This window comes from Microcebus murinus, chromosome 17 (genome assembly GCF_040939455.1).
Source record: "Microcebus murinus isolate Inina chromosome 17, M.murinus_Inina_mat1.0, whole genome shotgun sequence".
Taxonomy (NCBI): domain Eukaryota; kingdom Metazoa; phylum Chordata; class Mammalia; order Primates; family Cheirogaleidae; genus Microcebus; species Microcebus murinus.
The window spans coordinates 38,291,648-38,435,826 of record NC_134120.1 but is presented as its reverse complement, the minus strand read 5'-3'; the positions used below and the strand labels follow the sequence as shown (position 1 = coordinate 38,435,826).

The following is a 144,179-nucleotide window of genomic DNA, read 5'->3' as shown; positions in this document are numbered from 1 at the left end:
TGCCCGTGCATTAAGTTAGTGTTATATTTAACAACTCTCGGTGGTTTGAAATGCCCACCTCGTAATCACATTCGTCATTCCTTGGCATCCCTAACCATATTTGACATCAAATAAACACAACAGAGGTTTACCAGTCATCAATAATAAACTGAGAGCAAAGTAAAGAGCTTTTGTACTATAGGGACAAAAGGATGGATCTGAAGCACAGGAGAAAAGGAAAAAAATCAATTGTGGACCACATAAAGAGACTCCAACCTAATTTGGGCTTTAGCATTGTTTGAAATGTGGTTTGTTTCTGGAAAGTAAAGAAAAACACTATAATTAAAATAAATTGAGGGCTTGCAAGTTTATCAAAAATGCAATAATTGATTTAAAAAATAATTCAGTTATATATTATAGCCAATTAATGGAGAAATACAAAAAGATGAAGTAAGAACTAGTAAGAGGAAAGGTTTTTTTAAAGGCACAGGAAAAATAGAAAAGAGACTCAGAGAAATACAGAGTCAAACAAAATGTTTTCATAGAATAGTTTTATTTCACAACCTATGGGAAAAATCTTCCCAAAGCATTTAGAACTTTTTGTATTCTTGAGATCACAGGAAAAAAAGCAAATTCCAACCCTTGGCACATAATCCATTAGAATAAGAAACAATGAGTCATATGTAGAAATTGAATGCTGAAAAGCAAACTATTTTAGTATTTGTAACAGGACTAATTATATTATTGAGTTATAATGGCAAATGTTAACACTTGATTAGAACAGCAATAAGTTAATTATTGAGTTTATGGAAATGTATCAATCAAGACAAGGACTAGAATGCAATTAGAGAAAAAAGATAAAATTGACTTGGAGTGAGTCAAGAGGTCCTAAAATGTAGGCCGGACACAGTGGCTCACACCTGTAATCCTAGCACTCTGGGAGGCCAAGAGGGGGGCAGATCACTCAGGGTCAGGAGTTCGAAACCAACCTGAGCAAGAGCGAGACCCCATCCTTACTAAAAATAGAAAGAAATTAATTGGCCAACTAAAAATATATAGAGAAAAAAAATTAGCTGGGCATGGTGGCACATGCCTGTAGTCCCAGCTACTAGGGAGGCTGAGGCAGAAGGATTGCTTGAGGCCAGAAGTTTGAGGCTGCTATGAGCTAGGCTGATGCCAAGGCACTCTAGCCCAGGCAACAAAGTGAGACTCTGTCTCAAAAAAAATAAAGAATAAAAAGTAAAAGCAAAGAAAATACAATTAGAGTAATAAGTAACAGTAAAAGCAAGCTTAATCATTAACATTTCTCTAGATCCTACAAAGTTCTTCAATGAAGAAAATACAAAAATAGGATGCAAGGCAGGGCCAAAGTTATTCTTAAATGTCTTTCAAAGAGTTTCTATCCTGAAAATAGGAAGCAAGAATTATCAAGAAGAAAGCAATGCTACAGCAATGAAACTTAGACATATTTACTGCGTTTTGTATAAAAGAAAGGCCCGTTCCCTGAAACCACCACTAGACCTGTGTCCCACTTCTCCATGACTTTATCTGGCCAATGGATGCTGCCCTGGGAAGATCCTTCAAAATTGTTACAATATTAATACAATTTTAAAGGTAATATATTGACATGAAGGCTAGAACAGAGATGAAAAGACATTAGAGGAAGCAGTATAAAAACAAGCCCATGACAACCAGAGTGACTGGAGGCATATGAGGCATATCCAGAAAAGGTACCCATCCTTCTGTCCCAGCTGCCAGCTCCTGCCATTGACCATACTTCTCTGCACTGAGCAACTTGTTTGAATTGAAGGCAATTTGGGCTGAACTGGCTGACTTAGTACCTTCTCATCCCCTGTGATCACTTTGTTAATCTATAATTACATACATTATTCATTCATGATGTCTAGAGAGAACCTTTGACTTAAGATTTTAAACATCAATAAGGTCGATAAGCAAATGGTATCATTTTGACATAGTGTTGAGTCTATCTGAAAAATTGACAAACAAATCTGATCCAATTCTTTTAAAATCTAACTACATTCATCAACTGTCATCAAACAAAAACATAGTTTAAAACAAAAAATCCCCAAAATTGTGTTTGTGTTAATGTTGGGATTATATGAAAAACTAGAAAAGAAAAAAAACATTGTTCTGATCTAATTTTCATGTTTAATTGAAAATCGATCATCTCTCTATATAAATCCAACCATTACATATCTCTATTAGCTTGTTGAACATTTCAGAGTTGCTAATGTCTTCTAAAAATATTAAGAAAGAATAATATATGTCTTGGTTTTTTTGCTAAATATTTTCTAAAGTATGCTATTATACTCCATCATGTATATATATAATGATAATGATGACTTTGTTACCATTGATACACATTTATAGTAATAATAATTTTACTTATAAAATTTTAATAATTTTCTACAAGAAGTATAATATACTCATTTAAAATATTCTACCATATGCCTCTGAAAATATATAATCAACTTAAATATCACTATATCCTCCCTTTTGATGAAGATGGCCTTAATGTTCTCTTTAGCTTGTCTAAACTTAGACAGGCTTCTTCCTGACTCTAGATCCAGACTTCCCTTATCTCAGAGCATTTACTTTAGAAAATTTGCAATTTTAAGTTCTCTGTCACTTTGAGCAGTAAACCTTCTCCCAGTTTACAACTCAGGAATTTTTTGCAAGGACCTGCGAACCATCCCTTTGAAATGTGATCATCAAGAAAGTGCCCCATCTCCCAATCTCTGTGGGATATGTAACAATTAGCTATTCTATAAGGGACAATTAGTGAATGCAGATGGCATACTCCTTCAGTACTTTTCCTCTAGCTCACCCCAGTGCTTAAAAAATCTCCCACTTTTTATTTCAGCAGAGTTGAGTTCAATCTCTCTCCCCTATTGTCTCCCCTATTGTCTTGAGTAAATTTCTCCTTGCCTGTTTAACTTGTTTAGTGCAACTTTTCTTTGACACATTATACTCAGTATCTTCTGAAGGCTGAGGAGGACCACATTCCCTAAAGAAGTGATGTTTCAACAGATTTTTTTTACAGTAACATGTTGACTCAGCACTTTTTATGATTATGGTGAAAGGAAATCAAAAAAAGTGGAAGCAAGACTTGTGTCTTTCATAGGAAAGGTGATTTATGTGTTCAGTTCCCACACCTAGAACTGGGCTGCACTACAGCCATAGCCTGGACTCTCCCTCATATACTTGTCCCCTGATGTTAGAATCTGGCCACATCTCTGTGCACACTGAAGATCACATACTACCAGCAGGCAGAATCCAGCTAGGAGTCATGTTTGGTCTAGACTGCATGTGAATCTGAATGCCAGACTCTACCGTTACTCCTATATCTTACACAGACCCAGCTTCGTTTGTTTACATCATCTGACTTCATTTAAAATATTAAACTCTTTGATATATGGCACCTATTAAAAATTGAGTCATAGCCTTTTAGTGAAAGAAAATTATTTTCTAAAATGGAAATAACTTTAATATTTAATAGCTTCAGGCTTATACACATCTTTTTTTCCAAAATGTAAAGTTCTCTTTTTTACTTATCAAAGTAACTTCAGACCTTTGGCTTAAAGTGGTATATTGAGCACATTTATTATTTACCAACCATACCAAAATCTTATTGAAATGGAACTTAAAAGTTACACGAAGGAATACATAATAACAACACTGAAAAAGGTGGGGGGGAATGGGAGAAGGGATCAGGAGATCAGAGATTTTGAAGAATTTTTAGTAAAATAGGTAAATTACATTAAGAAGCAAAATGGAGATGAAGAGTTGAATTTCAGAACATTTACTGTACATGGCCACAAAACATATAGGATACATTCTTCCTGGTTAAGCCATGGAAAAGGTCTAAGCTTATAGTTACCAAAGAACAGTGAGCAAGAGTGAGATAGGCTAATCTGTTAAGGAACTGAATCTGAAATAAATAGGTTAATCTGTTAAGGAAACTCCTGAGAAATAGGAGCTTAGTTTCTGTGCCACTTAGTTTCTGTCATCACTCAAACACCCCAACTAGCAGGTATCAGAAATATATCTTTTAAGATATCTCTAAAGAAATTGAACAGTCAACATAAAACCTCTGGCAAAAGATGGTTTAAAATGGTAGATTGAGCACACATATTTCATTCCAGACCCCCCAAACTCCACAAAAACAAGAACTGCTATAGCCCATATTTAACTAGTCTCTTTTTAATGAATATCCAGGCTGTTTTCACATCAACTACAATTCTTCAAAGACTAGCTTTGTAAGAAAACTAATCCAAGAAATGAATAATCAAATTGCTTAAAATAAGTGATAAAAGTGAAAATCTCAAAAGTAGCCAGAGAAAAAAGGCATGTTTTATGTAGAGGAGCACAATAAGCATAATAATAGCTTTTATCCATGGGAACAATGCAATCAAGAAGACAATGAAACAACATCTGTAAAGCACCAAAAGAAAAACTGTCAACTTAGAATGCTATAGCAAGTGAAACTATCTATCCCAATTGAAGGCAAAATAAAGACTATTTCAGACATTCAAAAGCTGAAAAACTTCATCACTAGCAGATCTGCACTATAAAACATGACAGTCTTTGAGGCAGAAGCAAAATTATACTATATTGAAATATGGATCTATATATACAAGGAAGGAAGAGCTCCAGAAATCATAATAAGTAAGTGGGTAAATACATGACTTTTCTTACTACTTTAATATTTTTAAAATATAAATGCTCAAATAAAAATAAAACAATAAAATGTGGTATTTGTTATATAGAGAAATGAAATTTATGACAGAAATAGCACAAAAGATAGAGAAGAGAAATGTAAGTATACCAATCATATCAATAATTACATTAAATAAATTATCTAGACAACACAATTAAGAGACAAATTGCTAGGTGGATAAATAAGCAAGAGCCAACTACGTACTGCCTACAAAAAAACACAATTTAAATATAAAATCACAAATGGGTTAATGGCAACAAAAGCAATGGAAGAAGGCAATCACAGACACAAATCTAAAGAAAGTTAGAGTAGCTATCTTAATGTCAGGCAAAGTAGATTTCAGAGAAAATACTACCAGGAATAAAGAAGGTCATTTCATAATGAAAAACGGGTCAATTTATCATGAGAGTATAACAATCCACAGCATTTTTACTCATAAGAGAGCTTCTAAATACATGAAGCAAAAAGTGATGATCATTTATAAAATCAGAGTAATTCAAATGTTTCTATCATAAATAACATATAAATATTTAAGGTTATGAATATCTCAATTATACTGATTTGATCTTACAAACTATATGGATGTATTAAATTATCACATATACCTTGAAAATATGTACATCTATTATGTATCAATAAAAAAATTTTAAAAATGAAAAGAGAATATAGCTATATATTATACAGATAATAATAAGATATGAAAGTGATACAGACAACTTTATAATAATAAATTTGACAACTTAGATGAAATGGACATATAGTTGAAAGACATAAACTACCAATGTTCACTCAAGATAAAAATTCACTACTTGAATATTTATACATCTATTTTAAAAGTTGAATTTATAGGTCAAAACATTCCTGTTAAGAAAACCTCAGCCCTCTGTTGCTAGAATTTATGGGTAAATTCTGTAAAACTTTAAGGAAGAAATAATAATGTTCTACACAAACTCCGTGACAATACTGAAAGAGAATACTTCTGAATTCATGCTATGAAGCCAGTGTTACCTTGATACCAAAATCTGACAAAGACATTACCAAAAACAAACAAAAGAAAACTACAGACTATTTTGAAAATATATGGAAAAATTCTAAATCTAATACAATATATAAAAGTGGTAGCATATCATGACCAAGGTCAATTTACCTCAGGAATTTATTTTGTGTTGAAGGCCATTGGAGATCAAAAAGCTTGGGGGCGGGTGTGGGGGGTGTCCCTTTATCTTCATAAACCAGACTGACAGATCAAGAGATCAAAGTGGGCAACTGACTTCCCTTCTTCTCCCCGTTATCTCAATATATTGCAGGAAAGAAGATCAAGAGTATAACCAGACCTGGCCAAAATCATTTTAAACACAATACCTATTTCTCAGGTTAATTTTCAAGTCAACCTGTTTCCCCATTCATTCATTCTCCCAAGCATCCATTCATCCCCCTAGCAACCATTTATCACTCCTAAACAGAGTTACCATACTCCTCAACTCTCCCTCCCCTCCAAAAGGATAGGTATAAAAATACCTGAACTTCATTAGGATATTGGGTAATCACTCCGTGATTCTCCCCATGCACATAGTAAATAAACCTTTCTCTTATTGTAACAGAAAGGATGGCCTGAAAAAGAGGGGAAAAATGTGTTTTCTGTCTTTCACTAAAATCAGCTTCCCTGCCCAAAGCCAGCATCTGGGCAGACCAGGGTAGTGTTTTCTTAGTTCTTGCATTGCAGAAGATACAGACGACCAGGAGCCAGTCCCTGACTCTGGCCCAGCTCCAGACCAGTGGCAGATGCCAACAGATTCTGGAGATGAAAGGATCAGAATCATCAACTGTAGTTGACAATAATACCCTGAACCTGAGAACCCTCCCCTTAAAAGCTCTGTATTTTCACTTATGAGGGAGGAAAATTGAATTTGGGGATGATAGTCTGCTTTTTTCCATTTTTGCTGGCAAAGTAATAATCTCTTTCCTTTTCTTCAACTTCTTGTCCTTGTTCTTCTGATTCTACCTTGGGGACAAGTGCCGAGCTTTCATTAACGGTATTAATCTCCTTTAATTTGAATTGATCTTTCAACAAACTTTTGAGGGAAAGTACAGGTTTCCTCTCACCCTACATTAACAAGCTAAAAAAAGAAAACCTGTGATCATCTCAATAGTCACAGAACAAGCATTTGACAAAATTCAACATTCATTCTTAATTTTTAAAAAAAATCTTTTGGCATAGTAGGAACAAGAGTAGAAAACTTCAACTTAAAAAAGATATCTATAAGAAAAACCTAATTGTGAAATACTTAACGCTCTCTCACTCTGTGGTAAGAAATAAAGTAATATCTTTTCTCACTAATTCTATTTAACATGCTGGAGGTTGTACCCAGTAGTCTCAGAGAATAAGAAGTAAACATCACCCAGATTGAAAAGTGAGAAGGAATCTTTTAAATTCACAGACAACATAATCATCTGATAAAATATCTGATGGAATCTACTAAAAATCTCCTATAACTAATGGGGAGTTTTAGAAGATACAAAAGTAAATTGCATATCTTGATACTAGCAATAAACAATTGGAAGTTGAAATTAAAAAGCAAATCCACTTACAAAAACATCAGTTCTTCTCAAATTGATCTATAAATTCAACAAAATTCCAATAAAATCCCAGCATAATTTTTATAGAAATGGAAAAGCTGATTCTAAAGTCCACATGGGAAAGCAAAGAACCTAGAATGGCTAAAACAACTTTAAAACAGAACTACAAAGTTAAAGGGCTAACATTATCTAATAGAGATGACTACATTATCTGTGGGCCCTGTACAAAATGAAAATGCTGAACCTGTGTTCATTGTGGTTCTACTGGAATTCTGTGCTTATGGGGCATTATGACTATGCAAATTGGGTAGCAAGAATCATCAGCACACATATTGATTTTTTGTATCTCCTCTGTGTGCACACTTGTTCCATTGTTCCATAGGACTTCACTTATAATACACAAAGCTCAAAGATAAAATTTTTAAGAATTCAAAATGCAACAGCAGAGCATTAGACCAACCATGGGACACTCTGGGGCCCTGTGTGACTGCACAGGTTGCCCATCCATGACTCTGACCCTGTTGCCTAATTTTGACTTACTATAAAGCTATACTAATCGAGACAGTGTGGTATTGGTGTAAATATAAAGAAACATATCAATGTAACAGAATTAGAGACCAGTATTAGACTTGCACATATATGGACAACTGATTTCCAACAAAGACATAAAGTCAATTAAAAAGAAAGGCATATTTTTTTAACAGCTGATGCTAGAAAATTAGATATCCTATGTAAAAATTTAAAAATTAACTTAATTCATAGCTCACATTATATACAAAAATTAATTCAAAATGGGTCATAGACCTAAATGCAAAACCTAACACTATATAATTTCTAGAGGAAAGCAACAACAACAAAAAAAAATAGCTGTGATCTAATATAAGACAAAGATTTCTTAGATACAACACCAAAAGTGTAAACCATTAAAGAAATGTAATAAATCAGATTGTAAAGAACCATGAAAAGTCTGAATTTTTACCTAGCTTGCACACTAGCAAGTTAGCCTGCCACAGATTTGTAGATGCTAACAAAAGACACAGGACTCCTGGCTATGTTACAAAAGACTTTATCACTCAAAACACATAAGCTTCATGTTTACATCAATTCTCTTTGACACTCAAGTCCAGTGGGGGTTACACAGAACAGTTCAGGTAGCACAATCTGTGGATTTGCATGACAGCTACAGAGCACTGTGTTTTGGAAACCACAGTCTCTTAAAAAGAGCTGAAGGCAAATTTACCCAACTTTTGGTCAGGAGGGGGACATAATCTCTGTTTGATAAGGCTGTTTGCTATGCAAACACCTTTGAAATGATAATCTAGATAAAAATCTGTCAATGCATCTACTCAGAAGATATGCATAAATGCAAGAAACTAATGGGAAATTTTCTACCATAGATTTCATCAAAATTTTGAAAATTTATGCTCATTGAAGACACTGTTAGAAAAGTAAAATGACTAGCCACATACTGGGAAAATATATATGCAAAATATGTATCCAATAAAGTCTTGTATTTAGAATATAAAAGTTATATTCAAAACTCAATAATAAAAGAAAGTAATAGAATTTTTAAGGAGCAAAAGATTTAAACAGAGACTTCACCAAGTAAGTGCATGAAAGGAACCCCAAAGTTATAAATAATTAGGGAAATACACATTTAAACCACAATAAGATACTGCCACATACTTACTAAAAAAGCTAAAATTAAAAAGATTGACCATAGTAAGTGTTGGTGAGAATGTAGAGAAAATAAAACTCTCATATACTGATGGTACAACAAAAAATGCTATGGCATTTGGAAAAACAGCTTGGTGGTCTCCTACAGAGTTAAACATATACCTGTATATAATCCAACCACTCCATTCCTGGAAATTTACGCAAGAGAAATTAAAATATTTGTTACATACAGAGACTTATACATAAATATTCACAGAAGCTTTGAATCACAAAATACCAATTGCCAGATAAATGGACAGACAAATTTTAGGATATGGAATGAAATACTACTGAACAATAAAAAAGAATAAATTATTGGTACATGTAACAAATGGATGAATCTCAAAATTCATAATGACGTGATGAATTTCAAAAAGCTGAGCCGAAGAAGACAGACCAAATTAAGATGCAAACAAATATGTAGTGAGAAAAAGAAAGTTGGTGGTTGCCTGGATACTGAAAAGGGTAGAAAGAGGGGAAGAACAAAATAGAGAGATTCCAAAGAAACAGGAGGAAACCTTAGAATGTGCTGGATAGGTTCATTATCTTGATTGTGGTGATGGTTTCAAACACACACACACACTCACATACATATAAAACTTTAAAAAGTATATACTTTATACACATGCAGTTTATTATAGTCAATTTACCTAATTAAACTGTAATAATAAAGTAAAAAAAAGAAACACACATTCATGATAAAACTCTCAACTAACCATGAATTGAAACTGTAAAACAGTTTGGCAGTTTCTTATAAAACCAAACATACACTTACCATACAACATAGCAATTGTGCCCTTGTGCATTCAGACCAGAGACATACAAACATATTCATGCAAAAACCTATACAGGAATCTTCATGGCAGCTTTATTAATAATAGCCCCAAGCTGGAAACAACTCAGATGTCCTTCAATAGGTGAATGATTCAACTGTGGTACATCATACTATGGAAAACCCAGCAATAAAAGGGGAAAAAAAATCCATAAACCCGATGTTTTCTATGAACCTTCAGAGAGTTATTTTATAGTAATTATGTTTACATTATAATTATCACACCTTCTATAAGGTTACATAGTAGATGGTTCCATTTATATAGCCTTCTTGAAATAGCAAATTGATAGAAATGGAGAACAGATTAGTGGTTTCCAGAGTTAAGGAGAATATGGGAGCAGAAAGGAGCTGGTGAAGCTGTAAAAGGGCAACATGAAGGATCCCTGTGGTGATGTAAATATTGTATCCCTTGACTGTATCAATGTCAGTAACTTTGTTGTGATGACATGCTATAGTTTCACAAGATGTTACCATTGGGGGAAACTGGATAAAGGGTCCAAGGGATCATTCTGAATATCTTTCATATCTGCTTATGAATCTATAATAATCTCAAAATATAAAGTTTAATTTAAAAATAAAGGGACAATGTTTATGATCTGCATATTTCATATTACCCAAAGTTATTTGTCAAGTGCGAGACAAGAAGAAAAAAACTGTAAAAATGTCTTTTAAAAGATGTACTTGAAGATATATTAGCATCAGACAAAAACAAGGAAGTAAAATTGGGCTCTCAAGGATAGAAAATTCAAGATTTTTTAAAAGTCATGAGCTCTGAACCCTGTGAAACAAGGACGTAAGTCTAAATGTACATCTGGTTACAAAATTGAAATGCAGATATAACAAATTGCCTTTACAAGGAAGGAGTATAAACAAGAATATCTTAGTAAAAGTAATCTATATCCAAATACCAAATTTTATTAGTGTTAAAAACTTTTACATTTTAAATTTTATACTATACACTACAGTGTTTCCTTAGCAACTTCTATAGTGCCCCTGGGCTACAGATCTTAATTCCACCACATGCTGTAGGGGCACTTAAAGAGCATCTATCTGCTCCACCTTTGATTCTAAAAATATGAGAAGTATGTGTCCTACAAATTGTGATACTAGCATAACAACTTTTGAATCTAAAGTATTTTTTTTCATCACTTTCTCACAATTTCTCTGTATTCATAGCGGTTTTCTCAAAATAAAAAGCAAGATCAGATAAAAACCAAAATGACCTATTAAATTGTATATAAGGTTACATGTATCTGTGTTTATTTCGTTCAGTACCTACTTAAAGTTAAAATGTATTATCCTGCGTGGAGCCAGAGCCCATTCTTAGAAGTGAAGTATCACAAGAATGGAAAAATAAGCACCATGTGTACTTTCCATCAAATGGCACTAGCTGATCAACACTTATATACACACATGGAAGTAATATGCATTGAATGCCAGGCAGGTGGGAAGGGGGTGGAAGGGATGGCTAAATTCACAACTAATGGGTGCAGAGCACACTGTCTTGGGCACTCTTCGAGCTCTGGCTTGGGTGGTATAAAGGCAATCTATGTAACCAAAATCTTTATACCCCCATAATATTCCACAATTTAAAAATAAAAAAATGAAAATAGTAAATGTATGGGTAAATAAAAAGAATATTAATTGTAAAATAAATAAATAAAGTTAAAATGAATGTTTGCAATACTTCATTTAACTTTCGCATCCAATTATTAATCACAAGTTCATCTAGGTGGTTAAGCTCAATACAGCATCACCCTTTTTACACAGCATTTATTTATGGTTCTGCACTACATGCTATTGTTTGGTTCTATTGTTTGTTTATGGTTTTGCATTAGGTACTATATAGTGACACGTAGCCCAGATGGCATGGTGCCACGATGAACACATAAAAACAGAGTAGATAATTCCTCCGTTCTTCATTTCTATGCTCATTTAAATTAAAGTGCCTAAACATAGTCTATAATCCTATATAAAATTATTTTGTGACTTTGGCACTTGATGTATTACAAGCACACATTAGAAAACGTTTTCTAAATCATTTGAAGAATTTTAAAAAACCAGGATTCCAAAGTAAATATCCACAATAAAAATGGTTAGGTCTTCGGCCCTAGATATCTGACTATGACACCCAAAGCAGATCTGTAAAAATTGTCTTTATCTAGAGAAAGAGAGAGAATAAGAGATTAAACTCAAAAAATCCTCAATTCAAATGTATTGTATTTGAACATGGAGGCAAACATTAAAATGATGCTCTGAGATAAAACCTAAAATCCAGTCACCAGTATTATCCATCCAATTGTCTCAACTATTCAACAAGCTTTGGATGAAGTCCCCTAGTTTATACATAAACTGTCTTTGAATTCTTAACATTCACAGTCAGAATTATCTTTTTCTTACCGCCAAGTTTCCATAATTAATTTTCAGACCTAAAAGTAAGCCTATGAATTGGCCTGAACAAAATTTTGATCTCATCCGTTTTGTACTATATATTTTTTCTGCTACCTTTAGATTTTAAAAGCTGCTCTTAAGGATGTTATACTATTTCCCACAGTGTTTCCTTAGCAACTTCTACAGTGCCCCTGGGCTATAGATCTTAATTCCACCACATGCTGTAAGTATTTTTAAAAAGTGTAACATGTTTAAAGCTTAATCCTTCATATATACAAAACTCAGCATATTCTCAGGTTTTCCTATGGGTACTTATAATAGCATCTTTTAGTAGTTGTAGATAGCTCCAAAAAGACAATGAATAGAATTCCATAAGAATAACTAAATTGTGTTTCTTTTGAATTAAATATCTAAATCCTCTTTAAAAGATCCACTATGTTGGATCCACATATAAATCTCATTTCTGTGCTTGGTCCAAATAAAGAATTACTGTTATCTGAATAGCTTTAAATACACCTCCCATAGATAACCCAAGGATATTGTTTTCTGAGCCACCTAATCCCAAACCATATGAACATTTTTGTATATAAACTGAGTCCAAATGCTTTTAAGCTTTAATGTGTACAATTACATAATGACTATTTTGCACTATTTTTGTTGAATTTAATTTCTATTCATTGCATTTCAAAGGAAAATAAAAAAATACAAGAAACTTTCCACTATCTTATTAATATATCATTTTGTTTATGTTAAAGTTATCACCCATTTCTTCATAAGAAAAGATATTTTACATTACGTACTTGGTAGGAGTAACTATGGTAGCAATAATGTGGTTATATTGATTGCATCTATAATAATTCTAATATTAAACCCATTTATTCTATATATACAGAATCCTTCTCAACTCTGTATAGGAGATGCCAGGTGATGATATGGAAAGATTACAAGCTGGACAGGCTAACAAAAGGGAGTTCAAATCCCAATGCCAGGTTTCACCAACCATTTCCTTTGGTAAATTACTTAATCTCTCTAATGCATCTAATGCACCTAATGCTCCAAAAGTATAACTGAGTAGTATAAGTATGTAAATGCCATGAAGGGTTTTTTTTTTAGGACTTTTTTTTTACATGTCATCTACAAAGAGAAAGCATTGTTTCTTAGTGGAGTAGATGTCTAAGATAACCTATTCAAGAAAGATTGATTAGTCCAACATGATGAAGCCTTCACAAAGTGATGGAAGCATTAATTCCATAATTATGCAATAATCAGCAGCAATTATTTTTTTTTTCTTATGGACAAGTTTGGTGGCAAATAGCAGCAATTATTGAGACAATATTTCCATATTGGACCATGTCATATAAGCAGATATGGAAAGAATGTTTGTGAAAACATGAACCCATGGGACATTTATGCTAAGTCCAGCCAAGCATAGAAAAAAAAAATACTGTCTGATCTCACTTATATGTAGACTCTAAAAAAATTGAACCCATAAAAGCAAAGAGTAGAATGGCTTTTGCCAGGGTCTGGGGATGGATGGAGGGGCAGGGAAGGAGAGATGTTGCCCAAAGGGTACAAAGTTTCAGCTGGACAGGAGGAATAAGTCATGAAGATCTATTGTACAGCATGGTGACTATAATTAATAATAAGGTATTATATCTTGCAAATTGCTGAGAGTAGATGTCAAATGTTCTCATTACAAAAAATAAGTGTGTGAGGTGATGAAAATATAAGTTAATCATTCCACAATATATACATATCCCAAAACATCATATTGTACACCATAAGTATATATAATTTTTCTTTGCCAATTAAAGTAATTAAGTATTTTTTAAAAAACAGTGGGATTCATGAGTGGATAAAGAAAATGTGGTATATATACCATGGAGTACTACTGAATCATAAAAAGGAATGAAATAATGTCATTTACAGCAATAGGGAGGGAACTATAGGCCATTATCCTAAGTCAATTATCTCAGGAATGGGAAACCAAACACCTTATATTCTCACTAATAAGTGGGAGCTAATAGATGGGTACATATAGTCACAAAGCGATATAAGGGAAGTGGGGAGGGCAGGAGAGTAGGTATGGGATAAAAACTTACCTATTGAGCTTAAATAACACTATTGTGATGGGCACGAAAGCTCTGACTTAAGCATTATATAAGATAACCATGTAATAAAAACACTTATACCCCCTTAATTAACATTTTTAAATAAAAACAAATAAAATAAAATATAAATAAATAAAACATCCCTTTCAAAATATAAAAATATTTGCTTATGTCTATTTCTCTCCTGGCATGAGATTATGTATAAAACCAACAGTTTTGGGATGTTCTGGCAAAAAAAAAATAGGGACCCCAGATTAATTTTCATGGGTGGTCCCAGTAGAGCTAATGATGAGCCATCTTGATTTCAGGGACATAACAAGGCAAAGATGAAAACACTATTTTGAGAATTAAATGAGAGAATATATTATACTAGTAGGATATTATAATAGTATATATTATATTAGAGAATATATACTTAATTTTTATAAGTAGAGTTATCTATAACACATGATAGATATTTAGAACATTAGTTATCCCTTGCCCCTTTAATTTTCAAATAACACCTTCTAAAAAAACAATATTGCAAATGGGAGTTTCTAAATATACTATACATTATATATGCATTTAAATAGGTAGAAATGGAGATATTAAGTAGGTAATCAGATAGCTACTAGTAGGTGTTTACTCAGTGCCAAGCCCTGTGAAGAAAGCTGTACGTTAATCCTCAAAATAGCCTTAGGAGAGGAGAAGGGTACTGTAATTACCCCACATTGCAGGTGAATAAACTGATTTGAATTTTTTTTGAACATTAATAGGAAAGGCAAGATCAGGACTAGATCCCAACTGTCCTACTCCAGAACCCAAATAGTTATTTAAAATAATATAAGGATTAAACGCATGTGACTCTTTAATATATAATTTTAAATGTATTGCAAAATCTTCTTGCTTATTACATAGCTATATTAAGACTTAGGAAATAATTTTAATGAAACTTCAAAAACTCTGATTCAAATCCCATTTCTTCTCAGATTTTTAATTAGAATTTGCAGACTTTTGTCAGGCACTAAATTGATATGTTCATAGACTGCAAATATGGGAAAAAAATTCTATTTAACAAAATTTCTAGAACTATCAAACACCTGATATAAATCCCACACCCAAATAGAAACACTGTCTTTTTAAAAAACTGTAGACTGGATTCTCAGAGAGATTAAGTATCAATTGGGAAAGACAACCTGTCTTAGAAGTCAACCCCAAACTATCTAACTCTGTAGGAGATAAATGGAGATTTGCCTGGAGAGGGAAGCAAAATATTGCCATGAATCACCTCCCTCACAGCAGTTCTGAAGCTTTTAATTTTCAGCATTGCTGGTCTCCAGGTATGTGCAGTTGATTAACAGTCAACAGAAATTGAACCAACTCCATGCGGAGCCTTCAGTGTTAGTGTGTAACACTCTTTTAAACAACTTCTCTCTTCTTTCTCCTTTTCACTCTTCCTAAATCTATACTTATCTTTCCTGCTTTATTTTCTTAAAAAAAATACTTGCACTATTTATTTATTACCTAGGTATCACCAATGTATTCTAGACAAATTTAGAAATTAATATATGTCTGAGTTTTTGTTTAATCACTCTTTTTCTTCCACTGTCATAGTCCTCTTTCCTAGACCTTATAAAACTGATTGGATCTCTGGGAAATGACTCATGATAATATATGCATACCACTGCTGAGAACATTCTCTATCTTCCCATCTTCTCCTTCATTTCTTGTTCATCTTTTATTCATCATTCTAGTTCCTCCTATGCCAATTATCCTGTCCTTTATCTGCTTGGGGTATTTGGCTTTGATGGAATTTAAAATACTGAATGCTCAGATTTTCCAGGATTTGTGCTTGTAAAGTCTCCCAAGAATTTGATTGTTTTGTTTGTGTTCGTAGATAGCATAAAATATATTTTCTCTCTCTCTTTTATTTTAGTGCAACCATATGGATTTTGTGAGATGCTTCACATACTTTTGTAGCTCACTGTGTAAATAGGTTTAAGTAACTCATCAGCAATCAAAAAGAGAAGTAACAAGGATTACCTTTTGGGGTGTCAGTCTTATCTCAATTCAAAAACTTAGATCGTAAGTCTTCTGGGTCATCTAATACCTATCATGCTATTGCATTTATACAGTATTAGAAGGGAATGTTATTCAGAAGACAGCACCAATATCAAATCAGGAAATAGCCTCTAGAACTAAAGAAGCCAAAGTGCCAGACAATCATCATTTCTCAATATCAAGTATAAGCTTGGGGTGGGGGAGGGCTGGAAACCGATGTAAATAGAATAGGATTCTGTTCTTTGTCTTCTAAATCTCATACCAAATGCAGGCACCAAATATCTGTCTTCAGCTCCAGCCTCCTGTTGTGAACCTGCTTCTGTGCCCTGTTGTCTCTGCAGTTCTGCTTCCTGATGGGTGATTTCTAAAGCACTATCACCTGCTCCCACATCTTCTGTCTTCTCCACAGGTGTAATTAACTTTTGTGTCTTTGCCTCCTTTTTATCTCCTAGGGCTGGTCTTGGCCATTCCACAGAGACCAACGTTATTTTTATTATTTTTTCTTCTTTTAAAATTTTTTAATCTGTTTTTTTTTATTTCCAAAATATAAGGGGGTACAAATGGTTTAGGTTACATAGATCACTTTCATAATTCTTGAATCCTGGCTAAAGGTGTGCCCATCAGTTGATTTTCACTGAGCTTTACTTCCCTCTGTGCACATGTGTGCCCATCAGTTAGTTCAAATTTAATAGTGAGTACATGTGGTGTTTGTTTTTCCATTCTTGAGCTACTTCACTTAGCAGGAAGATCTGTATTCAGCAATGGTTCTATCCATGTTCTGCAATAAAATTCACCTCTTGCACAAAATGCCAAAACCTAGCAAGAAGATGGGGAGTTCTCCAACAGAGGTCCTGTCTGTATATATCCCCTCCCTTTGGTGCATACTCCATTATCTCTGATCCTGCCTGAACCACCTCACTTAGCCCTGAAGTGGGAACAACATGACCAGAATCATGAGCCCTTTTAAATCCCTTCAGCACAACTAGAATTGACAATCAAATGTTTGTGTACTGGTTTATATAGCTGGAAAATAAATTCCCTTCCTCCAAGAGCTCAAACAATTTTACACTTGCAATCCAACATACAAATTCTTAAGTTAATGCATGTTAAAACCAGGTATTAGAGATCAAAACGCTAAATTGTATATATGTTGGCAACAAATGATTTTAAACTCCAGTATTATTCATTACTAATATTTTTGCAAAATGTCAATTATATGCTTTTATATGCCTAAACATTCTCTCTTATATTAATTTCCCAAGAAGGTAATTTGGAGTTAATTGCATGGCAAATGAATTTTGGTGTTGCATACTTAAGAAACCTCAAGCCATTTTCTTCCTGAGATCAATAGATATTTGACATATAATAGCTACATTTTGTAATCTAATTAAAGGATTATTTGACACACTTATAGCTTTGGCACGTGGAGTCAAGACTCTCTGACAGAGAGCACTGATGTTGAATGTTTATTTTGTCAGAAAATCTTTACTTATTACACTGAGAAATTTTTTTTGTAATGAAATACTTCATGTATAACACTAGCAATCATTGGTACCAGGAAGAGTGTTAAAGAATTTCTAGGTTGTGTAATACTATCCATGTGATGAGACTGTTTGTATCATATGGAAAACCAGACTAATCAATAATTCCAATGAATATTGAAGATTGAAAACCCTTCTGAGGGAAAAAAAGTAACAGAAATATTGCCTTAAGACTGTAATTTAAGCCACTTTCAATTCTTCAAGTTAGTACTTGATTTTTTATAACCAAATTTTACATCCTATTTTGCATTTAAACATAATCCATTTGATGCCATTGACCTCTTCAACTTGCAATGAAAACTGTATTATTCCCAGGCTAATTATTATGATAGTATTTTTATTAGCATGTTATTTTATAGAATACAAAGTTTTATAGTATATTTACTACTTGCAATGTAGATTATATTAATCTGGCTTTACCAATAATGAAATCAAGGTTCACATAGCTTGTCTTAACGTTACATAGCTAATAAATGTTAGCTGGAACAGAAATAAAGTCTTCTGTCTTCAGTGCAAATATTTTTGACATCACACATCCTCCTGTCGTGCCCTCAAGAGAAGCTTAAAAGCATTAACAGAATGGAACGCCCGTAGAAAATATGGTCATCTGGAATTATCGACAATTCCATATGCTTCATTTCTTGGGAACTCTTTGCAAATTTTTAGAGGGTTCTGAATTAAATTCTTAGAGATCATAGAGATTTCATAGAGATCACAGGTAGATGAATACACTTTTAAAAATACCAAGTTTCTTGATTTTGAAAATATTTTTTACTTGCCATCCATGCAATTCAATCTATCACCAAATTCCTTTGTTTATAATTATTAATAAGAGCAATGAGAGTAGCCGCCATTTACTATTTAATCACTTGTTTATTCATTCAACAAGTATGATATTCATAGACAGCCTACCATATATGCCAGGTTATTTCCCAAGAAGTTGAGGTGCAGCAATGATAAAAACAGGGTACTAGTAATTTATCCTGAATTATCTCAATCTATCTCGATCAATCAAATCAAACTACCATGATTTGAAAGACAGGGAAACCAAAGCTTAGAGTTGTTACTCACTGAAGGCCAAGTACACTTCTGTCAGAGACAGAACACAAATTCGAATAAGTCTCACCTAAAACAATCCTCTTTCTTTTTCTTCCTCCATGTCATTAACATCTATGGCTTCATCTTCATCCCATGGATACCAGCCATATTTAGTTTTTACCACCACCTCACACATTGATTGACCCATCAATTATCTATCTGATTAGCTTCAAGTTTCTTCCTATTCAAATCTATTGTACACATCAGTCAGTTCAATCCTCTTAAACAGCAATGTCATCATTTCATTCATCCACTTAACACCATTCTCTTCTCCAGAAGATGAAGTCCAAACTGCTTAGTCAAGTATACCGGGTTCTATGTATTCAGTTACAACATACCTATCTAAACACTTTTCTCTCACTGTTCCTTATTACCAGCCATGCCTTCTACCCATCAAATGGGACCTCTGCCCTTCAACCCCATTATACCCACTCCTTATACCCACACTTTATTATTGTTGTTTCTCCTACCTGGAGTTTCCTTCCTCTCACTTTCAAGTATCCATAGTTTACTTCAAAGTTCATCAGAAGTCCCAGTTTATTTGATTTCCTTTTTCCACCTTTGCTAGTGCACAGTAATTTCCCTTTTCTAAAGTCACAATGCACTTATCTTTATCAATCCATTTGATTGTATTCTGCAAACATAATTACTAAACTGCTTTCTGTGTCTATGTCCTGTGCTGTAACTCCTGGAAACCAGAAAACCTGTCTTAACATTTCATTTTCATTTCTCCTCAGTATAATATGCTTGATAAGTATTATTAGTTTAATCCATCAATATATTAGGTATGCTTACTATGCTATTAACATATATATTTCTCATTAAACTCAGAATTAAAGATAGATTCTATAATTTGGGCAAGAGATTTTGTCTGCTAGCATGCACATCTTGTTAGTATGGCATTTAATTGAAAAGAATAATATGATACTATTATTTAACCAATATCTTTGACTGCTTTTTATTCCATTATGTCAACAAATATTTCCTTCAAGTTACTCCATATATTTAATGTTTTCATTTGCAGTACCTTTTATATTGATCTTTCCTTCTACATTTACAGAATTACCACTCAAGTCTAGTTCTTCTTTATTTTATTTTGTAATTATATTTACAAATCTCTATAAGACAATGGTCCACCTTATTAACAAAACAATGAATAAAAGAAAAAGAAAACTTTCCAAAGTTCAAGCAATTAAAATACATAAAGGCATAATACTCTTAAGAGCTTACAGTCTAGTTATTAAAAACAGTCAAATACAAGGTGCAAAGATGGTGACCCCCTGGCTCACTGCTCCCAGACAAGGAGGTGGAGAAGACCGATGGCTACATATAAGTGGAACACTCCACGGCCAAGAACAGTGTCATGAATCTACAGAGAAACAGCGTGGGACACGTAGCACACAAAAAAAATAAATAAATAAAAATAAAAGGTGAAAGGGAGATATGATCACAAAGACTGGAGCATGCAAGATATACAATAGGGAACAGGGTGTAAGAGGGCCGTGCCCACCAGCCAGCCAGCACCATGCAATCTGTCCCATAGGAGAATGCCGGGCTCTCCCACAGACTTCCACACCTACTCAGACAGGGATGCACCTGTAGTCTGTGCAAAGTTGTGGCATAGGACGACAGACTCTGTGGAGAGGAGACAATAGCCAGAAACATTTTGAACTCCCCAGTGCTCTGTCCTGGGACTGCACTGGGTGGGGGGGAAGGGTCTAGTCTGATTGATCACTTCCTGCGACCAAGAGAGGGAGTTTGGAGACAGACACCTGGCTTCTGGTGGGCAGCGGGACCAGAGCACAGGAGGTGAATGCTAAAAAGGAGGCTCTGCCTCTGGATAATGCTGATGATTCAGCAAGGCTCAGGGCAGGACAGAAAGAGGAGGACTCTGCTGTGGAATGGGAAAAAAATATTCACATGCTACACATCTGATAAAAGGCTGATAACAAGAATCTATATAGAACTTAAGAAAATTGACAAGAAAAAGATCAAACAACCATATCAAAAAATGGGCAAAGGACATGAACAGAAGCTTTTCAAAAGAAGACAAAATAATGGCAAACAAACATAAAAAAGTGTTCAACATCTCTAATCATTAGGGAAATGCAAATCAAAACCACAATAAGATATCACCTAACTCCAGTGAGAATGGCCTTTATCAAAAAGTCCCAAAACAACAAATGCTGGTGTGGATGTGGAGAAATTGGAATACTCTTACACTGCTTGTGGCACTGCAAATTAGTACAACTTCTGCAGAAAGTAATTTAGAGATATCTCAAAGAGCTAAAAATAGAAATACCATTTGATCAAGCAATCCCACTACTAGGCATCTACCCAAAGGAAAAAGACATTCTATAATAAAGACATCTTGCACTCGAATGTTTATAGCAGAACCATTTACAATTGCAAAGATGTGGAAACAACCCAAGTGCCCATCAATACATGAGTGGATTAATAAAATGTGGTATATGTGTACCATGGAATACTACTTAACTATAAAAAAAACAATGGTGAACAAGCACCTCTTATATTATCCTGGATAATGCTTGAACTCATCTTTCAAAGTGAGGTGTCACAAGAATAGAAAACAAACACTACATGTACTCACCATCAAATTGGTACTAACTGATCAACACTAAGTTACTCACATGGTAATAATATTCACTGGGTGCAGGTCTGGTGGGAGGGGCATTTGAGAGTGGGTAGACTCACAACAAATGGATGTGGAGTGTACTCTATAGGGGAAGGGCATGTTTGTGCCCTAGCTTGGGCGAGGCTAAAGCATTATATGTAACCAAAATGTTTGAACCCCCATAATATTCTGAAATAAAAATAAATAGTCAAATACAGTAAACATATAATTACATATAATAAATAAATAAATTTTAATAATAATAAATAATAAATAAATAAATTTTATTACATATAATAAAATATCTAGAGAAGAAGCACTAAAGCCAGACTTGGTAGTAGATGAATAAAGCTAGAAAGGGAGATAGAAGGTTAAGGATAAAAGTATAAGAGAAGAATCCCTGGAGGAAGAGGTGTTCAGACTGAGTCTAGAAGGATTACTAAGCTAATATCAGGAAGATAGAAAGGTGCAAGGGAAGCATTCTGGGAAGAAATATTAATGCAAATATTCTTCCAGTATATCTATGCTTTTTCCAAGATTATCCACGGTTACACAGGTTGTCACTGAGCTAGTCAAAGTCATGGCAGGACACAGCACACTCAAAGAGGGTAACTGACTATTTACAAAGTCATGGGCAGGGTTAAGGGAAACCAACAAAAAAATAGGCATACCAGGACTCGCAACAGTGGGAGCTGCTACAACCCTGAGCCTACAAAATTTTACAAGTGGAGGGAAGAGTTACATAAATTTAGCTCTACAGAGAGGGTCATCTGAAAGAAACTCTGGCCTTCAGTAGAGAATGATGCAGCCAACCTATGGCACCCAAGCAAGGAAGGAGCCAAGGTAATACAAACCTTGGTATTAATTTATTCCCAATCTCAGATATCGTAATGATGTCTCCCATAGCAGTACCCCAATGGAGCCCAACAAGCAAGAGCTATTGCTACCCACAGGTTGGCTTCCCGGAGCAGACAACAGAGGAAGAATAGTGAGTAGATATGGAGGGGCAAACAGTAAATATCCAATACAGTTCTTTAATTTCTCACAGCACAGAAAAAAACAGGTATATCATTTAAAATATTTCATAAAGCACTCGGGGGTAGCAGGAAAGAAAAGGACCCTCAGAATTTCTTACAACTGTCTCCTAGACACATGACCATCCTCAAAGACTGCCTAGATACCTACCTTCCTACCTCATTAAGCATTCTCCTCCTGCCTTGCCCTCAACTGGTTTTCCTGTGACAGAGGTACACTATGTTTCCCTGTCACTCAAGAGGCTCCAACACGTTGAGATTCTCCAGGCCTAAAAGAAGAAAATATGTGGTCCCAAGGCTTGTTTACTATCATAGGACCTCTCTTTCCATAATAATTGAAATTAAAATATATACTCACGTTAGCAGATGTTTTCCCTTCTATCTATGACTTAAACCTACAGCCCTTGCAGTGAATAAAATAGCCCAATATCTCTACAAAAGTGGAGTATCAGAAGAGTAATTTTATCACATTTAACTCTTCTGAATTATCAAAAGAAAGGGCAACTCTTTCCCCCTTTATATTTCTCAATGTTTGAGTTACTCACCTGTAGATATGTCGTCATCAATACTATCATCCTACTTGAGCTTCACAAAGCTAGATAGTTAGTGGTTCTTCCCCCCAAATGGGTAAATAATATAAAGAACAAGACTGATATTCTTCCTGAAGTTTGTAGGTCTCACTTCCAGACTCTTCGAAGCTGCATCTTAAACAACAATATATGTGTATATCTCTACAAAACAAGCAACCATTTGCCACCATACTCTAATTAAAATATATTTTGAAAAAGATACTTTTCTCAAGAGGAAGCATAATATACAGACGCAATTCTGCTTACAACACAAAAATGTTATACATTGTTTCTGAAGGTAATTTAACTACTTAAAGATACAACTTCTCAAACATTTCTACTTGTGATGGGGGTCCCCAAGATCACACTCAGATTTGATGATATGCTGAGATTCATAGAACTCATAAAAGCTGTTATACTCAAGGTTACAGTTTATTATAAAGAAGAATACAGATTATAATCAGCAAAGGAAAATGGCTCATAAGATGAAGTGTAAGAGAAGACAGGCAGATATTTCTATTTCTCCTCTCTCAGCGGAATTGTATGGAGAGAACTTAATTCTCCCAGCACGGTGTATGATAAGACATTAAATGTGTTGCCAACCAGGGAAACTCACTAAGGCTTGGTGTCCAAGGTTTTTACTGGGGCTCAGCCAGTAAACATGGACCATCCACATGACTAACCTCAGTTTCTCAGTCTCCAGTGCTCCTAGATCAAACTGTAACAGCACATCCTAGGGCCCCAGGCAAAGAAAAACAGACATTCACCATAAATCAAATTGTTAGCATAAAATATCTGGTGTGGTCCAAAGTGCCAGGTGTATAAAGACACTTTTATTGGCCTGGATATTCCAAGATCTCTGGCCAATCAATGGCCGGTCCTGAGGCTTTTGGAGTGTTCAGGGTTTGGACAACCTAGGCCTGCTGAACTAACTCTCTAATGCACACTGATTATAGACTTTTTTCACATATTTCCTTAAGAAAATAGTCCATTGCTTCAGTCAGTGCATTACAAAAACCCTAGCATGAAAAGTGTATTCAGAACTCTATTTCTAAAACAAAAAAACTGCTTGTAGCTTTAAAATAAAAAGTTTTCAGGTATCTATTACCCCCACTTCTCATCATTTCAAAATTCTCAAGGCCAAATTTTAGCCAATTTGTACTTCCCTTTTCCCCAGTAGTTATTTAAAGAAGAAACCCTCTACCAAATATATGCCTACAAATATGGGTTCAGATCTAGGAAAATGGCAAAAGAAAGTCAATCCCTTTTTGCATGTTGATCTCCAGATCCCAGCTTTTTCAGCTTTTAGGAGCTGAACTCTATCTAGTCTCAGAGTGGATCCAGAAAACCAAATACACTCTCTTTTAGAAAGCAAATAACACTATCACACCAAAGTAACCATAGAAATGTATGGAACTCAAAAGAGGCAACAATTGATAAAACGAAAATAAAATTCAGCACTATTAATGTTAAAAACAGATTATCTTACATCAGGAGTAAGCTATTTTCAATTCTTTACTATCTTGTGTTTTATAAACATTCTTTTTGATAAATGCAATTTTCTTTCCTACATTTATTATATAGGACACAATTATTGATTTCCACTGAAAATTATTTCCAAAATATTCATCTTGCAGACAAATCATTGTTGAACTAAATGGCTCTATGAAAAAGATATAGTGTATTGATAATCTAGTCTTTTGGATTGTGTTCTATTGCCCTTAATGCATCATCTGTTCTTATACGCAACGCAACAACAACAAAAATAATTCAATGATTTAATGGAACTCCTCTAGTAATTGAAGGAAATTTAAATGAAAAAGGTAAGATAGTGTATAATGAAAGACAGGTGAAAGAGGCTTTAAAGAATGCCCCCTCTTGCACCTTTTATTTGGTGACACTGTAACAAAACATGCTGGTCTTGTGTACATTAAAGTTCAAAACTAAAGAACAATGTATTAACACTTGGACAAAAGTGACTTATGTATGAATCTAAATAAGTCCTTCAATTATCAGGTTTAGCCACACACTGCTAGAACTGGAAATTAGCCAATAAAAGCATAAATTCAATTACATTACTTTGAAGCAATTAAACCTGCCTGATCACTTTGGCTGTGATGGAGAAAGAGCATTTGCTGCGGCAGTATTAGATCAGCAAGAAGCAAGATAGTGCAGCATGAGGTAAAAGACTGATTTAAATTTTGCCTCAAGGTCTAGAGGGACTTGCTTTCATTTACTAGAAATAAGCAAAACACAAGAAGGTTTAGTGTCGCATATAAACAGTTATCAATCAAGATCTCTACCTAATGCCAATAGACCTCAGGGGAAAGTTAAATGACTTGTATGCAACACAATGCTTTGTTGAACATCTGAAGAAAACCACAGCATGATAGAAAAAATAATATTTCATTTTTATTGAGTCATTTATTGTAAATGATAATATAATAGTAAAGATTTAATAGGAAATACGTCTGTTGTTTGAATTAAAGTATTTATCTTTCTCCTTTCAAGAAAGCATTAGGCATATACATTTATTCTGACATTCTGAGCTCCAAAAAAGCATATGGTCAAGTGTTTTGTGTTGAATCTCTTGGACTAAGCTATTAAGAAATTAATTTGATAATTTATTTTTAATGACACATCACTAATCTGTATGTCTTTGTGCTTGGGTAAACCAACACATTTCTACAGATTGAACGCAGCATGATTTCCTTTTCAGATTTTTCTATATAATAACTACTTATAAAAGGCTTTTAAACTTTCAATGCTTTAGCCAATATAATGTTTAGAAAAACATTTGATTAGCGTTTTCACCCTAGCATCACGGCTTCCTCCTCCTCTGTAAAATTTTATTCTCCCAGGTCACTAATGCCTCCATAATTCCAGCATTGATTTTAGGCAAAACTGACCCAAAATGGTCTGCTTCCTTCTTTGGATTTCCATATGACTATTTTTCTCAAGCATTCTCCTCTTATATAACAGATCCTTATATAACAGATCCTTTTCTACCTCATATCCTACTCCTCTTTCTCTTGCTCCTCCCAAAAAAACTGAGTCCACATTGTAGGACTGCTCCTCTACTCTTTTTTTTTTTTTGAAATTATTTCTCTTAGTGACATCCTAATTTTCATAATATAAGAAGGACCCCCCAAATCGATGTCTCTCCCTAACCTCCTCTCTTCATGCTTCCAATGCCTGATAGACATTGTCAATAGGTGGTCCACAGGAACCTCAAACTGAACACACCATAAACAAAATGCATTATTCTTTTTTCATCCCTTCATTCCTTCCTTCAACAATCTTTGAATACATATCATGTGCTATCTTTCTTCAAGATCAGAGATTAGCAAACTTTTCTTATAAACTCCAAATAGTAAATATTTTAGGCTTTGTGGGCCACATATCTCTGTTGCAACTATTCAGCTCTGTTGTTGCAATATAAAAGCAACAAAGTGGACATGACTTTGTTAAATAAACCCACTATGGATGCTGAAATTTAAATTTTATATTATTTTCATGTGTCATTAATTATTAATCATGTTTTGATTCTTTGTCAACCATACTTACCTCATAGGCTATAGTAAAACTTATGATCGACTTGTTTTCACCCATGGGCATGGTTTGCCCATTACAGTGGTAGATACGAGAGATTCAGCAATGAAAAAGAAAGTTTATGCTTCTTGCTTTCAATAATCTCAATTTGTAAAAAGAATCTCCCATCTGTATGCCAGTAGTGACTTCTTCCTCTAGTCAGTCACACAGCAACCTGTGTCAGGGTTATTCCTTATAACTTACTATAACCTACTCAACCATCAAGTAGAATAAAAGAATCTTCTAAGTATTAATTTAAGCTTTATGTCATTTCAAGCACTTTCAATATCAATAATTAAATGTTTATATTTATAAATAGTTGAAAATATTTTGTATTTCAAAATTTCATTTTATTTCTTTCACTTTGTGATTTTTATATAGGCATTATCATTCTTAAGGGTTTTTTTACAGCTTCATTGAAGTATAATGAACACAGAATAAATTGTACATGTTTAAAGAGTACAATTTGAAAATTTTTATACATTACTTTTTTAATAATAGGTTTATTGAGATGTAGTTTACATACCATACAAGTCATCATTTTAAAGAATAAAATTCAGCGGTTTTTAGGACTATATTCCCAGAGAAGTACAACCATCACCCTACCAAATTTCACAATCAGGTCCCTGCAAAAAATAAAATAAAATAAAATAAATTATTCTCTATTTCCTGATACCCCCATCCCATGGCAAAAACTAATTTACTTTTTCTCTCTATGGATTTGCCTCTTCTGAGCATGTCATATAAATGAAATCATAAAATATGTTGCCATTTTCATCTGGTTTATGTCACTTAGGAAAATTTTTCAAGGTTCATTCACATTGCAGCAGGTTATCAGTACAGGTTCAGCATAACTCATCTGAAATGCTTGGAAGCAAAAGTGTTTTAGACTTCTGATTATTTTGGATGTTGGAGTATTTGCATATACACAATGACATTACTTGGGGATGGGACTCAAGTCTAGACAAAAATTCATTTAGGTTTTATATACACCTTATACTCATAGCCTAAAGATAACTTTGTACAATATTTTTAATAATGTTGTGCATGAAACAAAGTGTGTATATATTGAACCATCAGAAAGATAAGGGTCACTATCCAGCCACCCATGTAGACAGTCTATGGCTTGGGGGCATCACCAACATTCTTGACTCTGAATTTATATGATACTAATAAGCAATCATTTTCTTATACTTATTCATATGTCAGTACTTAACAATGAAAACTATGACATACCATCAATACAGAAAAAGTTAATTTCTTCAGAGTAACTAAGCAATGCAACAAAATCACCAGAGTAGCTGTATCAGCCATGAAACAACTGCAACAACAAACAGCAGCAGGCTTTCAGTCTCCACCTACAATGCTGTGTTTTCATTACAAGATTACTGTACATTGTATTTTAGGTTTTTAAGTGAGAAGAACCATCAGAAGCAGTTGAGGGATTATGAAGTGGGTCCTCTAGGGATGAGGAGGCATGCTGCTGAATGGCTTTTCAATATGTTTCATTCAAAGTTACCTGCCTCATTAACAACAGCTTTTTTCTTAGAAGTTATTTTTTGATTTTATAAACTGACATTATTTCCTATTCTGTTATGAATGCACACTGCTCCAGTCCTTGAATAAGGCCATCATACACTTTGACCATGTCATCCTTAGGCATTTTTCTGCAATGTTAACAATGTCTTCTTCATTGTCACTATTGTCATGATCATCTTGATTCAGAACTATTTTGGCTATTTCACCATCAGTCAATGAATGTATAACTGGAGCTTCATTATCAATGTTTAACACTCCTTTGGGTATCCCCTAGGGGAAAGAAGAAAAAGCAAAAAGCATGGAAAACCTATGTGAGGGAATAGTTGAGGAAAACTTCCCTGGTATCCCCAGAAATTTAGATATCCAGATACAAGTTGGTTATTGAACACCAAGAAGATTCATAACATATAGGACATCACCAAAACATATTGCCATCAGTCTGGCCAAAATCAATATGAAGGAGAAGATCTTCTCAGCTGCAAGATGAAAGCAACAACTAACTTGCAAAGGGAAATAATGCATCAGACCAATAGCAGACTCCTCCGCAAAGACTTCACAAGCCAGAATAAATTGGGGTCCCATTTTTAGTCTTCTTAAACAGAATAATTGCCAGCAAGAATTTTGTATCCTGCAAAACTAAGTTTCATAAATGAAGAGGAAATAAAGTATTTCCTAGACAAACAAACACTAAAAGAATTTGTCACTACTAGATCTATACTACAGGAAATGCTCAAAAGTATTCTATATATGGAACAAACGATCAATACCCACCAGTGTAAAAATACCCCAAACTTAAAGTTCGCAGATCTTATAAAACAGTAGCATAAGAGGGAAAATGAAACAACAAGGTATCATTCAACATGATGAACAGACTAGTATCTCCTATATCAAAACTAACATTGAATGTAAACGGTATTAACACTCTACTTAAAAGATAGAGATTGGCTACATGGATGAAAAAATATAACCCCAAACCATGTGCTGTCTCCAAGAAACCAATCTAACTTGCAAGGACTCTCATGGGCTCAAGGTAAAGGTATGAAAAAAATATTTCACAAAAATGGAAACCAAAAGCAGACAGGAGTAACTATTCTCATATCAAACAAAATAGAATTTAACTCAATAATGGTTAAAAAGCACAAAGATTATCATTATATAATGGTGCAGGATGCAATTCAGCAATAAGATATAAACACATATGCACCTAACATAAGAGCTCCTAAATTCATAAAACAAACTCTATCAGATCTAAGCAAAGAAATAAACAACAGCAATATAATAGCTGGGGGCTTCAACACTCCACTGCCAGAACTGGACAGACAGATCATCAAGGCAGAAAATCAACAAAGAAACATTGGCCTTAATTGAGACTCTAGAGCAGACAGATCTAACAGACATCCACAGAACATTCTACCCCAAAACTATAGAATATACATTTATTAGTTCATGGAACATTTTCCAAGACAGATAACTTTTTAGGCAAAAAACCAAGTCTCAACAAATTCAAAAAATCAAAATCATGCCTTGTATCTTCTCAAGACCTACTGGATCGAGCAGGCCTGGACTCTGAGTACACTGGAGTGAGCCTGGAGCCTGGGTTCTCTGGATCTTGAGGCTGCAGAAACTTTCCTAGTGATCTTATGGGTCTGGAGCCTGGGTCTGTGGTGGCTGCCTGTAGCCTGCAGCTGTGGGAGCTTTCTTGGCACCAAGGGCTCACTGGGGTGAGCTGTTTCTGGGCCACACAGTAAAGTTAACTGTTAACTTCACTCACCTTTCCCCACTCTTAGGATATCTCTTTCTGTGCTGTCTGCCCAGGCTTGAAGGAACAGTGACATAGGTAATGTGAAAATGTCTTCTTACTCTCTTAGATGCATCTTTTCTTATTTCAGTGCTGCATCCAAATGCTATAATCTCTTACCAGGGTTCCTCAGGTACCTTCCTTTTGTGAAGGTATTTTTATGCACGGATGGTTGTTCAAATTGTTGTTTATGTCAGGGAATATGGTACTGGAGAGTCCTATTTTTCTATCTTGCTGATTTTACTCCCAAATCTCTTTAAAATTTTTACATATGTTGTAGCAAAGGACCCCATATTTTTATTTTGTGGTGAGTCCTGCAAATCATGTAACCAGTCCTATCTGCGAAAGTTGGGTTCCAGTGTTTAACCCAACTCAACTCAGCCTACAATATTTGCATCTCAACTCCTCTTGTTAAGATTGCAACGCACTTGCATTTATTTCACATTAGTAGATAACTTTATGTTCCTTTTATGGCATTAATGATCACCAAGTTTTTGCTCTGCTGTCAGTTTTCATTTTTATTCTTTTAGAGAAGTCATGTTACCTGTCATTGTTTTATTTTTAGTTCATAGCCCAAGCTGATATATAACATGAAATAGTTTAGCAACTTTACTTTTGACTTTGAGATACAGATTCTTTGGACATTTTCTTTTTAAAAGTACTCTAGCTTAGAACAAAGGCTGTCATAGCAGAGGTTTGGATCAAATACATACCTTGATATTGCCAAAGACTCTCTGGAAAAAACAAAAATGTAATCTCCAAGTGGAAAAAATGTCTGGACTATAAGTCCTTTTCTGTACTAAAAAGCATCTAATGCTTTTTAGCTTTAGCAACCTTACCATTTTGGCCAAGGCATATAGGCATACCTCATTTTCAGAGAACTTGCATGATCCCGGATGAGTGTAAAAGAATTGAAGTTTTATAAATTAGATACATTCTTTCATTGATTTAAAGTGCCATCTCATAGATAGGAGGTAGAATTCCACAAGAAATCATCTAAACTTGGTAATATAAAAGAAGATATGATGCCATAAGAGTAATCTTTATAAAGGCTTCAGATGCACATTTTAAGGTCTAATTTTCTATTTAATTTACCTGCTACCAACAATGTTACAATCAATAGCAAAATATGTCCATTTTTATAATTAGTGAAATTGTTTGCTCTTGAGATTTTAGATAAATTAAAATAAGATTCACCTTTTCTGGTCTAAAAACAAAACAAAATCCAACAAACCACTTGAAGAATTGCAAGGAAATAACAGTCTTATTTTCCATTTCATTATTAGCTTAAGGTTTTGCTTCACAATTTTCTTTAAAATGTGTTCTTCCTTTCTTCCTAACAGTCATTGACTATATTTACCCAAAGTTTCATGAAATTATTTCTAGCATTTTGGACATAAATTTTGACAAATTTCCTATGGATATGAAATAAGTGAGCAAAATATGGAACATAGAATATACATTTTATTTGTCATCAAGACTTAGAAAAACATGGAATTTCTGGCTGTTGGCTTTTGAATTGGAGCTATGCATAGTTCTAATCTATTTGCTAATGACCTCTATTGATCTATCAGAAGGTAGTGTGTAGACCTGTAAAAATTCCTTATCAAACACTTCACTGAAAATATAAAAGGATGTTCTCTGTTTGGCCAAACTGACCTCTTCAGTCAGAATAATTAAATCCAACTTCTAGGAGTCTCTTGAATCAATATAATAAAAAAAAAATTAAGTCTATGAAATTTTACTTTAGAGTGCTTAAATTTTGCCGCCCTGACTTTAAATCTGATCAATGGGATAGTTTATCTTCACTAACTAGTCCACAAGAGAATGACTACTAATTAATTACTCATCAACAAAACTACCCCAGATGAGAATATCTATAGAGAATACAAACAGCTGTACTATTACTTCAACTATCAAGACAGTATAATTGAGTACTTTCAATCTTGGCTGCATATCAGAATAACCTGTATATGTGTACTGGGGTGAGGGAGTGAAGATCAAGATTGAAAAAATACTGGTGCTTGAGTTGTTTGGTTCTGGTGGAACTGGGAACTGGATATATTTTGAAGCATGCAAGGTATTTCTAATGTGCAGCTGTGGTGGATGTAATTATTTTTTTTTTCAATTTATCATCAAGGCTTTCAATACAGACTCAGACATATGAGTCATGGATTGGTTGTGGTTTTGCATGAAAAGGTCTCAATATACTTTTTCTCTGTGTGAAAGAAGTTGTTCTGTCTTATGCTAACATAAATACAGGCACTTTCGTTGAAGCAGATTCCCCAAATCCTGATGGTGAAGGTTCTGTTGCTTTGTTTCACTTTGTGTTTCATCTGTGGGCAGATAATTACAGCTGAGTCCCAGCAGCATATGGCAGTGGGCTGGGGAGCAGAAAACCAAATGAGGACAAAAGCACAAATACAAAAATAAACATAAGTCAAGTTTGTGCTGCTGGGTAGTTTTCTTTCATCTTTCTGTGAGGTTAATTAACTGCACAATATGTCTTTGCCACTCTGCTGCATCCGAAGCATCCCAAAAGACTCCTCCTCCACAATCTAAATTACAACGAGGCCTGACACTAGCAGAATTTTCAGTTTAACTAGAGTCTACCGAACCAGTCTGGACAACACAAAAGTAGACCTTAACCATTATGCATATTATAAACGGAAGCTATGTTGCAGCATCACACTGAGGCCAAGAGATGGTGCTGACAGGTTCCACGACCTGGGCCACACACTCTGGTTCTGGGAGATCCCACCTCACATCATCTCAGACCCATCAAATGCCCCATAAACACTGACTTTGCTTTAAAATATTTTGCAAGGAATATTATCAATTTACTTTTTCGATTATTTGCCTATCAGCCCTTCATTTAATTACAATCAACTATTATTTCTCTGCAATTCAGGCAATTGAGAGAAAAAAAATTACCTACAAATTATTTTCAAATTGTGAAGATGACAAATTTTCTTTTGTGGACACTTCATTAAACATCTGTTTCGTTTCTTTAGATTCTGACTTTATGTTTTACATAAACATTTCCTTTTCAGTCCAAGATATCTTCCTAGTTACCTGATATCTATTGGGCCCTAGATTTGGATCTAAGTATCTGATGGATAAATGGGACCCTGGTGCCCCAATTCTAAGATTCCAGATGAAACTTAATCCAAAAAGGGACAGTGACCAGACCATATATGACAATAGAACTTTGAGCTACAACCCTCTGAGCCAGCCCCATGCAGTCAGGACTAGTCATGGCCTGCTAGATGCCATGAGTCTCTGCTAACCACCAGTGAGAGTGGCTGACTCCCTTCTGCAAGAGCAGGATTAACATCTTCTGCTTGTTCTCATTCAAATAGTCTTAATTTATATCCAAGCCAGCAAGGAAATAGTGGGAAGGGGCTGGTGATTGAATCTATATCTGTCTTCTAATGGTGTTTCTCATTCCTGCTTACATTTGGAGGTCTAGATGATATTATACAACTAATGAAGAGAGAAGGAATCAGTAGTTTATATTGTAGACACTTAAAAAATTTGTTAATTCTATTCCATAGCAGTTATAGTCTATTTTAATTGATAAAATATTAATGTATTTTAAAACAATGCAGTATTTATTAACTATATTTAGTAATAGATTAATCTGCAAAGAGATGGCCTTTATGCAAAAGGCCAGATAAGCCCTGCCCAAAGGTGAGAATCATTTAGGATCATTCAAATCCAACTAAAAGTATCACTATGAAGAGAAACAGCTGTTAGTCACCTGTCAAAATTATTTCTCTTTTATGACAATATAAAAACATACCTTGGGCTACAACAATTTATGTGAATGGACATAATTAAATGAAACAACACAATGTTGACTAATTATTGTCTTACCTTCATTCATTGCCTTTGGCTGTGGTAACTGTCCTCATTCCTCCACAAACATCAAGAGCATAGTATAGGAAGTCAGCAATTTGAAAATAGTCCTTTTTATTAATATTATTGTTGCAAAGACAAACCAATGAGGAAAGAAACACAGATCTTAACTTCAAGTCTCCAAAGCTGTCTAATTAAAACTCAAGCTTATATTAAATCATCCAAATTTCCCAATTGTGCAAGTAGTACCCTAGAATTAGGGCAGTCTTGGCTTGCTATAGCATCTTTTATTGTTCTCATTTGATAACTGAAATACTATAGCCAGAAATAAACAGAAAAAAATGGGTGTGTGTGTGTCCCAAAGAGCCTTATTCCTGTTATTTCTACATGTTCTTGATCTTCAGTGCTCTCACCACAACACAAACACAAATGGACTATATGAGTTGATGGATACATTAATTATCATGATTATGGTAATTATTCCACAATGTATATACATATTAAAACATCATGTTGAACACCTTAAATATACACAATTTTTATTGTCAATCATACTTCAATAAACCTCAAAAAATGAAATAAAATAAATCCAATTTACTATAAATATATGAAAGTAAAAATATGTGGAAAATAAATTAATTTTCATTTATTATAAAATATACATTTTAGCATTTAATTATTGATAAAACATTACCACATAATAAAATTAAGAACGAGGCTGAAATAGCTACATTCTATAAGATGCAATATTCAATTTTACTATCAATTATGTTCAGGTGTGTTACCCAGCTTCCAAGATGGCCCTCTAAGACCCCCATCTTCTAGAATTTATTTCCTTTTGTGTCCTCTCACACACTGGACCAGGGTTGGTCTGGGTGACCAATATAATATGACAGAAGTGATGAAGAAATTATGTTATATCACTCTCAAGATTAAGTTATAAAATTCTCTGTGATCTATCTCTCTTTCTCTTTCTTTGTATCTCTCATCACTTGCTGTAGGGAAGGCCAGCTGCCATGTCCTGAACAGTACTATGGAGAAGTCCATTTAGGAAGGAACTGAGGCCATGAGTGAGCCATCTTAGAAGCAGAACGTCCAGTCCCAGCTAAGACAAGTCTTATCTCAGTTGACATTTGACTGCAACCTCATGAGAGACCCTGAGCTAGAATCACACAGCTAAGGCACTCCCAGATTCCTGACCCTTAGAAACTATATGAGATAGCAATGTTTGTTGCCTTATGCTGCTATGTTTTGCAGTGGTTATGCAGTAATAGATAACTAATATAGGTAGGGGTAAAACTATACATTAACTAAAAAGATAATAATTAAGCTGTTGTGATTTATCCTATAAGTGGAAATTTACTTGCCTGAAAAAGATAATATATTTCTATCCAAGTACAGTATCATTTTAGACAACTTTCAAATGAATAAATATATGTAAAGTATTTAGAACAATGGGTGCCACATAGAAAATTATATATACATAGCATATCTGATAATAATGAATTAAGACAAAATGAAAACAATTACTACCTAATCAAAAACTTTTCAGAAGCATAAAGTCAAAATTCTTACAACTTGAGAACAAGTATCTTTTATATATTGTTTTTTAGCTGGATAAGTTAATACCCACCCCTTCCTTTTAGATGAGATTTGGAATCAGAAATATTCTGACTGGAGCCTGATGCCCCATTTAAGACAAACTTTTCACTGTTAATCAAATGATTTTTGTGACTTACCCCAGGACTAGGAAAGAGTCAACAAGTCTTCACAAACTGTAGGATTGACTTCATGTTACCAGACAGGATATATGTTTCTTATATGAGATTGGAATGTGTTTTCAGATGTCACAGCCTCCTTAGTAACTAGGGAAAAAGTTGAACCTAAATTATATTTTTAATCAGGCCAGAGGCTATGCTTCATTAGCATTTAGCAGAAGACCAAGGAATTTTCCTACCTTTAAAACTAAAATCTTTTAATGAACTTACTTTTTTTTTCCTGTTATGTTGGTGATGGTAATAGTTTTTTCTTTAATTTTTAAAAAATGTTTTAGAAAAACTCGAATTTCAAACAGAGAACTTCAAAAATGGCCATGTTAGAAACAAAAGCCATGAAAAGGGGCTGTTTCAAGCTGCAACAGCTTCAAATGATTAGCCTTTTGAGACAGCAGGTGTTAGATTCAGCTGGGTCCTAATGCCAGGAACACATTTACATTCAAATTAAAGTGAACACAAGTCTAAGTTATTTCTTCAAAGTAGAAACCACCTTCTGTAAGAAAATAATTGCAACTCCCGCTTATGCAAAATTGGAATTAAATTTCTACACTTAAAACAACCATCTTGGTCATACTAATAAAGATGGTGAATATTGGCTCAACATTTTTCCCTTTTGAGTACCACTGTATATTAAAAAGTTAATCATTTTGGTTAACTTCCGTATCATTTACTCTGAATTCTAATGTGAAAATAAAAAATGTATACCCATATGCAAAACAGTGACTATAAATGTAATTTTCATTATGACTACCAAAGCTATCTGAAACTTTTTAAATAGAGGACACATAAGTTTCTACAGCCAAAGCAAAATACTTTCTGTCAACCATCTCCTTTCCAGCAGCCACTGTTGATACCTCCACTGAAACAGGTAAATTTCCCTTAATGTAAAGTTGGATGGTGATTTGTCAGCCTTGGTCCGACTTGATCACTTTCCAACACTGGCACTATGGTTTTCTCTCAGCTTGCATTGCCCGAGCTCTGCTGTTTCTCCTCTTGTATTTTTATCTATTACAGTTCAGACCTCTTAGCTGACTTCTTTTTTCTTTGTCACTCATAAATTGAGTTGTTCCCAGAGTTCTGTCCCCAGCTGATGTCTCTTTCCAAACTTTACTGTATAATCTTCCATGGTTCTGACTTATTATTGCCGGTCACTTCCAAGTTTCCATCTTCCAGGATATGCTAATTATCTCTTATGCATCACCTTCCTCTTCTTGCTCAGCAGATTTCTAGGGCTATTGTTTTTAAAGGCACATTTATAACGCAACAATCGGCAAGAACTTAAATTCAGCATATCAAGCATGATTTCATTTTCATATCCTACCTCTGGCATCTTTTGGACATGGGTAGCCTGATGAAATAAACATTGGGATTTATTATGTCTCTTCTCTCCCGGCATTTTCTATACAAGTCCATTCCAGCATTCTCCTTGCTAGCATTTCTTCAAGTTATCCTCTGTTTTGGCTACTACAACTTCCTTAATTTGGATTTTCATGATTTCTTGCTAAGATTCCTCTATTAACTTCCTAACTACAGTCCTTACCTCCAGCTGTGGTCACGGTAGGCAGAATAATGGTCCTCCAAAGATGCCCAGGACCTAATCCCTATAACCTGTGGATATGTTACCTTATATAGCAAAGAAACTTTGCCAGAATGATTAAGGTTAAGGACTTTAGGGTGAGGAGATCATCCTGGATTTTCTGGGTAGACCCAATCTAATTATATAGGTGCTGCTTTTAAGCAGAAACATTTCCTGGTTGCAGTTATAAAGACAGGTGATAAAATAAGAAAGGTCAGAGAGATGCAACATTACTGCCACTGAAGACGGAAAAAGGGGCCAGAAGCTAAGGAATGCAACTGCCTCCAGAAGCTGGAAAAGTCAGGAAAGCAGATCCTCTCCTGGTGCCTGCAGAAGGAAACAGTGTGCTGACACTTTGATTTTATCCCAGTGAGTCCCACGTTCATCTTCTGATCTACAGAAGTATAAACTGATAAATGTGCATATTTTGAAGCCACTAAGTCAGTGATGATTTGTCAGGACAATAGAGAAAACGAATACATATCCCTATGAATAATTTTTTGCCTCACTATCAAGAGATCTTTTCAAAATGCCAATATGCTCATTCAAATACATTTATTAATTCTCTATGCTGTATAACACATTACCACAAGCTTTGCTGCTAACAAAAACCCCACATGTTTTTATCTCACAGCTTCCATGGATCAGGCACAGCTTGGCTGAGTGCTCTGCTGAGGATATGAAACTGCCCCCACAAATTAATTAGAAAGGGGTGCAAGGCGAGAACAGTGATAAGGGCCTAGCTAAAAATAAGGCACAGGCCTAACTAAAAATAACGATAATAATTAGTCACTGTCCCCCTGTTTTCTTCTCTGTAATTGCCACTGTGGAGCCAAACAGCTGGTGATCATAAAGATTCTTAACTTCTCCCCATAGCTGGTGTCCATAAAGATTCTTAACTTTCTCCATAGATAACACCACCTTTTTGAAACCTAAACGTAGTTTTGAAGATATCTTCCAGGCCCCACATTCCAGTGGATGGATTGACCTACCCAGACCAGTGGCCCATACCAAGAAATTGACTCAGTGAGAATTGTGAACCCAGGGACTGAAACAACACAGGAAAATGATTTCACATCCCTATAATTTTGACCCAATTAAGAAACCTAATTTCCTGCCAAACTATCCTTAAATACCCTGTCTCTGAAATTCTTGGAGAGGCAGATTTGAGAAATTCCTTCCACTTAGCACTATGAGGAATGAAGACTCTCTGCTGTAAGACCTGCTGACTCAACATATTGGCTGCTTCTTGGGCAGTGGGCAGATGAACCTGGTTGGGTGGCAACAGTTGTGACCTCACCTAAAGCTCACGTTCCCCTCCCAAACTCTCTAGTTGTTGGCAGCATTATGCTCCTTTTGGTTGTAGAGCTGTAACAGAGTAGTCGTCCCTCCTCCAAAGATATGGAAGCCTAAAATTGAGAGTGGGGAATATGTAACAGAGGGAATGGCCTAAAAAAAAAAAAAAGGCAAAAAAATATTTACTATCTCTTTAAAACTTCCTCCACTCTTTTTGGGAACTGAGGGCCTAGCATGGCCTGCATCCCTGCTTGGGGCAGGTGGTCAGGAGGAACAGGGGAAGGTCTTTTGTTCTTTGTGTTACAAGAGAGAGTTCAGCCATCCCAGATCTGGCGCCAGTCCCCCAAGTGAGGGAGGTCACAGGCTTTGTCTTAGGCAGAGATAGGACGTTTAGAATTGTTAACTATATAGCCTAGAACTGAGGGCCCTCCCTTTAAAAGCTCTGTATTTCTGCTTATGGACAGGATTTTGGATTTTGAGATGAGAAAGTCTACCATTGTCCTCCTTTGCCAGCAAAATAATAATCTTCTCTTTCCTTCTCCTTAGACCACTTGTTCTTATTCTTCTGATGTGGCCTCAAGGACAAGAGCCAAACTTTCAGCAACAGAACAGAGGCCTTTATTAGGCCTCCTAGAAGGCACCAATAGTTTCTGGCCAGGTTCCTTTTACACGCATAGCAGATCATTTCTTCAAGGCCAATAGGAAAGCAACTGCTTTGCTTCTCCTGCCTGTGATTTCAAGAGCGTCTCATGAAAGGCTCAACTGATTAGGTCACATCCACCCAGGACAAATCAAAGTCCATTATGAGGGACCTTAGTTACATTTTTGAAATCCTTCATTTTGCCATACAACATATTAATAATTATAGGAATAACGTCATCACATTTGCCATGTTGCACAGATGAGAAGCAAGTTACAGGTTCTACCTACACTCACGGGGAGGGGCCTGGGTGCAGTGGCTCACACTTGTAATCCTAGCAGCCTCTGGGACGTCAAGGTGGGAGGATTGCTTGAGATCAGGAGTTTGAGACCAGCCAGAGCAAGAGCGAGACCCCGTCTCTACTAAAAATAGGAAGAAATTAGCCAAGTGTGGTGATGCATGTCTATAGTCCCAGCTACTCGGGAGACTGAGGCAGGAAGATCACTTGAGCCCAGGAGTTTGAGGTTGCTGTGAGCTAGGCTGATGCCACAGCACTCTAGCTTGGATAACAGAGTGAGACTTTATCTCCAATTGAAAAAAAAAAAGTGGTGGTGGGGGGAGAATCCTATAGTGGTGAAAGCCATTTGATCATCTTAGAATTTGGCCTTCTGTAGTATGCTACTGAAAATTCTTGCCACCCCCCATTGCCTCCTTCACCTCCATGCTTTTTTACTTGCTGTTCTTCTAGGATGTCCTCCTCAAATGCTTCCAATACCTCCACTAAGATTCTAGATGCTATTACCAATCCTATGTTTACCTCTAGCACAGCACATCTCACAGTGAACATGCATAGTATTAATAAATTATCACACTCTGAATTATTTTCTCTAAGAATACATTTAATACATTACAATACCCTGTGTGTTTATATGCTTAAATCTGTGCAGCAAATTGTATTTCTTCAGCCAGTGTCCCAAGAGAGCTGAGTATGGCCAGCTGTATCCTTCATTCTCAGTCAATGAGCCTTAGCACATTAGTCTACAAATGTTTTCAATCAGTAAACTTTCTGTGACTCTGCCTGAGGTGAGCATGTTCTTCCCTGTGTGTTGTGGCCATTAATTTTATACTTTGGGAAATGGTTTTGATCCATAGTTGCTGACAAAAGTTGTACAAATAATAGCATTAGACCTGCCACAAAGAATCAGAGAAAGACAGCTATGACGAATATTAAAATGCAAATTTTTCATAGGAAATTGTAGTACAAGATAGAGAATAAAAATCATCAGGCAATTAGGTGGTGACAGAAGCCATTTGGTATTATGGCAGTCATTGCAAATCTCAGTGTATAAATTGGATGAAATATATCTGGAGAACCTTGGTTCTATGGCCTGAGGCCTGTCTTAACTTCAGAGGTGTTTTGGACACCCTGAAGAAGCAGGATGGACTCCCACCCAAAACACACTAAGAGGTGCATTTATTACTCCCATAATGTGGCTTTCAGGGAGAGGAAGGCAGGCTTCCTCTGCTAGTCCAAAATGTCTTGAGGGAGTAAGCAAAATAGAGTGGCTTGGGTTTTTATTGTAGGTACAAGGTGGGGCAAGGGTGAAGGATCCCACACGCAAACAGGGACTTATGTGGTTTGTTCTTTCCACCAGCGACAAAGGAAGAAGAGCCTGGGCTTTTTTTTTTTTTAATCAGCTTGCCCGATGTAGAGGAAAGGGGGCATAAAACTTAAAAGCTATCAGCATCAAACATCAAAAAAATGGAGTCAGATTATTCACTGCAAAGAGATTTGAGGAAGGTTGCCAATGTGTGCTGCAGGGAATGCCTTTGCATAGGGGTACTACAATGACTCCACAGCAAAATTATTTTATGTATTGTATTCAGGTTTGCAGTACCCACTCAATTCCCAAGGACAGGTAGGAACACAGGTAATTGACTGTTTAACATTCATGTATTTTTAGCACTAGACTTTGTACAACCTGAGGTCAAGGAACATGTTTTACACGGTATACCATTTCCAGACTCTAGTATGGTGGCTGGCACGTAGAAAATGTTTAATAAATATTTATTAAATAAATGAATCTATTAATGCTGATATACTTTAAATTTTTATTTTAAAATACTTGAGTATAAATAGTGTGGTAGCAGGTATAATAATTCACCTTATGGGAAATTAGACAAACTGTACACTACTTTAATCAGGATTACACACTCCAATGTGGTTCGTTAGCATTTTAATACTCTTACCAGGAATCCTCATTCCAGAGGCAGCTTCTACAAAAGCTTTAATTATATTTATTTATCATGAGCACTAAAGGGTATAAATTGATACAAGAGACTTAGAGATATTATCTCATTGATAAAAATGAGTCATGTCTAAGATGTGTGTATTGACTAGAAATACTTTGTAGCCCCTTGGACATGGCACGAGCACAGCAGAAGAATCTGGCATGTCCAATAGCCTGTCTCCTCATGCATGATATTTATGAATTAGGGCTCTATTCAGCCTTCTACTCAGAAATGTACAGAGGAATCTGAACTTCAGGGCTCCCAAATAGCCAAAGAGACTGAAGTGACCAAAGCCCACAGGCCAAACATCTCTGGACTTGGGTAACCTCATCCTTTCACCACAGTTTATCAATTGCTGAGAGTGTCATGGGATAAAAATGTTTGGAAGAAAATACTCTAGTAGAATATTGTTGCATCTGCCTCATGTAAGCCTTTTCTAGAAAATGGTTTATCAGAGTTCTTAAAAGGGCTGAGAGCTGGGACCTCATAGAGCTTATAAGAACATGAATGATTATTTTTTTTCCTGTTTTCTCATACATGTTTTTACATGTGCAGAATTTGGTCTGCATCATGCTTTATTTTAACATATTATACAATCAGGTGGTGAAGTGGTGTAGGAAGCCTACACCCATCGTCTACCTCCAATCTTCAAGGATTACTGATATCTGCAGAAGGAAGTATAATCAATATAAACCACTAAGCTAGTTTAAATAAGTTCACGACAGCTCCCATCTCTAAAATACACTAGTTTATCATAATAACAATGAATATTCCTTAAGACTTTGTGGAGTGGTCTATATTAGTTTCCTAAGGCTGCCAAAACAAAGTACCACAAACTGGATGGCTTAAAACAACAGAAATGTATTGTCTCACAGCTTTGAGATGCTAGAAATCTGAAATCAAGGTGTTGGCAGGCTGTGATCCACCTGAAACCTGCAGGAGAGAGTCCTTCCTTCCCTCTTCCGAGAGTCTGGCAGTCGCCGGCAGTCTTTGGCATCTCTTGACTTGTAGAAGCTCTACCTTCATTGTCACATGGCATTCCCCCTGTGTGCCTCTGTCTTTGGACATCTTCTTATAGGAACACCAATCACATTGGATTCAGGACCCATATTACTCCAGTATGACCTCATTTTATAATAACTTAGCTAATTACATCAGCAGTAGCCTGGTACTCGGGATAGGACTTCAACATATTTTTTTGCTGGGAGAGATACAATTCAACCCCTAACAGAGTCTATTTAGCAACTTGCACATCTGAAGTGCCAACAGATAGCTGATTTTTAATTATTTAATCAAGAGACACTTGTTTAGTTTCTCTTATGTAATAGATACTGAAATCTCAGTCTAATGCTTAGGCAAACATGTAAGCAAGTAAACATAATACAATAAGGCCACTGTTCTTAACAGGGGTATAGGCTGCATTGTGGGGAGGCATCTGAGAGATGAAAATAATTAAAACACATTATATTACCATTCTATTGATAGTTTAAAAAACAAACACATTTGCCCTAAATTCTAACATGCTCTAAGTTCCCATTAGGAACTTTCATTTCTCCTGAAAAGGAAGTAAGAATTTTTAATATCTTCTCTCAGAGAAAATAAGGCTCATACCATAGCAAGATGACTCGGCAACTTAGAAAAGAGTTTAGGATTCGGAAAACCAGCATTTGTTTATCAGCTCCCGAATTTCTTGTTATAGGAAGTAATCAGTACTGTCAGCCACAAAGAAGAAAATATGACAAAAGCATTTTTGTTTTCCCTGACAGATCAAATCATGTTTCAATCCCTTCACCAACAAAGCATTTTTACTTTGAAATATAATGTCTAATAAGTTGAATGCTTATGTAACCCCTTACTACATACTTAACATCTGAAAGTCAGGACAGCATATCTATTTCCTATAAAGAAAAAATGAAAACAATAATAACAACAAAACCTCAGTTTTGTTCTTGAGGAGCACAGAAGAGTTAAGTTCAAAAACATATTCATTCAGAAAAGCTCTTAACCTAAGGCTCAAGCTGTGGGTTGCACCTGTATAGAGACGCCCTTAGACACAGAATCTTTGCAACTCACCCACCTGCCCCTCAAGTGTTTGAGCAGCCTGGTTCTCAACCCTCAAGGGTCCCTGGCTCCCTGTAATACCCTCCTCACTGGTCTCTGAAGCTCCTACCCACTTTCCCTCTCTCCTTCCCTCCCAGCCTTCAGGGTCCCTCCTCTTCTCTCAGCCTTACTAGTTTTATCTTCTCTGATGCTGAGGAGGGGCTTCAGATGCATGGACTGGGGGAATTCCTTTTGTCTATTGTGCTAAAATGTCTGTCTCTTTCTCTGTTTTGAATTATTAATACATTCAGAGCAAAAAGCCTTTTTCTCCCCTAGTTTTCCTAACCTGGGAAGTGCCTGGTGCCAGAATTGAAATTGGCAAATATCATGTCCCAGCTACAGGGTGAGTGGGGAAAAAAATCCTCCCATATGTAAATTTTGGGGAACATTTAATGTCATGTTAATCTTAGGCAGGCGGAGAGAGATAAAGAGATTCTGACCATGTATGTTTAAACTGTAATCTGGTCTTAAATGTGTCACAGGAAGAGGTACTGTGGAAGAAGGAAGGAAAGAAGGAAAAGGGGAAAAGAAGAGAAAGAAAGAAAAAGGAAAGAAAGGAATAGGGAAGGAAGGAAGGGAGGAAGGAAGGGAGGAAGGAAGGAAGGAAGGAAGGAAGGAAGGAAGGAAGGAAGGAAGGAAGGAAGGAAGGAAGGAAGGAAGGAAGGAAGGAAGGAGAGAGAAAGAAGAGAAGAAAGGAAGGAAAAAGAGATAGAGTAAGAAAAGAAAGAAAAAGGAAGGACTGGAGGAAGGAAGGAGATAAAGAAGGAAAGGAAGGAAGGTAGGAGGGAGGGAAAAGAAAAAGAGAGAGGAATGGAATAAAAGAAGGGAAAAAGGTAAAGAAAAACGAAATGATCCCTCAGAATGTAACAAAAGGTTGTTACTTGTATTAACATTTTGAAGGATGAGATGAAGAACAGAAATGTACTCTATGAAGTTAAGAATTGAAAGAGTAATGACAGTAGTGATAATCTTTTCCCTTTTAGCTGTTCATGGAAAAATTAATATGTATCACTTTGTATATATATTAGATTGGATATATTAGATTTATTTTTAAGAAACAGAAACAAAACACTCTTACAGTAATGGCATTTTCAATCCCCAAAATACTATATACTATCCTAAAAGTCTTCACAATATTCTAAATATCTTCTCATTCTAAGACACATTAAAAACAAAAAGATATAGATTCAATTCTCTCCTGCCTTCTTACCTTAAATTATTCTTTTTCTGGATGGCTATAATTTGGTAATGAAGTATTAATACATGGTCCTTTCACCAGGGGTATTTTGCGTAGTAAATTTTAAATGGTATGATATAACTATGATTATAAAAGAAATTCTCCCAGTCTGGTGAGTGTAAACTGCTAGAGATTTGTCCTACACAGATGGTGCTTGGATGAAAGAATTTACCTTCTAGCAGGAGCCTTGCATGGTAAAGTTTGACCCTCCTGCCAGCCAAAATATGCAACCTACAGATTCACAGTGTAGTGATCATATTAATCAAGCTTTCATCATTAAAAAATGCCAATTGGATTGTACCATTCTAAATAAGATACTTTACTGCCATACATAGAGTTAGTAGCCATTTTCCAAGACACATTCTAAAATATATATATTTTTTTATTTCAGCGTGAGTATAGTAGACAAAATAGTGGCCACCACAGATGCCAATCCTCAGAACCTGTGAACATGGCAAAAGGGACTCTGCAGGTGTAATTAAATTAAGGCTCTTGAGATAAGGAGATTCTACTGGATTGTCCAGGCTGGCTGGATGTCACCACAAGGGTCCTCCAAAGAAGGAGGCAAGAGGGTCAAGTCAGAGAACGAGAAGGATCACAGAGGCAGAGGAGTACTGGCAGCCTCCAGAAGCTGGAGAAGGCAAGGATTCTCCCCTGCAGCCTCTGGAAGGAACTCAGCCTTTTATTCCAATCCTATAAGACCCATTTTTAAATTTCTGACCTGCAGACAGACTCTAAGATAATGACTCTGCGTTGTTTCAACTTCCTAAATTTGTGGTGATTTGCTATGGCAGCAATGAGAAACTCATACGATCAGTCGTATTATTGGGGATCAGAGAACCAATAAAGTGCAATATTTAAGAGCAAAAACTCGGGATTCAGACAGACCTAGTTAGCATATGCTGATCTGCCTCTTGTTAGGTAATACTAGGCTGGGCGATTAACATCTTCCAGCCTAAATGTTGCTTATTTGTAAAATGGATATTAAAAATAGATTTTTTGTGAAGCGGTATTTGTAAAGTACTTTAAATGGTGTCTAATACTTAGCAAGCCCTTCCTTTAAATATTAGCCACTGTTATTACATATGATAAATATATCAGCACGTATCTTTTATCAAAACTTCAGAAGTGTCTTTTACTGTTATCAGATGGACAGTACTGGAACCACCCTGTCTTAGGTAGCTGTTATTATCCCCTGATTGCTGCTAGGGAAATGAAACTTCAGAAGTTGAATTGAACAAAGTTATCCAGAGCCACTGTCAGAATTTTATGGCTGCATAGGAAGCAGAATATAGAAGTGCTGAATCCGAGAAATATGATCCATCTATAACATCTCAAAATGGAAGGAAGAACAGAAGATTAGATTGTAACTTGGATCACATCTTTTTTTTTAAATATTCTTTTTCGGAAACAAAAGCATAATCAGGCAATTTGTAGTCAGCTTTCTATTATAGATACCAAATCATACTCTTAGAAAACTGGAAGGTAATTGACTTTTTATTCATTTTTAAATACCTGGAGCCATAACTTTAACCCACCTTATAAAACAAATGTGGCTTTTTATTTTCACATCAGGGATATTTTTAAAAGGTTAGTGTGAAGTGGCTATAAATATGTGGAGATTTCAACAGCTAAGACAAACATCTCAGTAAATAACTTAATTGAGCTGTGAATATTTAGTGATTGAAATCCGATTACTTTGTGGCTTAATTTGTGTACTGCTTGACTGCTCTGCAGTTTCAAGCAATTTAACAATGTAGACAGTATATGAAGATGGAATGTTAAATAGTGACTGAGGCACTCAAAGTAAAAATGTTGGCGTTGTATTCATTTTTCTAAGCCGGCCACTGAGTGGGATGCAGCCTGGATTCGAAGACTCCAAGTGGGCAGAAAACTAAAAGTCATGGAAGGCATGGGTTCTTTCTCCCCACATCTTTGGATAATTAGTTTTTACTCTCTTGTTGAATTTTGGTGCTCATTGGGCTCATAAAGATTAATAGCATAGCACACAGAATCACCTTCACCCTGTAAAACACAGTTTTCTCTATGACAGCAAATAAGTAGGGCCCATAAGTTCTTGAGATGACCTCATACTTTTAGAAGAGATGGGGGGTAGAGGCACTTCGGAGAGACTTGTTTGTTATCCTAAAACCCAACCAAATAGGCTTCTGATATTTTGCAAAGCTGTATACCCAGAGACACTGAGCTTTAAGAGATTCACAATTTAGGCCAATAGAGAGAGCAAATTTGGACACTGAGTGACAAACAGGTTTTTCTTGGCATGTCTTTTTACTAGAACATTTCAGATGGGTGCTTGTATTAGGATTCTCCAGAGAAATAGAAACAAGAGGATGTTTGTGTGTCTGTGTGTTTGTGTATTATACATGCAATTTATTGTAAGGAATTGGCTCACATGATTATGGAGGCTAGAAAGACCTGCAGGGTGAGTCAGCAATCTGGAAACCCAAATGAGCTGATGGGTTAGTTCCCAGCCATAGGCTAGCAGGCCTAGGGCCCAGGAAGAGTTGATGTTTCAGAGTGAGAATGAAGGCAGGAAAAGGCAGGGAAAAGCAGGTATCTGAGTCTGAAGGCTGTCCAACAGACATATTATCTCTTACCTGGGAAGGGTCAGCAGTTGGGAAAGGTCAGAATTGAGCCTTTACCTGGTTGGATGAGAACCACCCAACATTAGGGAGAGCGATATGCTTTAGTGTGCCAATTTAAATCCTAATCTCATCTATAAACACCCTCACAGACACACCCAAAATGATGTTTTACCAAATATCTGGGCACCTTGTGGACCAGTCAAGTTGACTCATAAAATTCACTACCACATTGTTTCTGTTGTTAGTTCACTTTATTCCACCTTCAGAATAAAACTGTAAGTCCTGTTCATCCCTACCCCTTGCACTCCAGCCCTGGACAAACACAACAATCCCAGTGTTTCTACATTGATCTCACACATCCCCTCTTCCATTCTTCTCACAGAAACCAAATGAGCCCTTTAAAAGCTAATTATGTTGCTGCCTTTGCAAAGCCTGTCAATATCTTCTTGGTCAGTTATAAAAAACTTTCAAAATCCTCACCATGGCTCTCAGGCTTCTACTGCTCTGACTGCCATACACTTCTCCTGGTTTGCTCTCATCTTTATTTACATCACTATATCAAATATGATTATTTCAACATGTCATCAATATGACAATATGAATAAGATATTTTATATCCCTTTTGCCACACCAAGTCTGAAAAAATCCAGATCGGCCCTTCTCAATTTGGATGGGCCACCTGTCTAGTGTTCAATAGCTACCGGTGGCACTCACGTTGGCCAGGGCAGTTCTGTCAATTAGTTACTGTCAATGAGAGTATCAGATCAGGAGAAATATATGTCATGCAATATAGTGTTTCCTTTACCAACTAAAAAATATTTGTCTAGAGTAAAAAAAAAAAAATGCCTGAGAAGTAAAATTTTTTCTCCCAATGAGTAAGTAGTAATTTCTAAGCTAAATTATTTTATGTCACTATGAATTACAATTAACCACCTAATATATTCTAATTCCTCAAATTTAATTGTTGTTCATTTTTTAGTATTAACTTTTCTCTTTATAATGATTACATATTAGTGTTATAACAAATTATGAAGTTTCGATATGTTCATACTAAATGTGTCCTTACCAACAAAGAAGTGTTTCATAAAAAACATTTTTGGGCATTTATAATCAAATTAATGCAACAGTAAACACAATAGCACATTCATAATTACTCTGATGAATGTGGAGTAATTGTAGGAGCTAATAGCATCTATCCTTAATATATTGTAATATTCCTATTAAGGGAACTTAAAATGGATTTTAACCACTTTCTAATTTTTAATTTCAATAATTTTAAAAGACTGAAAACTACTGAAATTGACTGCAATGTGACCAAAACTACACTCCATTAGTTCTGCCCTGAATTAACTTTTTGTCCGATTGATTGTACTTTTTTGGCTTTTATATCACTGAGAACTAAGCAATTGTTCCATCATGAATGGCCATTTCCATTTTGTGGTTTTAAATGGTCATTTGGACTTACTAACTACAATTCTGAATGCCCTGTATAAATTGCAGTGATCATTTAGCAACTGACTGATGGGCCATCTATTCTCATAGAAGAAACAAACTCTTCAAATTAATCAATGGTCACAGACACAGCAAGAAATAGGAGTTTAAATATAACTTCACTTAAACCATCTACATTTCAAACATAAGATTAATATGAATCATTACACCCTGAAATGAGAAGTTGTTTATCATTCATACCCAAGTATCTTAAAGGCTGTCTACAAGATAAAACAATTTGAATATGCCAAAATCTCCTTCAAAAGAATAATTCTTCCTTGTCTGTAGATGCCATGGTCATCCAAGGGAACACAGGATGTTCTTTTATTTAGTTTTCACTTTGAAATTCAGCTTAAATCTCAAAATTTTCTATTTCTATTCCATTAGGAGCAATCAACCAAAAAGAATGAAAGATTTACCTTTGTCCACCGCAGTAGACATTCACGGTACAAATGAAATAGATGTCAGCAAATTGCTAGAAAAGAACAATGTTATAAGGGTTTGGCGAACCTTGCTGTCTCATTCCTAACATGGTTTAGCTCCAGCCTGGATAAGTTATTTCTTGAGTTCTAGTTGAAAGTAAGATTGTCCCTGTTTGTATTTCAGAGGTAACTTCATGTCGCAAGGAGAGACTTTTTTCTTAAATCCACTGATACTCCAAGCTAACTTTCTCCCCAACTTGTTATAAATACAGAACCCATAAAACTATCTGTCCCCAAGGGCCATATCCCAGGTACAGTTTTATTGTCACTCTTCCAGCTTTTTCTGGTTTGATGCCAGTATCTTTCCAAGCTTCTGTTTAGTCTCTTAGATCTTCAGACATTGTTTCCAGACATTTCCTTCATTTTTTCATCTCCTATCTTAATTCACATTTCCTTCCCAGGAATTATCTCAGCCCTAAACTTTCTGCTTATGATCATTCTGTCTTCCTTCAGTAAGGTTTTGTGACATTAGAAGAATAACATATATAGGAAGAAACATGCCAACTTGCTAAAATAGGTATTTCGGTTTTCTTCAAATTGTTCAGAAGAAACAAAGTCTCAGTACCTATACAGCAGGGATTCTCAAATCTGATTTTGTAAGAGAAAACAGATTTCTTTTCTCACCCATCATGAGGTTCATGGCTGACTCTCCTATAACAAAAGACAGATTAACAGGAGAAGCACATAACAAAAGACCCAGGGAAAACTGTATCATTATGGATAGTCAGCAGAAGTATCACTAGCGAACAAAAAGGATATGATCTAACGGTAATAAACTGAAGGGAACGTGACAAGGTGTGTTTGTTCAGATCCTTCTTGGAGGCGTGTGTGTGTGTGTGCCTGTATGTGTGTGTGTGTGTGTGTGTGTGTGTGTGTGTGTGTGTGTTTGCATGTGTTTGACATTCCTTCCCTCCAGGTATGAGGCAGGACACCTTTCACGTGAGGGTCTTCAGAGGAGAAGGGAGGGAGACGGTGAGTGAGTGACCTTGCTGGATATTATGACTCCCTCAGGGGAAGGTGAGAGTGGCCTTCCTGCATCTACTGGCTTCTCAAATGCCAACGTGCCATAGTTGGGTGTAGCATTTCCTGTACCCCATCAGCCACCACATAAGAAGTGCATGCTGGGGCCTGGGCCTACCTCAGAGATTCTGATTTAAATGGCCTGGGGTGACCCCCAAGCGTCTGTATTTTTTAAAGTGATTCTAATGTACATTCCGGGATGAAAACCTGCCCTAACGTGTTAGACTGAAGCATTCTGGGTAAAAAGAGCAGTCCTGAGAAATGGCTGCCAGCTCGGGCTCTGTGGAGAGAAAGAAATCACTGAGAACAGATGCTGTGAGGAGAACTTGCGTGAGAGGAGGGAACGAGACCATCAGTGAAGCTGGGAACCAGAGAGTGGGGTAGGCTGTCTATGTTCAAAGAACTTAAAGGCCATTTGTGAACAATTTATGCCCAGAATTAAGAACAGAATAGTAACAGGAAGATGTTAAGGATGTATTTGGTGACTGGACCTAGCGGCAGTGTGTTAAACTAAGACCAAGAGTGTGGCCAAAATCAATTAAAAATGCAGTTTTTATATGTGAAAAAGAGATAATAAACCAGCTCTCAAGAAAGAAAGATGGTCAAAATTAATGCCTAAACAAGTTAATAATAAAAGAAAAAAAGAAACCAACAAAACTAAAAGGAACCTTCCCTGGACCCCTGAGACCACTTCTTCCCATTTGCTTCTTCCTCTTCCCTCTACAGCCCAGTCAGCATCTCTGAGAAATGTTGTCTTATTGCTTTGCCTGCAACATGCTCATCCACTCTCTGTGGTCAGGTTTCCATTACAAGGACTGGAAATCCCTTAGGCCCCTTGTAGTAATCTTATAGGGACCCTCAAATGGGTTTTGACAGAGTTGACCACTCACTCCTTGAATTCCTCTTGTCTGTGACACTACTGTCCTACTGGTTAGTTTCCTCTATCCTAGAAACTCTTCTTATTTGTTTCTTTGGCAATTAACCTACCCCTAGTGTTTTCTTCTTCCTGTTCTCAGGATCTGTCTTTAGCCCATCTCACACCCACACTATGCCCAGGCATTTTTATCAACTCCTATGGTTCAACGACTCTCAGTAAATATACACATACACGACATACACATCTTCATTTCCTGTCCAGACACCTTGACCAAGCTCTCTCGTATTTTTTATGGGCACATTTACACTCAATATGCTCAAAACTGAATTCATGATCTCTCTTCAAACTTTTATTATCAGATTCCCTTAGTCATCCTAGTCAGAATTAAGAAACCATTCTTAATGGGGTTATTTTATCTCTCTTCTCTACAACATGCATAATCATAGTCCACAAGATATGGCCCAAGTATCGGAAGCATCATCTGTGAGCTGGTTAGAAAGGCAGGATCTCAGGCCTCATCCCAGATCTACTCAGCACCCAAATTTTTCAAGATCCTCTGGGTTTTTCTTATACTCAACAAAGTTTAAGAGGCACTGCTCTGCAATTCACAGCTTCAAATGTCTCACATTCAACTCCCACTCTTCATCTCTGCTGCAACTATTACAATCCAGGCCATGGGGTCTCAAAACTTGCTGCATATTACAATCACTTGGGGAATTTTTTTGAAAATACCAATGCCAATTTCTACTTCCGGAGGTTCTGATTTAATCAGTCTAGAGTGGAGCCTGGGAATCAGCAATTTTATAAAAGGTCCCCCATATGTTTTACCACGTAGCTAGCACTGAGAACTACTCATCAAAGCCATAATCCCCCTTTCACGAGATTACTATATTAACAATAGTCTCCTAGCTGGTCTCTCAGTCATCAGTCTTTCCAGTCCTCATTTCCAATAGAGTGATCTTTCTTAAAATCTCTATTTAAGACCTTGCATTGGCTAATATTGACTCCAGCATTACGTCAGCACACTATCCTGCTCATTGATCCAAAGTCATTTCTCAACATAACCTGTCTCCCCTTGCACTCTCCCACATCTCAGTCAAACTGAATTACATACAGTTCATCAAAATGGACTGTGATTTTTTTTTGCCTTTGTCTTTGCTTTTCCTACTCCCCTATCTGTAATGGACTTCTTGGTCCTGAGGCTGAAGGTCTACTCTTTGCGTACTCAGATAAGTATCACAGTCTCTGTTACACCTGCTGTGAGCCTGCCTTTCCCTCCTGTGGTAGATTTGAGCACTCCATCCTTTTGCCACTTCTATACTTAATGCCTATCTACAATACTACATTACAGCTGTATGCATGCTAATTGCTTGGTTTTTTGACTACCTCTTTCTGTCTGTCTGCCAATTGGGAGCAAGAAACATGTAATTCACTTCTGTATCTCCAAAGCTTCAGAGATACATACGTACATATGGGAGGCATACGTAAATAAATAATATTCAATCTTATGTATTTGTCTTAAACCTGTTTAAAAGAATATATTTCATAATGTAGACCATGTGCCCTTACTACAATAATGTAACAATATTTAAATATCTCAATATTCAAATTTTCACCATTAAAAGACTGGTGGAATTTTTATCTTAAGATAATTAGTTTCCTGCCTAACTGTAAGATTGAAGAATTATTATGCTATTAGTCGTGTGTCACTCAGATGACATTTAGCCATCACTTCTTGATTATGAGGTATTTGTAGAAGTTACGATTTTTGGAGTTATGATGGGATGTTGGGAATTAGATATACCTGACTCAAATCTCACTTCTCCTATCTGTTACCTGGGCAACTTTCAGCAAATTTCTAAACCTCACTATGCTCATCTGTAGTAGAAAGACTATTTATCCATAATAATAGAAAGTAAAGTGAGCTATTTTGACATTTTTTTAAAATTTTGATGGTAAGAAATGTCTTACTTTCTCAACTAACCTTCTCCAAAGAAATGGATCTGCTGTGACCTCCTTATGCAAAGGAGACCACTAATCAGTTGCTCTCTCAGAGATAGAACTTGGAGGACTTAAAACCTACTCTATATAAAAAGGGGGAACTGATAAAACAGAAGATCATTTTTTTACACTTACTTATTAAATATCTACTGAGTATTTCCTGCCTACTAGGCACTGCGAAAGATATTAAGCCAGTCCCTGACATTAAAGACATTACTATGGGCATAATAAAACATGCATGCAATAATGATCTCTAATTTTCATTTAATAACTTATTTTATGCCAGACAATGCCTGAATTACTTTGTTTAACCTTCATATTATCTAGAAGGTAGACATGACTTAAATTTTTGTACCATAGATGTTTCATAATTTGAATAGCAAACTTTCCTAATCTGTTCAAAGATGCCCAGCTAACAGGAGACAGTGGTGGCATTCAAACCAGGTGTTGTCTAACTCTCAAGGTTCCACTCTTCCTGTTCCTCTACTAACTCCTTACAATCAAGGCATGATGGCTAAATGTCATCTGAGTGATGCACACCATTGGTGGTATAATCATCCTCCAATCTTACAGGCAGGCAACAAGATAATTAGCTTCATATAAAAAATTGTCAGCCTTATGATACTGCAAATTTAGATATTTGGACACATCTGGTTAATTCACAGAACTTTTACTTTTCATCCAGATGGCTTGTCATTATCAATGTCATAATATGAACACAACCAAACTTGAACTACTCAAGCTTTCCTAAATGAACCTCAAAGCACTCATTGCTTTTTCAGGAGTATAATGTTGATTTTGATATGCTATTGTCTTTTATGTGGTGCCCCATAATTAAAAACTTTTGATGCTTCATTACAGGGCTACAAAACTGGAAAATAGAAAGTTGTATTTATGAAAAATACTGAAGTTTCTTTCTGAAGAATGTAGATAACTGAGAAATATCACTGGTGTTAGTTACAGTCACCTCTGTAGACGGAAGAGCTCCCATTGATTCCAAGAGCACTGGCTACTCCAGGGAGAATAAGATATGGAGGGATCCAGACCTTAACTACTGAAGGCAAAACATGGCATTCAAAACATAGCAATGAAGTCTTCCCACTAGACAAATAAGAAGGCAGGAAAGTTGCAAGATTTTTAAGCTGTCTTAGGGCTTTCCATAGAAATTTGAGTATAATTTTGTCTATATCTACAAAAAAAAAAAATACTTGCTGGAATTTTCATATGAATTGCATTAAATCTATTGATTTTATTTTAAAACTACCAAGCAAAGAACTACTTTAGTTATTAGTAAGTACTGACATTTAACAAATAACATTGTCTCAATGAATGTGTTCCTGCTCAGATGGTCCACAGATTATATCAGAGTATGGTCAGGCTTTGTTTCAGGAGAAAGATTACAGGTCATGATGTCATATGTCAAGTAATTCAGTAACCAATATTTTTTTTTGTTTTCAGCAGATGCCAATGATATGTAAACAAGAGGAGCTACTCATCTTCAGATATTCTTTCAATAATTATAGGCCATACATCTTTTGGAAATTGAATAGTAATACCTTCCTGTGCTCATACTCTTGCAGAACTAAGATTACCATGACTTTATCTGTCCTCTTATTTCTTTGGAGAGGGAATTGGCATCGCAGCTAATAGTCATTTATTTTACACTGATTAATTTTAAGCTTTTACCCAAATTCATCATAATTAGAATCAGATAATAGAGTTCTGTGTGAGGCACCAGTAGTCTCCTTTAGAAAATCAAGCGGATTGTAATTAAGAATTGATGTGATACTTGGCAGAACCAGAGAGTCTTCTGGGTCACTTTCTGCGTGTTCTTTGTGAAGAGCCATCCACAGGAAGCAGCTGGGGCTCCAAAAGGACATTTGACTGGTAAATTGACTTGATTGATTCAAATTTGATTACATACTGGAAACACATTTAGTTCAAGTTAAGCACATTAATATATATCAGTTAGAATAAAGACCCAAGCCCTTCTTTGTTATTCATTAATAAAACTTAATTACTTCAACAAAACATTAATGAAGAAAAAATATTGGCTTGCATAATTCATTTGGAAAAATTAATTAATTGTTTTATTAAGGGCAGCCTGTTCCACAAAGTAATTACCGAGGCTTTGATGGAAAATTGCTTTATGTTATTTATTTAGCAAGCTGTTGTTTACCTCTTTCATTGGTTATGTATATAGCTTTTTTTTCTTCTACACAAGGAAATTAAGTATAACTTGAAATAATGATTATAACTATATACTTATAATTGATAAGATGACTTCATTTTAATATGTTGACTAAATTCAACCTGTATTACAAAGATAGAAGGCTTATTTAGTGGCAATAGTCTTCCCAACTAGATTTTTAACACAATAATATTTGACAAATAATGTCCTTATTTAGTAGGTAACTAGCCAGGCATAAATGGCATAAAATAAACTTCAGCAAGCTAGTATCACAGCTCTCCTTTAGATTAGGAAAAGCCATGGTTTGTTAATACTTTAACATAAAAGTACCAAAAATAAATATTTATTATGAAAATTATAATATCTAATGTTTTCTTAAGCACAATATCAAGGGCTGTATGAATGAGTAAACATAAAACCAAATCCATGGTTTAGAATCCTAATTTTCTTTCAATTCTTTTTCCCTTTATGACTTTGATCTACTTAGTAAACCTCATCACACCTATTAATGTAAAATAGAAATGTTAACAGCAAACTTCTTAGTAAGCATGTACTGAGTACTGACTTTAATTGGTTTGACAATTAATACAATGGTAAATATCAGTATTATTTACATTAATCCTTAATATAATATTTTAAAATTATCTTTTCATTAAATACAACTAAGAAAGAGCAGGTAATTTTATTTAAAGTATAAACAGGTGATCAGAAGCTAGCCTTCTTAGAGAAGATAATTCATTAGCTGCTGCAAATAAGTGAAAGTATTTCTGCCTCTAGTTGCCTAAAAGAGACTTCCATTCCATTACAGGGTAGATTATTCTGCAGGTAATAGCAAGAACACTTGCATAATAGCAGCATGTTTCATTAAGATAAAAAAAAGATAAAACCTGGAGTAGTGGCATTCCAAAATAAATCAGCCCAGCTCTGTGCTGATCAGCTTTAGCTTTTACATTACTGTGTGGATATGATGGATATTTTTTAAAGCCTAGTTTAGACAAACTGTTCAGAAAGGAATGAGTTCTCCCGATCAAACGAAAATTAAGGTGAAAATAGATGTCCTTCTTCCCTCCCCCCATGGAAATATTTAAGAATAAGAGACAATTACTTCTGAGCACTGTTAAGTCCTCTCAGGATTTTTCTCCTTCATACATTATGCAGCAACTATTTCAAACTCAGCCTATCTCTGAGGGGTGGAAGATGGAGACAAATAAATGAAGGAACGCCACTGAATATCATTCTTTCTGGAGACAGAAGGCACATGTCTGCTTGAGTCTCTTTTTTAATACCATTCCACAGAAGCAGATGGTGCAAACCCTTTTTTTACACATTGGATTTCTTGCTTTACTCATTTCTCAGGTAACCACACGATGGCAGCATAGGACGATAAATCAAAATTGATTGCTGACTTCAGAATCATACCCCAGACGTTATTAATCAGATTTAAATCCTTTCCTGCCCAACACATGGAACTGGTAGCAGATTCATTCATGGGGAAAGTGTGTGTGATATTTAGCTCTACCTGTGTGTTGTTGCAATGACACCTCACTAGGGGATTTCTCAATTTAGTACAGTAAAAAGGGCATAACAGAATGTCTTTCATGCTCTTGTATCTTGGAGTATCATAGTTGTATCAATCCAAACTTGATTTGTAGTGAGAACTATTATAGCTTCAGAGAAGATGGAAACGATCTGTCATGTCAGCTTTAGAATTTCCTTTTTTGTAGAAATCAACACCCTGTTTCTTGTTTCTGCTCCACTTCCCTCTTTCATAATTATAAAATTAAAATGTGCAAAAGTCCATTCTGATTATATCCAGTTATTTTGGCTCATTAATGCAGGATTTTTTGTTTTCCCATTATCCACTGCAGAACAGATCTTATTTCTAATCTGAATGAACTAGCCAACGAATTTTAGGTTCTTTTTTATGTTTAAAAATTGCAGTCTTTTAAAAAATGACTTGGGGTTTAGAATGCCCATATTCTATATTTTCCACTTTCACACATGCTACAATTTCTTCAAATGATATTATTTGTCATGCTTAGAAATCCTCACTTAGAACAGTATTTTACCTTAGGAATGTTCCCTAAGGAAAGGTTTTATTAAAAGGGTTCTATTGAGGAAGTTCTACATATTCTTCCCTTTGAAGAGAAGGGATATACACATTAACATATGAAATCTCTGAAAAGTCCTCCAGAAAAAAAACCTATTTTATCTTTTATGAATCCAGCTTTTTAAACCTCGCTATTGACAATCACTGAGAAATGCTGATTTAGAACATATAAGCGAAAACATTAATATTATTCTCCAAGATCCATAATATCTCTCACATCCAGCACTGGCATTTTGACACGGATACTGAATAGCCGGTCTACTTAGTTGTCAACCCAGAGTATTCTTTAACAGTGAAAACTCCATCAGCTTCCAAACTTCCTAAAAGAACTATTTTAACCTTATTTTTAAAATTTCTCATGTTTCTGAACTGATATAAATCATTGAGCCTATCTATTTTGTATATGTGTGAAAATTGTGCACCTCATAGCTATACTTGGACCTGTGAAAACTATCAAATTTATCAACATATATTGCCATCTAGTGGCCATTTCTTGAATCACAGTTTGGACTCTCAAAATGTAGTGGACATTTGGCTAAAAAGGGCCACACTGGAGTGATTACGCCCAGAAAGAGAAGTTTTGAGTAGATCATCACTGAACTCAGATTAATTTATTATAACTCCATTATAATAACGTTTTAAATTGTTATGACTATTTTCTTCGGGTCATCTTCCATTTGATTTTCATTTCGTTTATCCATTTTTTCTAAATTTACTGAGTATATCTAAATATAAATAATACTTAACTACTACTGTTTCTAAGGGGTTGAATGTTAGACTGTATCTGACCTACCTACTTACGCATTATTTCCACCTGGCTGTTTAAATTCAATTTAATTTATAAATTTTCTAATCATATCATGTTAGAGATAGTCATACTGCCTTTTAGAAGAAATAGCAGTTATGATATCAGTTCATTGCAACTAACTAAAATTAAGTTGTGGTCAGTTCCCCAAGTGATAGAATGCTCCTACTCTAAGCCCTAAACATAGTTACCATATCACTGATTTAAGAAATATTTTTAAAATATCTATTTGGTGATTTGTCATATGCTATAAGTAGAAATAAATGATAAACGAGATATATCTAAACTCTTCTCTATGGGGGATCTATGGAGAAAATAAATGTTAAACAAATAATTATACACGAAAAAATACGTCACTGAAATTTAACCTAAGAATCAGTTCTATTCATTCAAGAGCCACCGTCCTTGAATATATTGGGGAAGAAGGTGGTTTCACATGTCTGCCCATTTGTGTACCCGGTGACTACTTCACCAAGTCTGTTCCCCACTGGTCACCCACCACTACCCAATATGGTGTGGCTGTCTCCACAAAAGACTCTGCAAATGTGGGAGGGTCTGCTTTTCTTTACTGAATTTCTCCTTTGTGTCTCAAAATTCCAAAACAGAAGACTATAAGGACATATAAGACAATACTAAATGTTTGGGGGATAAATAAAAAGAATTACAGCCTAGAAGAGAAAGCTATATATTAACCATAAACATAACCATAGTCAAAAAAAAAAAAAGTGCCAAGCGTCACAATCTTTAGAGCAGACCCCTCTTGATGGATCCAAATTCCTAGCAGCGCCTCCTTGTCATTGGATCCATGTTCCTCTCAAAACACTCCTGACTTTTCAAACTTTTCCATAGCTCTCAAGACGGTCCAGCTGGGAGGCATTCAGAGGTGTTCCATTCTTCCCACTTATCCATCCAGCTGGTAACTACTGAACCAAAAAAGCACATGCATTACACACGTGCACACACACACACATTAATTCTCAGGCGCAGGACAGCTTAAATTTATAATAGGAAAAAGACATATTTCCTAAAATAACCTCTCCAGTTGCCCAGAATAGAGGCAGCATTTTATGTGTTCCAGAGAATAGTGGCAGTTCCCTTTAGTTCCTTTTCCTTTATTTTTTTACATGTTTTTATTTCCGTATATTATGGGGGTACAAATATATTGCCTATACATATATTGCCTTTGCCCCACCTGAGTCAGAGCTGCAAGTGTGTCCATCCCCGAAATGGTGTGCACCACACCCATTAGGTGTGTATATACCCATCCCCTCCCCGCCCTCCCATCTGGACAGCTGATGAATGTTATTCCTATATGTGCACTTAAGTGTTGATCAATTAATACCAATTTGATGGTGAGTATATGTGGTGCTTGTTTTTCCATTCTTGGGATACTTCACTTAGTAGAATTGTCTCCAGCTCTATCCAGGATAATATAAGAAGTGCTAGATCACCATTGTTTTTTGTGGCTGAGTAGAATTCCATGGTTTACATATATGACATTTTATTAATCCATTCATGTACTGATGGGCACTTGGGTTGTTTCCACATTTTTGCAATTGTGAATTGTGATGCTATAAACATTCTAGTGCAGATGTCTTTTTTATAGAATGTCTTTTTTAACTTTGGGTAGATGCCCAGTAATGGGATTGCTGGATCAAATGGTAGTTCAATTTGTAGCTCTTTGGGGTATCTCTATATTACTTTCCATTGGGGTTGTACTAGTTTACAGTCCCACCAGCAGTAAGTGAGTGTTCCTATCTCTCCATATCCATGCCATGTGTTGTTTGGGGACTTTTTGATAAAGGCCATTCTCACTGAACATAAGTGATATCTCATCGTGGTTTTGATTTGCATTTCCCTGATGATTAGAGATGTTGAGCATTTTTTCATACGTTTCTTGGCCATTAGTCTATCTTCTTTTGAAAAATTTCTGTTCATATCCTTTGCCCACTTTTTGACAGGGTTGTTTGATTTTTTCCTTGCTGATTTTCCTGAGTTCTATATAGATTCTAGTTATAAGCCCTTTATCAGATGTGTAGCATGAGAAAATTTTCTCCCATTCTGAAGGTTGTCTGTTTGCTCTCGTGACAGTTTCCTTGGCTGTGCAGAAGCTTTTTAATTTGATCAGGTCCTATTTATTTATTTTGTTGTTGCTGTGATTGCTTTTAGGGGTCTTCTTCATAAATTCTTCTTCATAAATTCTTTGGCTAGGCCAATGTCTATAAGTCCTTTTCCTTTATATAAGCCTGTGTTCTAGGCTTTCTCTTGTGTATGAAACAAATAATAAATTAATATTCATTATACAACCAAATACTCTTTGATGATTACCTCTTAGCTGCACAAAGACACAGCAGACATTTTGAAACTAAAATTGCTGGGAGCTCTTCTGTTTGTATGCCAGGTCAAGTTTATGAACAAGGCATTCTTTGATCATTTAGGTAAAAGTTTTTTATTCGTCTCTTCATTCTTCAAAGCAAGCAACACCCGGAAGTAAGTGCTCCACAGCAACAGTGATGGTGTTGGTAATGAAGGGAGTAGCAGGTGAATTTGCTCTGATTGTGCAGTTGGAGTAAGTCCTCACAAGGAAATCTAATCTAGTAGTAAAAGTTTGGAATATCATAACATTTAAGATGATTCTTCAATAATTAATAGAAATTGCCTTGCATAAAGAAGCTAGTAAAGAGAATGGGAAGAATTCCAAGTAGAATAAGAAGCATATGCAGAGGTCTCAGTGCAACAAGGAGCTTGACTTCATAAGGGTCAGATAGTATTAATAGTAAATGAGGGTCATCATTCCTTAGCCATGGATTATGGCTATTTCAACTCACTTGGGGATATGCATTTCTTCCAGTGAATTGTGTTAACAGTGTTACATCTCACTGTGTTAGTGGAATTCAGGCATGCTTATACTCCAATGTTATTTACTCTCCCTTTTTCCCAGATTGAATACACTCAACAACCCAGTTCAACACCAAAAGTATAAGTGAGAGTCCATTCCTAGCCACATATTGATTTCAGCAGATGTCCAGGAATCTCCTTGGAGACTCAGATGTTGGCACCAGTAGGGAGCAGATATCATAAGACAACCAAGGACTGTGGTGAAATCTTAAGGTTGATCCCACTCACGTGTTGGACTGGAGTGCAAATTTTCTTGGGGCAAGCAGTGTAATGTTTCTACTTACATGGGAATAGAAGAATTGATAGTTTAGGGCTCTGGATATAATTGTGTGACCTCCCCAATGACACCATGAGACCTGGGAGTTTCCCCCTCATAATACCAAAGGCCTGAGATCAGCTCTTGAGTCTGACAGTGAGGCCCTTTAAAATGATGCTGAGCTACTGTGGATGCTTTTATCCCGATCTAGAGAGCCCCTCTCTCTTCAAAGACTTAGATATCTTCTTTCATTGCAGCCAGAGACAGAGGGAATGGGGAGAGAGTGTAAAATCAAGAGCCAGAGAGCCAGAGAGAGAGAGAGAGAGAGAGAGAGAGAGAGAGAGAGAGAAGTAGAATCTTTATAGCTTGCTCACTTGAAAAGATATTCAAAAAGTAACTGGGGAAATATAAGAATAAATTATCAAGTGAAAGGGGGGAGAAGTTAGATGTTTAATAAAATGATGATAGAAAATAATGCTACCATGACCACTGACTAAAGTTTGAGATGGGTAGCCTAAGACAGCAGTGAAATGAAAGAAAGAACAAGAGAAAGAAAGACAGAGAGGCCGGGCGCGGTGGCTCACAGCTGTAATCCTAGCACTCTTGGATGCTGAGGCAAGAATATCATTTGAGTTCAGGAGTTCAAGAGCAGCCTGAACAAGAGTGAGACTCCATCTCTACTAAAAATAGAAAGAAATTAGCCGGACAACTAAAAACATATAGAAAAAATTAGCCAGGCATGGTGGCACATGCCTGTGGTCCTAGCTACTTGGCAGGCTGAGGCAGTAGGATTGCTTGAGGCAAGGAGTTTGAGGTTGCTGTGAGCTAGGCTGACACCACGGCACTCTAGCCTGGGCAACAGAGTGAGACTCTGGTCTCAGAAAAAAAAGTAAGAAAGAAAAATATCCATGTCATACTAAGATTTGCTAGTCCTCTCAGTTTGAACAATCTTTTCCTCCTCACTATTCTCACACAGAGATTAAAAATCTATACCTTCCTGCAAAAGGAAACTCTCACGTTACAAAAGGAATCATAAAATACAGTCTTGAAATATTTATAATGACTTATATTTATGTTTTTAAAACATTTTCTCTGGCCGGGCGCGGTGGCTCACGCCTGTAATCCTAGCACTCTGGGAGGCCGAGGCGGGCGGATTGCTCAAGGTCAGGAGTTCAAAACCAGCCTGAGCAAGAGCAAGACCCCGTCTCTACTATAAATAGAAAGAAATTAATTGGCCAACTGATATATATATAAAAAAAATTAGCCGGGCATGGTGGCACATGCCTGTAGTCCCAGCTACTCGGGAGGCTGAGGCAGAAGGATCGCTTGAGCCCAGGAGTTTGAGGTTGCTGTGAGCTAGGCTGACGCCACAGCACTCACTCTAGCCTGGACAACAAAGCGAGACTCTGTCTCAAAAAAAAAAAAAAAAAAACATTTTCTCTGGCACCCTCTCTAATGGAAACAAATCATGTTTAAATTTGCAATCAATTTTGGGAAAAAATATTTATCATATGGAAATATTTTTGACACATCAAGATTTTGGGCACTTTTTCCCCCAACTAGAACATCTGTATAAAAATTAAAGAGACAGCAAATAAGAATGAAAATAAACTAAATGACTAACTAGATGCTGGCATTCAAATAAGCTTTTGAGAATTCAAATAAACCCATCTTTGATATATTTTTAAATTGACTGAGGTAATATATTTTGTTCAGCACTACCATTGTTTTCATGGACTGAGGACAGATAATTTCTAAAATCTCTTAATGAAAACATCTGGATTCTTGGCATGATAGGAGTAAAAGGCCTGTATATAAAAGGTGCGCTTTTGCTCTTACCACTCAAATTTTTCATGTTGGCACATACAGCTACGACATGGTAGTCTAATATGTGCAGAACTAGACAATCCATAATAGTTTCTTCTCAAACTGATTTCATCATAAAATAGGATAGAATCAGTTAAAATAAATTCACCAGTTACAATCAAACAAGAAATAGAGCTTCATCAGATATCTCCAAAACCTTGAGAAATAACAAATACTAAAGTGAAGAAAAAAAAAAAAATCCATGGTTTTATATGTAGCTTCTGGCCTCTATCCTACCCCAAAGAGAGAGTCCTGAGAAAAAGATATAAATTATTTTTTAAAATCCTGAGTATTCCTACTAATAGCCTACAATTCTGAGTTAAGCTGACAAATGCTTCATGGCAAATTACAAAGAAATAAACCACTGAGAGTAGAAAACCCCTGGGAGCAGAAGTTCTCAGTGTTCACCTTGAGACCTCAGCTTCGGCAAAAAGATCACACAGAGCTTTTCATCCTTCGGGGCGCTAGGCTGAGTGGAGGAGGAAACTTTGTTACTGTAAGAACAGAAAAGATCTCTAACTGGGATAGTTCAGATTGGTAAGGATTTAAGGATGATAGGCATTTTGTTATTTATATTTTTCTGTCGATGTTTACGTTTTTGAACAATAGCTATGTATCATTTTTATTATAACAATATATATATTTTAAAAAAACAGAAACATGAAAGGGTATAATGGGTAAATCAAAAGTATTTCTAAAATATATGCACAAGAAAATTTATCCTATCAAGTTAAGTGGTTATTGACTCGCTTGAACATTGACATTCTGGTACACTCTTATGGGTAGTCAACACCATGGAGAAGCCCATCTCTCTCTAATGTTTACCCTTGTATCATTATTAAAATAATCCTTTAAAAGTTCTTGGTTGACATTCTCTCAAAATGACCCCTGTATTCTCAAAGGTCTCATTTGGACAAATTTTCATCCATGAAGCACTTCTTAGTTAATTGAAAAGGTAATTGGAAGCAAAAACCAACTTTAAAGGCTACTTGTGAGGATATTCCATAATTACAACATTAATTGGTTTGATTAAATCAACACGATTTTGAAAATTACCTTCACAAAGACAGTTCCTATGTCCACATGTTTTTTTCTCAGGAGAAAAAAGTGTCATTTCTTTACAAAGAAAAATACAAGAAATCTCTAAAAACATTAAAAAAGGATTTTAAACATGAAAGCAATGCTACTAGGTATTTTAAATTACATTTTTAAAAACAGAAACAAATATATCTTTTTAAAAATTGAAAGCCAATAATTGTATGACTTGAATGAAATGTAAAGGATATTTGGACTACATGTTAAAACATTTGAAGTATTATATAAATATATTTATCAAACATACAGGGAAATCAAGCATAAGATGTTTTACATAAATACTACCCCAGTCAGAAAACATTTTATAAATAAATAATATCTATGGGCAAATGCTACCATTGAGCCTGAGTTTTAGGACTTAATATCTTACTTGTGTCTCAATAGGAAATAAAGCTAAACTTTTAGACATTAAACAATACATCATTTGATTTTTTTTAGTCCTTTCACATATTTTTACACATAAAATACCAGAAGATGGGTAGACACATGAAAAAAGAAAATTATTTTGTTAGTTAGGAACTCTATAGGATTCAACATGAGTAGAATGCAGACTAGGAAACTCCAAACTCTCCTTCCTTCATAGACACATTGAAAAAACAACCATAAAGTACCTAAACCAACTTCGTAGGAACTCTAAAAACAAAGGTGAGTAGCAACCAAGCAAACCCTAATTAAGAAGAAAACATCTCCCAAATGGTAAGGAAGTTTGTGGTGTTTTTACTTTCCCATACTCTCCCTGGCCCGCAGGCCATATTGGTCTGGAGCAACAGCTGCCTGGTAGTTCTCAGTTCCCCTCATCCTTCAACCACAGGAAGCAGAACATACCTTATTTGCAAATTATTATGTACATGGATTCTAACCTGGATGGCAAATATTTGAAGGACTAACTTATTAGGCTCTCTCTGACATAACTTAGAATGCAGGGAGGGGAAAGAGGTAGGCATTCCTCATAAAAGCTACAAGGGACTACAAACCTACACATGCCTGGGATCAGAGATCAGGAGTGGAGAAATATAATGGGCCATCTAAGACCCAAAAGAGAAGCTGGTGTGAAACTCTTTGGGAAATCAGAAATTTTAAAAGCAGTGGCTTATATACATGGGGGATTTTAGAAAGCCACAGGTGCACGACCAGGCAAGATGCACGCTCAGAAAAGTCCAGAGATAACCTTAAGCTTTCACCTTGGAGTGATCTCTAGGCTCAGAGCAGGCTTAGCCAATTGGTGAAGTGAAGGGCTGTCCCTGAACAAAACCAGTTTGCATATACTGGGAGAGGTAGTTGTTTTTCTTTTTAGTATTTTTAAAAATTTATTTGGGTGTGTTTTTGTCTGTTTCAGTTCCTGGCACACAAGGAAATCTCTATCAAAGCATTTGCTTAACACAAGCTAAAGGAACAGAGACTTCAGTGAGCACATGTAACAAGAATAATTGCTTCCCAGTTTGAAATTGTCTCAAAACAGATGGACTACTACAGCTTTTAACAAGTAAAAAGGCAGAAAATCCTGGCGAATGGGGAAAATCTGATTTTCAGAGTTACCGCATTATAATAATCAAACGCCCAATTTGCAAAAACAAAAAAATAATCACAAGGTATACAAAGAAGAGGAAAACATGACTTCAAAGGAACAAAATAAATTCACATAAACTGTCCCTGAGGAAGTCTAGACATCAGATTTACCAGACAAAAAAATTTAAATTGACTATCTTAAATATGCTTAAAGAGCTAAGGGAAAACATGGATGAAGAACTATAATAAAGTAAATCAGGAAAATGACATATGAACAAAATGAGAATATCAACAAAGGAATAGAAATTATAAAAAGGAACCAAATAGAAGCTCTCTAGCTTAAAATACAATAAATGAAATGAAAAATTCAATAGAATGTTTCAACAACAAATTTGAGCCCAAAGAAGAAGATAGGACCATTGAAATTACTGAGTCTGAAGAATATTATCAAAATATTTTTTCTTACATAGACTATGAATTTCTTTATTAATATCTGTCTTAGATATCATTCTATATTTCTCAGAATAGACCTTGTTATGGACTAAATCCCCCCCCCCATATTTATATGTTGAAGCTCTAACCACCAATGTGGCTGTATTTACAGATAGGACCTTTAAAGAGATTATTAAGGTTAAATAAGGTTATTAGAGTGGGACGCTAATACCACAGGACTGGTCAGGAAGATACTGTCTGTAAGCCAAGTAAAGAAGCCTCCTTGCAACCCTGCTGGCATTGTGATTTTGGACTTCCAGCCTCCAAAACAATGAAAAACCAAATTTCTATTGTTTTAGCCTCCCAGTCTGTGATATTTTTGTTATGGCAGTCTAAGTAGACTGATATAGACCTTAAATAGACTCTGGGGCTTGAACTTCAATGTATTATTTGCAAATTGGTAAGTCATGGAGAAAAGTCATGTCAAATGTTTGTATCATCACCTTCTGCTTGCCCTCTCTATGGTCCCTCCAATATTCTCTGACCTGATACTCTTAAAACAAAGAGTTTAAAAAAATACTGATGATCTCTTTAGTTGTTCTAATTTTTCCATATCTAAGAGCTGGCCTGTGTCTTTGTACATTTTGCGTTACTATAATATAACACAGTATGTGATGCTGGATAATTTACAAAGAAAAGAGGTTTATTAGCCTCACAATGATGTGAGGTCCAAGATTGGGCACCTGCTTCTGGTGAGGGCCTCATGCTGCTTTAACGGTGGAAAGTGGAAGGGGAGTGGGTATGTATAAAGAGATCACAGGGTGAGAGGAAGCAAGAGATAGAAACCAAGGAAGCCAGACTCTTTTTAACAACCTGCATTCTTGGACACTAACCCATTTCTGCAAGAGTGAGAGCTCACTCATTCCTAATGACTAGATTAATGTCCTCATTAAGCTGTTCACAAGGGATTTGTCCCTAGGATGCAAACACCTCCCACTAGGCCCCACCTTCCAATACTGTCACATTGGTAATCACATTTCAGTACAAGTTTTGGTAGGAACAAACCACATCCAAACCAAAGCAGTCTGCAATAACTTAGTTAACCATTATTGAAAGTAAAGATATTTACATTTTTTTCAGTATACAATAGCAAGCAACATCAAGAAAACTACCATTTTTCAAACTTCTAGAAAATAATAGATTTCAAGTTTCAGTTAAACAATAATCACTTGCTGAAATTATAGGTAAAGCACTGTCAGCAAGAATTTTATGTTCATGAATATATGTGTATGTATTGAATGTGTAAATGTTGTTTTATCTAAAAAGTAAGAGTATATAGATATGAGGATTAGAGTAATGGAAGAGTATGTAAGAAATACATGATCTGAAAATGTAAAAAACTACAAATCTCAAAAAAATTAGAAGTGAAAAAGAGAAAAAAGGGAGATAAAATATATATACTGATTCCCCTATCTGTAACAACTTCAGAAATATGTCATGTAAAGAGGACAATTCAACTAACAGAAGTCTCAGCATATTTAAAAGAACAAAGGTAAACACCATGAAAGATAATACTATTGACTAAAATTGTGTGATGGAGAAAATGTTAAAATAAAGAAAGAGGAGGTAATAGGTTAATTATATCACCACCAAACATTCCTTTAATATCCATAAATATAAAAAGCATTAATATAATTATTTTTTTAAAAAATCTCCCAATTAGGAAAACAAACCAAAACAAAATTATCTATTTCAAGAATATACAAGTATTAAGAGACAACCCTAAAACAAAAGTGATATAGACAAAGAATACAAGACCACTATACATAAAACAATTGCAGTTTTATATACTTGCAATAAACAATCTAAAAATGACTTTAAGAAAACAATTCCATTAAAACTTATATTTTGAAAACCAAAAAATATTGTTGAAAGAGATTAAAGGTTATCATATAATAAATAGAGAAAAAATATCTCATCTTAATAGATCAGAAGAGGCTGGACATGGTGGATCCCACCTATAAACCTCGTACTTTGGAAGCCTGAGGTGAGAAGATTGTTTGAGGCAGGAGTTTGAGATTGCAGTAAGCTCTGATGACATAACTGCACTCTAGCCCAGGCAATAAAGTGAGACATTGTTTCTAAAACCAAAACTGGACCAGAAAAATTAATAAGTGTTAAAATGGCAATAAACTCTGGATTGACTGTAGGTTCAACACAATCCCCATCAGAATTCCAGCTTTTTTGCAGAATTTGATAAACTGATACTAAAATTCATATGGGAACTCGAGAGACCCAGAATAACCAACCAAATTTGACAAAGGAAAACAAAGTTAGAAGATTAAACTTTCTCATTTTAAAACGTACTATAAAGCAATAGTAATCAAGACAGTATGGTGATGGCGAAAGCATAGATATATAGATCAATGGAAAAGAATTAAGAGTTCAGAAATATATCCATATATCTGTAGTCAACTGATTTACAACAAAGATACCAAGCCCATTCAGTGGGGAAAAGAATAGTCTAAGAAATGATTTTGAGACAATTCAACCCAGCAAAAGAAAAAAGCTGGATCTATGCCTTGTATCCTAAATAAAAATTAACTAAAAATGGATAAAAGAATTAAATATAAGTTAAAACTGTAAAACTCTTAGAAAAATATATAAGCATAAATCTTTGTGACCTCAGATCTGGCACTGGATTCTTAGGTAAGGCACCAAAGCACAAGAAGCTGTTGCCAAACCCACAAGATAGTTCTGAACTAAGTCCAGTTGCTCACCACACAGAAAGCCAATTACGGAGACAAGGATCACCAAGGAAGAAAGTGAATTTATTACAGATGATGTCAACCAGGAAATGGGAGAACTGCCACAAATCTGCCTCCCTGCTCAATTGAGGTACGGGATTTTATAAGGAGTTCAGAAAGGTGGCTATATGTATTGGGGCAGGTTGAGTTGAAAGCAACACATGCAGGAGGTCTAATTCAGAAGTCACAGGCTAGTGGTGGATGGTGAGTCTTGGTGTTGTTATCCTGTGAAGAGTCTGCCATTTCTGGGAGAAGATAAAAGAGTTTAAAGGTAAAAGAGTTAGTTAAACAGAAAGATTATATTATAATACTCTGGTCATTGAGCCCTACTGTCCTAAGAACACAAAGCTTAAGAAAGCCACAAGGGAAACACATATGGGGTGCCATTTTGTGTTTCTTCACAGAGCCAATTACAACTCCTCCCTTCTTTTCATTCATTCCTCAATCTTGGGGTATCAGAGCATCAGTCTACTAGCTCGTGGCTTCCTACTGAAACAGGGTGTAGTTGCGATATAAAGAATGAAAATGCTAGGCCTGAAAGTACTCATGAGTTTTAAGTTGATGATTAGATGTCTTCAACATAATTACTTGAGTGCACTTGTCTATTGTTTTAGAACATTTCAACCCACAATTTGATTACTATATTCACTGTGAGATAAATTTTAAAAATAGCTAATAAAAGAGAAAGACTAAATTTTAGGATCTCCCCCAAAAAAGCAAAGCAATTCCCTAAAGAATCCAAGAGAAGAGTCCTGAGAACAAATCTCCCAGCCCCAGTCCATCCTCTCCAACATGTTGCAACTAAGAAGCTGCTGTCTGATTTTATCAATACACATTTCTATTTTTGCTGAGGTATTTATATACGTGCAGCATGAGGAATTAACTATAACACAAACAGTCCCTTGTTCTGCTAAAATATAATCAATAGCCATGTGATTATCAAGAACTACTCGAGCTAAAGATTCCAAAGATTCTTACTGGGCAGCTATTTCAGCTACAGTTTCATTAGCAATGATCCTCAGGGTTATAGATAGGTTGTCAAACATGTGTTGTTGATCTGGGTAGTAAGGTATACCTGAAGAAATATCCATCCCATTTGAGATCCCTCCTAGGAGATGCTGTCTTGGTATTCCCCAGATGGAATCTCTACTCCATCCATAATTCCCCTAGTTGTCTGTGAAAACAATTTTAGGGAACTGGCACGGTGTTTGGTGTCTGAGTCATTATATACAGAGAGAGGATTAATAAAATATCCTAATAAACCTTGGCCATCATCTCCCTTTTGAATGCAAGTATAGGCCCAAGGCTCTTCTTGTTGGCATACAAAACATATCCTTCTGGGGCACAAGTTATGAAGTCATATGACCTGATAATTTTGCAAGGCTATTTCCTCTAACCAAAGGTGTGCAGTGGCTAAGTCATCTAGAGGAGATCCATCCTACAAGTCTGAGCAGAGTCTAATATTTTGGTTACGGGGGTCTCATCCAGATCCCCATTAGGGGCATATGTTCTTTTACCATTGCTCTAATTACAAGGATTTATAGGGACTGAATATCCTCATCAGGAGGCCAAGAAGAAACAAGGAGATTTTTGAGTCCCAGCCATTAGCTAAGTGAGCCTTACCCAATATACAGCTCCTTTAGAGTTTCAAACATGTTTAAATGTACTTTTGGGAACATCATAAAAGTTATGTACTGGTTGAATGAGGGGATCATGTTGGTCCAGGACTGACTGAGGTTTAGGGTGATTGATATAACCAATGTTTGGATAAATAAGCTGAAGAAGCAAAAGTCTAAAAGATTTGAACTAATGAATTATCTTTCCAAGCAAAGGATGACAGGACTGACGGAGCAATTCCAATTCCAAATTTAGGGATCCAATGCATCCTATCTGCTAGAGGGCTTGACTCAGAATAATAATCTAAGTTCACTTAATGGCTCACAAGACCAATCTGACTTCATCCTTTGTTTAAGTTCACAGGGAGCAAGTTTTACCAGAGTATGATGAATCCACAGTTTCAGTCCTGCTAGTATGACCAATGAGTAAGTTGTCAGGAGCACCTTAAAAGGGCCAGTCCAGCATGGCTTCCATTGATCTTCGGGATGCTGGCTCCTCTAAGTTTTCAGCAAAGAGCACATCCCTTGATAACTGGAGTCTGTTGGAAGCAAATTCAGAAATGCTAGTTAGCATATTACCAAGTTGTTTTACATATGGTTGAGCCTCCATTTCTGGGGACAAAGGACAGTTGGGCAAGCCCTGACTGGAAGCTCTTAGGAATGGTCTCCCATGTAAAATTTCAAAGTAGCTAAGTGCCAGCCTACTTCTGGGGGCCACTTGAATTATCAACAGGACAAGAGAAAACACTTTGTCACAAGTTAAGTTAGTCTCTTGACAAATTTTGGAAAATATCTTCTTCAAAGTTCTATTCATCTATTTGGTTTTCCCCAAAGATGGGTCTCCATAATGAATGCAGTTTCCAGTCAATTCCTAGAAATTGTGATTATTTCTTAAGTAACTTTGGCAACACAAGCTGCTCTATTATCACATTGGAGAGTTAAAGGAAGTCCCAACTTAGGAATAACTTCCTTGAAAGGGGCTTTAAAGACCTCTGAAGCTTTCTCAGTCCTGGTTGGGTAAACTTCAACCCATCTTGGAACAAAGTCCAGCAGATTTTGAAAATGTCCAGGGACTGGCAATATCATGGTAAAGTCTACCTGTCAGTCTTCCCCCAAGAAAGTCCCTCTCCATTGAGTTCCGTTTTTTAGGTGTGACTGCAAGCACTGTGAAGATTTTGGGTTATTTTGCAAGGGTATAGGGCAGCTTTGGACTACTGGATGAATGGTTCTCTGCAAGTTAGACCCAGCCTAACTATTCAGTTCCCATCTCCTGGATGACGTCACATGTAGCAAGTTCCCTTTCTTCCTTGGCACTCCTTATTATCTCAGTAATTGGCTTTCTGTGCAGCAAGCAGCTGGACCTAGGCCAGAACCCCCTTGTTTGTTCAGTAACAAAACAACAACAAAAATAGATAAATCAGACTTCACCAAAATTAAAAACATTTGTGCATCAAAGGACACGATCAAGAAAATGAAAATACCATCCACAAAATATGAGAAAACACTTGCAAATCACATATCTCATAAGGGGTGCATATCCTTAATAAATAAAGAACCCTTATAACTCAATAATAAAAAGAAAAATAATTCACTTTCAAAATAGGAGAAGGATCTGAATAGATATGTCTCAAAAAAGATATGAAAATAGCCAATAAGCACATGAATAAACATTTAACATTAATAGTCACTAGGGAATTGTAAATTAAAACCACAGTGAAATATCAGTTCATTCCCATTAGATGGTTATAATCAAAAAGATAGATAAAGCATTGGCAAGGATGTGGAGAAATCAGAACCTTCAGATGCTGTGGGATGTATAATAGTATAATTGCTTTGGAAACATTTTAACAGTTCCTCAATAATTTAACATACAATTATCATGTGATCTAGCAATTCTACTCCCAGGTATATACTCAAGAGAAATGCAAACATATATCCACACAAAAAAACTTGTACATGAATGTTCATAGAAGCATTATTGATAATAGCCCCAGAATAGAAACAACCAAAATGTCCATCACCTGATGAATAAATAAGTAAACTGTGACATATGCACATATTGGAATATTTTTTCAGCCATTAAAAAAGAATTAAATAATGATATATACTACAACATGGATAACTTTGCAAATATTAAGCTAAGTGAAAGAAGCCAGTCACAAATGACCATGTATTATATGTTAATAGTTTAGTTCCACTGATAAGAAATGTGCAGAACAGGCAAATCTATAGAGACAGATAATGGACTAGTGATTTAAAGCTGGAGGCACTATGGGATTGTAGCTGTGGGTATGAGGTTTCTTTCAGGAGTGATGAAAACATTTTAAAATTGATTGTGAAGATGGTTGCACACCTTTATGACTATAATGAAACTCACTTAATTACACATTACAAATAGGTGAATTGTATGGTATGTGAATTACATTTCAAGAAAACAATATTATGTATACATTCTTATTTATATGCAAAAAACTCTACTCAGAGATACAATAAAATAATTTTTTAAAAACTGAATTGATGCAAATGAAGTCAGAAAAGAGGAATACGGGAACAACAGCAGATAGGACTAACAGAATACAGATAGCAAGATGGTACACTGAAACCCAACCATATTAATAATTAATTAGATTAAGTATAAATAACTTTAAAACTCCAATTAAGATATAAGTATTTTTAAGCCGGGCATGGTGGTGCACGCCTGTAGTCCCAGCTACTCAGGAGGCTGAGACAGGAGGATCACTTGAGCCCAGGAGTTTGAGGTTGCTGTGAGCTAGGCTGATGCCACAGCATTCTAGCCTGGGCAAGAGGAGACTCTGTCTCAAAAAAAAAAAAAAAAAAAACAAAGCAAACAAATAAAAAAACCAAAACAAACAAAAAAGAGATAAGTATTTTTAGATATTATAAGATGAAATCAAACTGCATACTGTAGGCAAGAAACACACGAAATAAAAAGACAGGGATGTGATGAAAATGGAGACAGGAGAGATATATATCATACAAACACTTAACAAAAGAAAACTGATGTAGCTGTATTACTATCAAATAAATTATAATTTGAGGAGAAAATATTATAAGAGATAAAGAGAAAAATTTTATAATGCTAAAATTATCTAATGAATAAGAAGATATGAAAATTTTAAATTTGTATAAAATTGTCAAAATACAGGAAACAGGCAAATTCATAATCATTGTAGGAGATTTTAACACACCTCTCTCCATAGAGATGTGTGATAGAATGAGCAAAATATGTGGTAAGAAAATACAAAACTTGGACAATTTGATTATCCAAATGTACCTAAAGATCATCTATAAAACGATTAACTATAAAGACTTTAGAATGCATACCCATTTCAAGTTTGAGAAACACAAACTTGAGTTTCTCAAGTTTCTCAAGTTCTTCAGTGACGTAGAATACTCCATTTTTTGACAATCTCAAATAATGTTTACCATAGTAATCTGAGACGTTTTCTACATGATTTTTAGCATTGTAACCATTTAGGAACAAGAGAGGAAGTGGGCCTTCAGTTGGGGAAGTGTCTCCCTAACTAGCTGACTCCAGAATTTACTCTTCCCAGGAAGGGAAAAACATATCATTAGTTGCATAAAAACAGTCAGAGATATTTTAGGTTAATAAAAGAAATTTGATCAAGGTTTACTATAAAACATAAACTCCATCATGTAGAATATAGCATCATGGCTTAAAAAAGAGCATCTTAACCTGTATGCTATGATACTCAGGCAACTACTCATCAAATAGGGTTTTTGTTTGTTTGTTTAGATTATTGAACCACAGGGGATAAGACACCAAAAATTTATGAAGATTGAGACCCTAAATGTACCTTGCTAGTTTACACCCCTTGATATATTTTTCACAGAGTCCAGATTCAGACAAATGAGGGAATCTAGAAAGATGTAAAACTGGGAATTCCAACTCAGTTCTGACTTTAGATCTGGTAATATCAAATATCCAAACAAATGCTGACATTTCCTGAACACTCACTCTACGCCAGGCAATGTTTTAAGTATTTCACATGTACCAGCTCAGTTAACCTTTGGATCAATCAGTGAGGTAGGTACTGTTATTGTAGCTCATCTTTCTACTCATGAAAAGCCACCAGTGGGCTTTCATTGTATTCAGAGTAAAATCCCTGACAAGAAATTTACAAGAGTTATATGTCATTTACAAAATCAAAAAACAATACTTAGCAAAATTCCTCTGAGAAATTTCCAAGTTCAGAAATCATGCCAACTTGTTGTTTAATATCACTATGAAAGAGCAGAAAGGAACCTGTCAGTTAAAAGTGTCTCAAAGTAATACATTTGATGTCATTAATAATTGACCATTTTTTTTTCTGACTCAGGATTTGTAGTGAAATACATAACTCTACTTAAAAGAACTCCCCATCGATCCTTCAAAGTACATGGATTCTGGAACTGCCCAGATTTCAAGGAAAAAAAGAAAAAAAAAGTCTCCTTACCATCAGAGGTAAGAAATGAGCACGGGAGATATCTGCAAGTTAAATAAGTATTATTTTAGATAGAAAATATAGGGGCAGATTTTTTTTAAAGCTATTTAGATTGTTCTCTATGCTGAGAACCTCATCAGTTTTAACATAGAATTTTTTTAAAAATAGACCTTAGTTCTAAACTGGGCTTTTCACTTAATGTTGGCAAAGTATGGAAAATAAATTAAATTTATCACAGAAACCATCTCAAGCACATTTATTTGATTCATGTTTGGTATAAGCAGCAGCAGCAGGAAGAAAGCACTTATAAATATCCATCACACATGAATTGCACTGAGCTTTTATGGTGTGTGAAATAAAGCATCTGGTTTTAAATAGAGAAGGGGAAAGGACATAAAAGGAAACACTGTGTTAATTATAGATTAAGGTATAGCCAATATAGTTAACAATAAATAAAATTGATTAATAATTACCACATCATACATTATTCATGTTTGATACCTTCCACAAATTATCTAAAACTTGTTATTTGGACATGTAAAAAAACTCAGAGGTAAAATTTACTCTGTAGTAAAAGAATTTGACAAGTGACCTCATTCTTTTATAATAAATGTCAGTAAACACAATTGAGATAACTTTTAATTTATAATAAAAGTACATGAATTACCAAATTACATCACCCTTAAATCTTTGTTATAATCTGCTTAATCATCAAGATTGTTCTATGTGTTTGTTTGACAGGCTCCTTGGAGCATGAATATTTATAATTTTTACCTTTCTTACCAACATGTAAAATTTTAAGACTATTAGTACAGGGATGAAAAGAAAACCTAGACTAAGAAATATAGGGGGACCAAAGCATGATACAAGGTTTTACTAAGGACACCCAGGCCCAGTATAAGGGGGATGTTTTCCAAGCATGGTAACAAGAGTGGATTGACTTGGGGTGGAGACAAAATATTCAAAGGTAATGTAAGCTGGCTGCAGGGCAAACATCAAATATGAAATCAGATCAGACTCAGGGCTGTGAAGACATGTTAGAAGACAAGTTAGAGTCCCATTGTTTGAAGAGAAACAAAATGCAAAATGTTGATCCTGGCAGCTTAAGTTCTCAAAAACACTTGCCGGTTCATGCTTTTTGATGTATTTTCTGTGATCTTCCAAAGTCACTCACATGCAGCCTTCCACTATGGCATGCAAATAAGACATGTGGCAAGTGGCAAAGGCAGAATGCAAATTCAGTTCTAACTCTGGGAAACAGTAAAAATATGACAGAAGAAGGAAGGAGAATGAGGAGGAAGGAAAGAAGGAAGAGGAAAAGGGGAAGGAGGGGCAGGAGGAGGAGAAGAAAATAAAAATAAGAGAACAAGACAAAGAAAGAAGAAGAAAATATATGTACTAACTCATTTAATCTACAGTGTAAGCACTATTATAACTCAGGTCTCTTCTCTGCTCAAAAGCCTCCAATAGGCTCTTACCTTATTCAAAGTGAGATCTGGCTTCCCACTGTGACCTCCTACAACTCCTCCCATGCTTCCTCTCTTCCACTCAAGTTCAGCTGCACTAGCTTAATTGAACATATCAAGCAAAATACCACCTCAGGGCCTTGTGTTGTTTCCTTTCCCCAAAAATGTTCTTTCCCCTTCCTGCCCCATTCCCACATGGCTTGCCTCCTCCTTTCAAGTCTCTACTCAAATGTCATCTTATCATAAGGGCCTTCCTTGACCACTCTCAATAAAATAAAAATCTCCTGTCGTTCTCTATGCTCTTTTCTCTGTTTTATTTTTCCTCATATTATTTATTGCTGCATGATGTATTTTACATATATTTGTACGTTTGTTTATTATCTGTCTCCCCTCCTTTCCAATGATGTATTTAACGGGAGAACACAGACTTTGGCTATTTGATTCACTGCTGTATCTTTAGCATCTAGAACTGTGCTTGGCAAGTGGTAGTTGACCAAGAAATATTTATCAATGTCTGAATAACTGAATAACTGGATGAAGAGCCTCATTTTAGACAATGAATTGAAACACAGAGAAATTAAGTAGCTTGTCCAGGTTACTTGCCAAGTTAGTTAAATAGTTTTCACCTGCGAGGCCAAGAAATTGTACCTGTTTAGAATATAAATTTCATTAAACTTGAAGCTTATCTTTTGTTTGTGTGTATGTGTTTTGTTTTCTTGTCCTTCTCTTTGGATCATTGTTCTTTTGTTTTTTTACCCTCATCTATCAATATTAATGATCTTATTCTACTATTATGTGTTTGATGGACATGTTGGCATATAGATTGGAGGTAGGAAGTTACTTTCTTTGGCTGGCTATGATAATTTGTTTAATTAGATTACCTAGCAAATCTGGTCAGAAAAAAAATGGCTAGATTCAAAAGTTATAATTTTTTAAAGTGATAGTGAAAGGTAGCCTTACTAATAGTCTATCTAATAGAGGAAAATAAACAATCTAACAGAAAGTAAGGGAAAAAAACTCACAAGGCAACTACACCCTTTGTTTTGTTTACTTAAAACACCTGTGTTCTAACTCCTTATATCTGACTTCATTTTCTCAACCTGAAAGAGCCCTAAGTGGACAGTAGGGGTGCTAGTTCCCTATTTTGGTTCTCACCAGCATCAGATTTGAAGGACCCAGCCTCACAGAAAAAGAAAAATAAAAAACACCTACAACAGCTTCACTGCCACTTCTGTTATCGGTCTGCTGAAGCAGAGAGGGAAAAAAAGCCATTTTTACCCTTTAAAACTCCAAACAATTTTCCTCAGGGCTCAGCATTTTCACTTCTTCCTGTGTATCATGGCCATTGTCTCCTTTTCTATCTCTCTATTTCTTTTTTTTTTGAGACAGAGTCTCACTTTGTTGCCCAGGCTAGAGTGAGTGCCGTGGCGTCAACCTGGCTCACAGCAACCTCAATCTCCTGGGCTCAGAGATCCTACTGCCTCAACCTCCCAAGTAGCTGGGACTACAGGCATGTCACCATGTCCGGCTAATTTTTTGTATATATATTTTTAGTTGGTCAATTAATTTTTTTCTATTTTTGGTAGAGACAGGGTCTCGCTCAGGCTGGTTTGGAACTCCTGACCTTGAGCAATCCGCCCGCCTCGGCCTCCCAAAGTGCTAGGATTACAGGCGTGAGCCACCGCGCCCGGCCTCTCTATTTCTTTATAGGAGAAATAAAGACACTTTTGTAAAAAGTTTATCACTGTGTGAGAAATCTTTGTCAGCCTGCACACGGACTTCACACCCTTTCAGTTAGTAAAAAATAGTATTAAAAAAAGAAGTTGAAGTGCTGAATCTGAAGATCTCGGGAACAGGGACCCCTCACTCTGACTCCCGATTATGTGAAGTGTCATATGTTCTTTGAAATTCAGATACAATCTACGAATACAAGAGCGAGGCAAACCCTAATTGTAATCTGACTAACAAAATTATATTTTTATTCCATTCTTTCCACCCACCTAAATGGGGGAAGGGGGTGTTAAGATAAAAAGTAAAAATTTTCATACTTTATGAAAAAATAAAGGCATATTTTCTACATCTGAATTTGTGATTGATGATATCATTGGTAGTCTACGTTAACAAATAAAATCTAATTCCTTCTAAATGATATGTGATCTTTCTGGATCAAGAGGGTGAGGTGAGTGGGGCCTCCTTTTGAAGAATACAGCATTTCAAGATTCAGGCTGAGGAAGAGATTCATGTTTAACTCTGAGACAACACTTTCCTTATAGATCAGATATAACCCACGTCACCAAGTTAGAATCACAGAACAAAAATGTGACTAACTCCATATGATTCCAAGAAAATTCACATCCCTTTTTTTCTCTCTACCTTTTTTTTTCTCCTCTATGCTTTAGAAGGAGAAATGCTTAAGCCATTTTTTGCATTTCCCCAAATAACCTTATATTACCATGTCTGCTTTAACTTGTCTGTGATGATTCATATCAAGAAAAAAAACTGAGAAATTTCAATGTCCCAGGAATTTCTGTGAAATTGCCCTTTAGCTTGGAACCTGTCACATCATGTCACAGAAACTCATGTAGCCTATAATCCATAATTTCAATGTCACAGCACAATTTTATAACCAGTAATGCAATTTAACTATATGGACTCAGATTACACATCTATAGGAAGTGAATTTATTAAGGTTAAAATGAAATTTATCTTTTAGTAAATTAAATGTATATACATTTATGGCACACAGCATACATTTTATCTTAAAGTACTTTGAAAAGTAAACAATAAAATCAAAATAACTTATGCAAGAATTCATAACAAAATATTTAGGTTCCTTGTGGAATTATATTGCATCTAATTAGCTTGGGCTAATAAAAAATACTGGTTCATAGTATCCATAGTGGATATTTTCCTCCCACTATGGTTTCCTTGTGCACAGGAGGCAGAGAAAAATTGTAGAACAGGTAAGTTGCAGGTATTTCTGCCTAAGTTTAGGGGTTTTTTTCAAATTGGCTTCTGAAGATCCTTCTACTTTTGATGAAGTTATGTGTAATAACAACATGCTTCCTGGCACTGTCAACGATGTTTGTTCAGTCCCAGGTGTCTGATCCTGTTTGCTCTTAAGCACAAGATAGGGGTGAGTCACTGAAGGGCGTGTCCCCCACTCTCTTGTAGATACTTGAATAGGAGCCACTGACCGTGGGAGCCAGAGGCAAAGGCAGAACCACGGCTCTCCCACCTTGGGAACTCACATGGAACTAACCTAGCTAACACAAAACAAAACAAAACAAAACATGTAAACCAGTTTTTCTTGAAGGGAAATGTTTCTTACCTCGTGTTCATTCATTTGCAATTGCTCCTTTGTTTGAATAGTAAGAACCTTTTCATATGTTCCAGCAACATAGTTCCTTTTATTTTTCTATTAATCAATCTCTATTTCAAGTCTTTATTGAGCCAACATGGTCGAAGATAAATCCCAGTCATTCCCACGTGATTTTATCTTCACCCTAAGCTTTCTGTGGTTGAATGTAAGTGTCACCTATTCCTATGGGGTAAGGGGAACGAACATCTGGTGTTTGATCATTGACTTACACAGGTGGTCCCTGGGACCGTTCTTACTCTGGTCATGCTCCCCTGGGATCATCAGACCTGGAATATCTATGTTAATTCTATGGTACACTCATAAGTATCTAATAAACACAGGAGGGCATAGTTGTTTAAATGGAATGGGAGTTGGGGAGTAAGAACAAATTAAACTATCAGCAAAAAAGAGCATGTTACAGATTTTTGCGTGTGTGGGTATTACAAGCTTATGCTTTGGGGGAAAAATTTATTTCTTCCCCACCCTCCCAGCTCTCCCCCATATCCCATATGAAATCCTGCAGCTTCTCTATTACCCCGAAAATATAACGTGGGGCATCCAGCAGACAGAGGCATGGGCTCCTCTTGAAACTCAACAAGGACAGTCTGGGAGAAAGAGCATCTTATATAATGGCAAATATAATAGTTTTTAAGTAGACATGATGCTGCTACTTTTTTGGTGTATTTATTTTCAAGCAGGGGTTAGTATTTTAGTGCAGGCCCCTCTCTGTCATGAATGTAAAAAGGCTAGACAAAGACTCCCTAAGGATCATTTAATGGTGTTACACAGAAAGTGTTCTGGCATAGCAACATAGCGTGTGTTTTTAGCAGACTACCCTCCAGAATCGTTTCTATTTCGAACAGCATGCTGACTAGTGTATAGGGCAGGTAGACAAAAAGAAGGATCCATTTGGGTAGTTCCAATCTGAACAACAGAGAGGTTAAAGCAAGTTTTCAACACAGGTGTCAACTTTTTAGAAGATTTTACTCTTTTGAGTATGGACAATACAATCAGAATTATGCCCAAATTGATAAATTTCTGTCTAGAAACTATTTTCCAGCTCAAATAAAATTAAGCCATTTGGATTTTCCAAATTCTTGTACAGCAAAGTTAAATTCCTATTTTTTGTTCTTACTATTTCATTAAAATAGTTTTAGAAAGAGTAAATATTTTTGCTTATATTTTACAATGTAAAATTGATTCATTTGATCAATGGGCTATTTATATAAAATTTTACCAACTAAACCTTCTGGATTGTCAGTCTTCTTGGTGGTCATTTATATTAACCAATTTTTATATCTCTAAATTTTTGGCAAGAATACATGATGTTTCTACAAATAACGTATTAGTACATATTGTTATACTTATTATCCCCATTTATATAAGTAATATAAGTTACTTACTTATATTACTTATATTACCCCAAGTAATATAAGGTTATTTGCTTTATCTCATTTGATTTTTATGAAATACTCATTTTGAATTTGATGGAAGACTAATAGTCATACTGTTTCTGAGAAAAGTCTGGACAAGTCCTTTCAGATATTCCAGGATTTCTTTCCAAAGGAAAGTGATGCACAAAAGTTTTCAATTTCAATGAAAGAAGCCAGACATAAGCCACGTATTATATGATTCCATTTCTATGAATGTCCAGAATAGGAAAATCCATAATGACAAATAGTAGTTCAATGGTTGCCAGCAACTAATGAGTGGGGAAATGAGGAGTGACTGCTTAAACAGTTTCCTTTTGGGGTGATAAAAATATTCTGGAACTAGATAGTGGTGATGGTTACACAACATTCTGAATGTTGTGTTAAAAGTTACTGAATTGAAAACTTTAAAATGGTTAATTTTATGTTTTATGAATTTTACCACAATTTTTTTTTAAGTAAAGGGAAAATGAAAGGTCTGAAGTTCCAACCTGTAGAATCAAAACAAACTATCAGATTAGAAAGGTCTACAAACTTAATCTTGATACTATTTGTTTAAGTTTTCTGTCCATGAAACCAATCCTAACTCTAAATAATGTAAGAGTCAAAAAGAAGCTGTCTAGCCTGCTATTAACTGTTTTGGTAAATTAAAAATGTTATTAATGTTCATTGTGGAAAATCAATATAGAAAGCATAAATCATCTATAATTCCATTGTCTGGAAATAATTTGTTTCAGGAATTTTTTTATATGTACAAGCATAATTTTTTCCCTGAAAAGAGATTAGATATTGTTTTATAGTATATCCAACTACCTAATTTTACTATGTACCTAACACTTATAATTCTACTACATGCAATGTTCTATGTGCTTTAAATATATTAATAACTGATTTAATCATCCCTACCATCTCACGGAGTTGGTATTGTTATTCTGATTTTAAAGATGAGAAAATTAAGAGAGGGAATAAGTAGTCTTTCTAAGGTCGCACAGCAAGTAAATGGCAAATCCAGATTCAGAGCCAAGCCTGCTGGCTCTAGGGCTCATGCTTCTCAGCCATTAGGACCCAATATTCAACCTAATCAATACTGCTGGACACTTGGAATTTGTCCAGTGTTTTACTATTACAAACAAAAATCCAATGAACATTCTTGAAGCCACCCACAAAAATAACAATCACAATAAAATTCCTGGAATTTCAATTGTGGTACAAATTATATTAAAATTTGAGGCTTTTGATATAACTAATACATTTTTGAAATGGTCAGCCTTACATTTGTGGGAGAGTACACTCATACATGAGGAAAAGATTTGCTATGAAGCACACAGCACCTTAGTTGGTTGGATCATCTTGAGATTAGTGCTCAGGCATTATCTATCCTGTAAGTGGCAGAATCAAGACTGGAACATTGCCCGATTTTTTAACTCATAATGCTTTACCTTGACTACAATGCTCCTCAAAGTAAAATTTCTTTATCGGTGTATTATTTCTGCAATATTCAGCAGTTGCAACCACCTTCTCATGCCTTTTATACCTAATGGAAATTCAATATACAATTCAAAGTGTGGGGAACCTACTGCCTTGGGGCCACATGTGGCCTTCTGGATCCTGGAGTGCAGCCTTTGAGGAGCCACACTTGGGGATCTAGAGGGCCACGTGTGCCCTGGAGGCTGCAGGTTCCCCACCCCACAGACCCATTCTCTAAAATAGCCCCCACTAATACAACAAAGACATTATTGAGGTTTTCTACTTCCATGCCAGCCTTAAGCACAATTTTGCAACATGATCACCTTGGAATCACTTAATCTCTAAATATAGCAAAGACAAGAAACCAAATTAACATTGTTTTATTACATCCTATATCTGTAAATATTACTTTATACATCCAATTTTTACGTGTTTAACCTGCCACGTTTCTTTACAAGCAAAGTAACTTCTTTTAATAGCAAAATTAAAGTTCTATTTAAAACATTGCAAAATAACCCTACTACGTTTAGACAGTTAATTGCTTCTTTATGAAAATAAAAAAAAAACTGTAAATTTACATTAAAAAAATTGAAAATCATTCACTGGGGAAAAAAATGAAAGTTTTAAAAAGCTATTTTCTTGCACACTAAAATAGCATAATTTTCACCTTACACAAATAAGGAAAGAATAATACTACATGTTTCAAAGTCAAATAAATAGACAAATGTCTACAATCTGTAAAACTTTTATTAGGCAGGAATGAATTGCAATTTGGGGTATACACACAGAACAAGTGGTCTACAGAATGTCCGAAGAGCAAAGGGAAAATTAGAGGTTTTACAAAAAGGGAGATGTTATGTATTGTGCTTTGAGCAAATTCACTGGCACTCCTAAGGTCTTGGGAAATGGCAGGTTTTGACTGGCGGTGAGATAAACCACAGCCGGTTGTTTGAGTGGCCATTAGATAAAATTGGTTTCAGGTTACAGCAGGCAATTTCGGCAATGAAGCTTGCAGAGATTTACATTCTTGGAGTGGTGTTAGGTATCCTGAGTTCTTTTTCCTCCTGGCTCCACTCTGTTTTAGTCAGATGTGACAAGATTGACCCAATTCATAGGATCGAACTTTCACACGTTAAAAATGATTCCATTAAACTAAGAAGACTTAAAAAGGAAAATTACCCTTTTAAAAGTCTAAGTCTAAAAACACCTAGATTTTAGGGGCAAATTGGAAAACAGACAATGTACAATCAAATCGGAATTTTAGATACACATTTTAATTGAAGACCTTCTTAGTGCCCAGAGGGCAAGGGAAGGAATACGGCCTTTCCCATGAATGCCTGGTTTGTTCTACACGCCCAGTTTAGGCCCGCCCTGCACATGCCTTTGGACTCATCATGTGGTCAGCTCTCATCTCCTACATTCCTCACTCCTCAGAAGGTGAGGCGTGGAGAAGGGGTTGGCTGATACTTAACCAAAATCAAATGGCAGCTGCCACTGGCCTGAGAAAAGAAGCAAAAGGCAGGGCTGGGCCTCGGGAAAATTGTCATGTCCTTTGTTGGCCTCTCTCCCTGCCGTGGGAAGGCCTGGGTCTTCATGTTGCTCTCTGACTGCTCCCCAGGTTCCCTGTGTCCAAAATGGAAACTCAATCTTTTCCTTTCCCACATTAAAAATGTCTATTTCTTCTATTATTTTAAAATTTCTTATAAAAAAGCAAACTGATAAAAATTAATTCACACTGAAGGATGACTGAAAATCTGGAGTATTGGCCGCCTAAAGGAATCTCTACTGAAGGTGTTACGGCAATGGTGGCAGCGGGCTGAAAGAAGAGGGCCCTTCAGTCCTGGATTTCCTTAAATGATACCAATGCCACTGTAAAACAGGACAATGAGGAAAATGAAATTTTGTAGTTCCCAGGCCCTGAGTACAGCATGGTGTAGGCCAGGCTTGGTAGCTCTCCCATGTAATCCCAGCACCTTAAGAGGCTGAAGCAGGAAGATAGCTTGAGGCCAGGAGTTCAAGGCCAGCCTGGGCAACACAGCAAGACCTCATTTCTAAAAAAAAAAAAAAAAAAAAATACCCAGCATAGTAGTATGCACCTGTAGTCCCAACTACTTGGGAGGCTGAAGTAGGAGGATCACTTGAGCCTAGGAGTTCGAGACTGCAGTGAGTTATGATGACACCACTGCAGTCCAGCCTGGGTGACAGAGTAAGACTCTGTCAAAAAAAAAAAGAAAGAAATGAAAAGAAATGGAAAAAAAAAAAAGCAAAAGCCAACAAACAAACAAAAAGAACACTGTGTAAGCAGTAATAGGTTCGTGGGCTTGGGTCTGAGAACAATCACTCTCCACACGTCACTTTCAGCAAGATTTCCCCCCCACCTCCCTCTATCTCTCTGAGAGGATGTGATTATTTGGCTCTAAATTTAAAAAATGTTGGTCAATAAAAAAGAGAGAGAGAATGGTAATAGAAGATATAATTTCAGCAGAAAAACGTTTTAAAAAGTTTTTAGAATTAGCACCCAAGAAAAATAGCTCATCTCTGGAATCTCGAAACCAGAAAGCAGGGAGTCCTATCTGTGGTAGGTATTTCCAGTTTGCTACTAATTTGTGGGTACAAAAATAAATCTTTAAGAAGACTGCAAAGCAAATCTACTGTTCCATGTGGTTCCCTCTTTTCTACCCACAGAAACCAGAAAATTTAATTTGTTTACGATTTCAAACAAATTACACCAATGGACATGAATTATTTCCTGATATGCTCAGTTATCACGCAGTATGTAAGAACTAGGCCTAAGAAACTCTCTTCTTTAAACCTTGAATCCCTACTTTAGAACAAGCTATACCCCAGCCTCATTTTAAGTTATTACCATTTTTCTCTTTCTTTTCATTTTAAATGTTGCATCAATCAATAATTTTATACATAAACATATTAATTTCCAACTATATTCCTACAGAAAATAGCCACTCCAGGGCTTGATCAATAAATTTTGCCTCTTAAGTCAAATGAAGAATTTGAGAGTGGTGTAGGGGGAGAGGGCTGATACCAATTTTTCATGAGCTGCAATCTTTTTAGTTTAATTTAGTCTTGTTTCTCTCCCAAAACTTTCTTCAAACAGTGATACTTATTATTTCTTGTCTATTTTTTAAACTATCACTTGAAGTGAGTATATAATAACGTGATAGTAGCATAGCTTAGCTATTGTTGGACTAGTATTTGCCCAACACATTTATTCGGAAAATATCTGTAAAGAACAGCAGATCCTTTATAGACCTTAATTCCAATGCTGTGGTATGAGACTGTCTATGTTAATATTTTGTACTTCTTGAACAAGATAAGCAACAAATTAAGCTTTAAAATTACAAATTGGTGAGTAGCATAATTCAGAGTTTACAAAATATTCATTATTCATATATATGTTGTATTCAATATTCATATATATATGTTGTAATTTAACTTTACAATATTATTTTGGGAAACCACCAGAATGTCTGGGAAAGACTTAATAGTAGCACTCTGATATTATCTCTTGGTGCAGGCTTCTGCTAACGTCATAAATTTGGGTTCCAAATTATTTAAAAACTCAAGGCCATCTTCTTCCTGTTTTTCACTGCAGCAGCCTACAGAACCAGCTGGGGATCCTCTTCCTTCATAGTTATATGTAAGGACATAATCTTGAGATGGCACATGGTTTTCATTCTGACTGCACTGATGTAATTTCTGTAAAATTTCAAAAAAATGAATTGAATTATTGTTTTCAACAACTTAAACATATGAACATAAAATGTATTTTTTTATTTACCTTTTATGTTTAATTTTTAACCAGTGTGTCCTCTAATGGATTCCTACACACAAAAAATGCACATGATTGGTCTCTATCACAATCATATCATAAAGTCAGTATATTTTACATTTCTAGTAATCCATATAAATAAAAAATCATCTAAACAAATGTTATCTTTAAGTACATTCAGGTTATTATTAAATGTTTATTTCTAAATTTTATATCTAGGAAATCAGGCTAGACTGTAAAACATAGACAAAAGGCATAGTGTTTAGGAATTTGAGATTGGATATCCAACAGTCCTGGTTTTGAGTCAAGCAAGGCTCTGGCTTTTCCAACTAGCTATATGACTTTGTGCAAGTTACTAAACATCTTTAAATCTCACTCTTCTCAAATCTAAAATGGGAATGCAGACAGTGACCATCTCACAGGATTATTGTGGAAATTAATGATGACATAATAATTCATAAAATGTGCTTATTATGTCCAGCACATATTAAATGTACAATAAATGGTAACTTAAATTGCTATTATATGTAGTTAGAAAGTAGGTAAAAATTACCACATTAGCTTTGGAATCAAGTTTCCAAGATAGCCAAAATATGGCAAAATATTGAGACGCACAAAATAATTTAGTGAATTTAGAGTAATCAACATAACCCACCCTGCAAAAACTGGGCTTTTGTAATGAAGAGGCCAAGCATTTGCCCACATCTACCCTGTCTGCCACTGGCCTGTCTGCCAACTTGTCAAACTGCTGTGCCACCTCCCTTGCCTCAGCTGAGTGTCCTCACCTGAGTGTTCTCTAGCTACACTGGAGCTCATTTGCACAGCTTAAGTTACCAAGTGTCTTTCTTCATGACCTTGACAGCTTTACCTCCCATCACCTGATGTGCACACTGAAGGACATTCCTAAGAGTGTGACTTAAGCTTCTCTCCACCTCAATCTGCTCTTACATGAATACTGATTATTTAAAAATAGAAAAAGGATTAACATCTTAATTTGACCAAAAAAAAAAAAAAATGCTATGGCTATGTGATAACCTACAGCCCTATCACAGCCTATTGCCCATCTGTAGTCCACGCAAACATGAAGGGCTTCTGGCCCAGTGTTTCTGCAACAGTGGCACTGGGATCCTCTGATAAAAGAGGTGAAAACTTAGAAACAGAAAAATATCTAATCCAGTGGCTCTCTAACCTAGCCACACATTTGAATCACCGGAGAAATTTTTAAAAAGAAAAAAAAAAAAGCCAAACCAAGTAAATTAGAATCTTTCAGGGTGGAGTCAAGGCATTCGTATTTTTTAAAAACTTCCAGGGCATTTTGATGTGGGCTGAGAACTCTTTATTTAATCCCTCCTTTCTTTCACATTCTTGCTTTCTATTGAATCAAAACCCTTTATATTTGTCTGGTGCTTTATATATTAAAAATATTTCATAAAATGGTGGCTACAGTTAATAATAATATATTGTACATTTCAAAATTGGTAAGAGAATAAATTTCAAATGTTCTCATCACAAAAAATAAGTATTTGAGGTGATAGGTATGTTAATAAGCTTGACTTACTCATTCTACATTGTATACATATTTTTTTGTACATTACATTGTTTTGTACCTCATTTATATATATCAATTTACAATAAAACAAAAAAATTATTATATGTTATATGGAATTTCTAAAGCTATATACAGATGTTTGTGTTTTCACAGGGAAATACAGATTTGATTTTGGAAAGTTTGTGGCAATTTTTTTCACATTCTTTTATATCATATTCTTCTATATTTAGGAGGTAAAGGCACATCTAAAAATCAAACTTTAGTGAAAGACATTAGAAACCTCCAATTTTTATGGGATTTTAGAAATTAAGTGAAATATGACAGATGAAATAAAATCTCTTTTAAATTACATAACATAACAAAATCAAAGAGCACAGAAAAATAAACAGAGCAAGCAAAAGAGGGAATATCGAAAAATCTAGAAAAGCACTTTCTGAAAATATATGCTAATTTCAATTTCCTATTGTTCTGCACTTGGATATTGAAACTTTAGATCAAAACACCTAAGGAAACTCACCTCACAGAGATGGGGCTGAGTGAAACTGTGCCACTCCGAGTAATTGTATCTGCAGTTGTCCATCTCCGTGTGTCCTCCCCTGCAGGAGTCCAGGGTGTGATGGTGCCCAGCTCCCCGGCAGGATTCCAAGGTCTGGTGTCCTCCTTTCACCATTTCTATGGTCTCCTGCCCTCCATTTCTGTTTCCTGATCCCATAGTACCACAAAAACCTTGACTACAGTTGTTGGCGGTCTGGGTCGTGAATCCATTGGCAGAACACTGAAAAAATAAAATAATAAAAGATAAAATAAAATAAAAAATAAAACCATTCATGTTGAGAGGAAATGAATGCCAAGTAGCTACAAGAAAGCAAAGGAAAGAGAATGTTTATTCAACAGTTTATTCATTCATTCATTCTTTCTTGCATTCAACAGACTTTTATCAAATTATGTGCCCAGATGCCGTCTTAGTTCATTTTGTGCTGTTATCACAGTATCCTTGAGGCTGAGTAATTTATAAAAAACATAGATTTATTTCTTTTACAGTTTTAGAAACTGGAAGCCCACAACTGAGGGGCCCACATGTGGCAAGGGCCCATGCTGTGTCATCCCATGACAGAAGGTAGGAGGGCAAGAGAGAAGAGAGTGACAGCAAGAGCAAGAGAGAGAGAGAAAAATAGAGAGGAGCAAGAGGTGGCCAAACTCACTTTTATAACAAACTCTTACAATAATGAAACCACTCCCACAATAATCCATTCATGAGAGCAGAGCCCTCATGACCTAAGCACGTCTTTAAAATCCCACCTCTCAACTCTGTTGCATTGGGGATTAAGTTTCCAGCACATAAGCTTTGGGGAGCACATTCAAACCATAGCAGATGCAAAAGCACAGGGATACAAAGATAGGCATGGTCCCTCTGTGGCTCCAAGAATCGGTTACTCCAATGAGGCAGAAAAATAGATAATTATCTTAAGAAAGAGATTACTATATAGGTGAGCACAGAATGCTACCAGAGCACAGGGGTAGAGCATTAAAATTCAAACCCTGAGAGGGTAAGTGGAGTAGGCTGGGCCAACCCTGAGCTGAGGGACTGAAGACCAGGACAAGAGGGAGGAAGAATGCAATGCCTGCAGGAAGGTGTGGAGGCAAAGGCAAGCAGGGCACTTCGAGGTCCTCATCTTTAATCAGTTGAGAATAGCTACCATAGAGGTGAGAGAGAGAAGAGGCTGGAGAGGTTATAAAAGATCAGAGGATATAAAGATCTATATATACCATGCAAAAAAATGGAGACTTTATCATGAAAATTATGAGGACCATAAAGTATTTTAACTTATTTCAGACAGGAACACATTTTCAAAATGTCATTTTAGGCAGTAATGTGGAAGACAGATTTAGTGTCATGGAGATCAGATGAGGTTGCTGAATTATTCCAGGTAAGAAATGATAAGGACCTAAGCCAAGGTAGAAGCAGTGATGATTGAAAGAAGTAAAGGGGCTCCATAGAGAGTCTACTAGAGGCCAGAGGAATGAGGCAGCAAAAGACAGTCAGGAATTATTACTTTGTGCTCTACTTGGGCAACTAGATAGACAGTGCAAATCACTAAAATAGGGAAGAAAGATGTGTTTGTGTACAAGAGAAGGGTGAGCAATTTAATTTTGAATGTGATGCACTTGAGAAACGCGTAGGATGTCCCAGATGAATATATGAATATGTGCATTTGGAGCTCAAGTGAGAGAGCAGAGTCACAACCAAATAGGTGATAGTTGAAGCCACGGGAACAGATAAGATATCCAGAAAAAAACTGTGAACAAAAAGAAAAAAAAACACAAGAAAAAATCATGTTTTGAGGGGCACATAACAGAAATATACAGCTGTGACAGAAATGATCTGAACAGACACTGAGATAACAGAGGGACCAAAGAGGCAGGACTGAAGTCATGCAGAGAGAACACAGTGAGGAGACAGTGGTCAATAATGTTAAAAAAAAAATCACAACAAGATAAAAATAGGTTCGAATAATGTAAGAGCCTATTGGATCCAAGCCTGTTGGAGTGGCCACTGGTGGTCTTTGTCAAAACAATTTCCAAGGAGTCCTGAGTGAACAGGAAGTAATGTTATAGAAAAATCAAGGATAAATGGTTCTTTCAAAAAGTTCAGTTACAAAGAAAAAGAGAGATATGGAGGGGACTAGAGGGTGACAAAGAGTCAAGGAAATGCTTGAAAATAAAAAGGACTTTATTAAATAAAACTTAATATTGGAGCTTCAGTCCAACCCTCTGAGCCATAGGACAGATATAGCAGTGATCTCAGCATGTCGGTTTTCATTATAAATCATTATGTTATTTTCATGACAAGAACATCCATTATATTCAGGTTCCATTGTGCCATCTTCTTATCAATTTAAATTTTTTCTATTGAAAATGCAGAATCTCTAACTAAAGTGGAAAATTTTTCAAGTTCAGATGATTTCCTGAACCTGAAATACATCTACCAAAGTCATACGTACTATCTCATTGCCTTAGAAAATAATACCAGAAAAGAGAATTGAAAAGTAGCCATGTGGTGGCAGTGCTACCCTATATTTTTACTTAGGTTGCTGATACAGTAAAATTCTATTTAAAAAATCCTGATTATTAAATCTACTTCACAGTATAATTTTGTCATAATGAATACATTTTCAGAGATAATATTTCTAAGCTAATGAAAGGGGAATTGAAAATAAACCAAAACTGATGCCAAGGCCACAGAACTAGCTTTCATACTCTGTTCTCTGTTCTCTCCTGCCTACATCCATTTCCTGCATTCCCCAAAGGATAGTCTTGCTGAGTATCAACAACTCCTTATCCATGTCAGTAATCTCCAGACTTACTTTTCCAAATTTTTCACCCAACTCAAAACCCCATCTGAATGCCTTCAACTGAAACTCACACCTAAAACTAAAATCACCACCTTCACTCATTAAAGTGAGTTTATATATTCACTTTGAAATTTTGTTATAGTTTAGGAAAAGTTGCCTAATATCATCTTCTTATATAAATTCATAATGCCAGGCCCTTTTTAGAAATATTCCTAACAGAGAAGAGGCGAACATGGTAAAATGGCCAATCGATACCATCAGCTCTAACACAAAATGGCAAAGAACAAGTAAAGTCATTCTTTCCATTTTTATGTATAAAGTAAGAATTTACTATGAATCACGGACTATCAAGGGAATAAACCTATTTTCTGACTAAAGAGACAATCATAGGGTTCCACATGCAGACATGTCAAGCAGAGACAGACTATGATTTTGCATGATGGTGGGGAAGAGTTGAAAGAGGGAAATAGGGAATAAGAAAGTCATCTTCACCCTGAGAAACAGAAAAGGACTAATATATAGTCATTATCCCTGGTTAGATCCTCTGCCGCTTCAACTAGGCCTTTTACATTGTTCCTTGAGTTCATTCAGTCAACAACCTTGTCGTTTATATCTTTAAAATATTCCTTATTCATCCCTATCTCAATAATACAATTACCATCCTCCTGGTAGAATTATCTCATGCTCCAACTCTCAAAAGGTCCTAAGTCTTCATCTTCCCCGACCCTAACATCTTCCTATTCTTATTGACCCCCCTATTGACTCAGCGTCACCCTGCTTGCATTAGACCACTCTCTCGCAGAAAAACCTTGCCTGGCTCTCCCTTACCAAGAAAATAAATCCAACATCTTCAGTGCAGCGTAGGAAGGTCCCTTCTCCCACGTCCCTCTTATATCCTCTCCCCTAATGCCTGACATAAATTTCAAGCTTTTATTCCAACCCATGATTCCTTCTATTCTTAACCAATTTATTTATTATTTGTTAGATAATCCCTAAACTTTATCATCTCCTTTCTTATTCGTTAGGCTGTTTTCTTCCTCGTTAATTCCCACCATCTCTTCACTTTCAAACTCTCCTTTATCCTTTAAGTTCCAGAAGTGATTGGTGCCTCTTTCCCCAGGCCTTCCTCTGAACTCCATGACTATGCTTGTGTATGCTAATTATCTCCAAATTCTGACAGTGCTTTATCATGTTGGTTTATTGTCATGTTCCTGTTTCTCTTTTCCATAAAAGTAGATTCTATTTCTCATAAATGAATATAAACCTTTTTGAGGAGAGAACATGCCTTGTAAGCACTTTTCTTATATGTATTTTTCACAAAATAAGAAGCATAGAACCAAGTACCTCAGAAGTCCCCCCAAAATATATAAGAGTAGCAGAAATCTTCCAAGCCCCTCCCTCATTGTTTTTACATATATCTGTTTGATATTTTCCTAGTTATCTTGAGAGATTTTAGAAAGGTTTTTTTTCTATCATAAAATGGTCAAAGAGTTAGATAAACAAATACTATCTGGAAATACATTTTGTAGAGGGCAGCCAAAATAATTATTGTTATAATAAAGTCACAAAAACAAATAACAAGTTTTAAGTCACAACATTAGAGAGTGGAAAAAAGATAACTAAAACAATACATCTGGGTTAAGAAGTTTAAGAAATTACCAATACATAAACCATTGAGTATTGACAGAATATTTATTCCTACAAAATTTGACCCAATTAAAAATATAAATTAACTCCTAAATCTTGAAATAAGTTCATGAGGATAAGTTAAAGAAATTATGGAAGATACAGATAAATATTCATTAAAAAACTACTTACCACTCTATCATCCCCAGGTGCTTCTGTGTTTGAGATAATTAAGTTTTGCTGTGCTAAATCTTCGGGAAAACGCTTGCCTTTTTTTGTACCAATAACTCCACACACTAAAGTTAGCAATACAGCTGAGTAAAAGAAAAAAAATAATTAATCATCCATAGGACAAAATAATCATCCCTTATTTCTTACATCCTACAGGTCTACAAGAAGAAAATGAAGCCACCAACCAGTTTCCTATGAATTATCTTGGCCTTTCTAAATTAACAGGCCACAATTTTGTTTAGATTTTACAATGTGAAGCAATCATATTTTTTTATTATCTCTCTCTCTAATCGAGAGTTTGAATTCTTCCCATCATGGAAAAGTACTTAGAATCATGAGTTAAGTAATACAAAAATAAAATCATTGACATTTATTTAAGACAAAGACTTTGAAAAGTTTTACTGATTCCCAAAAGAATGATTTGCCTATACGAAAACATGAAAAAACAGACTTTTTTTCCTAGACTAATCTCCAAGTGCCTCAATTGAACCTGCTTTGTATCTTACCTTTTCAGAATTTTTATTTCCATCATAATTGTGGGAGATAGAAAATATACGATAATTAAACTAACAGTAATAACAATTCTTCCCAATGATCTAAAAGACCCTACATCATCGATTGGCAAACTACACCCCCAAATCTAGCCTGATACATATTTTTATATGGCTCATGAGCTAAGACTGTATTTTAAGTGGTTGAAAAAATCAAAAGAAAAATAACAGTTCATGACATGAGAAAATTATATGAAATTCAAATTTTTGTGTCAATATATAAAGTTCTATTGGAATACATCTGTACCATGCCCAACATTTACATAATCTCTACTACTGCTTTCTTATTTCAAAAACAAATTTGATAAATTACAATGAAAAACACGTGGCTTTCAAAGCTTAAACTAGGCACCATCTGGTCCTTTACAGAAAAAGTGCCAACCCTTGCTTACTCTATATGGCCAGCTGCTACCTTTCTGGTTCCATTTCCTAATCCTCTTCCCCTCACCCACTACTCTCTAGCCATACTAACCTTCTTGCCATTCCTTGATTTCTCCAGACATAATCCCGCCAAATTAGGGCCTTTGCATTAACTTCCCTCTCTGACTGAAAGCTGGCTCTTCCCCCAGGTATTCCATATGCCTGACTCACCTCTTTCCCAAATCCTCAAAGATAACGTTCTCAGGTCAATTATCTATTGACTGGCACCAATACTCTTAAAACACTGCAGTTCCCAACCCCTGGGTGGTGGACTGGTACCCATCCGTGGCCTGTTAGGGACCGGGCTGCAGAGATCCACTCCCCCCCCAACCCCGCCCCTCCCTGGCAACTCTCCCCACCCCACCCCTCTCTTGCAACTCCCCCCACCCCACCCCTCCCTTGCAACTCCCCCCAACCCCGTCCCTCCCTTGCAACTCCCCCCACCCCGCCCCTCCCTTGCAACTCCCCCCACCCCCCTCCCTTGCAACTCCCCCCACCCCGCCCCTCCCTTGCAACTCCCCCCAACCCCGTCCCTCCCTTGCAACTGCCCCCAACCCCGCCCCTCCCTTGCAACTCCCCCACCCTTCCCCCTCCTTCCTTCCCACCCCTTACCCCCTGCCACCCCTCACACAACCCACCCCCAGTGTAAAAATTATTTTTCATGAAACCGGGGCTACACAGCAGGAAGTGAGTGGTGGGCGAGCAAGGAAAGTTTCATCTGTATTTACAGCCACTCCCCATCGCTGGCATCACCGCCTGAGCTCCGCCCCCCTCAGCGGAAAAATTATCTTCCATGAAACCAGTCCCTCGTGCCAAAAAGGTTGGGGACTGCTGCTCTAACACACACTCCACAGCACTACAGATCCTAATTATTTTGCTTTATTTTTCTCCTCCATAACATTGAATTTATTTACTCACTACCACAGGAAGATTGCTTATTTTTGTTTGTTTGTTTGTTTAAAAAATTATGTTTATTTTGTTCACTCTTGAATTCCAAGCACGTGGAACAGTTTCTGGCCTACAGTAAGTGTTCTATATATGTTTATTTTGTTGAGCTGATGAAAAATAACGAACACATTAGAAATTTGCCACGCACTGTTCTAAGCAGTTCACATGCATTAACTCAATCCTCAGCACTACACCATACAGTAGGCTACTCTTAATACAATTATCCCCTTTTACAGGTGAGGAAACTGAAGCACAGTTAAGTAACTTGCCCCAAGTCCCCTGGCTTGCAAGTGATGAAGCTGAGATACACACCCAGGCAGTCTGGTTCCTGAGTCTTGCTCGTAAGTTCTACTCCTATCACAAAACAAAGCTAATCTAGGCTGGAGGGCTGAAGAGAAAAAAATATGGCATCACTTGGGAACAGCACAACTGGTAAGAAGGAGGGTCACAGAATTTAAAATTGGCAAGATATATCCAAGAAGAGATGGTGCTATGAAGTGAACATTTCCCATAGGCCTGTGACCAGACGGTGAGGAGACATGAAATGGATGTGGCTTTTAGTGGACTTTCATATAGCAGAAGTTTTAGATTGTTCTATTTAGCCCTAAAAGGGATGGCACTGGGTCCAAGAAATCAAACCTATTTATTTGACAGATTCAGTACAATCTAAGGAATTTTCAACAATCCTGCCCAAGTATAAAATCTTGTACCACAAGAAAGATCATGTTCCCTTCCACAGAAAATATTCAAACAGAATTCATATAATATTAATAACACAAAAGGAGCTTATAAAGGGACTCACATCTGTGGATGCTTGGACCGGTTTCTTTTGCAAAGACCCTTTCCTGCACCCAGATATTTTATTACACATTTTGACTTCAAGTAAGCGAAAGTACTCACAAAATAGCAGTGCTATTCCCAGTAGTATTGCAAGGATTGCCCACTTTCCAAGTACGACTCCTGCACTCCTGGAAGTCGAGCGACACTGACTTGGATGTGTGCAGTCACACAGATTAACTCTCAAGATCTTCGTGGCAGATTGACCTGCTCTATCTTTTACAGTAACAGGAATAGTATATTCTTGAAATTGAGCATTTTTCTGATATGAAAGACGGGCAGCTGTATCTGAGAGAAAATTTAAAAATTTTATTTGTTAGTGATCATTTATTCCTCCCTCAATATCTGTTTCACCACACTGGCACCACTCTCAAGGAACTGCCTGTCACATGAAAATTAAGAGAAATGGAGGACTAGGTCCAACCTTTTCAAGCACTGATAATTACCTTTTATGTGTTGCTCCTTGTAACTCTTTAGAAGAGAGCCCTAAAGAAATAATTTGGCATTGGAATGACCTGGTAGTATTCGGCAATATTTTTAATAGTTTTTATTCTATACAAACTAATAATCATAGATTGGCTCTTAATATACAGTTAAAACATTTTTCTTTAGTACCAGTTTATAAACTCATAAAGAATTAGCATCTTCGGGTACGCAAAAAGGCTGCTGGAAGTTCACATTCTCTTATCCATTGACCTTCTAGTATCTATCCATTATTCTTACAGATAAGGTATTTTTCCAAAGCACAATAGATTTTTTTTATGATTAATGCTTTGCATCTAGAAGTAAACTCAATACTACAAAGCTAATTAATGTCACTCAGGCTAGTTATAGGGCTTACACAAAAACCAGGTACATCTTCTATATCATAACTGTGATAGTCAATTTCCCCCAGTAGTCTTGATACCTTACTTTAACGACCCTCTTATCAACTGACAAGAAGCTCCACAGACTTTCAATGACAATTACAACATCCATAAGTTTTTATGATAGACTATGTAAAATGACAAAGTGGCACAATGTACATCCTGGAAGTCATCTGGAATTTCTAAGCCTTGATTAACTGCACTGGGGTAGCTGTAAGAACTTCAAAGATTTTGGCTGCACCTGATACCTGAAAGCTCCTCAGAGGAATATGAATTATGACTTGGGTTTATTTAGGACCCTTCAAGACCACATTATGTCTCAGGTAAGATCCTTCAGGTCCCTCTCCTCCCTCAAGACCACAGTCGAACCCATAGTCAGGTCTTCGTTATCAGCCTCTGATCTTCCTTCACTCAATTCTGCTCTCTTTAAATTGTCCTCCTGATTGTCACCAATGTGACTTTTAAAAGACGTAGATCTGGGAATGGCACTGCCTTACTTGCACATCCCCCATGCAGAGCTACTGTCACCTACTGTGCAAAGGCCACTCTCCCCAGCCTGGGACATTTCACCACCAGATTCCACCTTTCCTCCCACCCAAACTCTTGGCATTCTTACTAAAACCTTTGAAATTCTAATGACACTGATATACTGATTCCCCTCATATGTTTCTTCTTCTTATATGCATATTATTAATCAATTATTGATTAGATAAACATTTATTAAGTAGTTAGTATCTAATAAGCACTAAGGCAAGGTGCTGGAAATATAAAGACTATAAGAAAATATATAGACTATAAAAATATTCTGAGAAACTCATGTATTGGAGGAGAGAGGTAATGAGATGATAATACAACACGAAAGGTGCTATGACACAGGTAGCAAAAGGGCAAAATGCCACTCCTTCCACTTCAAGAAAAACTTCAGAAGTTGGGCATCTTAGCTAGGGTTGTGTCTATTTTGTTCATCCCTATGTAAATCCTCAGGATCTGGAACAGGGCCCAGGAGGTGCTCATAAATATTATTAATTGATACCAAGCTGAGAAATGGGGAAAAAAAGATATTCTAAGTAGAAGGAGCAGTACACACAAAAGTCCAGTTGCATGAAGAGCATGACATGGTAACAAAACAACAGAGTGGAGTGTAAATGAAAGATAAAATACCATGTCCCCCAGAAATTGCTATAGTAGGAGGCAGTCCCTGAAAGCTCCAATGCCAGATCCCTTCCCATAGCCCACCAACTTCACTTCCAGAAACTTCATAGAGGGTTTGTCCCATGCACCCAGATCCCTCACTTCCAAAGTCAGCTTACAATGCAGTTTATACTGCACATCTTCTGGTCTCTCCTTACCTCACTGGTATTACTTTAAAAACACAACAAAAAAAGTATAAAACTGCCCAATATTGTAACAAAACTTTTTTGTCTTCGTTGTATATGTAAATTTTGCCTTCATAAAAATTATGATTTCCTTCATTTTATACATAATCTATAACACCGCCTCAATACAATATTTGTAAGAAGGTTAATTTAACCTTCTAAAATATATTAATGAGAATCAATTTTACTTTATACTTTGTGTGAGTAAACAAGTAAATCCATTCTCTAGTTATTCTAGGCTATTTCAGAGTATATAAATCATTGTTTTTTGTTAAATACCATTAATTTTGGTGAGGCTCCAGATTCTATTGATTTCTGGAGAGGGGCTTGACAAACTGAAATAAAATGGCGCTCCATGGACAGGTTCATCAGGATCAACAGCTGAAATGTCGGTATACCCCATCTTTGGTTTGCAGATTGTTAGATAATGTTGAAGTATTTCTGGTGCATTATCATTCACATCTTCAATGTTCACAGCCAATGTTCCAGTACATGATCTACCATCTAAGAAGATATTGATAAGCTTAAGTGTTATTTTTAAATTATTTCACACTTTCTTAAAGAAAGTCAATTCCATTCTATATGTGATATGTATTTTTTAATAAACTTTGATTATTAGAGGAAATAGTAAATAAATAAAAATATACATGGATAAATGAAATCAGATAATCGAAAATGATTACTGCTGTCCATACTATCAGATACAATTGCCAATCTACATTTCACCAGAATGACTACCAAATAATAAAAATAAATGTCTGAATTTCAAACTCTATTTCCTTGGGTTCCTGGTGCAGATGTTAGTAACCAGTAAAGTCACTATGTAAAAGTTATTCTAATCCTGGTACACATTCAAACCACTTAAAAAGATGTTTTTTAAAATATATGATGCCCAGGCTCCACAACCAGAGATTCTGAATCATTTAGTCTAAGGTGATGCCTGTAGATTGATAGTTTTATTTTAATATGAAGCTGAGGTTGAGAAATTCTAAGTTACTTTCAGGAACAGAATTCAAGGAAAAGATCATTTTGACCTAATAATGAGCTGAACTATTTAAAGGTTCAATTTAAACTGGCACAAAGAGATGTGGAGGAATCTAACGAGACCATTTTATCTAGTTCTAGATTTGTCCCCTAACACAGAGACAGACAGGCATTTAAGGTGCTGCCATGCTGGGAATATAAAACATAAATAAAACATGGCTTATTGTCAACAAGCAGCTTCACCTTTTTAGACAATTAAGAGAGACAGAAACAGAGTTTTTAAAGTCATTTCAAAGAATTCCATATACTTATCACAAGAATAATTTTGCATAAGAATAATTCTGCATTTTATTCACCAAGTCCTTTATAAAATACCAGATTAAAACTTTTTTGTTTTTTTTACCTTGGTCTATTGCCATAACTGTAATATTATATAAACCATGCTTGGGAGATATGGCCTCCCTGTCCAGGATTTTGGAAGTTGTGATTGACCCTGAAGTTTCATCAATGGCAATCCACCCTTTAGGATCATGCAATATTTTATACCTGTTAATGAAAAATAAAAATAGTCATTAGCATTATACAATGTTTTAAAATAAGTCACTATCTCAATTGTTACAAATACATTATTAGTATGTGGTTATAGATTTCTTTGTACCTTAAACCACTGCTACTTTTAGTTTCAGGGTCATATGCCTTATAGCCTTTGATATTTGACCCCGCTGCTAAGTTTTCTTTAATCTGCACATATTGGGCCGGAGGGCTGCATTCAGGCCCCTCGTCCACATCTTTCACGTGGACTGTAACCAAGGCTCTGTTCATGGCTGTCACTCTGGGTACGTCTCTAGTCAATGGAACTTCATTGCTTACTCCAATTTCCAGGTTCACTTGATGGTTTTCTTCATAATTCAGTGGCTTTAAAATAAAGCACACGTATATCAGCATCAGCGTAAAAGACATTTGGCATTTCAAATAGCAAGTGAACTTTTGTCAATACGAATAATGCTGCATAAATTCTACGTTCAAGTTTTGTTCATGTTCACCTTTACCCCTTGCTGAAAAGAGGGCTGATCCTGTGCTAAGCCTTTAGCAAGAGCAGTGCAAATGCTTCTGCAGGTGGTTTTATAGAGTTGTGGAAATGACATTCCCAAAATATTTTCCCATTTCACTCTTACTAAGGAAAATTATCCTGATCCTGGAAATAACGTAAACAGACGAAAGTGTTCTTAAGGCCTCGCTTAGAGCACAGTCTAACAGGCTGGCCTAAGTGTTATCCAACTAGGAGAAGGCACTATTGTTTGACTTGCTATTTACTATTAACTATGACCCAGGTGTTTTACAACACTTGTAAGGTTAGATGATGATTTTGGCAAAACTGAAAAGGTGTAGTGATTTTATTTTCTGTCGGATAGAAAACATATTCCAAATGTCTATTTTGAATTGCCCTATAAGGTATCTAACTGAGCCATCTCATTTCAGCTTTTCCTTTTATCAAAATCCATCCAGAGTCTCATTTCTTCTTAGGAATCTTGCTTTGTCTTTTTCCTGGTTTCTTCATGAATGAGCTAAATAAAATTTTTAACCATATTCACTACCTATTTTTATGAAAATTACACTTTTGACAACTTGAGAATTCTACCTTGGCATTGTCTATAGTTTATCCAATGAAACTTTCACAGTGGATACACAAGGAGTAAGAAAAATTGAACGTGCTTACTTTTAATTGTCGTTAAGCATATAGCACTAAATAGCGATGATAAACTCACTGAATCTTCACACTATTATAAGATAGGTATTATCATCAACTTCGTTTTACAGAGCAGGAAACTGGAGAAGAAGGAGGTAAACTGATTTTTCTTAAGGCTGAAAGATATTCATTTGAGTTTGAGTTTGAAGCCAGATAGTCTGGCCTGAGTCCACTTCCTTAACCGCCATGCTAGAATCCCTCTGCTATACTGTCCTGCAGTAATGGGCTCACCAGCCTCTAAAGACTTTTAAATTAATCTTTGATTAAAATTGATTTTTTTGACAGCAAATCAAGAAAAACACTATTTTACACTGTACTGTAAAGTCTAAGCACTTTTGGTTTTATTTGGTTTCTGCTTATCAAAACCTTCAGTGGCTAAACATTGAGCAAAGTCAACACCAGTGGAAAAAAGATGTTTTAAACCTTTTCCCACACCTAGGTATGTACATATTGAGATACTAATATCATGAGTCCACTAAGAAGCCAAGAAAATTCCCGAACTTCAGAATCCACAAAATGAGGGTGGGGATGTAGGTCAGTGGTAGAGCACATGCTTTGCATGTATGAGACCCTGGGTTCAAACCCCACCCATTAAAAAAAGTGGGGGGTGGAGGCAGCATCAAGAAGGATAAAGACCCTTACAAACCAAATGTTACAGAATCCACAAAATGTATGGGAAACTCTTTTAATTTTTATGAATAGCCCAGAAACTGGAGAGCCAAGAGGGGGAAAAAATGTTAATATCTGTTTATTTGATGCTGCTGAACACAGCTTCACAAAGTACACGTGTTGGTATGATCATGCAGAGCAACTGTTGGCAATGAGAAATGGATGGAAATTTAGGGAACAGCTGCTGCACTGGAGGAGGTGCAACTATTCGATCCAGAGCTACTTGCTAAAGCCTTGGAGTTTCTTTGTGCAATTTTTCAAGGCTTAAGATGGATATTGCCTTAGTGACTTAGAACTCTGCAAGACTAAAAATCTAGTGAGATGAAATCCCGATGATTAATGAAAGCATGTGAATTCTCTTCCACCTCAGGGTATGCTTTTGTTTCAACACTTGGGAAAAAAAAATGTTCAAAAGTATCCCAAACTCCACTGAGATTTTAACAACTCCCTAGAAAAAAATGTATAGTCATGGAGATGGAACTGAGGACTCTCCAAGTTGAGAATGGCTGAGAATAACATCATCCTCACTCGAGGTCATGTGCACCACTGCTGCTGCTAAAATGGACAGCAAACACTGAGATGACAAGATCACCCAGGACTCAGCTACAGACTCCATCAGCTCATGCTCTATGGCTTCAGAAAAGTTACCTATTATGGAAAATTATACCACTAGTCTCAAGAACATAGTATAAATTTTTAAAGTAAAATAATAACATCCTACAGTTTACCCAGTGCTTTTGTTTTCATTATTATATTCATTATATTATATTATATATCATTTCCCTAATAACTATTAGGGAAGCAGAGAGAAGTATTATTTCCATCTTACAATTAATACAGAGGCTAACTTTCCGAGACCACACAGCTATGGAAAACAATTTAATATAGTGCTTGAAGAGCACATACTTGGAATCAAAGAGACCTGGGTTCAAATTCTGTCTATACTACATCCTAGCTGTGTGACTTCGGGAAAGTTTCTTAATCTCTCTGAGACTAAGATATCTCTTCTGTAAAATTGTTATAAGAATGACAGTTAACACTGTAGCATAGAGTAAGTGTTTTACACTATAGTTATTAGCAATCTTTCAAGCTGTCACACAGGCAAATGAAGAGAATAAATGATGTGTTTTTTGTTAACAGCCAATACAATGCAATAACAAGAGACACCAGCTAACAAGACAATGTTTGCAAGCTTTATTCAGCTAAAAGAAGTATATCTGAGCAATTCTTGGTTCAGCCTACTAATTACTTAATCCTCTTAAGATTCAAAGGAAGGGGCCGGGCGCGGTGGCTCACGCTTGTAATCCTAGCACTCTGGGAGGCCGAGGCGGGCGGATTGCTCAAGGTCAGGAGTTCAAAACCAGCCTGAGCGAGACCCCGTCTCTACTATAAAAATAGAAAGAAATCAATTGGCCAACTAATATATATATATAAAAAATTAGCCGGGCATGGTGGCTCGTGCCTGTAGTCCCAGCAACTTGGGAGGCTGAGGCAGTAGGATTGCTTGAGCCCAGGAGTTTGAGGTTGCTGTGAGCTAGGCTGACGCCACGGCACTCACTCTAGCCTAGGCAAGAAAGCGAGACTCTGTCTCAAAAAAAAAAAAAAAAAAAGATTCAAAGGAAGGAATTAACATACACACCTCTCTTGAACATCATTTTTTTTTTTTGAGACAGAGTCTCACTCTGTCACCACAGCTGAAGTGCAGTGGTGTCATCATAGCTCATTGCAACCTCAAATTCCAGGGCTCAAGTGATCCTCCTGCCTCAGCCTCCCAAGTAGCTGGGACTATAGGTGTGTGCCACCACACCTGGCTAATTTTTTTCTATTGAACATAATTCTGACTAACAAGATAAAACAACCAGGGTATTGTAAAAGAAGGATTCCTTTAGAGTTATCAACATAATGATGCCATTCTTTAGCCAGTATGTGAAAAGTTAGTCATCATTAGGTACACAGTCTACATGACTGAAGATGGATTTCAAATGCTGGGATTATACAGTGCTTGATTTTAAAATAAAAGATGACTCATTGATGCTAGAAAGTACCTAAAGATATACCTCAACTGCACAATCACAACTCTTTCTCAAGGAAACGAATAAGATACCTTCAAAGACCAGTGAAGCTACCAAAGGAGCTCTGTGATGAATTAAGATTTTCTAAGGGTTTGGATAAAATATGAAAAGGAAGACATAAAATAGCAAATGCAAATTTTGTTAATCAAAATGTTAGCAAATAATACAAATGACTCAAAGAAAAAAGGTAAGATTAGCAAAGGAGCTAATAATGACAAAAGGAAAATATAATTTAAAAAGTAAACTCATAAAAGTCAAAATTAATTCGAGTTCCAATAAGAGAAGATCCTCTTGGGCAAATGAAGTTAGGGATTTATCTAGCCAAGTAACGCAAGTATGGAAAAGAGGAGACATGAGGGACCCAAAGATACCAAGGAGAAGGGAGGAGAACAGCACAGGGATTATGAGCAAGGTTCTGTATCAGACAGATCTGGGTTTGGATCCTGGCTGTATGAACAGTGCTATCTGTCCTGGACGGTTTGGACATTCAACCGCCTGAACATGGGGACATAAATCACCTATCCCAGATGCAGGGACTGCAGCATGTTACTTCTCTTTATCTCAGCCTCCACATCTGGAAATGGGAAGAAAGAAAGTAACAACCACATGGGCTGTGGTGAAGGCTAAAATCCTTAAATGCATGGTTGTTGGAATTTTTTGGACACTGTTTTAGAGCATGGAAAAGAGGAAAATAAAATTGCTTTATTTGTATAAAGCAAACATAAATTGATAGTAAAAACTTAACAGCAGCTGTACCAAAAAAAAAAAAAAAAAACTACAGACAAATCCATTTGTAGATATAGATGTAAATCCCAAACAGAAATTAGAAACAAAAGCCAACAGGAAAGAACATTTCAAAAATGATAAAATATAGATGGTACTTTTTTCCAAGAATGCAAAGATTGTCCAATAGTAGAAAATGTATCAATATAATTCACTATATTAATTGATATAACATTGGCCTGGCACCCAACTAAGTAATAAGTTAAAAGTATTGGAAAGAAGGAAGTAAAATCATCTCTATGTGCATTTGTATTGCATGCAGCATCTGTGTCTACTAGGCTATCAAAGGAATCAATTCAAATAGAATTACAAACAACCAGACAAGTTAATAGGTTGGTTGAATACAAAATGAATATACATAAATCAGCAATTTTCATATATACAAACAACTAGTTAGAAGCCATAATAAAAAGCCCCATTTCAATATAAATAAAATTTCTATAAATAAACTTACTGAGTAATGTGCATAATATAAGCGAATTAACTTTATAATACCTGAAAAAAATAAAATTATGATCTTGGGTATGACAATCTGAGAAAAATACTAATTCTCCTTAACTTTTCCTAAAAAATTTATATAATCCCAGAAACATCATGAAGAGCATTTTTTCATGTAGAAGCTAATATGAAAGTTCATATCAAAAAGCAAACAAGCAAAATATTCTTAGGGAAAAAATCCAAAAAGAAAGAGTATTAGGTAAGGGTGAGATGGAACATTGCAAATGCTAAAATACATGTTATGTATTTTATATTCTTATAGGGGCATGTGTGTACATTTCTAGTGAAAATGTCAACAGGCACTACCATGCTGGAAGACAAGTAGAGAATAAATCTACTACATAAAAACAGCCATGTCCTTAACTAAGCAATTCCATTTCTAGAAATTTATCATACTGCATATAAATTGTAATGTATGTTCATTCCAGCATATTTTGAAATAATAAAAAGATTAGAATTTCCATCAATATGGCCAAAATTTCCATGTATACATAACTAGTGAAAAAATATTTTGCATCCATTTCGTGGATATTACACTGAAATATCTGAAATATACAGCTGTAAGAAAATGATGAAAATATTTACATATTTAATACTAATATGTAATGACTTCAAAGATAAGTTGTTGAATGAAGAAAAGTGCAGAAAAGAAGTATAGAATACCCATTGATATGGTCTAAACTTCCATAGATATGAAACTGGTTTAAAAATATGGTATGTCCATACCATGAAATACTACACATGTCTATGTAATGAACTCAGAGATGTGTTAATAGAAGAAAAATGTATTTGTTTTAAAAAAAGAAACATGGTAAAACTACTTAAACATCTTTGCATATATATAAGATGCCTTATGAATAATACAAAAAACTGTTAACATTTATTGATTCTTCCAAGGAGAACTGAGTGACTGAGAGACCAAGGTAAAAGTGAGACTTTTTACACTATACTTTTTGTTTCCTTTGAACTTTGTGAATGAGCTGTTTATTCAAAACCTAAATTAAAAATAAATAGTAAATTAATAAATAAATGTAATAATAAATAAGTCTATTGGCATTGAAAACGATTAAATGAGACACTACGTGTTAAGCACCCAGCAGTATGTCTGGCATTTAGTAAATAACAAATGTTTGCCATTATTGTTAATTTGGGTCTAATATGCAATATGAATATGAGAACATAATTGGATTTCATGGTAAGAGGCTACAAATAGATGCTGTGACATATAGAATACAAACTGCTGTATGGGCTTAATGGGGCATGGCATGAAGTAACTGAAAGATCATTAACTTTGGAGCAATACAGACTAGGTTTGTATTCCAGGGTAAATAATTACTGTATGTTTGACTTTGAGAAAGTTATTTACCTCCATCAGTCTCAGGCTGTTGTTTTGTTTCATTTTGTGTTTTCATTGTAAAATGAGGATAATATCTTATCGTATAGAGGATGTGACAACTTCTATGAAGTGCCTAGTATTCCCTATGACATAAAAGAGATTTGGCTTATGGTAACTACTTTTAAAATTCTAAAAATACTAAAAGTATTTCCTTGATGTAGGAACTAGGATATAATTATTAAATATAAGTGCAACTATCTTATGTTTTAAAACAATGGAAATAAATGTATGAAAAATTTATTGGGGAGGAAATTTTCTATATTCTTCATACATGAAATTAAGTGAAACTAAACCAGAGACAAAGCAGTAAAATATTATTATCTAACTACTCTCCATACTAAGGAACCCTGGGGTGGCACCCAGAAATGAAACAGATGTTTATCAGTCACATGGAATGAGAAATATTTCAGGATATATATTATCATTTTCAAAGATATTTAGAAATGTTTTTCTTAATATTTCTATGATCAGAACTTCTTGGAAAAAAGACTTGTAAAAGAATACTAAGTATGTCTATGCATTGGTTATACCTCCTTTTTTTTTTTTGAATATATTCTTTTGAAAAAGTTTACTAGAGATCGTTTTGTATTGATCAAAAGAAAAAAACTTACAAATTGAAATTTAATTCCTAGTGTAATTTAAATTTTGCTTCCCTAAGCAAGACAAACCCATTGATATTAAATAATAATGAAAATACAGAGTTTCTCCATATGGGTTTTGAGTAATGGCCTTGAATGAGAGAGACCTGAGAAATATAAGCCTCTGACCAAGGAGCAGAGAGAAAGCATGCCAAAAGATCTGAGCTTGGGTCTCTAACTTGAGCTACTATCGTTAGCATAATCTATCCACCCCATATCTTAAACTCCTCCTTTGGCTTTTTTATAGAAGAAGCCAAGGCATAGTAAGGGGAAGAGGAAAAAAGGATGTCTAAGAGAAACCTTTAACAAAATATCTGCTGCAATGGCATCAATTTTGAGGTGACTGCCTGTACTACATATATGTCTAGCCATGGAAATTGTATTAGACGCATAGCAGCCCTTTTCAAAACAATTATACACTACAGCCCCTCAGCCAGTTCCCATTTATGCTGAAAGAGTCACATTTCAAGCACCCAAAGACTTGGCTCCTTGGATTCAGGGTTTCCTCTAAAACCAGAGAGCTCCCTCAGCTGATGACAGGCACAGCTCAGCCCACAAATGCAAGGGAATTAAGCCTCCCTGGGGGTAACCCTCAACCAATGGGGCATGGGTATTGAGAATGGGGGTTGATGGGTAAATATCCCAGGTACCTGTCTTTGAGGAGATAATTCTGAGGTAAGATCTACATGGTTCCTTGAATGGCTGAACACGAGAGATGACTAGCTCAATAATGCAGATGTGATTAGCCTTTCATCCTTTCCTATCTTAATTTCCCATTTTCACTCTGGTTTCCTGGGATCCATGTCCTAAATATCTACATATATTGATGTCCTTGTCTTGGGTCTAGCTTTCTGGAGAATCTAAATGAAGACTGGATCAATTTGAACTAAAAGAAGAAAAAACAAGTACCATTTTCTTTCTTATTAATCTCAATTATAAAGCTTAGTGGGTTTTTTTTATTTTTTTTAGTACCGGGCTTTTAGTCTTCAATTTGAGCAGATCATATTATAGAAAAATGAAAAAGGGAGAGATTTGAGAGTATATATTTGACTTTTCACATCTGGCTAGAACTCACCAAGGAAACAACTGCAAATAGAGATGTTTATGTAGCAAAGATGTCACTATATTATTACTGGCAGGTAAGCCTCTTTTATTAAATGAATGATTCTTCACTTGTCCATAGGACAATATTATTTTTTCTTCTGGACTAGAGGTATAAAATCAAGGATCCTTCTCAAACAGTGCCCTTCCTGCCCTCAAAGCCTGGAATATAGCCCAGAATATAATAACACAACCAAATATACAACATACAGAACAAAAAATAAATTCATTCACTGCTGTCTGATGTAGTACTATACTTCAACCTCAATATCACCTCTAAAAGCATTAGCTACCATCAGGTATATATTATAGAGAGAATGAGAAGTATTTGGGCTTCTAAATTATACCATGTAAGGATTAGTTAAAGGAATTGAGAATATTTATCCTAGAAAAGGTCAGTCTCAAATGGACATAGCAGCCTTTTCAAAAGAACTATTCCTGTTCTGAGTAGCACTGGAGGAAGAATCAGAACCAAACATGGGCTATAAATAAAATAACTTGGGCACAGTAGAAGTAAGAACTTCTGAGAATCAGAGCTCTCTAAATACAGAATAAGCTACCAATGAGAACATGGAGATCCTTATAATTGAGGGTGTTCACGTATAAGCTACATGTTAGTGACTGGCAATAAAATTATAGAAGACAGGCAGGCATTAGATACTAACAGTGGATTAAAATATATTTTAAATTCTCTTCCAACCTACAGAGTCTATGATCTGAAACTATTTAGTTGATTAAATCATTAGTTGAATAAAATCTGTTAACTTGCCAAGTTGTCAATTATTCAATATTACTGTACCTTTACAACACATAGAACACCTTCATTAGTTTCTTTATCTGTACTGATTTTGAAATTTCCATTTTCATTTCCCTTTAAAATGGTGAAATTGGCTCTCCAATTGGCAGTTTTAATTAAATCCTTATCTTCTATCGGTACCCGTAAGATTTCCACATTGAATGCATTTTCCTCTACTGATGCTTCATACTGAAACAGAAAGAGCTCATTGAAAATTTACTTTATAATGAGAATTTTTTCAAATAAAGTGAAATACTTCTTCCACTTCAAAAGTACTTATCCTTATCATTTTATATTGATTATTTCAAAACTATGAATCATAGATGCTATTGTTTCATTATGGGTTATCTTTTTAATAAAAGAAGAATTTCATTACAAATGCTCTAGTCTTACTGGCCTTTAACAAACGAGAGATAATATAAGTGCTAACATGAATTTAAAAAATAGATTTATATTATCATCTGTTTAAACTTTAATTTTAGTAATAAAATAAACATAAAAATCCCAAAGTATGATAAATATTTTATTAATTCAGATTAAATAACAAATGATAATAAATAAAGCAGAGATAGATTTTGATATTATATACTTACAGCATTTTGTCTGAAAGTGGGTGCATTATCATTTGAATCTTTTACTGTTATGATACAAGTTGATGTACCTGTCAATCCAAAAAATTGACCATCCATGTCTTGTACTTTCATTATCAATGAGTACTTGTCTACAACCTGAAAACAAAGCAAATATTTAACTAGTGTTGAAAATTTTTGTTTATATTTATAAATAAAACTTCAATTGCATACATTTCTATTTGTGTGGATCCATGCTTTTATTTGATTTCCGTATTTGCATATACTCTAGGAATCTGGTAAACAAGGAAAAGCTGAAAAGGTAGGCAGAGGTTAAACACGAAGAGCTATACCAAGAATTTATACTTAAGCTTTAAGTAACAGGTAATAGGGAAAGGTTTTATGGAAGTCATAAGGTAAGCACAAAATTAGAACATTTGAAATTCGGAAAGAATATCCTTTTCGGGGGTGGAGACAGGGTCTTGTTCTGTTACCCAGGTTAGAGTATAATAGCATGTCGTAGTTCCCTACAATCTCAAACTCCTGGGTTCAAGCGATCCTCCTGTTTCAGTAGCTGGGACTACAGGCACATATTAACACACCCGGCTAATTTTTCATTTTTTGTAGAGATGGGGCCTCACTATGTTGCTTAGACTGGTCTCAAACTCCTGGTGTCAAGCGATCCTCCCACCCCGGCCTCCCAAATTGCCGGGATTACAGGCTTAAGCCATTGCCCCCAGCCTAGAAAGAATATTCTTAAAGAAGTTTTCATGTAATTTGAAATGAGTTAATCTGAGAATCAGAGCAACCAGTCAAAGAGCTCTGGCGATAAGAACAGGGGTTCCAAATCTGAAGCTGTAGCAATAAATACAGAGAAAGGGTGACGGGAGAGTTACTCGGCAGTTAGAATGCAGTAAGATTTGATAATGAATTCTATATACAAGTTAAGAGAGAAAGAGGGGGGTTGAGAATTAGGCTCAGGTGTCCCACCTGGAGAAATACAGAGACAGGGGTATCACCAACCAATTAGAGCAAATGCAGAAGAGACAAGTCTCTGAGGAAGTGAACAGTACTAGGACTGGCAAAGAGGAGTGAAAATAATGAGTTTTATTTTGCATGTGTTGAATTTTATGTGCCTAAGGGAAATCTAAGGAGTACGGTCCAGGAGGCACTGGGTAGATGGCCTCATACCTAACGGAGAAATTGTGGCCAGAAATATCTATCTGCAAGTCATCAGTATGTAAATGGTGCCATCGAAATTATATCAGGAATCAGATTATTCGGGAAAGTTACAGGATGGGAAGAGCTGAAGACTTAAGGAAGGACAGCATTTCAAGCATGGGGCAAATAAGAAGACTATGCAAAGGCTACTTAAAAGGAAATATTGGAGATGCAGAAGGAAAACCAGGAAATCAAGAGAAGAGAGAATTTCAACAACTGTCAACAATAGACAGGGATTTAAGGTAATTGTTGGATGCAGCAATGGACTTTTGCAGATGGTGTGGTGATATCGAACTGAAGTCCTTAATTTGTGAAACAATCATCTTTGCTGCCTTTCTCTTTTACCTTATTATTCTGTAGCCACCCTTTTGTTCTTTTATTTTTCTTCATCTTTTGTCTCCCTCTTTCTTCCCTTACTCCTCACTTTACTTGATCTCTGTTCCACATTGAAAATTAATATTCCCACTTTAAAACACTGCCCCCATAGTCTTCAAGACTCTCTGATACCCTATTTTTGCTTCTGCTTCTTCTAAATTGATTGTTTCTTTATCTCTTGTGTTCATTTCTTTACTTCTGGTATCGTTCCCCGCCCCTCCACACACATACCCTCAGCAAGAAAGCAGGCCTGAGTTTGAACCCAAAAATGTATCTGTGTAACCTTAAGTTTAATTTTTCTAAACCTCATTTTTTACTCTGTTGATTAAAACCTGTTAACTTGCCAGTTGTCAATTATTCACTTGATTATCACATCATCTCTACATACTCTACAGATACAAAAACACATTCATACTGTCCCCTTCAAACTTTCCCATTTATTACTATCCTTCTGTTTATAATATAAAATAAAACGCTTTGACTCCACAAAAATAAAAATAACTATAATTAAAACTTTTGTCTACTTTTGATTCCTTTTCACAGATTCCCACCATCCCTCCCTCCTTTTTTGGCATCAAATCCTCTTGATTTCTTCTTTGCAATATCTCTCCCAATCATATTGACCCTTCATTCATGGTATTCTAGTTGTAGTGGAAAAATACAAAGCCATTTTCTACATATGAAATCGATTCATCTGCTTTAGTCAATAATGCTTGGCTCTGAGTTAAATGGAGGCTGACAAAATGGACAGAATAAAAACAACAAAAAAGATTAGCAGATTCAGTGCAATCATTTGACTTGAGCAAGACAATCACTCTGACTGTCAGACTTCTCCCCTGAAAATTGGCTATCACACCTATCTCATTAAACAAGGACATTCTAACACTCAAATAAAATTATGCATAAAGAAGTTGATCATAAAGTGCCGTATACATGATAATATGCTATTACTATCATTCAAAAAATGTTCCATATTTTAAATAACCCATCAAGTTGATTTCAACTAATCCTTTCCCAACTAAAAGCACGCATATCTGTAATAATTGGACAGGAATCAGGGTATGATCTACACTCATGCAACAAGCAAGACTAATTGTCCTACATGAGAATTGAAACCTTTGCTGAATGAGAAACCACTAGCCACACATAAAAAATAAAATAATGTTCAATAACAATTTTTATAGGAAATACCTTTTTGATTTTTTTCTTACTCCTTCTAAATACTGATTGATTTGTATTTCTATGTCTTATGGCTACTCTTACATAAGGAGAAATAGAATTAATGTAAGTGTTAAAGTCTTATGCCTAAAATAAAATCAAAAACGCAATCCACCAAATAGCAAATTATAGTCAATGGGAGGAGAGGGGGTGCTCAATTCCCTGTGCAATGAAACTCCATGGAGCGTGCAAGCTACCTCTCTGTCCAAATAGTGAGAGATGATCGTGATCACGCCTGTGTTGGGATGCACGGAAAAGAGCCCAGGTGATCTTGGTGTTTGCTCCAAAATGCTGTACTTCAGGCGGGTATGCATCGTGTCTGGTTCGTCTTTATCTGTGGCACAAACCACCCCCACTGAAGTACCTACACATTAAAAACAACAACAAAAAAAGACCCTTTAATTTCCTGAATTTAAAAATTTATTTAGAAGTATGTATATTTTTAAAGTTTCAGCAATGATGGTGGACACTTAATCTAAAATATATTTCTTAACAGAGGTATTCCATCTTTAAACAATACTGATGAATGTGACTTCAAACTTATCATACAAAATATTTGGATGCTGAAAATTAAGGTATACTTTTATTTTGCTCACAGTTTAAAATGTTTGATAGTAAATAATATTTTTTTAGTCATTTACTATCATTTACTATTTTTTAGTCATTTACTAGTTAAATAACAATCAAAAACAACTTTACCACATCTTTCCACACATTGCAGTAACAAACCTAGGTGGAGGAATAAACCATGGCACCTAAGTAATTCAGATTTTTTCCATGGGACTTTTGATTAATAGCTATATCAAGACCAATTTGGGGGTATACAGTAATTACACAGACGGTCAAATTGACTTTCAGTAGCCTAGTCTTTCCTTTCTGTGATCTTTTTTGCTAGTCCCTGATTTGACTTATTCCCTCCATCAACTTAGTATCACAGCCTTAACTGGTTGGAACCTACTGATGTAATGGGTTTAAAGTACCCTGGGTTAATGTGGGTGTCAAAGTGTTTATCCTTTATTTTTCTCTGTTACTGTTAAAGAGTATAAAATCCTCAAAAAAGAGTCTGAAACCAATTACCCCTTTTTGAAGAAGGGAAAACATAACAGAGTCATAAATTGTAAGGCTAAAGACATTATAGGTTATAAAACGTAATTAATTCCTTTTACGGGTAAGAAAATTCAAAGGGACTTCCTTGAGTTCCCACAGTGAATTAATAACAGACCCTACATCAAAAACTAAGTTTCCTACACTATTATAACCATTTTTACTATTCACATGTATCCTATAACATCATACTGTAGATCCCCACTATGCACAATAAAATTTATTCAAAAAGAAAACAAAACTAGGTTTCTTAAACTCTAAACCAATGATTTTTTTTAATTTTGTTATTGTACCAGGTGTTTAACTTATAAAACAAGTTTAATGTCATTAATGTCATCAATGACATTAAATTTTCAAAGTAAAATATAAAGTAAAAATCAGATAAAAATAATGCAGTCAAGATCTAAGTGACTACTGGAAACTTTAATAGACAAGTTGGCGTGAAGTCATCCCTTATGACTGAGCCCATGTTCTTTCAACTTTATTGTGAGTGGCTATTCTCCATAGTGCAAGTCTCAGAACCCATCCTGAATGCCACATGTAAGGGCCAGGTAAAATGAACTACTTTGGTTTTCCACATGTGAGAGCAAGTGTTCAAGACGAAGAATATGTGATGTAAGTTTCTCTGAAATGATTCCAGCATTCATTCCAAACTGCAAGTAGTGAGGTAGCAGTTTTAAGAGAAGAGAATATAAATTAGAGCTTAAAATAATTGCATCCTCAGTGAATGTCATTTAACACCTTCCTAAACAAAACCTTATAAAAATATGTATGCTGATTTTAATTTTTTTGTTGTTCACTCTACCCTGGATGGCACATATTGATTGGAATTGGGATTTAATATTATATTTTCTGGTAAGTAAATAGGAGCTGAGTGTTATCTCAGGATGATCTGGCCTCGAGTATGAAAAAGCTCAGGGTCTCAAAAAGTGCACACAAACGTATTTAAAATGATACATTTTATGCTTAAAAGCAGACTTACCAAGTCTACTACTTTCTGAAACTTCAAAGTTATAAACTGCTTCTGTGAAAATAGGTTTGTTGTCATTTTCATCCTCTACTCTGATGGGCAGGGGGAGAGGCAAATCTGCGGAGTACCCGTCTGCAGTGGAGGCATAGGCGATCAACTGCAAACCAGGAAAAGGCAAGTTCAGTAGCCTGTCAGTATCAGATTCTAACAAGAAGGAATACGATGCTTTATCTACTACCTTCTTTGCAAGTCTTTTCAATAATAAACCACATGGAAGATTTTTATTCAATGCTTTTGAAATTATCAAAGCATTGAATGGAGAAACACTTTACTGCAAAGAGCATCCAGTATTTGGTGGAAATGGCTACTTGGAAAAAAAAAAAAACTTCAGTACAGAGTACTGAAGAAGAGTACAGAGTACAGAGAGAACAGAGTACAGAGAAGTAAGGGATGATTCTGTCCATTAGACTGAGGCAGGCGTCCTTAAACTACAGCCTGTGGGCCACATGCAGGTGTTTTTGCCCGTTTGCTTTTTACTTCAAAATAAGATATGTGCAGTGTGCATAGGAATTTGTTCATAGTATTTTTTAAACTATAGTCCGGCCCTCCAACAGTCTGAGGGACAGTGAACTGGCCCCCTGTTTAAAAAGTTTGAGGACCCCTGGACTGAGGAATTAAATGTCAATATAGAGACTTGCATTATAGTTTTTATTTTCTCCACAATCAGAAAGTTATACTGGGGAGGACAATTAAACCCACTGCAATGAGAAAAATCCCTACGACGTCTTCTAAATAAGTCAACAATTCCCAATCTTGTCACCACCAAGCCTTTTTATTGCTTTACCCAAGAGACCACATATTTGTAAGAGTTTTTCTAACAAAATACACTTACTGATTGCCATATTGCTAACTAAAGGCAATGTAATGTCAAATAGAATGTATTTCTATTCACATTATGAGAACGCTGAACTGAACATTTTCTAACCAAAAGCAAAGAACATCACATGGGGGACATCAGTCATGTTTGGTCATACAGCATCTTGTCCCTCTTCTTCTGGGAACAGAATCCCTCATTCCAATGAAGAATCATCCCCGTGAACCACAGGAATGGCATATGACCCTGTGGCATTTACCATTTATACTGAAAATTGTCTGAGTTATTCCCCATTGACTGTAAGCTCATCCATATCAGAATTCTGGCTTAGTAACCCTTATTTGGGTTTGGTCTCCCACTTTTGTTTCCTTATCTAGTTTTAAGACATGATCAGAGAATCATGCATGTGGAAGAAAGACAAAAATGGCAGAACAGTAGAGAAAGAGGACCCTTCCAATCAAATATGGACATGTCTTGGTGAGAGGAAAATGCATCAATGACCAGAGAGAGAGAGAGAGAGAGAATATTTCATAAGCAAAACCAATTGATGGGAAATTTACTGAAATTTACATTCAAATACAATTAAATCTCTTTGCTTCATTTCAGGCTTACCTAACAGAAGTTGATATAAAGAAGCTGACCAAGTATCCCCAAACATTGCACACTCTACTTTCCTTTGATTCTAAGATACCTTCTAAGCAGAGAGTGCAAGTAGACAGGAAAGAGTAGATGGAGTGAGTATCAGAAGAAACACAGCTTAATAATTTAAAGTCAGGTATATCAGTAAAACTCCTACGTCAAAAACATCATATTCTTCACGATCCACAGGCTTGGTGCAAAACAGATTTCCAGTGTCTCTTTCTATATAAAACAAATTTAAAGGTTCTTGGTCAACTCCACGCCCACTTATCGAGTAGAAGATGGTATAGTTCTGTGCTGCATCAGATTGAACCTAAAAGGGAAAAAAGTATGCAAAAAAAAATTACAATTAAATTCAGTTAAAATGATATTTTTAAATACAGTTGATGCATTTTTGTATGTCTATTATTTTTATTTTAAGGAGATAATTTCAATAGAAAAGAACAATAATACCTAATACCTTTGCCAAGAGTAAGGCAAATAGGGACTCTCATGTACCAATGAGAGGAATGCCAATTGGAACATACATTAGGGAGGGAAATTGACAAAAATTAAAAGAATGAGCTATAATAAGGATAAACAGGGAAGGCTCTTCCTGCCAGAACAAATAGCAAGTGCAAGGGAACAGGCCAGGGTTGTGCCTGGAATATTCAAGGAGTAGCAAGGAAGTCACTGTGATTGGAGTAGAAAGAGAAATGGAGAAAGAAATATGAGATGAAGATGTAGTAAGGGAATAGGGACCACATCGTGCAGAATCCAAGGATGTTGGCTCTTCCTTGGGATCATATGGGAAACCACTGGAGAATTAAATTTACATAAGAATAACATAATCTGATTTATTTATTTATTGCATATTAATTATATTGTTTATGTATCTTTGATCATTTTTAAAGTTCTCTGAACACATTAGCAAACTTTATACCTACATATCTTTTAATTAGAGACAGAGTCTCACTCTGTTGCCCAGGCTAGAGTGAGTGCCATGTCGTCAGCCTAGCTCACAGCAACCTCAAACTCCTGGGCTCAAGCAATCCTACTACCTCAGCCTCCTGAGTAGCTGGGACTACAGGCATGTGCCACCATGCCCCGCTAATTTTTTCTATTTATTTTAAGTTGTCCAGCTAATTTCTTTCTATTTTTTTTAGTAGAGACGGGGTCTCACTCTTGCTCAGGCTGGTCTTAACTCCTGAGCTCAAACGATCTGCCCACCTTGACCTCCCAGAGTGCTAGGATTACAGACTTGACCCACCGCACCCAACTGACTTATATTATTAAAGACAATACTTGCTATTTTGTTAAGACTAGATTTGGGCATATGGGTAAGGAAAAAAGTAGAAAGACCACTTAGTTACTGCAAAACTACTAGGAAGAGATGATAGTTGGTTAGACTAACATGGTAGCAATAGGGTGGTGAGAAGTGGCTGGATTTTGGATATAATTTAAAGATACAGCTCTCGGAATTTGCTGATGGGTTGGATGTATGGTAGAAAGATGGAAGTCAAGGATACCATAACAGAGGATGCTAGTATCTCTTAATATCTATTCTGCCCATTTTCTTGTGGATGAGAATTTATAACTGAGCATAAGAGGTTGCCCAAAAGAAAGGAATTTCTCAGTCACCTTTGCAGTTAGGCATAGCCACACTAGAAGGTCAGGTCAATGGGATGTGAACAAAAATAATATGTACAAGATCCCGACTGTGCTCTAGAAGGTGAGGGAGTGTGTCTTCCCTTTTGGATACAATGCAGAGCCATCTTGAATGTGCAGAGCTGACCGTGCTACAAAATAAAGAACCCTGGGTCCCTGGTGTTTTCTCAAATTAGAACCTTTTTACCTGATCAGCTACCTGATAGTTTAGCTATGAGAACAATAGATGGACATGATAAATTGGGGATCAACTTCCATTTTATTTTCCTTCTATAATGTCCAATGTCCTTTCATAGGGTAGATACTAGGAAGATTCAAACAAAAACAAACCAAAAACCCTAAATTTTGCAGAATCTCTTGAAACCAGAGTTCTGAATTTAAATTGGACAATCAGATGTGCTTGCACATGATTTGGAAGTCATAAGTAAAGCAGATATCTTGTTTGTGCTGATTCTACTGTTTTTGCTGGCATTATAGTTTGATGCATTTGTTTTATTTTCTCTCCTTTGCTTTTTCTATCTTTTTTTTTTCCCTGCAAAAACAGAAGTACCTCTAGCTATTCACGAACTTTGTGGGTGTTGAGAGACAGGTTATGAACCAGTCTTTTTGCTGATATTGGTTGGGGTCATTCAGAGATTGTCCTGTAGTTGCATGAGGAGGAAGAGTTTCCTGATTGTGGTGTTTTCCTGACTGTGCCAGTGGCACTTTGGTTCTAGAATCAGAGTCTTTTCCCTCATGGAGAAAGTAATATGTCCTTCAGTTGCAGGTTCTCTGGTATAGATAGCTTGAGGACTTGTTTCTGAAAGTTCAACCAAAGTTTGTTTCTTCAGCCCTCCCAACAATTCTGTAAACTCTTTAATACACTGCACTAAATCCCTATCTGTTGACTACTTAGAGAGAAGTATGCTTTCTACAACTAAAACCTTATGAAACAAACTCCAATAACCACATAGTTAGATGGAATAAACTGCCACTAACTCAGATGGGAGGATGTTTTTAGGAGAAAAATCAAGTATTTTATTTGTATATGTTAAGTTTGAAATTCTTTTAAGCTTCCAAGTAGAAATATTCATTAGGCAGTTTGGGCTGGAAATATAAAGTTTTCAATATCCAGTATATAAACAGTACTTAGAGCCATGAGATTGGGTGAGATCACCAAGAGCATGGATGTCAATAAACAAATGACAAGATTAATTACCCAAGCCCTGGAGTTTTCCAAAGTTTAGAGACTGGGATGGGGGGCAAGGGTGGTGGGTGAGGAAGAACATTCTAAGGAGTGAGTGGTCAATGAAATAAGTGGAAAACTAGGTGAATGGTGTTCTAGAAGCCAAGTGAAGAAAATATTTCCAGGAGGAGGGAAAGATCAGCTATGTCCAATGTATGTAAGTCAAAGAAACAAGGACTAAGAAGTGGTGACCAGTTTAGCAATGCAAAGGCTAAAAAGAGCTATGATTAGTATAACTTCAGCAACCAAAAATCATTTCTCAATATGCCTCATCAGTGTTTGAGTATAATATTCATGAAGAAGAAACAAGTAACTAGCACTGGATAGAATAAAAAATAAGTGTAAAAGACTCTTCTGGAAGGACAGCTAAAAACTTAAACAAGTAGCACACAAGTCACACCATCAATGTTAAATAGAAATCACAGTAATAGAAATTTAAGGGGGGAAAAAAAGGCAAGCACAAGGCCACAGCCCTACTTCAGTATGTGAAAAGTAAACCTGATCGTGTCATCAACCTGTTTAAAAATTTCTACTTATATTTAGGATAAAGTTAAACTTCTGTGCAGAACACACACAGCCCATAATAGTTTCACCCCAACCTGCCTCTTCTGCCCCATCTCCCTGCTCCACCCCATATCATATTTAGGAAGACTAAGCTCTAGGGAGCCATGCTTGCTCTCACCTCTGTACTTCCCTCTTCTTCCATAATTATTTACCTGCACAAAACTTTCTCATCCTTCAGGACTCAACCCGGATGTCTTCTCCTCTAAGGCTTTTGTTGCTTTTTACCACCTTATGATATGTTATCAGATCTGCATCTCTGTCATAGAGTCATAGCATTGCTCGCTGAGTGTCCTAATCATTAGCACCTACTTCTTTATCTCCTTCACTCAGCCAATAAGCCACATGACAGCAAGCAAGGGCCATGACTAAATTTATTTCTATCTTTAGGCCCCAGAGCAGTGCCTTCCACAGGATACAGTAGATGCTCAATAACTATCTACTAAAGGAATAAACAAAGATCACTCAATGGCTTTAGAGTCTTTCTCATGTTATCAGTTCTTTAGTGATTTTCTTTCTCATTTTACTTGCATTTATTGTACCTCATGAACATCTTCAATCAGATCAGTTTGTTTATAAATGTTTAAAGAATTATTAAAAAGGAACAAAACAGACTCTTAGAATTAAAGCACTCTCAACCAGAAGGAATGTAAACCTACTTGCTGAAGAAACAAAGGGAAGGGGCCCAAGGAATTTTCTTGCATTGAGCAAGGAATAGGTGCCCATCTCCTCTTGGCACGCCTGAGAACAGTTTCTTTAGTTTGTCTTTTCTTCAATACCTGAATTTAGAGAAAGAAAAAATTAATAAATAAAAGCACTTCGGCATACTTTGTTGCAAAATAGCAGACAGCCCATAAACCTAATGCCTCTCTGGAGGCTTAGGCTCAGGAATTTCCTTGCTGAAGGTAGCCCAGTAAATAGTCTTTTTGCATTAGAAAGATAAGAAAGAATATGTCCAAATTATAAAGGTTTCAGAGATTAGATAACTTCCTTTTGTTTACCTTTCTAATACTGCCCATACTTTCAGATTAGGAAAATCATCACTGTACTCTTAGTTCTTCTTGCTTTGTCCCAAATAGAGATGGAGAACACTTCCTCTCTCTAACAATCTCTAGATAGCACATACTTGTTCTTTCTGTTAAAACCCTGCCCTCTCAGGTGAACCAGAGAAAGAAAATGCAAGTCCTTCACTGCCTGAGTGCTCTATCTGCACTGTCCAATATGGCAGCCAACCCCAGCCATGTGATATTTAAATATAAATTTACTAGAATTAAATAAAATGAAAAGTTCTATCCTTCAGTTGTACTAGCCACATGCCAAGTGAGGTACCATATCAGACAGTGCAGATTCTAGAACATTTCTACCATTGCAAGAAGTTCCATTGGAATTTTTAGTGACATCCATTTATTTCATATTATAAGGGAGACATTTTATTTCATCAAAATTAATAAATAATTATATTAAACATGATTAGTAAAATGGTAAGCAGTTGTTTAAATTTGCTTTATCATTTAGAGAGTTAACATAAATTAGGTGTAATCCAGTCTAAACCTTTTCATCATTTTGTGACGATTTTCATAACAACATTCTTCATGATAAATTGTTTGCAATAATAAAAAATTCTGAATGCTGTGACAGAGGAGTAATCAAACTGACACTGGTGCACAAAAGCCATTAGTTAGACTTTAGAGGTGGAAGAAGCCTTCACAAGGGAAGTATCATTTACATTTAACAAAGTAAAACCAAAGGCAATGTTTGCCCAGTGTTAGGAAAGAGAAAAAAAGAGAGGGAGAGCAGAAGAGAGAAGGGAGGAGGAAAAAAAGGGGGAATGGGAGAGGAGGGGAGGACAGAAATTCCATATGTATCCTTTGGTCCTGTTTGCATTTTTAATGACAGCATTCTAATGAAAAGAAGAATATGCCTGAGAAATATGCACTTTGAATACCTCCTTCCGAGATTCCAGGAGAACAATAATCTTCTTCTGAAACTGTCTCTTTGTGTCAGAAAGCCGTATAGTGAAGGATCTTTTCTTCTTAGAGAACTTAACAGCAGTGGTTGTGTACACTGACCCATCATCTAGCACTCTGAAATCAGTATCATTTGACTGGACGAGGTCTACGGATCTGAGGCACTCTTTCAAATTAACTGCAAGTAAAAATCTTTAAGTTATAAGGTAGAAACACATGCAAACCAAACAAACAAACAAAAAAAGACAGATGTTAAAATAATTTATACAATCTTGTTCAAAATCATGAAGTAGAATGAAATAAACCCTCCCTATGCATTTTCCAAACATCATAACCTGTCTTTTTACATTATTAAAAAATTATAATTCTCTTTCAGTTAGAAATAATAATTCTTGATTGTGTATTTCTATTAAATAAGCTGTTTTAAACCTTGATTGTTTCTAATAGGCTTATAAAAATGATCTTCTAATTAAAGAGGTAGGCACATTGCAATCATGAGAAAGCTGAGCTACACACCCACAAATAAACACCTGAATAAACAAACAGAAAAGGCTCCTTAACAAATATAGCTTGAGCCTTTTAAGATACACGTATCTTCAGCCAAAAGTTATACACCTGAGCTCAAAGAGTGATCAAGTAATAAAAATATGTCCTTTTTAAAAAGACTGTTTTGAAATTTCTTACCTCTGCCGATCATTGTGTCTGCCTCTGATTTAGAAGGTACATTAAATATCACCTTATTGCAGGCTTCGGCAGCAAAACTGAAGACCTAGAATTAAAAAGGCAACATTAATACAAGTATAGAATAAATATCAAAAAACATGTGATTATCTCAATAGAAGCAAAACAAGCAATTGGCAAAGTCCAACACCCATTTACAATAAACCCTCAACAAATTATGAATAGAAGAAAACTTTCTCAGCATGTATGAAGGGCACCTATGAAAAACTTACAACCAACTTCCTACTCAATGGAGAAAAGCAGAAAAGCTTTTCTCTAATATCAGGAACAGGACGATGATGTCTGTTCTCACCATATCTATTCGACATTTAATTGGAGCATCTAGCTAGGGCAATTACACAAGAAAATAAAATCAAAGGCACCCAGAGGGGAAAGAAAAAAAGTAAACTTGTCTCTATTCACAGATTACATAAACTTGTACATAGAAAATCCTAAGGAATTCACTGAAAAATGTATCAAAATGTATAAATGTGTTCAGCAAGGCTATGGGACATAAGATAAACATGAAAAACTTAATCAATTTCTATATACTAGTAATGAAAAACCAGAGAACAAAACTCAGCAATTACATTTGTAATAGTATAAAGAAGAATAAAAAACTTTGGAATAAATATAGCCAAAGAACAAGATTGTACATGAAAATTATAAAACATTGCTGAAAGAAATGTTAAAAGACCCAGGTAAATAAAGAGCTATCCCATCTTCATAGATCAGAATATATATTCCCCCAAATTCATCTACAAATTTAATACAATATCTATCAAGATCCAAGCTAACTTTTTTAAAGAAATTGAAAATTAATCTTCATGCAAACACAAGGAACCTAAACAAACTTGAAAAAGAAAAAAAATGTTGGACTTATATTTCCCAATTTCAAAACTTACTACAAAGCTACAATAATCAGAGCAGTACTGGCATAAGGATAATATATAAATAAATGCAATACAACCAAAATCCCAGAAATAAACCTTTACATTTATGGTTAGCTTCCAGAAAGTGCAAGGGAAATAAATAGTCTTTTCAGCAAATGGTGCTGGGACAATTAGATCTCTTCATGCAAAAAAAAAAAAAAAAAAAGTGAGTTTGGACCGCTAACTCACAACACACACAAAAATTAACTCAAAATTGACCACAGACATAAATGTAAGAACTAAAACTGTTTATAGAAAAACTTAAGAATAAATCTTCACTATCTTGGGTTAGGCAATGATTTCTTATATATAACACCAACAACATAATGATAAAGAAAAATTAATAAGTAGGACTTAACCAAAATTAAAAACTCTTGCTTTCCAAAAGATACCATGAAGAAAGCGAAAATATAACTCAAACAATGGGAGAAAATATTGTCAAATCATGAGGCAATAAAGGACTTGTGTCCAATATGTATAAATAATTCTTACAACTCAAAAAAAGATAAATAACACTAAAAAAATGAGCAAAGGATTGGAATAGACATTATTTGAAAAAGATATGAAAATAGTTAATATGCAGATGAAAAGACGCCCAACATCATTAGGCATAAGGGAAATGCAAATCTAAAATATCCATAGCACAAGGCATTATTCACAATAGCCAAAAAGTGGAAACAACTCTCACGTCCATCAACTGGTGAATGGATCAACAAAATATGATTATACCCATACAACAGAACATCATTTAGCTCTAAAAAAGTACTTTGTTAAGTATTAAGTATACCTGCTACAATATGGATAAACCTAAAAAATGTTATGACCAGTAAAAGAAACCAGACACAAAAGAGCATATATTGTATGATTTCATTTATATAAAATGTTCCAAACAGGCAAATATATATGGATAAGGTTAGTGGTTGCCTTCAGCTGAGGGTAGAAATGGGAAATGGTTGTAAATGTACAGAAGGCTTCTTTTTAAGGTGAAGGAAAAGTTCTAAAATTAAATTGTGGTGACGAGTGCACATTTGTAAATCTGCTCTGTTAAAAACAGAGCACATTGTCATTGATAAAAAAATATCATTTCCACGTTTCACTTCTACAAATTGGCAGTGATCAACTCTCTCTAATGTATAAATTCAACATAAATAATTTCAGCAAAATAAAATGGAATAATAAGCACAAAGAAGTATTTAATTTCTGATATAATCAAATATAAAACAGATTTCTACACAATATCGAAAGATTTTTAACTCATGGTAATAAAACTATAAATATTAATATGGGCATATGCAAATATATACATAACCAAAATTCTTATAATGTGTGCTATAAGGGTTATTGCGCTTCTCAGAGATCTACCTCACCCTTGCTTCAAGTAAAGAAAACACCTCAAAAATATGGATAAATAGGGTTAACATGTAATAGTGTTGTTTAATTTAACTGTAATAAGCCACAAAGTTATTTTTGGAAAACTGAGACAATAAAGTAATAAGATGTTTGCCCTTAAAAAAAAATAAACCATATTATATATGCTCAATTTATTGTTGTTCTTACACATACAGTTGTCACATTGGGGTGAGAAATGGTTTTCTTCAACAATGTATCCATTGGTCCAAATATATTTTAACTCTGTAGGATTGGTATGTGTGAATCCCAAAAGAAAGCCATGTTTGATATATTTAATCACCTTTCTTTTTAAAATATTTTAAGTTAACTGTGAAATATTTAAATCAAATAGAACATAATGTAACAAATGCTCAGTACCCAGCAAGATCTTTTAAAAAATTAACATTTTTCAATGTTTATTTCACTTTTTAATTAAAATTTACAGAAGTGGCCAGAGTCCTATGCTCTGTTTCCATCTCTTCCATCTGTTTCCTATGCTCTATTTTCTGTTTCCATCTCTTCTCCAGGGAATAGTTTCTTCTGAAGTAGGTGTTAATACTTCTTCTACAGGGTTTACTACTTTCATTACACAGTATATGCATGTGCCTACAAAATATAGACTGATATTGGGTAGTAGATGTCTATAGGCATAATTTTGCAATTTGCTTTTTTCTCTCAACCATATTTGAGATTTTTTCATGAATATACCACAGTTGATTTTTATCATTCCCTGATTGATGGTCATTTATATTGTTTTCCCTTTTTTCTATTACAAATGGTACAGCAGTGAACAGATCTGTAGGTGCAAAATATTAGGATATATACCTGAAATAGAAATTGCCATGCCATCTATGAATATCTTCAATTTCATTAGTTATTGCCAAGTTGCTCTCCAAAGTACTAATATCAATTTATATTAATGTCCCCAGGGTATTAAACCTATTTCTCATTATTCTCCCTGTAATTAATTTTATAACTTTTTAAATTTTTGCCAACCTAATGGGTATTATTTTAATTTGCATTTTCTTAATTTCTAGTGAGACTGAGCATCTTTTCTTGTGTTTATTTGCCATTCATCTTCTATAGATTGTCTATTCTTTTCCTTTAATCATTTCTCTATATTAAGTTTATCCTTTTAAAGTTTTTTACTTGTAGGTTTACGTGGTTTGCTTTTTCACACTTTTTGTATTAATAAAATTATTTGATAAACAGAATGCTTCAATTTTAAAGTAGCCAAATTTATTAATCATTTCCTTTGGCATTTTTAAAGTAGTCGATTTTATTAATCATTTCTGCTGGCCTGTGTTTTGTGTATTATCAATAGTTAAGAACCCCTTCCCTATCTTATCATAAATGTATTATCCAATATTTTCTTCTAATAATTGTAAAGTTATCTCTAACTTTTAAATCTTCTACTCATCTAGAATTTATTTGTGCATGATTCATTTTAGTTATATAATTTTATCTTTTGCCACATCAACACCCAATTGATACAGAGCTTGATACAATATTGATACAACAATATTGATACAATAGCTTTTCCTTTCTCTACAATAATGAGGCATTGGCTCCACAAATACAAAATTTGTTTCTGAGCTATCTGCACTATTTCATCAGTGTATGTGTTTATCTGTACATCAATACTATATAATTTTAATTAAGACAGCTTTATAATAAATCTTGGTGTTTGTTATGGTGACCCCAAACCCTGTCATGTCTCTTTAAAGTAGTATCTGCTCTATTTAGCCTTCAACTCTCAAAAAAATTTTATGATCAGCTAAATTAAAAAAAAATCCTTCTAAAATTTTTGACTAAATTCCATTTGATTTATATATTAATTTAAGGAGAATTTGGCTTTAAGGCTATTGATCCTTTTCATCCATGAACATGATTCATTCTTCATTTATTTATGGATTATTTTTTGCCTTTCAATAAGGCTTCATAATTTTTGCAAAAGCATGTTTCACATTTTTTGTTAGATTTATTTTAGATATGAAATACACTAATGATTATTGCTATAGCAAATGGGATTCCTCTAATTGTTTGTTGATGTTATATAGAAATCATTTAAAAATATTGAGTTGCTATTCAGGAAACTTGCTGACTTTTATTAGTTCTAGTGGTTTATCAACAAATAATGTTGAATCTGCCACATAGCTAATCCTATGGCTGGCAAAATGACAATGAGGTTTTTTCATTTTAATCTTATACCTCTTTCCTTATTGCTATTATATCTTTTATCAGATGTACTTATTAAGACCTCCAGTAGAAAGCTGAGTAGAAACAACTATAGTAACCATCGTGGATGTGTTTCTAACTTTAAATAGAAAGCTTTTACCATTTCACCATTCATTGAGTCTTTTTCTTTTTTTCTTTATTTCATTCATTCATTCATTTTTGTTAGATATGCTTCATTATGCTAGGAAATTTCATTCCCTATATTCCTAATTCACTGAGGTTTATTTGTTGGAGGCAGGGTCTTGCTCTGTTGCCCAGCTAAAATGCAGTGGCATCATCATAGCTCACTGCAACCTCAAACTTCTGGGCTCAAAGCTATCCTCCTGCCTCAGCCTCCCTAGTAGCTGGGACTACAGGTGCAGGCTATCACACACTCTGCCAATTTTTCTATTTTCAGTAGAGATGGGGCTTGCCATGTTGCTCAGGCTGATTTCAAATTCCTGGGCTCAAGCTATTCTCCCACCTTGGCCTCCCAAACTTCTGGGATTACAGGCATGAGCCACCACACCTGGCCTTGCTAAGATTTCTTTTTAAAAACAATAAATAAAATTCTCTCACTTATTTTGAAACAACCACAGTTTTTCTCTATTAATATAGTACTAGGTTAAAACACAATAATAGATTTTCTAATGTCAAATCATCTTTCCTGGAATAAACCTTACATGGACATTATGATTTTTCAAATACATTATTGGTTTGGTTTGCTGTAATTTATTTCAGTATTTCATATATGTCCATAAGTGAGATCAGGCTACTATTTTCCAGCTTCATACAATCCTCATGAGTTAAGAAGTGTTCCATTTTTTTCTGTTCTTTGAAACAATTTACATAAGGTAAAGATAATCTGTTCCATGTAATTTTTTTTTTTTTTTTTTTTTTGAGACAGAGTCTCGCTTTGTTGTCCAGGCTAGAGTGAGTGCCGTGGCGTCAGCCTAGCTCACAGCAACCTCAAACTCCTGGGCTTGAGCAATCCTTCTGCCTCAGCCTCCTGAGTAGCTGGGACTACAGGCATGCGCCACCATGCCCGGCTAATTTTTTTTTTTTATATATATATCAGTTGGCCAATTAATTTCTTTCTATTTATAGTAGAGACGGGGTCTCGCTCTTGCTCAGGCTGGTTTTGAACTCCTGACCTCTAGCAATCCGCCCGCCTCGGCCTCCCAGAGAGCTAGGATTACAGGCGTGAGCCACCGCCCCGGCCTTGTTCCATGTAATTTTGAAAGAACTCACCTATCATGAGTCTGAGACTCAAGGATATAAAGGAGTGTGTGTGTGGAGACATCTGGCTTCCAGCTGAATCTCTTTAATGGTTGTAAATCCACTTAGATTTTGTCTACCTTCTCGAGTCAATGTCAGTAATTTGCATTTTGTAGGAAATTGCCCGTTTTGTCTGTTTTCAAATTAATTGGCATTACCTACTACTAATTACTACTAATATTACTTTTTTAACATTTGTCTTCTCCGTAACTGTGACTTTTTTTTTTTTTTTGAGACAGAGTCTCACTCTGTTGCCCCAGCTAGAGTGCTATGGCATCAGCCTAGCTCACAGCAACCTCAAATTCCTGGGCTCAAGTGATCCTCCTGCCTCAGCCTCCCAAGTAGCTGGAACTACAGGCATGCAGCACCATGCCCAGCTAATTTTTTCTATATATTTTTAGTTATCCAACTAATTTCTTTCATGTTTTTTTTTTAGTTGAGACAGGGGCTGGGGCTCATTCTTGCTAAGGCTGGTCTCGATTTCATGGACTTCTGCCTCCTAGTGTGCCAGGACTACAGGCCTGAGCCACCGAGCCCAGCCCCCTTATATTGTTTTATCTATGCCTTTTCTACTTTTTACTTGCTCAATCATAGCAGGGTTTGTATATACTTTCACAGAAGAGCTTTTGGTTTTGTCATTCCTCTCTATTGCTTTTTTCGTTTCTTTTAAAATGTTCTTTGTAAAACATAAATACACAAGATTAAATATAATATATGTGTGTGTTAATAAATAATCAAATGAACATTAGCATATTCAACCTTCAAAGTTAGGAAATAGAGCAATACTAATATTTTCAAAGTCCTCATATATTAAAGTCCCTGTTATTCAATGGCATTTCCGTCTCTTCTCAACTCCCAAAATTCAGGTAACCACTAATGGATGACTTTTATGTTAATCATTTTTTCCCTGCCTCTGCTTATTTTTATCCCATGTGCATATATCCCTAAAGGCGACAGTTTTATTTTACCGCTTTTTGTCTTTTAAATATATGTAATCATATGCTAATTGCATGCAACTTGCTCTCTTTGCTCAACATTATATTTGTGAAATGCATCCATACTACTCCCTCAGCTGTATATGCATATACTGTATATACTATATACTCAGTATATTGCATTAGTTCATTCATTTTTATTGTTGTATAAGGTATCACTGGAAAGAATGAACAATGAATTCATTAATGTAATTTTTAAAAGAAGTAATGTTCATACATAGATTTCAGTTATGGTATGCTTCTTGAAGCTATAATTTGCTACAATATTTTTGTGGGGGTTGGAGTATTATTGAAAATAAAATCAAGTAAAAAAATGTAAAGGCACTATTATATTAATGATGGTGAGCTAATAACCTCTAAAAGTATTTTTTAGGCTGGGCGTGGTGGCTCACGCCTGTAATCCTAGCACTTTGGGAGGCCGAGGCGGGCGGATTGCTCAAGGTCAGGAGTTCGAAACCAGCCTGAGCGAGACCCTGTCTCTACCAAAAATAGAAATAAATTAATTGACCAACTAAAAATATATATACAAAAAAAAAAAAAATTAGCCGGGCATGGTGGTGCATGCCTGTAGTCCCAGCTACTCGGGAGGCTGAGGCAGTAGGATCGCTGAGCCCCGGAGATTGAGGTTGCTGTGAGCCAGGCTGACGCCATGGCACTCACTCTAGCCTGGGCAACAAAGTGAGACTCTGTCTCAAAAAAAAAAAAATAAAAAAATAAAAAAAAAAAAATAAAAGTATTTTTTAAATAACTTCTATATAGAAGAGAGGCCGCACTTTAAAGTAAAATGTAACAAATTAAGTTTTTAAAAATGACTGCCTACTGCACCCTGGGAAAAAATAAATTACTTTGGTATATTTTATAGCAGTATGCAAATTTTTATATGATATAAAGCTTATCAGAAAAATCATTAAATCCTGATAGAAAAATCTAATGCCAAAGAGAGAATGAAAATTAAAGGATTATCTGCAATTGTTTCACTTTTATGTTGTTTGATTTTGTAGTGAATACACAAAAGTGGGCTTTCTAAAACACCACCCTTCTTCCATAGAAGAAAAAGAAACTAAAGAATGGAAATTTATGGAGTATCTGAAATACAAAGGAGAATTCTTGACTGAGCACAATAATTACAGAATTTTAAACTCTCTCTCTCCTGTGGACCACTTGCCTTTTACAAATGGAAATATTACCTTTAAAGTTCTTACTTACCCCAAAGGTAAACTGCAGGATTTACCTCTCTGTATTCTCAATACTTAGATCATTTAAATAAATTTCCCTCTACCCAAAAACATTAATTCTAGTTAGATAGAAAGTATGATTAATCACAGGTCACTACGGATGCCATATATGGAACAGAACTACCATGGGGATTACAACAGGACCAAAAAATGTGCAAGGGCTTACATTTATTTACTTATTCAGAAGGTGCTTAAGGATCTAGGTGCATCTCAATATGAACATTAACTATTTCCTTTTTAAAAGGTAGTTGATCATCCATCAGTCTAAATAAGCATATACTAAAACTTTGACTTCCTTAAATTTGTAGTTCTAAAATAAACTAGTTCTCATCTCTTCCTATATTTGCCTTAATCTTTTTTCACAAATTCAAAAGTCAATAGAAATTACTATACTCCCTTTTATTTTAAAAAGATGAATATATCTGATGTTATCAAGAGAAAAAAAGTATTTCTGGTAGGGAGTCACATTATTCTCATTAATTAATTCTAAAAAGTCAGAAAAGATAGTATGCCCATTTATAAACTAGGCTGCAGGTAGACTTCATATATTCGATGGAGGAAAAGTACAGATTTGAGGGGAGTTATTCCAAATGTTATAACTATTTTAGCTCCTTTGCAAGAAGAGCCCTTTTAACAAAATGATGGGTTAGCTGTGTCCAAGTACACATCATTTACAACATGAAATAAATAACATAATTCCTGAGGTGGATTCGATAAGAACAGTATTACCATTCTTTTATATTAAAAAGAATCTCATTCTTTCTAACAGGTAGAAGACAACTCACTAATGCAAATTAGTTTTCACCAGCCCTAACAGTTTTCGTTACATTAGGACAAAACACTTTCAGAGATATTCAAAAACTTTAAAACAACAGGGAGATGGTCTTCTATGCTTCTTTTCTTGTTTCCCCTACTCTTTTCTTTTCTCTGTGAAGGTGATTCTTGGAAACTATTTGCAGTTTAGAGTGTGGTTGGGGACAGGGGTGGGAAAGAGATTCAGGAAGAGAAAAGTGCAAATTGGGAAGATTCCTTAACCTAAGGGACAGCTCAGTGGGAAGGCTAACATATTCCAAGTCTCAGATTTGTGTTAAAGATGGCTTTGAAAAGCCCTCTCCTTAGAACAAGCAATGTTTTTAAGATATCCATTAACGTCTATAAAATAAAAAGTGTTTCTGAAGTGCAAGGTCATTAATATTATACTGAAAAGTTGAGAGTCATATGAGTCAAAAGGAAAGAAATACAGTCATGAGATGGTCATTATAGGTCTTAATTTGCACATATGGACGGAAATTGGAAGTGTTTGCAAAATGACAGTTGCAGATGAAAGAAATTGTCATTCTATTACACTCTCCAGCATTTACGTTTCCAGATATACCATTTACACTTTATAAAATTCTTTAAAAAAAAAATCCTAAATGAGTATGTCAGAGATCAGAGTTGAAGGTTTCTCGCTTTAGGTTTACTGGCACCTTCTTGCCTTGCCACACCCCGACACCCCCAACCCTTGCCAAGACAGCGCCTCGTCTCCCACGCCCTCCCCTCCAGCGAGTGCGGGAAATCTCTACAACACAGCAGTTTCTCCTTCCGGTCCCTTATCTCTTCGCACGCAGAGGAACTACAGAACACCAAATTCATGGTTTCACGTAGAAAAGCTGGAAATGCTTTCAAATATTACACAAAAGAACACATTTGTGCGCAATCCCCACTTATGGAGTCATTTCATCAGCTCAGGTGTTTTGTTGAAGCAGTTCCAGGGCAGACGGATGCGCTTCTTTGTACAATTCCTCGTCCATAAATGCTTCGTAGATCAAAACTATCCACCCCATATTCTTAACTCTCTGATTAAAAGACAGGACAAAGCTTGGAGACACTCGCCCTGGGCCAGGAAGCGGTAAGAATCCGCGTAGCCTGGGGGCGACCCTGTCCCAAGGCGGACACAGACCCCTCCGTGGGGCCCGCAGGACCCCGCGCCCATCCGTGGACGCCGGGAAGTCGCGAGTCGGTGGCTTCTCTTTACATGTCCTGAGTGAGACCCTGGTCAAGTCTGAAGCTTCGTGCTTAACCGCGCCTGCAGAGTTCCCGGCTTTTCCTTCAAGTCTCCCGAGTTCTGCGACAATGTCCCTAACTTCCTCTCCAGACGGATCGACGACGGGGCGGGTGTCCGGGGCACTGGAGACCCCTGGCTGGGCCCTGGGCCGGCGGACTCCTGCCTCGAGCCACACCAAACAGGAATCGACCCCACCCATCCCACCATCCACAGCACCCTGACCCTCTCCCCCACCCCACCCTACCCCACCCCTCCCCGCCTCACCCCCACCGGCACAGCGCGACACCAAGCCACCCCTTACCCAGCCTTCCCACGCCTTCGCGCCCCGGGCACAAACCGCCCCCGGCCGGGTGGCTGGCGGGGGTGGCCGGTTTGGCCAAGCTCCTGAAAATAACCTTTAGGGGAGACAAAGCCGCGAAACTCGCTTCCCATAGGCCACCCCAGGTTGGGCCCCGGGCGCACAGCTACGACCGCTCCACTCGCTAACGAACCCGTCCGAGAGCCACTGGGCCCTGGGCTGCGACAGCCCCTTGAACCCCATGTCACGTCTGTGGTTTCGCTCGCCCAGGGATCCTAAATAACTGACCAACAAGCACTCTCTTCCTCCTTCCCCACCCGAAGGCGCCCCCAATCGCCGCCACCAGGGGAGGCGCAGGAACCCCAGCCCTGCCCGCCCCGACCGACGGCGCCCGCCAGAGCGCAGCGGAGCCCGGGCGCGACTCATTCAGTTCCAACAATCGGACGCGGTTTTTCGCGTCCCAGAACAAAAGGCTTAATCCCGAGTAGTCCCTCAAAGACGCCTTCTGTCTCCTCACACCTTCGGGCTCCAGCGTGGGACTCTGAACCCGCCCCGCAGGATTAAGCTCAATTGTAGATGTCACCTTTCGGCCCGCTACGTCCTCTACCCCACCCTACAGCGACCTGGGCGCATCCGCCCCCCATCCCGCGTCCCAGGTCCGCCCGAGAGGGCCGGTGGCTCACCGAGAGGGTCAGCAGCAGCTGCGCGCAGAGGGCTCCGCGCAGGGAGCTCCGGGGCGCGGCGGCCATCGGGGCGCGGGACGGGGAAGGAGCCCGGGGCGGGTGCGGAGAGAGGCCGGCGCGGGTCAGGGGCGCGGGAGGAGCTTCTCGCGCGGCTGCTCGTCTCCAAGTCGCTTTGGCCTCTCTCAGGCTTGCCTGCCCGGGAGCGTCTTCACTCCCGAGACGGGATTGGACCCGGGAGACGCCGAGAGGCCCCTCCTTGTTATTTCTCAAGTTTTATCACCGCTGGGGAGCTGCCCGAGCCTGCCCCTCCGCTCCCCAGCGGCCGCCGGGCGCTCGCTCTCGGGAAAGCGGTCCCGGGCCCACCCTCTGCCGGCTGTCCCACGCCCCTCGCGCGCCCCGCGGCGCTGCCACCCTGCCCGGCCCGCAGCGCGGCCCCTGCCGCCCAGATCGTCTCTGGGGCGTCCCCGTGCCCGCTGCAGAGCCCAATCTGCCTGCAGGGATCCCTGCCCCGACACGGGCCCTCCTGGGCGCCAAGAACATCCTTGTCATTGGATCAGCGGATCCGCCCTTCGACTTCGGAACAAATTCTGGGCGATGTCTCCAGGTTAGAACAAAATACACGTACTGTATTCTCCCCAGATTTGACTAACATGATAAAATAAACGACGGGAGGAAATCTATTCCCAAGTGGCATGAATAAACTGGCATGTGGTGTGATAGAAATTAAAACCAAGTTAAAAAAATTCTGGTCTGATCATTTTTACACACCCAAAGTATGAATGATTACACTCAGAGCTTTACCTACTGCCAATTTTGTGGAGTTATATGAGCCTTCTAAGAAATAATTTGTTATGAGATGTTGGCTTAGTACTTACATGGTAATTATACTAACATGAAATTTTTCAAGTTGCAGTCAAAGGAATATCTACAATGCAAAACCTTCTACTCTGTTATGAATTCAATATTTATTCAACAAACATTTATCAGGGCCCAAAGTCAACCAAACATTGTACAAGGGGATGGAGCAAAGGAAAAGCACAAAACCCACTTCTTACCCAAAACAATTCAAAGTCTAGGAGGAGAGGCAATCATTCCAGCACATTATGATAGATGTTTAATAGGAATATAGTTTATAACGCTAGGGAACCCACATTCCCTTATTTCTCTCTAAACTGAATATTATGACCTCTGAGCACCTTCTGGATTCAGGAGAAAATCCCTCTGAGATATTTGTTGCTGCTCCTCACAGTCCATTCAAAAGTTTTGAGGTCAGGAATTTCAGACAATCCAATTGAAACAGGAGAGAGTGTTATGGCCTCCATTCATCCTATTTTGGTCAATTTTTTTTTTTTTTTTTTTGAGACAGAGTCTCGCTTTTGTTGTCCAGGCTAGAGTGAATGCCATGGCGTCAGCCTAGCTCACAGCAACCTCAAACTCCTGGGCTCAAGCGATCCTCCTGCCTCAGCCTCCCGAGTAGCTGGGACTACAGCCATGTGCCACCATGCCCGGCTAAGTTTTTCTATATATATTAGTTGGCCAATTAATTTCTCTCTATTTATAGTAGAGACGGGGTCCCACTCTTGCTCAGGCTGGTTTCGAACTCCTGACCTCCAGCAATCTTCCCGCCTTGGCCTCCCAGAGTGCTAGGATTACAGGCGTGAGCCACCAAGCCCAGCTGCCATTTTGGTCCATTTTAATAGGCTACACCATGTGTTCCCTAAAGTCTGGGCTTCCCTGAAACTCATGAAGCTTAGCTCTCAGGACCCAGGCACTGTGCCTTGAGCTGCCCAGTGCACATCTCTAAAGCACGCAAGGTACTCATCACTCAAGGTCTCTGTATGAAAGAGCCTTTCCATTCTCAGAGAAAGTTCTCCAAACTCCACGCCAGGGTTTTCATCCCCATCCTCCAAACCTTCCCTGAATCCACAACCTCGGGGGAAAGCTTCTCACAGTCTCTTCCAGCCCCAGCCAGCCTTTACAAACACAAATAGAAGTTACTTTCCTGAAACTTTGATGAGGAAAATAAATGCTAACACTAATCTCCCTCCTTCATTTCAAATTCACTGTCAAGAATAAAAGGTGGAAGAATTAGAGTAAAGGATAGAGGTGTTAAGAAATTTTAGGGGACTGTTTCCACAGCCTTGCAATTATGAATTGTACTGCTATAAACATTCAAGTGCAGGTGTCTTTTTTGTAGAGTGTCATTGGATCTTTTGGGTAGATGCCCAGCAATGGGATTGCTGGATCAAATGTTAGATTTACTTGTATCGCTTTAAGGTATCTCCATATTGCTTTCCACAGAGGTTGAACTAGTTTGCAGTCCCACCAGCAGTGTAGGAGTGTTCCTTTCTCTCCACATCCACTCTAGCATTTGTTGTTTGGAGACTTTTTGATAAAGGCCATTCTCACTGGACTTAAGTGATATCTCATTGTGGCTTTGATTTGCATTTCCCTGATGATTAGAGATGTTGAGCATTTTTTCATATGCTTGTTGGCCATTCTTCTGTCTTTAGAAAAATTTCTGTTCAAGTCCTTTGCCCACTTTTTAATAGGGTTATTTGATTTTTTTTCTTGCTGATTTTCGTGAGTTCTAAGTATATTCTAGTTTTCAGCCCCTTATTTGATGCAAGGCTGTGGAAACAGCCCAAGTGCCCATCAATCCAAGAATGGATTAATAAAATGTGGTATATGTATACCATGGAGTACTATTCAGCTCTAAGAAACAATGGTGATATAGCACATCTTACATTTTCCTGGTTAGAGCTGGAACCCATACTATTAAGTGAAGTTTCCCAAGAATGGAAAAACAAGCACCACATATACTCACCAGCAAATTGGTATTAACTGAGCAGCACCTAAGTGGACACATAGGTACTACAGTAATAGGGTATTGGGCAGGTGGGAGGGGGGAGGGGGGCGGGTATATACATACATAATAAGTGAGATGTGCACCATCTGGGGGATGGTCATGCTGGAGACTCAGACTTGTGGGGGGAGGGGGGTAATGGGCATTTATTGAAACCTTAAAGTCTGTACCCCCATAATATGCCAAAATAAAAAAAAGAAAAAAGAAAAGATATAAAAAAGAGAGAAATTTTAGAGGAGGGGATTTAACTCAGCTGAAGAGGGCTTTAAAGCAGCAAAGATGTTTGAGATAAAAACAGAGAGGGATAAAAACAGAGAAAAGGGAAGGATGGGAGAATGTTCTGGGGAAAATGCAACAGCAACAGGACATGAGAAACTCTAGAGAGACTTGCCAGAGCTTCCCACACTGAGGAAGCAGAAAGGCGTTGGCTCAGAATGGCTGGACGGAAAAACTCCTGTGGCTGGGAATTAGGTTAGAAAGACGGCTTGTGGCAAACCATGACGACAGGTTGAATTTTGTCCTGGAAGAAATACAGAACCATCCATTCAATGTAAAAGAAATTACTAACGAATGTTATGGAATTGTCATTTTTGGTGAGTTTGTATATTATTAATGTACCAGTTTATGCCTTAATATAGCTTTCCCTGATACTCAGGGAATAAAAGTCTTTGAAGTGTTTTTCTTTAAGTATTCTTAGTTTTTACATGATTTCAACTTTATCTTCAGGTTAGCTAGAGTCCAACATTATTAAGACTGACCTTCAAATGACTAAAAGTATAAAGTCGCTATCCTCTGGTTGTTTGGGCTGTGCTGTGAATAGAGGATATTGGAAACCCTACTGACTATATGACAATTTCTCTGAGCATCCATTTTTAGCTTCTACAAAAAAAAAGTTATAATAGTCTATTCCAGAAATACAGTAAGAAAGCATCTTGGGGATACTTCTAATTTGTATTGCAAAATCTAAGATACTATGAATATTAATAACTACATGTAATATTAGTAATGATTTTGGAATTTCCTATTTTGTTATAACATTTGCTTGTCCACCATGAGTCTATGAGTCTAAGTCCTAATAAAAAGCAATGCGTTTTTAATTTAAAAGAGAATCTTTACTTGAAATTATAATTACTACATAAATATGACTTGGAGATAAATTGCTTATATTTTTCCTATGTATATTATAATTTAAAGAAAGTTTGTTGAAGATATGCAAGATAGATTTAAAATATGGGCTTCAGTTTAAATAGAGCTGGAACTGGATGCCTTCTATAATAAAATATATTTTAAATCATCACGAGACATTATAAAGAACAAAGAGCTTTTCTGGAAAGTCTTTATTTAATACCTTATCAAACTGCAAAGTCAGTTGGAAGTCATTGCTAAAAGGATAATGAACCAAACGAGAAAGCCAATTATTATTTTCCCTTGTTATGTTCTTAGCTTGAAGGGGAAGAACAGCAAAAACAAAGGATCAAAAATGGGAGGTGGTTTTAGACAAAAGAACAAAACTTCAAGAATTCAGGTGACTGTGTAATAACATTTTCAGCGAAAGTGACCTTAGGATAATTAAGAAGAGCTCTCTGTTTGTACTATACCTAGGAGGAATTTCTGGCCTGTGGAAAGGGCAACTGGTTGTAAGAGTTGGGAGCTGCCCCCTGGCCCACTGAGCCAGCTGCGTTGCACAACTCAGCATCAACAGGTGCTGGTCTCACACACCCACTCATCTCAGTGGCTTACGTGGACTGTGACATGGCAAGTGTGGATTTCCTTAAACACTCCTGTGAAATACTGCCAGGACAGCTGTGTAATGTTTGAGACAAACCTGTTAGCAAGAACAGAGAAATTTATGAAAAGAAGCTTAAATTAAAACCAAGTAAAACATTGGGTTAAGTAATTCTTCTTGGAGCACAAAAATGAATTCTGCCAAGGGGTGAAAGTTTAAGTCAAGAGGAATCAAGAAATATCGTATTGCCTGTCAGTACAGAACCCATCCCGGGAGCCCTGTCTGCCTCCTCCCCTTTTATCTTCCTGGCAAGCACCCACTCCCCAGGGTGAATTCCACTTCCATGGAAATGCTACTCCAGGCAGCAAAGACAACCTCAAGTCTAGACCAAAATGATCCCTGGCCTCCTAGAACAGAGGTTCCCCTCCCCCCTATTCTGTGGTGGGACCCCTCAGGTCCTCACTTCTCATCCTAGGATTCATTTCTCCCCAAAATGATTGACAGTGAGATTATCCATTAGGAGAAAACTCACTCCCATCCATGAGATGTGGCCTTTCACTATAACCTTGGCAACAACCATTCAAAAGTCTGACATTTGTACCTTTCTCAAATTCAGAATTACCTGGTCTAAGTAGCCACCATGACAATGGTTCAATCCAGATAGGGTGTGCCAAGCTCAGAAAGGTTCCCTTTCAGTCCCTCTTTATTAATGAATGAGTCAAGAACTGTTACAATGGAGTTACTCTTCATCCACTAAAATCTTCAGACTCCCTTGGAAACATTCTCTTCTGCAAACAGTCCTTTTAAGAAGGGAGGAGCAGTCTCCCAGTGACTTCTTACTGAGCTGGACGGTATGGTAATTTCCATATAGAAAACCCCATTGTCTGAGTGATAACTTCTTATAGTAACTGAACACAAGCCCTGATATAGGGTGAAGTTTTGTTCCCCTCATCTCAGGATCATCCCATAATTCTTCACCTAGGTTTCCTTCAGAGTGAAAAATCTCTTCCCACTGGGTGAGGCTGTAGTCCCTCCTTCAAGTTCACATGTCTCCTAGGGCTCATTGTGTGCATCTGTCTGTTCAAAGGGCATTGCTCAAGCATGAAAGTTACAGGTGTGAGTGGGCTGACTTCCAGAACTCATGTGTCATTTATCCCATCATCACTCCCTGATTCACTGCCCCATCAGCCTTCTCTTTTCCCAGAAGTTCAGGATGACCATTCCTCAACATCAGCCTGGGCAAGTGGCATATCCCTCAGCTCAGATGCCTGTCAGCTAGCTCAGTAGCTCAGGGGTGGAGAAGCAGCTCTTCCCACCAGCTCCCTATGAACAGCACATTATTAATTCAACATTCATTCATTTACTATTTTACTTAATAATTATGTATTAATTTTATTTACTCCAAGAATTATTAACCTTGATTATTAATCTTGTTTTTTCTCTTCAGCCTGCCCTGTTTCCCAAACCCTTCTGCCACTAGATACAGGAGTAACTCTCCACCGATTAGCTATTTAGTGTTCCCTGATCTGGCTCAATGCCACAATAAATACCCTGTTCTTTTTTTGTATGGTTTTCAAGCATCATACCTGCGTTTGTCTTTCAGTGTTCTAAGCCACACCCCTTATTTACTAGTGTAAACTTGCACATATCTTTGTAGGGTTATACCAGATCCCCTTTTCTATAAATAACCCTAAAACAGAAGTCCTGCCAGAACATTAAAAAAAAAAAAAAAAGAACTGAGGAGATAGTAATATTCCCAGTAAGTATATAGGCATGGACCAGAAAAGCTATTTTCTTGCCCCTTCCTGGTAAAATTGCAGTGTTCTTGACATATTCAATAAAATTGGCTGCTTTTCCCCATTTTCCAAGTTCTAGTTAGATGGTGGCAAGGGAAAGTCTTAAACTACTATAATACTTCACTTTTAAAAAGACTGTCTGACCCAAATCTCCCTGCCAGATCTCCTAAATATTATAATAAATAATTTTTAGAAGCCTTAGAGTAAATTATTGCAAACTTAAGAAAGACATTAGCCAGAAGAACTTCTTTATTTCTTACTGAAGACAATACTTAGAAGTGACAAGATGGTGTATAGACTATTTCTCAACCCTCTAATGATGAATTATGTGACCTTGACTGCTGTCCTGTCCCAGAGGTCTATGCAGAGCTTGGAGACCTCAGTCTGTTCCCACTCCTTGCATCCTAGGATGGGTGGACAAAAAGAAGTTGGGAATAGAAGAGCACCATGAACATGACCCCGGCATCTTTTCTCCTTTATGGTGACCTGGCTTTCTGTGATATTCCCAAGATAATTGACACCAATGTTGGCCAGTCTCAACTCTCCTTTCTCATTTGGCACGCCGAGAGCTGGGCTTTCTCACTGCAGAGAGACACTTGAAAGTGATAAGCACAGGACTGTTCATGGGATATAATGTAAAATAAAGAACATCTTGTTTCCCACTACATTCCCTTATTATAACATACAGATTATTCTTAGAATAAGGTGGTCTAAGCTTTGCTCTGCCAGCCTTTCCCCGTGACCATTTTCCAAACTCATCTATTCACAGAAGAAGAAAGCAGTAGGAAAATTAGGCCAGGAATAGGCCAGGTTTTTCTCATAAAATAGTCTAAAGACCTCTAGCCTATTCCTTCTCTTGACTTTTTTTTTTAAATTTTGAACAAATCAGGGAAATGTTTTTTAATTCACAATATTGTATTGGCCATTATTGAGGCAAAATGAAAGAGACCATTATGGCAACAATATAATATTAGTAAAATGAAGAGACTTCCTCCAAAAATAACAAGGATCCAAGTCAGCTGGGCCTGGATACTCTAAGCCCATCAGCTTAGAGACCCTAACTGAAGTTTTAAATTGCCTGTTGACTTTTTTGACATAGTTGCCTTTGGTTAGGTCCATGTGTTTTTCAGATCTATGGTCTCTCCATCTTAAAAAATTTAGTAATTTTGAAAAATATTTTTCCTTTTCCATTTGATCCACTTGGTGATTCATACATCTGAATAGGTCCCAAGTTACCTTGTGCAGTTGGTCAAAGATGGATACTCTTGACATTTTTTTAATTTATTGAGTTATAATTTATATGTATTAAAATTTACAAACCAAAAATACACGGCTCAATCAGTTCGGACAAATGTATACACCTGTGTCACCATCATTCAAACCAAAATATAGAACATGTCCTTCACCCCAGTCAACACCTATCCCTACCCTGGGGCACCCTGCCTTCTGCTTCCTGTCACTAAAGAGTATTTTTTACTTCCCTAGAATGACACACAGAGTCACATGCTGCATTAGTTATGTATTGCTGAATTACTTTTTATCCAATTGGACATCACTTTTGCATTACTCCAAAATTTAGTGGCTTAAAAGAAGAACTTCTTATCTCACAGTTGCTATGAAATCCAGGCATGATTTAGCTAACTACTTCTGCCTCAAGGGCTCTCCTAAAGGCTGAAATTGAGGCTTTTAGCTGGGGCTGCAGTCATCTCTAGGCTGAACTGGGTGAGGATCTGTTTAAGCTCACTCTTGTGGCATTTTGCAGGCCTCTGGTCTTTGATGACTGTTGACCAGAGATATCAGTAGTTTGGGGAGCATGTGGGCCTCACTAGGGAAGCAGGCAAAGTGGATACCTGGCTTCCTTCAAAACAAACAAGGACAGGGTTCCCAAGATGGAAGCCGCTGTCTTTTTGTAACTCAATGTCAGAAGTGACACCCTATCACTTCTGCTAACTTCTATTGGCTAGAAGCAAGTCACTAGGAGCTGTCTGCAGTCAAGGAAAGGGCATTACACACGGTGCGAATACTGGGAGGCAGAGATCACTGGACATCATCTTGGAGGCCAACTGCCATGTAGTACGGACACATTTGTGCCTGGTTTTCTTCATTCAACATGTTTTCAATTCATTCAATATGGCTGAATGTATCAGTAGCTCACCCCTTTTATTGTTGAGTAGTACTGCATTGTATGCATTTACTAAACCATGTTTAATTCTTCTCTTTTGTGTTGATCTTAGTGTTTTACTATGAATAAAGCCGATATGAACAGTCATGTACAAGTTATGTCGTGGGTATAAGCTTTCATTTCTTTTGTGTATATCTCTAGCAGTAGACCTGGTCATAGGGCAGATGCGATGCTTAATTTTACTAAAAACTGCCAGGCTAATTCCTCACCAACAATATATGTGAGTTATCCTTGTTCCATATCTTTGCTAACACATTTTGTTGGTCTTATAGTTTTAACCATTGTGGGTATCTCACTGTGGTTTAAATTCCCATCACCCTAGTGGCGTCATTATTTCATTGTGTTTTGAATTTGCTTTTCCCTGATGACTATGGATGTTGAGCAATTTTTGGTGTGTTTATTTGTAAGTACAATTGGGTTGTTTGTTTTTTCATTACAATTTTGTGCCAATAATATTTAACAACTTTGATGAATATTTAATTTATTAATATTTATAAATTTTTCAAATATCTATTAAAAGAAATTCAAATTTTGTACACTTTGAATGGAATTATCTTTTTTTTTTTTTTTATTTTTTTATTTTTTTTTGAGACAGAGTCTCGCTTTGTTGCCCAGGCTGGAGTGAGTGCCATGGCGTCAGCCTAGCTCACAGCAACCTCAAACTCCTGGGCTCAAGCAATCCTCCTGCTTCAGCCTCCTGAGTAGCTGGGACTACAGGCATGCGCCACCATGCCCGGCTAATTTTTTCTATATATATTAGTTGGCCAATTAATTTTTTTCTATTTATAGTAGAGACGGGGTCTCGCTCTTGCTCAGGCTGGTTTTGAACTCCTGACCTCGAGCAATCCACCCGCCTCGGCCTCCCAGAGTGCTAGGATTACAGGCGTGAGCCACCACGCCCGGCCTGGAATTATCTTTTATTTGTTAAAACATAACAAATTGTTAAAGCAAACAAAGCATTTGTTGAAGTCCCTCTTTTCTCTTCTCCTTTTTGTAGGAGCCGTTGAAATGCTTGCTTCACAGGTTGAATTTCCAGGTAGAAAGAGGGAGGCGAAAGTATCTTCTCTAGTGAATTATTATCTAAACTTTTGAACCAAAAGATGCTTTAGAGTTTTGTTTTGGATACCAATATGAAATTTTTTGTCATGGAAGAGAAAGACTCTAAGATGTGGGAAGTTTCAGCTGCAACTGAGGCCGAACTGACTAAGGTTTGTTACCTCCACAAGTGAACCCACAAATTTAGGAGCATTATCACCAAGAGGAGCAGTTTTTAACTCACACTACATGTTGGTGTCTCCTGGGGAACTTTGAATACATACCAATATCCAGGGCCACCTCAGACCTCACCTCAGACCAATGACATCAGAATCTCTGGAGAGAGGGGCTTTATTTTTGTATGTGTTATATTATTTAAAAGCTTCCTGGGTACTGTAACGTGCAGATCAGGGATATGACGCTTGCTCTAGATAAGTGATTCTCAAAATGTGGTTGCTTGTGTACCACTAGGAGCTTAAAGTTTCTTTAATTATCCTGAAATAACTATGATGACACAGACACAAAACCCATGAAATGATGAGACCAATTTTGGAAGAATTCAGGCCTCTAGGGTTTTTTTGTAAGAAGCAGGTTCCTAAATGACCCTTTTTAAAAACTAGTTTTATTTTGATTTAGAAGTAACATCTACATTCCTCATTTCATAGCCTTTTTGCAGCACTTATATAATCTGTCTAATCTGTGTTTTAACAAGAAAGACTCAGGTCTACTTATGTATGTTTCATCAGGTCCTTTCATGGCAGGCATGACAAAATATATTGTAGTTTCTGCCCCTGTTATTACCTGGATGGTTGTTATCTTTACTACATTACTCTTACTTTCAAAGTTTCTCCCTCGATTTAAGTAAGTTCCAGTAGAAACCTACATCAAAGAAGTACTTCTTCCACATACTCATTCAAGTCCAGACATTTCCTACTCCTGGTGAAATATTTATCACTGGAAA

The 144,179-nt window shown here is 36.3% G+C and overlaps 1 protein-coding gene across 2 annotated transcripts; it reads right to left on the bottom strand.

Annotated features, from left to right (window-relative positions):
• Nucleotides 1-86,111: 86,111 nt before the first annotated feature.
• On the bottom strand, nt 86,112-133,865 carry DSC3 (desmocollin 3). Of its 2 annotated transcripts, XM_075993579.1 has the most exons (17): nt 133,614-133,865; nt 122,504-122,588; nt 121,798-121,997; nt 120,512-120,631; nt 116,577-116,732; nt 114,919-115,063; nt 113,030-113,196; nt 110,043-110,177; nt 109,453-109,638; nt 100,408-100,664; nt 100,153-100,295; nt 99,045-99,269; nt 96,587-96,811; nt 93,729-93,850; nt 89,075-89,332; nt 87,018-87,060; nt 86,850-86,935 (listed from the first exon to the last, which is right to left on the bottom strand). In XM_075993579.1, exons 1-16 carry the CDS (start codon nt 133,677-133,679, stop codon nt 87,034-87,036), a joined length of 2,517 nt encoding a protein of 838 aa, XP_075849694.1. In that variant the 5' UTR covers nt 133,680-133,865; the 3' UTR covers nt 86,850-86,935; nt 87,018-87,033. The 2 variants fall into 2 exon arrangements, with proteins under 2 accessions (XP_075849693.1, XP_075849694.1); XM_075993578.1 differs by lacking the exon at nt 87,018-87,060 and having other exon boundaries at nt 86,112-86,935.
• Nucleotides 133,866-144,179: the final 10,314 nt, after the last annotated feature.

What these genes read in the sequence shown, in the direction of transcription:
- DSC3 (XM_075993578.1), bottom strand. Translation starts at nt 133,679, where the DNA reads ATGGCCGCCGCGCCCCGGAGCTCCCTGCGCGGAGCCCTCTGCGCGCAG. An exon ending in AGTTATGGCAATAGACCAAG is followed by an intron (nt 99,270 to 100,152) that starts GTAAAAAAAACA and finishes ATATCTTCTTAG; the next exon opens with ATGGTAGATCATGTACTGGA. An exon ending in CACCTGGGGATGATAGAGTG is followed by an intron (nt 89,333 to 93,728) that starts GTAAGTAGTTTT and finishes TTATTTTTTCAG; the next exon opens with TGTTCTGCCAATGGATTCAC.